Source organism: Haliotis asinina, chromosome 3 (assembly GCF_037392515.1).
Source record: "Haliotis asinina isolate JCU_RB_2024 chromosome 3, JCU_Hal_asi_v2, whole genome shotgun sequence".
Taxonomy (NCBI): Eukaryota; Metazoa; Mollusca; class Gastropoda; order Lepetellida; family Haliotidae; genus Haliotis; species Haliotis asinina.
This window is the reverse complement of record NC_090282.1, coordinates 80,813,209-80,948,529: the sequence shown is the minus strand read 5'-3', so window position 1 is coordinate 80,948,529 and position 135,321 is coordinate 80,813,209. Positions and strand designations below refer to the sequence as shown.

The window sequence follows — 135,321 nt, the reverse complement described above, 5'->3', positions numbered from 1 at the left end:
TTCCATAGCTTGTGGTGGGTCGTTTTGTTGAGGTTCCATAGTTTGTGGTGGGTCGTTTTCTTGAGATTCCATAGCTGGCGGCGGATCGTTTTGTAGAGGCTCCATAGCTGTTGGAGGAGTATCGTTTTGTAGAGGCTCCATAGCTGGTGGAGGAGGATCGTAGAGGTTCCATAGCTGGTGGTGGATCGTTTTGTAGAGGCTCCATAGCTGTTGGAGGAGGATCGTTTTGTGGAGGTTCCATAGCTAGTGGAGGAGGATCGTTTTGTAGAGGTTCCATAGATGGTGGGGGATCATTTTGTTGAGGTTCCATAGCTGGTGGAGGAGGATTGTTTTGTAGAGGCTCCATAGCTGTTGGAGGAGGATCGTTTTGTTGAGGCTCCATAACTGGTGGAGGAGGATCGTTTTGTAGAGGTTCCATAGCTGATGATGGGTCATTTTGTAGAGGTTCCATAGCTGGTGGTGGATCGTTTTGTAGAGGCTCCATTGCTTCAGGAGGATAGTGGTGTGAATAACTTTCATCTGTTGATAATGTGACGGGTGAAACCGAAGTAAATTGTCCATAGATACTGATAGCATTTATGACAACTCCTTGCGTATTCTTTAATCATGTGATTGAATTACACCAGAACCGTTGCTTGATCTTTACTTGATAGTATATACTGTGATTATGAAGACAGTTTTCCAATGCTTACCTGACATATCAACGCAAATGCTCCCTGACTGCAATCTGTTTTCCAGGCATTTACAGAAGTTTTCTCTGCAAGCGGTATATGCTGTGAATGAACAGTCTTTGTTGGTTGTGCAGGTGGATCCAAACGTTTGAGGGGCTGACAACAGAAAGACATAACAAGCTTGTCATTCACCAACATTACTCACAATCTCCTCTCAGATCAAGGCATCATGGCTGAACTACTGCTGTGCCTTTAAATTCTAACTCGCTCTCTCACTCACTCACTCTCAAATCAAGCAAAGGCGGAATAAAATGAAAACCCCAGACGTAACAAGTGAAAATATGCGTAGTCGCAAACCAAACGGGAAAGGATGAAGAATCACATACACTGTGATCCAACTGTGATCGATATTATTTGGTCATTCCACCAGGGGAAAGAGCTACGAATACACACAAACCCTGAAACATCTGATGTGGAATGGAATATTTCCTTTAACTGTCATTAACATTTATTTTGTGTTTGTTGATGTATTATTATTTCTCAAGAGCAGAATTCTGTATTTAAATCTTCTTTCCGAGAGTCAGTTGGTTTCTCCAAAACAGAATTGATACCATTAAGTGGCGATCGCCCCGTGCCTCCCTCCGGAATTACTTTATCCTCTGTACTCGACACCAGGTACGTTTGTGTCATCTTCCAACTCAGCAAGAAGAGCATATCTTGGATTACAAATGATAATGTCGATGCCCCTAGGGATTGGTGAAGATTTGAAAAAGGAATACCGTCTCTTAGTGAGAGCCTTATGCACTGCATGTGGAGACCCCATTTTTTCCATTACAATGTCTTGACACTGGTACATCTGTATCATTGGGAGACGGATATAGGTATCACCGGTATTACTGTATCGTAGGGGGTCTTATGTGGGTATAACTGCATCGCTGGGAGACTGATACGGGTATTGCGGTATCATTGGAAGACTGATGCGGGTATAATTCCATTATTGAGAGACTGATGTGGGTATAACCACTGGGAGACTGGGGTCTCACTGGGAGGCCGATATAGGTATTACTGCATCGTTGGGAGACTATACATATATCATTTTGAAAGCTGATACGAGTATACCTGTGTCAGTCGGAGACTGATGCTGGTATACCTGTATCATTGGGAGATTGATGCGAGTGTACCTGTATCATTGGGAGACTAAGGTGGGTATAACTGTATCACTTGGAGACAGGTGCGGGTATAACTGCATCAGTGGGAGAATGATATGCGTATAATTGCATCATAGGGAAACTGATGGCAGTACATGTATACCTGTGTCATTGGGAGACCTATACAAGTGTAACTCTATCATTGGGAGACTGCAGTGCAGTTGATTTATTATTGCGAATCACCTTGCCTAGGTCTAGTGAACTTATATGTGGAATTTCATAAATTGTAAAGTTTGTTTTCTCCTATTCGACTTCAGAGAAACGATTGGGATTTGTGCTCAGCGCAGTATTTGAAAACACGTCGGTTTTGGAGGTTTTTTTCAAAACTACTATATGCCAAGAATGGATTTCTCACTTAAAATACGACAATTATTTCCAGTTTGGAATTTGGTCATAACAATAGATCCCTCTACAGCATGTTTGTGTTTATGATCCATACACCGCTGTAATTACATGTTTGTAATTGCATCTGGAAAGACTGGACGTCACTGGCCCACTCTCTCTCAATAATCATGTTGCTGTTCAATATGTTCCCTTGATCAACTTCAAAACAATTTACTTGTCTTTGCGTATGTTTGTAGCAGGTACCCTGGTGTGGACAATATACACTTACCTGTAGCTGTCACCTGCTATGTTTTACAGGTATTCATAATAAACATATATATGTTTTTACACATTTAAGAAATACAGGTCGTTCTACCACCATGTATAGTAATAAGTTAATAGCTAATAGTTAATAGTAATAGTTGAAGCACGAGGACGCTTGTGTCCTCGTGCTTCAACGCTATAATTGTTCAGGGCGAAAGTGTGCTTTAATACACTATACATGGTGGTAGAACGAACTGTATTTCTTTTCTAAGATGTCGTATTTAATAATTTCTACGCGTAATTTCGATTTCGAATGCAAAAAAGTTCGATTACGAGGGGGCAGACTGGAATGGCGCAGCGACGTCAACACATTGTGACGTAATGCAAAAAGTGCACATTATCGTCTGATAAAGTATTGTCGGCGCCTTTGATCTTTCACCCAAGCGAAGAACACGAGGACGCTTGCGTCCTCGTGCCTTAACTATAATAGTTCAGGGCGAAAGTGTGCTTTAATACACTGTACATGGTGGTAGAACGAACAGTATTTCTTTTCTAAGATGCCGTATTGAATACTTTCTAAGCCTTATTTCGATTAATCTATGGCAGAAAACAAAAGACGGTGTCTGTGACCTAAATTAAGAATCCTTGCACAGGGCTAACTGACGCGCTGTTCTTTTGACAAAGATTACTAGAAAAAAACAAATGATGTACAGTTTGGTAAAGGTTTATGTTCGAGTTAAATATCTTCTCTAGAGCATTTTAATTACATCTGCGATTCTCTTAAACCATACAAGGCAAAATGACCGTCTCATTTCTACTACCAACGGAAGTTTAGATCAGTACATTCAGCTGAAGCTGACTAGTCATGCGACATTCCACGATTGCATTGTGGGAATGTAAACACTGTAAACATTACCGTGTCTCTGTCAAGTTTTGAGTCGAACTATGAAGCATTTTATCCGTCGGAAAACATAAACATAATGTTTCCACTGGTGTTGTTAGCTGTTTGTTGCAACTGCAAACCAAGAAACGGGATGCGACGAAGCAGTTTACTGTGGGAGGCTGTACGAGGCGATGGCAACTGACATCCATCGTGACGTCGGTTACATTGTGACGTAATGCAAAAAAGTTCGATCACGAGGGGACAGCCTGGAATGGCGCAGCGACGTCAACACATTGTGACGTAATGCAAAAAGTGCACATTAATCGTCTGATAAAGCATTGTCGGCGCCTTTGATCTTTCACCGAAGCATCTTAGGATTATTATAAGGGTCACGCTATTTTTCAGGGCGCTATCATTTGAAGAAGCCCGAGGTCTTTCATTAACTGCCCGACGAAGCAGGGCAGTTGAAAAGACCGAATAATAAAACAGCGGCATCGGTTTAGAAGCATTTACTGCCAACAAAACGACGGAGGTCACTGACACACATTTTACAAATATAGACACGTCATAGAACAACACAGATGACGTCACTATTGCGAGTGACGACATTTAACCTTGACCTTTGCTCATACTACCAGCCGCCATTGTTTTCAGTGATCAACAACGTTAGACTACAAGTCGATATTTTCATTGTTGTATGTTGTCATTTATGGTACAATTGTTATGGCTGGCACAGGCAGGAAATTGCATAATGGCACAGGCACATGTGACGAATGTGAGCCAGACATATGGTCAATAATGAACCCAAGTTCAAACGAACCGTTGGTGATTGAACTTCAACAGCTGAGCTACTTATGACGTCACCCAACAACGAGCTTGATAATGGCCCGTCGTCAAGCATTTTGCGGGCGTTATCAAGTTACAGTGGACCGCTCATTTCTGATAACGTGCGGTCGTTTTAATGATTATTCTATCCATTTTAGCTATAAAGGATATTAAACGAGCTTCCCCTTTCATATCAGCTAAATTATTTCACCCGGGACATAAACTTGATATGAAAAGGGAACGAGTTTTGTATCCCATTTATTACCCACGTACTAAAAAGTGAAAATATCGTAAAAAAAGCAATATTTTAGATCATATTGGTGATTGGAATGTCAACCGCTTCACTCCAGGAAAACGTACGCTGCGTAGAGGCAATGTACGGCGCCTAATCACAATAAAATAAGCAAATTTGAACAGAATCAAGTGGTAATCAAAATTTAATTCTTTTCCGTTGAGGATTTGTTTTCAAAAGCAATAATATAATTCATCAAAACACCTGCGAAGTGTAAGTATTTTGAACTTGACTTCGTGACCTAAATCCAGCCTGAACGTCAGTCGGCCATCACTGTTGGGCTAGTCGTCATGTTGAGAAGTGTTCCCTAAGAAGATTCTAGTGAGCATTTAATTAGGAGCGGCAAACTCAACAGCAAAGATGAATGTGAATAATAGGTAATAGAGGCCCACTAGACGTATTTGTTTACGGATTTTTATAGATTCTTTTATTTTCGTTATATTACAGAAACTTGAGTTATCATAGAATTGAAAATAATGCTAGTAACCACACTAAATGAAATAAATTTTATCTCTGATTCCATAGAAGTGTTTTCGCTTTGGGGCAGATCTCTCTCAGCGAATGAGAGTGCATAGTTTAAGGATGAAGATTTTATGGATATCAACTTCTTTATATGAGAACACAACGTTTCGGAGTTAATGCTTACTCCTTCATCAGGTGATTGAGAATGGGGTACAGAGCTATATTTATATGTACAGGTAAAACAATAACAAAGTAACAAGTGGAATGACTTAACGAAAGCTGGAAGCCAGTATAAACAAGCGCTGATTGGATCTCCGTTCCAGCCCCTCTGTTGGTACTGCAAAGTTGACACCTTCACCACCATCGCCAATGACAACGACCCCAGCGAGCTCCTCAACCACCTCAACGACCAACATCCAAGAATCAAGTTCACCATGGAGACTGAGACCAACCAACACCTGCCCTTCCTTGATGTGTCCCTCCACACCACAGACGATGGACTCAGAACCTCAGTATACCGCAAGCCGACGCACACCGACCAGTACATCCACTACAACTCCTGCCACCATCCTCAGATCAAGCAAGCTATCATCGCCACCCTTACCAGACGTGCCAAAGCCCTCTGCCATCCTGATGCCCTAAACAATGAACTGGACCACCTCAGAAAGACATTCACCACACTAAACGGTTACCCTTCCCAGCTCGTCACAGCCACCATCAACAAGACCCTCAAGGACCGAGAACCCCGCCTCAAGCATTCTCCATCACCCATCAGAGTAACCATACCCTACCTTGGCCCCATCAGTCATCAAATATCACGCCTCATCAAGACCAAAGCCAGCATCGATGTCACCTTCTCCAGTGGCAAGACCATCAAGACCTACCTAAAAGCCAACGGTAAAGGACCCAGCTGTGAACACCATAACCCGAGAGGATGCATCTACCAGATCCCTTGCAACTGTGGCGACCTATACATTGGAGAAACACTGAGACCAATCAACACCAGAATGAAGGAACACCAGACCTCTGTCAGCAAACTCGACCAGAAATCGGCCATCTCTGAACACATTCTCAAGAACCCTGGACATTCAATCCGATGGGAGGACACTAGGATACTGTGACAGTGCACAGTTTATCTTTGTATTCTTCATATTTGTGTATTTTTTTGTATGTATGTATTTTGTATATGTTTGCCACTTATATCTTTCTGTGAGTTCACATTCATTTTGAAGAGTTGCAATTTTGAAATGCCACATTAATTAGCCTTCGTGTCATGGTTCAAACTGATGTAACGCACCTGGCAAGAATAATTAACACAGGCCATATACCATTGAACATGTCACTCTTAAAACTCAAGCTACTGTTTATTGCACCAGTAAATGTCTTAATGACACGTGGTATAGACATCCAGACCACAACTGCAATAAATCCAGTCTAATTAACCCCAAGCTAATTAGCCCCAACTACTGTTGTCACGGCCAGGTGACATCAGCTGTAGGAAGTTGTAAAATAAACCGTAATTAAGTCGGTGTAATAATCCTGTCACGGTCACGTGACTACCCTTCCAAAAATTCATTTCGGCTTGTTCAATCAGTGACCAATAGTAAAAATATCTGATCTTGGTCAACCAATCAAAATGGTAATTAAAACATCGATTGCACCTTTTAGGCCAATCACAAAAGAATTCCAACATTGATCAGTAGTGTTTCGGCTATAAAAAGAGGTCAGTGATTTCTTGTCTACACACTTGACCTCACAATAAATGTTGAAACACCTCCCTGACTGATCATTGACTTACGGAATTCTACATTCTATTTAAGGTAAGCTTTCTTGTACAACTCTGATATTATATTATTTAATGCCATGACTAAAATGTCTTATTTATGAATAGAACGTGGCAATATCATGTATATAGTGTCTTTGCATGAACATCGTCATGCATAATGTCAAAGTCGTTACTGACTATGTAATATTGTCTTTGCATAAACATCGTCATGCATAATGTCAAAGTCGTTACTGACTATGTAATAGTGTCTTTGCATGAACATCGTCATGCATAATGTCAAAGTCGTTACTGACTGTGTAATAGTGTCTTTGCATGAACATCGTCATGCATAATGTCAAAGTCGTTACTGACTGTGTAATATTGTCTTTGCATGAACATCGTCATGCATAATGTCAAAGTCGTTACTGACTATGTAATATTGTCTTTGCATGAACATCGTCATGCATAATGTCAAAGTCGTTACTGACTGTGTAATAGTGTCTTTGCATGAACATCGTCATGCGTAATATCTCAGTATGTAATACTGTCTTTGCATGAACATCGTCATGCATAATATCTCAGTCGTTATTTGAACATGTTAGTGAAGTAGATGTGCTGTCATGGATTAGTTGTGCCTGTGTTGCACTCATGTATGGACACATTAGATGTACTTTGCATCATCATTATGCTAATAGTGAACTAAAGGAATTTTTGGTTCAATAGCTAATATCATTTATATATGTTTTACATAACGACAGCTGAGGCACAATTGAGATATGTGTTAAAAGGATTTGTATGAAGATGCTTTTCCATTCTGATTAGTATTTGATGTTATGTTGAAAAAGGAAATGTTATAACTGTTACAGATTTAAGCTCGACCATTTGAGACGCTAATTCCCCATCAAAATGTGTATATTCGATTATTGTTTAAATATCTTTTATGTATATGTATTTATGTATTACACACTTGACCTCACAATAAATGTTGAAACACCTCCCTGACTGATCATTGACTTACGGAATTCTACATTCTATTTAAGGATCTAAGCTGGTTACCCCACACGAACCAGTTGACAATACTATCTACCAACAACAACAACTGGCGCCAAAGGAAACTGCAAGAAGCCATCGAGATCCGGAGACAGAAACCAGCAATCAACCGTGACCAAGGAGTGTACCTACCAAGTGCCTGGGACGTATTGATAAATTAATCTCATCTATCTGTGTACATTCTATCTATGTAATTCATGTATAGCCAATCTACCCGTGTACATCCTTATCTACTTGTGTTTGTACATCATCAACCCCCATGTAAACATACCCATCAACCTTCATGTAGTCATGTACATCATCCTTAATCCCCAATCATGTGTTATGTAAACATCATCCACCATTGGCTTCCATCCTTATCCCCAATCATGTACATCGTCCTTAATCCCCTACCTGTGTTATGTAAACATATCCCATCATCTGTAATGTATTACCATTGGCTTCTATCATTGTTATCATAACTGTCGGGATCCAATCAGCGCTTGTTTATACTGGCTTCCAGCTTTCGTTAAGTCATTCCACTTGTTACTTTGTTATTGTTTTACCTGTACATATAAATATAGCTCTATAGCTCTCAATCACCCGATGAAGGAGTAAGCATTAACTCCGAAACGTTGTGTTCTCATATAAAGAAGTTGACATCCATAACATCTTCATCTTTATGCACTTCACTTCTAAATGCCCTTCAAAGAAGTGTGTAGTTTATTTGTATATAAGGCCATTCGACCTACAGTACAAAATAGTACACGGTACAGATGTACATGTGTTACCCGATATGTATACAATATGGGTCAAAGAGGCAAATTTCACTAACAGTATTTCGGAGTAAACACTTAGTACAGATATAGCACAAGGTTGTTAGACATGTTACATATCTGAGGACACTGGATGGAGATAAAGTGGTCGGTTGTAAGTTTATATAGGATGGTACATTATACAGCTGAGCTATCGGATGTGTACATACCACAAATAGACCATAATGTTAACACTATGTCACAGCAAAAAACGTATTTTAAATGTATTACAGAGTTGTTAATATGTTACATATCCGAGAGGTATACATAGGCTTCAGGCAAAGGCATATTTCCCACTTGGTTGGCTATGGAATTATACATCAGCAACATTTTTAATGACAGTGTCCAAACCTTTTCTGGTTTGACTGCGTGCCGAGTATTTTGCACCCTGGTCTAAATATTACATACACACCAATATGTGAAATATTATATAATAAGGTTGGATTTCCAAATGGGTATACAACAAGGGTAGAAAAAGACTGTGCTAACACTACTATGCTGAATAAACATATTTCAAATATTTCACAAGGTTGTTTATTATGTTGGTATCTGAAGATGTACAGAGACTTTGAATCGAAATATAATGCCCACTTGATGTCTTTGGAATTAGGCGTTGGCGAAGGCTATCATAGAACTTGCAGTTGTATATAACATGTACTTCGTCTTCAATAGCCTTACAGTGCTTACATAGTACAACGTTATCATTAACACTAGCCAAACCTTTTCTCATTAACTGAATACCAAGTATACTGCATCTAAACATTGTAAAGATTCGTTTATTTTCTTTAATAATGTTACACAAAAGATATTTTTCACAATTCAACAAAGATTTATGAGAGTAATAGAAACACAGGGATTTTCATGAAGGGATGAGTGCCACTCTTGGTAGAGACAATCATTAAGTCTTTCAACAAATTTACAAATAAATATTTTTGAATCACCAACAGATTGCGTGTTTTCGTTTTACATGCTCTCAGTTGTGAAAACTTGAATGAAAATCATGAATGGAATGAGTGATGAAAGTAGTACCAAAGTTCACGTATTAGCCAATCAAATCACTCGAAGGTGTTATGACACATAAGTGTCATAACACCTTGTTATGAAACACCTTTACGAAGTACCACGTGGGTAATAATATACATTATATAGTAAGATTCAATCAATTTACTCTGCGTTTAGCGGAGATTTCTTATGAATGACAGATAAATGGGGCTTGTCGTTTAATCGGGACAGCCATTGGAGAAAAGAAAAACCCCAATGGATACATAGTTTCTCTGTGAAGAAAGGTTTTCAGAACGCATTTAGATTAATGACGCAGTGAGTGTTATTACTGGAGATCAGTATTTATTCTCTGTGTCACTTGTTCCACCTTTTTAATGTTACAAACACACTTTATAGGAACATTCATTTCGGTAAGTACATGTAAGTGAAATACCTAGAACTGTGACTAAAAACACTATACAACCATTATCAAAATCAGTTTAGCTGGTTATTGCCTTCTCTCCAAACATACTTTCCTCAGAATCAGATTCAATATTTTACCCTCAAAACCTCAGCTTGATATGTGTTTTTAAACATGCTTTGTAAATTCAAAACTGTCAACAAAAAATATATATGTGTGTTTGCGACTTAAAACGTGTTAATTCAACTTATGAATGAAAAAATAAGAATGAAAGTGTATACGCTGTTAGAATGATAGTGAACAACTAAGTTACCTACATCGACATGTGTCGTACATTACGTAGCCGGCCTCGCTCACGCTGTCGGGGGTGTCCTCCGAGTTGACAACGTAACCTACACACAGGTTGACAATCCTTGAAAACTGGAAACTGACACATTTCTCATCTCTGAAACATTCTGATGCACATTCCAGTGTTGAGCGTGCATTGTGCACCCACTTCATCTCAGCTAACAACTTTTTGTTCTCGTAGATGTCAATAATCTTGGCGTGACAGTTACAGTCATTAAGGCAAACTGTCACTCTCATCAAAAGTGACAAAGTAAATGTTTGTGTCCAACGTGTGAAATATGGAACTGTCATTTTGATGTAGCCCCGCTGTATAGAAGACCTTACAATCAGTACAGAAGCCAGTGTAAAGTTGCATAGGTAAAGATGACCATGAATTATTAAATGTTTCGATCAACCAACTTACAACCACCATAGAGACGTCCTTCGGGAAATAGGTCTTCGGTACAGCTGCTCCTCAGTTTCTTCGTCTCCGCGAAGTAATATGTAACTTACATCATACAAGTGTTTGGAAGTCGCTGTTTCTCATAACCCGTGTCCTCTCTCGAGTTACATACTTATTATCCAAATACAGTGGCACAACGTTCTATATTTAGACACTTAGACACAACCTTTTCACGTCAAAGACAGTATCAATGAAACAATAAAAGCCAGGATTGAAGCACTGAGGTTACCGTGTGTGTGCGTGTGCGTGCGTGCGTGTGTGTGTGTGTGTGCGTGCGTGCGTGCGTGCGTGTTTTTAGAGGGCATTCCTCAGCCTGGTGTCAACAGTCAAGTGCCAACTTTTAATCGCGAACGAAACGAGACACAATTATAATTCACACAAAATAACGTCCTTTTAATAGCATGAGCGTTTCAAACATCATACTCTTTAGGGATCACCACCAGTCAGCCATGTTTACGTATATGAAAGATTATGGGTATATTATAAGTTGTTCACTGGTCGCGAGGGGGCCATGGGCTCATGTACTAGCAAGTCCACACCATTTTTAAATCAACGGTTCAGATTTTTAAAACTATTTTTCTAAGGTTTGTTGATACATCAGTATTGCAACAAACTTTACCTGATTAAATGTTGTCCACCCGTTCTTGATCAACAATGTGATCAAGTCAACTACTGTCAACTCTGCGAAATGTCCACATTTCCATTTTTGTTAAAAAAACGTCACACCTTTTTATTTCAAATACCAAACTATTTTAACTAAATGTTGTTGAACCACATATATATTCTAATAGTCTTTTCTATCAGCACAGTGCTTTACAGAGGAAAAATGTTTCATGTGGAATTATACGTCTTCTTTGAGCATCCTAGAACTTCGAATCAACGTATGTTTCAGGTCTGCAGACCTATAAGAAGAAAGAAACAGTTCATTAAACATCATGATTGATAATACAAGACACTATTATGGATGACAACTTCTTTAATTCTTTTAACACGACGTTTCAAGGCTAATTCTTGCCCCTTCGTCAGGTGGATAATGGGCATAGGTAACATTGCAGAATATATATAGGTATACACGAAGCCAGAGGGGGTAAGATGTACAGTGTTCCCAGAAATTATTGAGAAAATCTTTGTTTTTTTTCTAATGATGGAAAAAGATTGGAAAAAGGGCTTTCACTGTGCACTAAGCATACTAAATAAGGGAGACAACTCTTCAAGGCTTAGAAGGCAGCTCATTACGTCAAGAGTTATCTCCCTTGTCTGAGCAGACGGCTTCCTGTGTTGACATGGCAGAATTTACAGCAAGAGAGAAAAGAAAGCTCATTTTAGATGATTTTGAAAGGGGTGAGGCTGATGCTAAAGTGTTAGCTTGTAGACATGGTATTCCTCTGTCTACAGTATACAGAACTTTGAAGAATATTCAAACAGGAGTGAGTGAGTGAGTTTAGTTTTACGCCGCACTCAGCAATATTCCAGCTATATGGCGGCGGTCTGTAAATAATCGAGTCTGGACCAGACAATCCAGTGATCAGCAACATGAGCATCGATCTGCGCAACTGGGAACCGATGACATGTGTCAACCAAGTCAGGAAGCCTGACCACTCGACCCCGTTAGTCGCCTCTTACGACAAGCTGAGTCGCCCTTTATGACAAGCATGGGTTGCTGAAGGCCTATTCTACCCCGGGACCTTCACGGGTCATTCAAACAGGAACCGGGATAGAGCACAAAGCAGGGGCAGGTCTGCCTAGGAAATTCAGTGTTGTGGATCGCCGAAGACTTGGGCAGAGTGTGAGTAGGGGCAAATTGAAAAGTGTTGAGAACATCAGAAATTTTCCAGCATGATAATGACCCAAAACACACTGCGCGCTACACAAAACAATGGTTGTCGGGCGAAAATGTTCAAGTTTTAGACTGGCCCAGTTACAGCCCAGACCTAAACCCAATTGAGAATGTGTGGGGAGTCATGAAGGACAGAATAAACCAAAAGGGACTGAGAAATATTGAAGATATGAAGGCTGAGGTGGTCTAATATTGGGATACCCTGTCACACGATTACCTACAAACTTTGATGGGTAGTGTGCCTAGGCGTATTCAGGCATGCATTGCTGAGCGAGGAGGTCTAACAAAGTACTAAAACAAGACTGAGACTGTAAAAGCATGATGTTTTAACATGTTTATGTAAGTAAAACGCCAGAGGTTAATAAACGTAATGAGTTACATGACGCAACATGATTCTCAATAATTTCTGGGAATACTATATATACAAGCACATAAATGTAATTAGGTATGTACAATCACCGAGGAGAGATGAAAAGAAGGAATGTTTTAACAGCCCATGGTTGTTTACACAGCTGATACATTGAGAGTCTATGAGTCCTTGTTGACACACCAGGCAGAGGGTAGGTACACACCTTGATCTCTATTGATCTGAGGTTCTAATCTTCTGATGTTGATTGCTTCCCAAAGCTTCCTTCTCCGCCAATCACTGATGTTGGAAGCCAGGATCTCGGTGTTTTTCCAGTCGATGGAGTGGTTTACCCCCTCTGGCTTCATGTATACATATATATATTCTGCAATGTTACCGATGCCCATTATCCACCAGACGAAGGGGCAAGAATTAGCCTTGAAACGTCGTGTTAAAAGAATTAAAGAAGTTGTCATCCATAATAGTGTCTTGTATTACCTCACCAACTTCTAAATGCCTTTGAAGAATTTCATCATGACTGATGTACAATGTCAATGGCAAAATCAATATCTTAACACTAAATTATTGACACAGATTCAAACTAGAGAGTCACGATGATGAACTGCTCCTTTGTTTTGCATCAATTAAGATGAACTTAAGATGGTAACCAGTGGTAACATGTTTTCATATATTCTAATCTTGAACCTGTATCACCAGTGTTGAAGATTCAATTTCAACAGTGTTTTAAAAGACAGTGTTGAAGATACCATGTTTCAAACCTGAAGCAAATCTGATGCTGAATTATATCAGTGAAAATAATGAAATGGGAGTTTGTATACATAGTTCATAAAACAGAACAAGTCTTAACATAGGTTAATATGGGGAGCAATGTTCTTATTTAAAGGTTGAAAAAGAATACGAGACCTACACCTTTAACCATTTCATTGTTCACTTTAAACCTGAGGCAGTGAGTATGTGGTGATGCTGTAATGTGCCAAAAATACTTACTCTCTACTCAAATCTACATCATGTGTAATTGCAATGACATCAACAAATAAATAAGGCTGAATTCTGCTTAAATTAAAAGATCGTCAGTTTTCAAATATTAGCCACAATTTCGTGTTCTATAGCTGTCACTTCTGGATACAGACAGAAAAGACATGTAAAGTATGGTTTATCATTGCTTAACTACCACAAAATGTTTTTACTGAAAATAACATACGAATTTCACAAGGTATTTGAAACATAAATAATGCTTTCCTACCTGTTTAATTAGTAAAGTACACACATTTGAACACTTTAAAATATATTAAGCATGTTAAATAAAATTACTCAATGAATGAGTTAATGACACGATCATTGTTCGTTGGATTCACACATGGAGTTGTCTGTCCCTGGCAATACATCCCTCCCTCACGCAAATCTATCTGAAATGTGCATCCATGGTTACATTAAGTTAAAATTTGTTTTATAATGGAGAGGATTGATGTGTTCTTATGATAAAAATAATCTAAAGCGTGCCATCGATTGATAAAACAAATTTCAATTTTCAGCAATATTTTAAAGGGTTGAAAAACTATGAAAGAACAGAGCAAACCAACCTTTTTCGCCAATGGCGCCGCCAACGCGGGAATGTCTTCTGAAGAGGCCAGTTGTTGTTTTTCACTCAAATACATCGTGGAAAAAGCCAGAACGCGTAAAACAAGGATCCCTCCCGCGACCAAAAATGGACCAGTTTTTCATGAGTACTACAGAGTTACGAACCTTGGCAACTCACTTAGTGTGGACTTGCTACATGTACCCTCGAGGTTTGTTTATGTTTATGTTGGAACATAAACAAACCTCGAGGGTACATAAACCTATGGACCCCGAGGGACCAGTGAACAATGTATTTATCTTACCGAACACCTGAATTTTAATTTCGAACTGTTTGAAGCACTTCTGTTGAATGCGAGGCGAATCGCCATTTTGCAGACGACACAAGGTAAACAGAGTTGGAGTTATCTCCCTTCCATCAATTTCCAATCGGAAAACATCGGCAATTTCCGTGATTGATGCGTGATTCAATGTTATTCGAGCTAAATAAATACTACCACGAAGCACCAGGAGAGCTTGGAATTCAAAGGTGTGTAAAATAAATAACACATCGCCTGAAAGCGGGGTACATTGAAAATGATAGAATAGCGCTTAGCCAATCAGAAAGCGATATTCATGTGTGAGGTAAGATAAAAAAGATTATATGAATATATAAAAGATTATATGGGTATATAAATGGTTGTACGGGCATATAAAATACTATATGAGTTAATAAAAGACTATATGGGTCCATAACAAAAGTAAGTACACCCACAACGTACCGACAAGCTACCAAGAAGAAGCAACTATGCAAACATTTAAGAGTAGTGGAGTCTTTGCATTGCATTCATAAGAACACTAATATTTCTGGTATTCCTTCGGGTGAATAGATTTTGGAGCCACATAATCATGATCATGATCATTTAATATACATGGGCCCGTCCTTGTCCACGGTGACAGATATAAATGCATAAGATGTACATGTATTGTAAAGAGTCTTCGCTGGCATGTCAAAACATTATCTTACCTGTGTTCACTGTTAACTCCTCTAAATAAACAAAGCAGGTTAGTCGGTACATGAAGATGAAATATTGATGATATAAAACAAACAATCATAGAAAACAAATATGAGCCACCTCGCTGTCTTAATATTTAGCTATTATAACAAATATACGACATTACGACAAAAAAAAAACCGATTGTTCATCAAAGCAGGGCTGTTAACCTTTCGTAGTAGGGGGTGACCACTTACATTCTATGGAAGTGTCTAGGGAAGACCGGAATGTTTTTTTTAAAAAATGATTGTCTCAGATGCAATGCCCTGTTTTCTGAAGGTGAAAGGACTCCATTTACATTATCTCCAATTTTGGTATGCCTCTGTATGTATGCAGCATTTCCAGGTCAGCTAGACGTTCCTTTTTCTAATTAAGTCTTTAATTTGTTCGTTAATCATTGGATATTGCACAATAAACCTTCAGTTTTTAGGGTTTCGGGGAGTCTATGTCATTGCCTTGGATTCCTTATTTCATTTATTAAAGGTAATTGTAATTAAATGTAATTTCGTGTACCATTCTGGGATCGATGGGGTGCCCGATCGTTGCATCATTAATTGATTTCTGGGCTGAGGTGAGGGCATATGACATTCAATAAAGTGTGATACCAATACTTAATTGTGCAAAAAATAACCTGCAATAAAATTCCAGGGGGCAGCTATTTCAATGAATTATAACTAAAGTTCAAAACCTTGCAGAAGATGTTTTCACAAGTGTGTTCATTGATAAAATAGAAAAAAACTTACAACGTGACCTCGGTAGAGTTAGGATGTGACAACTGTCAGACTGTGTGACAAGACCATGCTTCCCCCGATGACGAAACATATCTTTGATGTCTCCTGTCTCAGCACTTGAGCAGAGACAACGTTCTTTAGACATGCAACTAACCGTGTTCCTTTGCAGAAAAAAAACATAAAAAAAACGGCGATGAGGTAGCCCTGTGCCTAAAGCGTTCACTCGTCACGCCGTAGGTACGGGTTCCACTGCCCACAAGTCTTACAATGTGTGAAACCCATTTCGAGAATCCCCTGCCCTTAAATTACTGGAATATTGCTAAAAGTGGCCTGAAACTTAACTCACTCACTCACTATTACATAGCTCGTACACAAACAGGACATCTGTAGAGCAAACAATTAGGAATCACATTTGCATTTAGAAAGTCGAACATCCAGTGCAAGTTTATGGAATATGTTGAAATGTTCATAGTGGTTCCTGAAGCTTGTGTCACCGTCTGTATAGCGACTGCTTGGTGGATAGGAGTAGTTGTCTCCACCCTGACGGATCCCATGGGAAAGCAGTGTCGGGAAAGCTTAAACCACTCAACTTCTCCACCAGCTCATTCATGCATCAAATTTAAATTTGACTCAAATTTACATTTCATTGACCGCAATGCTCCTGTCTTTAATGTTTACCGAGTTGAAAGAATCATTCAGTTGTTACACCATAACGACCAGTCACCAATAACACCTGGATGGAGTATAGAAAATACAACGTAATGCATGAAGTGTTCCCAGCAAGAGGTTGCACAGATACAATACATGAAATTAGATATCCCTGCAAACATCAATAACGTGTTGTATCCCGTAGCCTATCGCTCTCATTTCGTCCAATGAAGGATCTCTCAGATTCCTCACTGGTCCTTTACTTTTACTTTCTGCCAAAAGGTTTCAAAGACGAGCTATGGTTCATTGCCTCCTTGGTGTTTGTATAGGATGCAACGCAGGGTCTAGTACTGAAAAAAAGAACAAAACAAACTGTAGCGGTTGACTGACTTTATGCAGATGACAGATTTTACAAGCATATAAAACATCTTTCTCTGCCTTGGGAATTCGTACCCGGTGTAGTTTACTGCATGGTGAACTCAACTGTACGTAATGTGTATCCTTCACCTAAACAAATGAGGATACGACCAGTGCAACTTCTTAGAAAATTCTGTTCTTCTTGAAAACACATTTCGGAAAGCAGTTCTAACGGTCCGTCATTTCTTAATATTTTGGCATGCGAAAAAGAAAAGTGCAGATATGTCTTCAGTGCCGATCACAACACAGGAATAGATTCTTACTGTTATAAGTTACGAATAGATTCTTACATCTTATAAGTTGCAATATTCGTCAAGAAAAAAATTAATTCAAGATGAAAACATTCCGACATCGCCCATCTGATGCTCATTCGTATACGTCACTCTAAAGTCTCCCCTTTTCAAAAGACAAAGCCAAGAAAAGGGAACTTCATTTCGCAAGAGCAATGCCACGCCACATAGTGTTTTGGAAAATGGATTTCTCAACATCAGGCCCAATGCACACAGAATGGACGTCTCCGAGACCATACTGTGCACGTCTACTCATGCACTCTCTGCTTAGTCTGAAACGTCTATGGACTGTGTACGTGACATAGAGACTTGAAGTCCGCTGTGTATCCTGTCTCCGACAGTTCGCTCTTGCCTAGGGATAGAAATGTTATCACATGCACAATTCTCCTATACGGTGAGATATTGCATAAACTGTTTCAAATAGCAAAGGTACCAACTGTTGGTTCATGAAATACTATTACTTTGGTCTTTGTGGAGGAAACGATCAGCTTAACAGCATCGCCACACATGGCTTTCTCAGTAAATATTTTACTCGCACATCAACCGACCAAAGACCGGTGGAGCTCGTCATGTACCCGTGGGCATTAAATACGCATCGACTGAATCGTTTCAAATTTTCTTGTCACGGGCAGACAATCATTGCCTCCTGCCAAACAAGGATAAACTGAGCACAGTCCTCACAACTGCCCGGACTAGCATGTATGAGTGCCACCTACTGGCGTTTGTCCTTGTGAGCGCTTGTCATTTGCGATCAAGTGTTGTGTGTTACCTACTTGCTACACCGACGTCCTGAGAATCTTGTGAGCAAATCGTATGCAGTTACACGCGGCATCAATTTCATCGTTGTGTACTGCACGTTCACTAGGCTACTTCTACTCTACCTTTTGCAAACCAATTCCGTCGCTTCACGTGTTAACCCTCTCAGCTACCTTGACTTTACGTGTTAACCCTTCCGTCTACCCAGTCTTCAAGTGTTTATCCTCCATGCTACATTGTTTTGCGTGATAACCCTCCCAGCTATCTAGTCTTCATGTGTTAACTCTTCCTTCTACCTTCGTTTGTTAACCCTCCCAGCTACTTTGACTTTACGTATTAACCCTCTCAGCTACCTTGGCTTTACGTGTTACCCCTCCCAGCTATCCAGGCTTCACGTGTTAACTATTTCTTTCTACCTACCGTATGTATTGCTATTGTTCACTGGTTTCCCTATCTTACTGCCGTCCTAACCCCTATTGTGTACTGTACAAACATCACCTCACACTTGTATATATACACAAAACTTTTTTCATTAAAATCAAATTGTCCTATTTTAGACCACGCCGACATAAACCAATAACAGGGATTTAGATGTCCAAACAGGGTGAAATAAAATTCTGCTTTGAGACAAAGATAACATTTTAAGTCGTCATTTTTCAACTATTAAAACAAGAAGAAAAAACTGTTGTAGAGAGTGTACAATTGTAAAAGAATCAATCCACGATTTCTGTCATTTGAAACATTTTCTGCTGATTTGGTTCAGTGAAAACACGTAAAATGTGTTTTGATATTGTGAAAAAGCGTTTAGGAACATGTAAAATTATCTTTAACATGTTTGTTTACAAAGTAACATGTTCCCATTTTCGGTTTACACATAGCAATATCAATCGCCAAAACGTAGCAATATGCAGGTGGTATTTACATCCATTTGACGTACAGAAGCTTTCTATAGGGCTTAAAGAGAGTATAATGCATAATATGATACACAAACACGAGTAATATACCACAATTAACGGCTGAAGAGAGAGAGAAGACCATTGGCATGGTTGCAGATGGAGTTGACCTACAATGGTGTTGCCAACGCCCCAGGATACCGCAGTGTCACGAGTTCGGTGATAAGATTTATTCAGCCCTATAGCGAGACACTGGGGTCACCATAGAGAGACCAAAAAGTGAACCTCCCCACGCATCACAACGACAGTTACGATATCTACATCCGTCATTAAGGAAGAGAAGGGTTTTGTTTAGCTTTTTGTTTTTTCCTTTATTTTTAATTTTGGCGTTTATATTTCTGCATCCTCATCCTGTTAATCACTGGTCTGATAACTCTGTAAGAACCTACGCCGAAACGTCGGTCTCGTTATAGTACAGAAGCTGTTCATCCACATGTTGTTATCCTTCCTTCCTGCTTCAACTTCTAAATGCTTCTCTACCAAGTTAGAAACAATAGTTGTTTCTTCATGTACACGTTCGTGCAAAACAAATGCCCCCAAAATAAAAAAAATAAAAATTGTGGCCATATACGTGACTTATGGGTTGAGAGTACATCTCTAGAAACACATATGATCTCTAGAAACACATATGAACTTTATATGTGAAGGCAAAGCACCTACTATATGTCTTAAGCGGTAAAACCTCCCGCACGTACAGAAAAATGCCCATATGCAATCTGTGTATAAGACACGAGCTGAACTGTTCTGTCATCACTTTCACCCGTATGACCAACAAAACATGCCTCGATTAACATCAAAGCGAAGAGAACGAACAGTTGTTAAGTTGTGGGTGGGAGTCACATTCTCTCATGTAGCAAGAATCATGGGCTTCGCAAAACGAACAGTTGGCATATTGGTCACAAACAAACTGGCAGGACATCAGACAAGCCAAGGAACGGAAGACCAAGGATCACCACTCCAGGAAGACCACCATTTACGGGTGGTCTATCGGAGGAACAGCCTTGCAACTGTGACGTCATCAGCGGCGAAAAGTCTTAGGCATCGATTCAGCAGATGGAGAGTAAGCAGGCATCTTTGTGCATGTGGTATCCGTGCGTACCGAAAGGTCAAGGACATGACGTTTACAAGTGAACAACGACGTCGCAGATTGGAATGTTCGTTAGCACTGATAAACACATATAAGATGATCCACGACCTGACAAATGACCCCAATTTGCATACTTGGGAACGCCCCACAGTACGATCCACTTGAAACAAGTGGGAGACAGGTTGTCTGATAAATATCGAGAAGTTCATTTTCCCTGTGCGGTTCACGTATGAATTGTTATAGCACACTCGATTTGGGAACAGGTACAATCCCAACGAATTGAATCAACCCAATATACTGAGCAAATATGTTTAGGACCACCGATCCATTTAACGAAGCAAATGACATTTTCCTGGGTTTTTTAAACAAAATTGTTGAATATCTAAAATGCTTGTCAATGCCCAAATCATCTATTTGTCTTCGTCTTAACTAAAGGTTAGCGTGAAATATCAGTATCTTATGCCTGAAATTCGAAGGAATATGCGGTGTTGTTTTAATGGGTAAAGTTGAGTTTTCGTCTGCTAAATATTAAACAGATAATAACTACATATAGTTAATTGTGTTTCATTTAACTTTTCAATATGTTAAAAGTTATCTGTTACTGAATGGTGGTGGCTAAATCAGAGTAGCAAGGGGGAAATATTTCTATCCCATAATTTTGTTCCTATTTCTCTGTACGGGCTGATTTTCGTCCACAATTCCGCTGAGATCGACCGGGAATACATGTCTTGGAAATTTATATAACCGGTTCCAGAAAAGGTTGGTATTCAAACAATATTTCCAAATTTCTGTCATATTTTTATTATGGTCACCAAAATTGTGTACAGAAAATTGAAAATACCTTTTGACATTCATAAGTCAGTGAAAAATATCTTTGTACACAAATTTGTCGGTTTGGGGATTACTCAGTACCAGACTCAGTAGATTTATCAGTGACTAAGAGAATATAAAATACAGACAACTCACCAAAGATTACTCTTTTTTTATGACAAAGTATGGGAACAGTAAAAACCTGATATAGTATGTGTCAATTATTATACAAGACACAACAATGCTGGAAAAATAGGCGGACTTACTGATTTATGCTTTAATTATCACTCTCTGAATCAGTCTCGGTGTCTGAATCACTTGCAAGTCCTAAGTCAATCACTAGTGTGTCAATTTCCCTTTCTACTGCGATTTCGCGTTGCCAGTAACCATCTTCAATTGTTTTAAACATGTTTACAACATTCCGACCATTCTTTTGCAGCGATTGCAGACATCCTTTCATTTATGGCAACTCTTAAGGAACTTGTTGTGAACGCTTTTATGTCATCTTTTCTGTTGGCGGTTGGCGGACATTTGTCCACTTGCTTGCTATGATATGGTGCATTATCCATAACGATGACAGAGTGCAGTGGAAGGTTTGGGATCAACTTTTCCTGGAGCCATTTGGAAAAATTATCAAAGTTCATCTCGTCATGATAGTCGGCTAATTTGAGTTTGGAATCAAAAACAAGCAAAGCATTTGGAACAAAACCGTTTTCACCCCCTGCATGATCCACAATAAGCCGAGGTCCGGTGCCAGACGGAGGTTGAGCCCCGTTTATTACGACTTCACCCTCAAGTTGCCAACACTTTGGGACAATGTGGTGTACATGAAACCATGTTTCATCGATAAAGATGAGTGTTCGAATTTCTCCTCTGTATTTCTCTATTGCACGCAAGTATTGCAAACGCTTGGAAACAACGTCTTTACGTTCCATGAAAAGTTTACGGTTTGACTGCGTTTTTCGCCACCTAAAACCCATGTCTTTGAGATTTTTTCGAAAACTTTCCTTAGAACCCTTGTAGTTCAACTGGCACTTTGCCATATCATACATCGTATCCAGAGTGGGTAGTTGGGGTTTTTTTACCCCATATAAACTTTGTACAAATTGACGGACTGCACACCGGACGAAATCATCAAGTTTGTTACTGCAAGTTTTGGGTTTGCGCAACTTGGTGGGACTGATAAATGTAGCTCCACTCGCACTCCTACCACCTTCTGCCTTAATGCGCTTTAAAGTTGCCGTTGAGAGTCCAGTAGCAAGGCTACTTTGTAAAAGAGAATCTGCTTTGGTTGCACAATGTTTGTCCAAATACATGATAACATTGTATACTGTCTCCCTTACCTGAGAATGAACTATTTGCCCATGTTTTCCTAACTTGGACATTTTTTACTACAACTGAAATCTGTTTAACAGTATTGTGACAGGTGTAAAACAGTAGCGAGACTGGTGTTACACAGTAGCGAGACAGGTATTAATCAGTAGCGGTGTTGATTTCATGTCACGGTTAGCATGTATTGCACGTGCACAATCGCCAAGCTACCTGTAGCAGCCAAGTGTACTCGCCCAATTCGCTGTACCGCCTCTCTTGTCACAAATGCGTTTAGTGATGTGTGTCTAGCAGTAGAAGCTAAGAAATTAGGGTCAAAACGTTTTCACACGTGAAAGCAGTTTCTAAATTAACAGACCTGGAGGTCGAGTATGTGACTGAGCACGCGTGAGAACAACTCTAACGTTGCACCCGAAAGCGTTTACCGCCTCCGTTGACCAGGATTGCTTTGATTCAGGTCACTGGCTACAGCTACCACATCATGTGATCAGACGATTTGTCCACTCTTTGCGGCGTCCTGTCGAGGCATGCCTGAACGCCGGTCACACGCGTTATTAGAGAGTTTTCCTGTCTTTGGGGACTTTTTATCCTGCGATATGAATGTATGAAGGCCGAGCAATCAACAGTTGTTTGTAAATGTAGCCTATGTTGAATCAAGTGCATACCGCACACTCAGCGCAAGCACTGCTGCACTGTTAGCTGTAACGGCTGATTCCTCGAGAATTGTACAGTCCGATTTCAGATCAATTATTGTTCTCCAGCATGAAAGAACGCTCGTAACAACCAATAAACACAACAACGCGATAACGAAACTACCTCCATAAAACCTGGATCCTACCGGACCAACAGGTAATAATAAACATGGATTGCATACATATAAAACGATACGTGCACACAAGTGCATAATTCTAAACAAAACATATATCCTTCCGTGTAATGGGTTGACAATGACTACATACCCGGAAGTCACAATAACCAATGTAAGGTGTCTTCTTTGATAGGTGTATGTGAGAACGGAACGTCATCTTGGAAGTGGCATTGTTTTTACTTCTTTCCTTATTTAGCCTAATGGTCTAACAAATAATCCTTTTGTTGATTTTTGATGAAACAGCACAGAATTTACTTGGAGTTGGAAACCGAAAAATGCCATTGGCACTGACGCGAGCTGTCTGTTTTAATGTAGATTACTCTAGCTCTGTTTAAGTTATCAGAATTATAAACAAAAAGCTATGTGGTTTCAAAGATGCAGTAGATCTAAATCAAATACATAACATTTTTCACCATCCCTGTCTACTTCCAGTTGAAGCATGTGTTTTGAAAACTTGATTATTATTATCGTGTTTGCACTCTAAGATGGGACGATAAATACTCTTTACAATAATGTGAATGCATTTCAAAACACACAAAACCGAAAATGATCGGTATGCATTCGTGTCGGATTGTCCTGGCTCGATGCGTCATGAGCCGCTTAGTCTGGACTGGAATTAATAGTGAGTGAGTTTAGTTTTGCGCCGCAATGTTCCAGCTATATGGCGGCGATCTGTAAATATTCGAGTCTGGACCAGACAATCCAGGAATAACAACATGAGCATCGATCTGCGCAATTGGGAACCGACCACCCGATCCCGAGGGTCGCCTCTTATGGCAAGCATGAGGTGCTGAAGGCCTATTCTACCCCGCACCTTCACGGGTCACTGGAATTAATAATACTCATATATGCATCTTTAGAAGTGTCTACATCTTTGGCTGTTAATATCGACTCGTGCGTGACAAATACATAGTCAAATGTGTGTACATCTGTAGTATCAAATCTTTAAAAATACCAAAATCATCGTCTTAGAAGCAACCACATTGGTTCAAATGGAGCAGTTATCCTGCGGTCTCATAGTAGTCACTATGAATAGTGTTTTGAGTGTGTGGTGTGGTATGACTGTTGTAAAACACCCGAAAAATACCAGATCTTTTGTGTTCATATTGAAAGTGAGTGAGTGAGTTTAGTTTTACGCAGCTCTTAGCAATATTCCAGCAATATCACGGACACCAGAAAATGGGCTTCACACATTGTTCCCGTGTAGGGAATCGAACCCGGGTCTTCGGCGTGACGAGCAAACGCTTTAACCACTAGGCTACCCCACAGGTCCTCATATTGAAAGACAAATATTATATCGATATGAATGGCTCATTTAGACTTGACATTTCAATGTAATGTATACGACCTATCCTGTTAAAATGAAGCCAAGTTGCTATATTTTCATCGGTACCAAACGCTGAGCAACGCGTTTCAAGATACTTCGCTTTTAGAATCTATAATGTGATGTGAATCAGAATAGAGTAAAGTAGCCATATTATTCAATTCCTGTTTCGTTTCACGATTGATCTTTTACACGTAACCATCCTCGCCACATTTACGGACCGCTCGCCTTGCTAATATTTACGTGATTAGGGTTCAATAATGCTATTATGTCGCAAATTTGTGGTTTGCAATTGTTCGTTACAGTCATATGTATATATTACATTTATGAATTGCAGGTATGGTTGTCAATAATGAAGCAATCATTCAGTCACATGGCGGGTCCGGTCTTGGTCCGGTTTTAAGCCCCTCCAACTTCTGCGCTAAAATACGTACAAGATTTCCTTCCAAAATTGGCCCCCACCGGAAAGCCGAGCTCGGTAAGAATATATCATTTGGAGATAGTGTATTTGTATGTGTTTGCGAATATAACTGTTAAATGTAGCATAGCATCTGCGCTGTTTTAATCGCGAGTCACGCTATAAACCTGTATTGAAATGAGAGCTGAAGTTCTCCCAGACACCGTGACAGCACCACATAATACAATATGTATATGTCGTGCACTTACCAGGGCTGTAGTTAACTGCTTTAGTGTGTGTGCATGCGTGCGCGCGTACGTGTGTGTGTGTGTGTCTGTGTGTGTGTGTCTGTGTCTGTGTGTGTCTGTGTTTCTCTTTTCCTTTTCCTGCTACGTTTGACAACATCTTTTAAAACTACTATAAAGAATTGAACCCATGTCTTAAAATTCATCCCCTCGCCTAACACCTATTTGAAAGTAAGAAATTATCTATTAAATATGCAGCCTTGAATACTCAAACAAACTGCAGATATTTCAGGCAGAACCGGGCTATTATACCAAGTGTATATTGTTACAATCCACATCACTGCACCTGTTTTATAACAGCATGCCAGTAAGTGCACATGGGCCAGGTAAACTAGAGGTCGGTAAATGACATCGTGCATTTAAAAACAATAAAAACTTAGATGTCCATCCATACACATGTCCACCCATACACGTGTAAACGTATCGCAACACGTATGATCATATTAAATGATTCATATAGTCATGTCATAATCATGTGTGTGGTTATTTTGAACCTTCTGCGCACAATACATTGATTTTAGGTACACGTACAAAACGTGTACTCGTCATTAAGGAAATACGAAGTTTCAGTATAGTGTTCTTACTGCTCGCCATCGATGCCTTGAAATCGTTGGAACATTATGAGTCGCATTGTACGGCAAAGGGATCCTCTTGAATCTCTTGAATTACCCTACCAAGTCCCCACCCCCTCACTCCCTGATACAGTCAATGAAGATGAAATGTTTGTGTTTAGATTTGCCATTAGTTATTACTTGAATGGCCATCTATCCAAATAATAAGAAAGTGAGGATTGGATGAGTTTAATGATAACACACTGATACTATGAACAATAAGGAGTGCTGCAATACTTTTTTCCATGAGTATACATGCATGTATCACGCGCATATATTGTCGTAAAGTTTGTTTTGTGTCAACTGACTGAGGGACATTTTGGACATATTACAGTGTATTCAATATGGAGGGCGTTAACGTTGCAGTATCTATGATGAAAGTCTGTTGCCTTCATCAAGAGGGACAGAGGCACTACAACCAAGGCAATGTACAGGGAGCCATTGACTCTTTCCGAAGTGCATTGAAAAAAGCAAAATCTATAAACGAAAGACACATAGAAAACATTTGTACTCATAATTTGGCAAGCGTATACGCCGCGAAGGGAGACAAAGAATATTTGGAGGAGTTACTGCAGAGCTTGCCAGACCAATTTATTGACGACATCATGCAAGAAGAGGGAAACAACATAATATACCTACGGGCGGTTGCAAACAGATCCGTCTCGCACTATGAACAGGCTTTAAAAGTTGTCAGCGATTCCAGGACACAGACTTATCTGCTTGAACAGCTTGTAAAACAGCTCAGCGAAGAACAAGACTCACGTAAGAAGATTAAGTATCTGGAGCAACTGAAAGAAGGGTTTCGAGTCAAACGTAACGACATGAGACGTTTCCAGGTGATGTGTCAATTGGCTAGACTGTACATTCGGGACAGTAGCACAGAAGATGCACAAAAGGTCCTAAGGGAATTGAAGAAGGAAGTTGGTGAGACCAGGGTTGTTTTTTGGGGGTTTTTTTTGTTGTTGTTGTTGTTGTATTATTAGTGGATGTTGTTTCCCGACGCAATCTGCAAATCACAGCGATGTCCACATCCATTCTAAATAACAGACATTAGAGACGATGTATATGAACAGTTTTTGTAAGGGAAAAGCTGTGTATTTCCAACATTAGCTGCAGTTAATGTTTTAATGCCCGGTGATAACAGTGATCTTATAAGGAAACTGGCTAAGTAGTTTAGGACAAATCTGTTAATGTAAACAATATTAAAGGTCACATGCAACGTAAAACACAACTTTGCAGATTCTGATACCTTTATGTATACACTTACCGAAACAAATCATTGAAAATTCCAATTCAACCTATAAAGTTGAAAAAAAACGCAATGAAAAAAAGGCCCGAGAAATCGGAGTTCAAACGATTCACTAAATTTCCACCAGTGGTTTCAACAGCTGTGCTGCGCTGCGCGCATAATGCATGCGCAGTGAATAGGTTCGCGACATGACATGAAACAGTATACATGCACGGGGTATGAAGTCGTGAGCAGTAGTCAAATTTTGGGTGTATACCCGAACAAGTAAATAATCTACTCTTAACATAAAAAGATTGTGGTGAGCAGCCTCTGTCACAGAGAAAGCTCAATAGCTGGTTTATTGACACCTATATGTCTGCCTGCCTGTTTGCTAAAGACCTTATGCAATACACAACTTCGATCATTGACCACATGCAATTTGAACTGAACACCTATCAGGCTATAAACAAAATAAATTCATTTATGACTCGTGCGCCCGAGTCCTGTCTCTGCCACATTATGTAATTCGGCAGGTGTGATACTAATACACATGACATGTTTTTATGTCTGTGGGTTGCAAACAATCTACATCCATTTTTCTCGGACGACTCGATCTGACAGAAACCGGTGCCAACTGTTGCCAGTTTCAAGTCCTGCTTTGTACTTGGACGAATGACAGTTTCCAGCCACGCAGTAGTTCACCATCTCTGCTGAGATGTTTTTTTATTGGATCGAACACAAATTCAGAGAACATGTATTTACAGAACTCTCTATACATTCTTTATGGATAACAACTTCTAGTGTATATGATTTTGTTTGACAACGGTATATAAATCCGTACCGAAACGACGCATTAAATATAATGAAAGAAGTTGTTGTCCATAAAGAATCTTACTTTCTTGTGACTCGCCATCTTTTCTGAACATACTATGAGCCCCCTGCGTATCAAAAAATGAACCTGCCATTCGGAAGCCGTCGTTACACTTGAGTGCACAGCCATCCGTTATCACTGGGTTCGGTCTCCCGAGGGCTTCGTTTCGAGGAAAGTAAGCCCAAAAGTACAAAATATTGCACTTTTGTATCTCGGTTATACGCTTATAATTTTGTTTACTTGTTTTTTTCACAAGCAGCAATGTATATTATATGTCATGAATAAGTGATAATTGTGTTTTAATTTTGTTTGATTTTTCGGTTGCATGAGACCTTTATGTTTTGTGGCGGCTTTATAATCGCTGTATCGTGGGGAGATGAGCTACGTCATACAACGGACCAAACCACCAATAAACATATCCAGTATAATCCTCAACACAACAGTCGCCTACTCTGTCATTCCTCTTCATTCCGCAGCTGATTACACCAATTTGCGAAGAGGAAATACATCTTTGGGTACAAGGCTCCTAAGAAGGGACGTACAGGAGATGGGGTGCCTGGGTGAGTTGTCTGTTACACTTGTCTGTCACATCCACATGTAGGAAAGGGACTTGGACGGAGAGACAAGGAGTCAAGGTAGTTTGTAATTTGAGAGTGAGTGGCGATTAATGTGTTGGCTCTCGTATAAGTGTTACACAAGACAATGGCGCCGACCAGAGACGAGCAGAAAGCGGTGTTTTCCAGCGTATAGTTGAATTGCGCGTCTGTTGATGTGATAAACTCATGAAGTTATGTTTCCTTCACAGATATGACTTCGAAAAAGTTTCACGTATACAAAGAATGAAAAGAAAATAGATTACTGGCTGTTGTATACAAATGTAGTTTTGCAAATGTTGCTAATTCTTTGTGCCAACATCTCTCTGGCAGCAGTCTTATTCTGTACATGCACTCCTGTTGAACGTTGTCAAGCAGATTAATTCAAGTTAAGGACACGGGAAACTTAATTTGCACACTGCATCACATCGATAGTCTTTCTTTATTGTATCCGGCACGAGGTCTTTCCAGCGTTTCATACTTTCTGTTTCGTGTCAGTCAATGATTTGTTAGCTGCTGTTTCAGTGCCACTGTGGAATGAGGTAGGGCTGATGTTCACGTTCCTGACAAAGTACCAGAAAGCTTTGGAATGCTTCCAGAATGGACAGGAATTGATCACCAACAAGACCCAAGAATCTATACTGAGGAGGGCCGTGTTGAAACAGAACATTGGTGCGGTACGCAACATGAACGGACGGAGCAAGGAAGATTTTGAACTTGCCATTGAATGCCACTTAGACGCCATTAAAACATTTGGTATGTATCTTATAATTATGTTTCTTAAAGGTCACATGCAACGTAAAATACAACTTTGCAGATTCTGGTACCTTTAGGTATGCACTTACCGAAACAAATAATAAAAAATGCCAATTCAACCTATAAAGTTGAAAAAAACGCGATGAAAAAAAAGCCCGCGAAATCGGAGTTCAAACGTTTCACTAAATTCCCCCCAGCGCAGGGGGGAAAACTGGTTTCAACAGATGTGCTGCGCTGCGTCCATAACGCATGCGCAGTGAATAGGTTCACGGAGCTTGAAACAGTATGCATGCCCAGCATCTGAGGTCGTGAGCAGTAGTCTAATCTCGGTTGTGTACACAAACAAGTAAATAATCTACTCGTTACGTAAAAAAAACTTGTTGATTGTGGTAAGCAGTCTCTGTCACAGAGAAAGCTCATTGTCTAGTTTATTCACACCTATATGTCTGCCTGCCTGTCTGCTAATGACAACATGCAGTACACAGCTTCAATCATTGACCACGTGCAATTTGAGCTTAACACCTATCAGACTATACGACATAAAGAAAATGAGTTCATTTACGACTCGTGCACCCGAGCCCCGTCTCTGCCACATTATGTAACTAGGCACGTGTGATACACATGACATGATTTTATGTCTGTGAGTTGCAAACAAACTGCATTCACTTTTTTCGGATGACTGGATCTGACGGAAACTGGTGCAAACTCTTGTCAGTTTCAAGTCCTCCTTTGTACTTGGACGAATGACAGATTCCAGCCACGCAGTAGTTTACCATCTTTACTGACATGATTTTTTATTGGATCGAGCGGAAATTCAGAGAACATGTATTTTCAAAATCCAGCATCACTATATACATTCTTCATGGATAACAACTTCTTATAGTGTGTATGATTTTGTTTGACAACAGTATATGAATCCATACTGAAACGACGCATCAAGTACACGAAAAGAAGTTGTTATCCATAAAGAATCTTACTTTCATGTGACTCGCCATACTTCTAAAATGCCCATCAAACAGATCACCTTTCTGTACACACAATGAACCCTCAGCATATCAGCAAATGAAACAGCCAATCAGAGGCCGTCGTTACACTTGAGTGCACATCCACAAGCTATGACTGGGTTCGGTCTCCCGTGGGCTTCGTTTCGGGGGAAGTAAGCCCAAGTACAAAATATTGCACTTTTGAATCGCGATTGTACGCTTATAATTTTGTTTATTTGTTTTTTTAAAAGAAGCAGTGTATATTATACGTCATGAATAAGTGATAAATGTGTTTTAATTATGTTTGATTTTTTGGTTGCATGTGACCTTTAAGCTACTGTTCATGCCCGTCTATAATCGCTTCACCGCCGAAAGCTTCCAGATGGTATCCATATCAGTCTGAACATCCTCAAAGCATATTTTTCATTATCAAAAGTCAAAAGTCCATGCGGAAGCCGACCCAAGTACAGAGTGATGAGTTATTTAACATAGCAGAACAATTATCTTTCGTGAAATTATTTTAGGTAGTTGTCTGAATATATACAGTTGGCAAAGTAGGAAAGATTTGAGGAAGAAGAACTCCTCCACGCTCTCTTTCTGCTGCAGGTGAGTACGCCAGATCAAGACAAGAAAGTGACACGACGGAGACAAAGCAGCCGAGGAGCGGAAAATTGGTGAACACTTGTGCGGGTGAGTTACTTTAAGCCAGAAGCTGCGAAAAACATTTCCTTTTGTTATTTAATGTTAAACGACTTCTGTTTTAGTAGTATATACAATGGGGGTTTTAAAACACTTTCAAGAAAAGTCTCTACAAAGCCTTATTTACTAAATAAGGCTTTGGTGGGGCCCTTAGCTCTTGCTACTATTACCCCTACTACTTAACGTGTGTTGGAGGTAACACTGTGCCTATATCACGTTTATATCAATGAAACAGTTTAACGTGAACCGCCTACGATTCTGAGATCTTACTATCAGAGAGTGCGTGGAAATACGCTCACTCACTGTGTTCAGCTTTGCTTCGGCCAGAACCCTGATCTCGTCGTGTTTCAATGCCTTACGATGAAGTCTGCGTGATACTAACTTAAGCGCCAACCCTGCCAACCCTGCCACCCCTGCCGTTATTTCAATACCTAGCACTATAGGTGCAGCCACGATGGTAGCTAACAATCCAACACCTGCCGCCCCTAGTCCCATGCTGGTTGCCATAAGGGTAGTGTCAGCCCCGTCCACGATATTGAAAGCTCTATTGTACTTCTTACATAGTGCTTTCCGCGTGTCACGGTCTTGTTCTAGTTGACGTTTCACATCACATAACTGCCTCAAGCGGAACCCATCTACGGTTTCCAGCGTCTTCGCTACTTCCTCTACGACTGGGTACAGACCCATCCTATAATATATATTTTGAAAGATATTTTAATTGGGTTTCAGTTAAAAGTCTATCAATGAATTTGAAGTCTACAAGTTCTAGACTACTAGTCAGGGCAATAGGTGAGAGGCTAATAGACTTTCCTGTTGTAATAAAAACCCCACTGAGGCTTATTAAGTGGTTTATAGGACCCGTGGTATCCCGTTGTGTAACAATACGACAATATTGGTCTATGTGTATGCCATACCAGCGTATTGACACCCCGGGTAAAATTTGGTGTACTATTGGGGGGTTTCCATCGAATAAAGACGTAAAGAAGACTTCTATGATGAGGGTGAAAGGGGAGGATATTCTATCAAGATTACTGCTAAATGTTAATTTATTGTTTGGATAAGCACTTAACCCCTTTTTTTCGGGACCAATAGATTCTATGTGTACTAATGCCTTCTCCGGAATGAAATCCCCGGCCCAGATACCGTTGTTCTTAATCTTAGAGACAAACACATTATTTAATGTGATATAAGGTGAGGTGAATGTTAAGTTGATCAGCCATTTGGGCTCTTTTAAATCTGGTAACGGCACCCGTCTGTACACGTTGTCTTTGAAGTGCAGGATGTATAATTCACCTTCCTCACCAGGCTGATCGAATCCCTCCGTATCTCCTAGGTCGTTAAGCGTAGTGTTGGGATGACTGGTCATTATTATACTATTACGATATAATTTCCAACTGGTTTTCTGATAATAATTCAGGGGTGAACTTCATACCCATGAAGTGTATGTTGTCAGGCAGGAAGATCTTGGTTAGTGATATCTTGTTTTCCACGATCACGTTGACTCCCTCCAGACTGGTGTTGGAGCCGACACTCACCCGCACGTAAACGTTGCAAACTTGATACTGGTGTCGTTTCACCCACCCGAGTTTGATCCCCTTCACGATCTCGACATCATTCACCGATGGTTCCCCTAGGTAGACTTTGATGATCAGTGTTGAGTTTGCCGGTAGACTCTCTAGTATCTTGACCACGCCTTCGAATTCAGACACCAACTGCAATGCCACGTTTTGTATGGCCGGTTTACTCGATAGCATGTGGGCTGCCATAGTGTTGAGTGGGCTGACGACTACGCTACGTCTCTGAGTTGGGACGTAAGCCACGAGCATGGTTCCATTGTTCACGACTTTGTTTAGGTGGTTGTCTTTGTTATCAGTAAACACGTAAGGGGAGCCGAGTCTAATATTGAGAAACCAGTCGTTATCGGGTAACAACACCCACTTGTCATCTTCGGTGAAGACGAGCATATATGGCTTGTTTCGGGCGACGGTAGTGCTCTCAACATCGTCTAAGTCGAACAGTTTACCCCCGAACGATGGGTATATTATCCAGTTATCACCGGTGTTGACAAGGGCGTACTTAGTGTTGACTGTTGCTCTTGTGGTATCTACTATATCACTTAGGGTTCCACCGGAGACTTCAACGCGTTTGTAAATGTTGTTTTTCAGTTGCAAGGCGTACGATTTACCATCTACTCCGGGAGCGTCGAAACCACGCGTGTCTCCGAGGTCGGAGATCCCGATATTGACGCATTTTTTCACTCCGGGCCCTTGTGCGCTGGTCATTTTACATGAAGCGTTAAGCTGAGGTATCCTATATTTACAGGATTATGATTTATATCTAACACCGATATTATCAGCTCGGGTATGTTGCCCTGGGTTAATCTCTTATACTGCCGTGGTGAAAACGACTCGGTTCTACCGTCGTTGTATTTCTCAGTTTTCACCGACACTGCTCTCAGTATAGTGGAAGGGTGACCTCCTTGAATGTTGTACGTTGTGCTCACCTGACCGAGATGAATGTACAGCTCTCGGTACGGTACTAGGTCGGGTAACTTCGTGCCTGTGACGGTTGTTGTTGGTTTTATCTCGTCAGGAGACATACCGAGTATCCTCGCTAATGGTCGGCCGAGCCTCAAGGAGGTTCTTCCGTTGTTGATTAACACCACTGTACCGTTTGAGTCGTTCATCTTGAGTTCGGCTCCCAGGGGTTTGAAGACCTCGTCGTTTAGAGAGCACACGCTGTAGTAGCCGTCAGTTATTTGGCTGCGAGTTCCACTGACGAACAGCTTATTGTTGCTGGCGTTGATGTTAGTCCATTGCGGTAGGTAGGTGATATCGCAGAGTGCGACTTCGAGTTGACCTGACGTGTTATCGATCGCGTGCATCAGCTGAACGGCCTCACCGCTCGTTATTCCTGGAAGTGTTATGTACATGTTAGAGTATATATGCTCATTATATAAGAGTTTTAAAATGTTGTTTTACCCTAAACTGGACGTAGATTTCTCCCCCATGAAGATCGTGGTTGCTCCTGGGTTGTATTTCAATGCCCAGCTTTTAGATGTGTTCGATAAGTATAAGCTTTCGGTGACTAACGTCAAGGCAGTCCACGCTTGGTTCAACAACCCTATGCAGTTCTGGCAGAATCAATTAAACTTTGCCGTGTGGTGCGCTACAACGGGGTGTGGTGTGACATTGACCGACACTCGGCGTGGACCGCTGAGTCAGTCTGTGTTCAAGTTCCACGTGTACTACCAGGTCAGACGTATCCTTAAAGAGATCAGCGCCCCCCTCCCACAGGACAAAGCGTGGGACGCAACAAACAACCCGTACGATAGACGGGCCTACGAACATATTTGCAATGAATTCGAAATAAACCCGAAGACGGATTGGCGTTTGCCGGGGTTGAACCACGGGTTGGGTATTCCTTACAGTGATGGGCTCTCAGTAAAAGCATTTAAGAAAGATTTACTAACAAACTTTATGAAACGAAAAATGTTTAGTACTGAGAATTTTTTCCATGTATTAGATGATATTGTTCCTAAACCTACCAAATATGGACCAAAACCAGTGAAAGATGCAAGTGATGATTTAGTGAAACGAGGTATACTTAGGCAGGACTTTGCTTTGTCGAGTAATGAATGGAGGGATGATCGTATGAATTTTGAAGGTGGTGTTGCTTTCATAATCCAGAAAGTAGAGCAGTCAACCGCAGACGGGTGGAAAATGTTTATGCTGGATACGTCGAAAGGATTCACTCGTGCCGGGGTAGTCAGGTTGAACGACTCGATTCGAACGTACGTGTGGGCGCTGTTGGGTGCGCAGTCGATGACGCGTTCCAACATCCTCGGTAAGCGAACTGCTTACGACGCTCAGAAACAGTTCGTTGCCAACGTTGAGGATGCTATCAATTCTCCAGTTGATCTCCCGCGGGCCATCGACCGTTACCAAAACGTGTTAGAATACGCCAGATCGAAAGTCAATTACGTGTTTGGCGTGGGGCTGTACATGGCTCCGAGTGATATGCAACTGAGAGTAAAAAAAGTGGTGGGTTATAACAACAAAATAGTCATAGCCACGGCGGATCAAAAGTTGGGTATCAACCCCGATATTAACACCCCCTATATCCCACACATTCCACCACGTGAAACGGGTATAGTGGCGCCGCCCCCGGAGTCTAAAGTTCATGTGGAGGTACCCCCCACACACACCCATATTCAGGCCTCCAATCATATTGATAATAAAACGGCCCTGGTGGTTGGTGGAGTAGCTTTGGGACTTATTTGGTTAAAAATTTCTTAGCCGCTACGTACACCAGACCCGCCACAGCGACGATGGCTGCCCACAGGTTTTGACTGAGCCACGTGGCAGTTTTAGCCAGAGCGCCCAACAACCACGAGACGATGCTACCCAGGATACCGGGAAGGGCTTCGGCGGCTTTACCAGCCAGTTTAGCTAGGCGTTCCCCGAGTTTTTTTATCCAGTCTTTAACACCACCGCCGGGGGTTCCGCCGCCGGCAGGCCCCACAGGGGTACCCCCTGTCAGTGACACCACCAGGGTTGATATGATGAAACCCAATGCAGTCAGAATACTGGCGATGGTGATCCCTTGCTCCCGGAACAATATCCGAATCCTGTCTGCTAACGTGGTGTCTCGGTGGAGGACTTGATTGATGGTTTCCCGCACACGGTTGGTCTGGGATCTAAGCTTCTCTTTGTAGCCGGACGCTGTCTCCAACCAGGTCTGCCTTTCATCTTCCAAATTACGTATTCGTTCCTCGATGGTGGCTTTCATAGACTCGTCCTCAGTTTCACCGAGTTTTTCCTTTTCATGGGCAATGTGGTCGTCTATCTCACTCATTTTGGCCGTGCTTTTCCAGAGCTGACCACGAATGGTTTGCATCAACAGGTCCAACCCCTTCAGTTCCCGAAAGGTAATTTCGAGACCCGGGAAGGGCTTGTTCTTGTAGTCGGCCAACACCTTTTCAATATCATAAGTCATGTTTTGATCCGATGTGGCGTCCCTGATACCTTCCAGACTTTGAACTAACTTCGGAGGATACTGCTTAGGTCGCGCGCCACCGTAATCTTTGAAGCCTAGTTTATCGCTGACAAAGTCACTCCCATATCGACTGCTCAGTGTTGATAAGGCAAGCGGTTTTCTCGTGTGTTTATGCATGAGATCGATCTCCGGGTGAGCCTTCAAACGCAGCGTGCCATTGCTATCGAGGGTAAACCTGGAATAGTCCCTTTCCAACGACTTGAGTTTGGATTTATTTTCAACTGCGTTGTAATAATCGTCGACGGCGCCCTCCATGAGTGAGCCACCTTGCGAGAATGAGGTCTCCTGGTCATCATTGAATGCCTGGGCACTATAGTCCCACATATCATCCATAGGTATGTCTTCATCCATTAGTATTAAAAATATATTTCCTTTATATAACAATGTACGGCAGAAAATTAGATCCTTTCAGAAGATTGAGAGAGCCACTAGGCGCCAGAGCCGTGCGCCAGTCGGTGACCATCACCAACAATCCCAGCAAGATAGACCAGAATCAAACTCTGCTGGTTAGATTTCCAAACCTTGGTGAGAATGACCTCATTGTACCAGGCACTGTTCGACTGGCGTTCAATATCACGTTGACCTCCGACAACGACAAACGCGAACTAGTGCGGAACGTGGGTCGAGCTATCATCAAGAAAACGACCGTCAAGATCAGCGGTAACGAGGTGCTGAGTATCGACGACAGCGACGTGTTTCACTGCTACGGGGATCTCTGGAAAAGCGAGGGAGAACGAGTCAATGATGTGTACCAGGGTATCAGCAAATCAACCCGGTCGCGCATAGGGTATGCCTTCACGACAGACCAGCTAGACAAGCTATCGGACGGTGAAAAGGCCATCGCTCGAGCATACGGGAATCGATTCTGCGTGCCGCTCGACTTCGAGTTGCTCACGGGACACGCGCCGTTTTACCAGGCCGCGCTGGGTGATAGGCTCGAATACGAGCTCACGTTTAACGACTATAGCAAAGTAGTGCGTACGCCGAACGGTGATGAGGCCAGTTATGCCATAGACAACATCTCTCTGGAGTTCGACATAGTCACTAGCCCGGAGCTGGCCAGGCAGGTTCGAAGCCAGTACTCTGGGAAGATGGCTATCCTGTACGATCGCGTACTGAGGCATAGATCAGTCGTGCGAGATAAGAGCGACACTGTGTGGAATATCAACCTGAACGTGCCGGCGCGATCGATGAAAGGTATCCTGGTCGTCCCAGTGGAGGATTACGAGCCATTCCGGAGGGACAGCGAGAAGTTTTTCAACCCCGAGATTGAAAAGGTGGAAGTGACCATCGAGGGCGTGCCCAACCAGCTGTTCAGTCATGGTATGAGACCACACCAGCAGTGGGATGAGATAAAAAAGCTACCAGTGGGGGATTATATAACAAAGGACCTGGACCTCGGCTCCGTGCAGATCGGTGAATACCTGACCACCAAGTACGCCCTATGGTTGGACATGCGATCCACGGATGATGATAAACTGCACGGTAGTGGGCGCCGTATAGATAACGGCAGCGAAGGGATAACCATCCAGATTACTAAGAAGGCTCAACCCGCTGGTAAGTTGAAATTATATCTGTACGTTATTATGGACGCGCAACTTAATATAGACAATGGGAGATTCGTGCAAGCCATCTATTGACCTCCCCACTGACCCACACTGCGCCATAGTGTGCGGGCAGACTGGCTGTGGGAAGACCGTTTTCGTGTTGGATATGTTGGAGGGTTACTACAAGGATGTGTTCGATAACATCGTTATCATGTGCCCTACTCTGAGCATGAATAAAACGTACGCGCGACCTTGGGTGATGACGGACCCGGACGTACACAAAATCGACCCTGGAACACGCCTGCAGGACTGGTTGAAAGCTCTTCACGAGAAATTTAAAGGGGAACCGACGCTGTTCATACTGGACGACTGCAGCGCTAATCGCGAGATAACAAAAAAGAGAGACATGCTATCGTACCTGGCCTTCTCCGGCCGGCATGCAAATCACAGCGTCTGGGTGCTAACGCAGAAGTTCAACTCGGTGTTGAAAGACCTCAGGGAGCAGACGCGATGGGTGGCCTTATTTCACTGCAAGGACAGGGATTCGTTCGAGGAGTGTTTGAGAGAGAACGATGTGATGAGCAAATTAGAACGGGAACGGGTGAAGAAACAGCTCGCTGAAACTAAACACGCTAAGCTCGTGCTCAAGACCGACCAACCAGTAGCATATAGGGTGTGCTAAAGCTAAGCAAAGCTAAGCTAAAGCTAAGCAAAGCTAAGCTAAAGCTAAGCAAATGCTAAGTATAGCTATGATATTTGAAGTGTTTGTTGTGTGCAACTTAACCTTCATTTCTCTGTGTTTTGTCTGCATCGGGTATTATATAGTTAAAACTAAATCTTACTTGTTATATTATAAGATGGAGTGTGAGGAATTGCTCGAACAATTGTTGGTACCTGGGGTAGTGGATGATGACAAGCGAGAGAAACTGGTGGCGTTGGCTGTTGGCGGCAAAGCCAAACATTACTTTGGAGACTACACTCCGGATAAAATTCACAAAATGTCAGCCGAAGAAATCGATAAGCTGTACGCTAGATACGAGTCCCGGCTCGGAGCAGAAATGACAAAGACAATAGGATCGGCTATGACCCAGATATACACCGGTATTGTATCATACTTCCTTCCCATTCCACCAGAGCGCCGACTTTACCTGTGGGAGGACCTCGAGAAAGACCCTTTTATCGAACACGCCGTGAGTTCTATCAGCTGCGGGTTGTACCACAAATATGGTATGTTGTTGGCTCCAGTGACGGCGGCGATTATCACGGCAAAGCATTGTCAATTTGAGAGAAAAAACAATAATGGTATAGATGGATGCTGCTCCCGAGGTGATACCCCCCACAGTGAGGGAAACCCCAGTGGGGGTACCCCCCACACCCCCAACAGTGAGGGAAGTGACCCCTTCACAGGAGACCAGGGAACCAGTGGGGGAAGTGACCCCAACAGTAACCAGACAGAAGAATCCTAAGAGAGTAGCTGCCGGTAAAAAACGGTGGTGTAACCAACATAAAATTATTACAGTGACCAACCCCCGACTGTTGTTGGTTGTAGGCGTAACTGCTGCCTTGGCTATCTCGTGGTTATATACACGTGAGGGACGTGGGGGAAACGTGGGGGTACTCCCCAACAGTGAGGTGGTACCTCCCACTGTCGACCCGCATATCATGTTATAATTTAAAATATTTTTATATATACATAATGTCTGAGGGGAAAACGTTCGTCAACGACGCATACCACGCCACAGTGGTCGCCAGTCTAGCCGTAGGGTACGCTCGGTTGACTAAAATGGTGCTTAAACAACCAACTATCAAGCTAGATTTCAACCTGCAGGATATGGGTATGCTCATAATGAACCTTGGTATGGCGATGGCCACAAAAGACATCCTAGTAAAACAAGGGATAATACCTGAAAATATAATGAAATAAATATAGGATGGCCACGATAGCTATGATGGTCGGTGGGGCGTTAGTGAATGCCCTGGCATTTTCCGGGAGTAATTTCCTCTTCTCGAAACTACGAGACGCGGCTGAAATACAGGAAGAAAGGAAGCGGCACGATCTCGCTACTGAGAAATTACAAAAGGCACAGGCCGAGTACGCTAAAAAACGCCTCCAGAGGATCGATTTTATTAACGAACAACTCCAGCGTGAAAAGCATGCCGTTCAAACATTCAACGATGTCGATGAAGCAATGAAAGAATACTACCTACTAACTGGTAAACGATTGGAACCGCTCAATAAACACACACTCGCTCAGTACTACACACCATCCAAGGGACAAATGAATCGTGAACTGGGCTTCATAGTGTTGGGCATAGCAGCTACTGCGTTGGTTGCGAAGCAATTAAATTAAATACCTATATAAGTAAACATGAGACCCGCTCCATACCGATGCGAATACATACTTATGGGGAAGACCGAGGCCTGTGGTAGGAAATGCAGGAATCAGGGGTTCTGTTGTTTCCATATGGGAAGTCCTAACTACACGTGTTCTGTGTGTGGTATCGGGGTTAAAGGACACTACTGTCTATGTAAAGCTCACGGAGCGAACGTAGTCAGACATCAACTCATCTACGAGAATAAAAAGGGCTACATAAAAGAACGTAGGCGACTGCTCAAGATAGACTCCAATTAGAGATTATACACACCTACGTATAGCTATGTCTGTGGAAATTGAGATCGAATCTCTAGTTAAAAACATATTCAAAGATGAACTGGCCTTATGGGGAAGCTTCAGATTTAAGGTAATATTGGACGTGGTATGGATTAAAGAGGGTGTTAAGTATACTCGCCCCTTCGAATGGGAGCAGGATATCACAACTCAATACCAAATAAAATGTTTTACAAGTATAGGGGAATACATGCACAACTTCAAGGAATACTATGTCCAACAGTGCGAGTACTGGATTGAAACAGCCACACTATATATTTTACCAGGTACGTGGGACGATTTGACAGAATTACTAGAATTGGACCCGACTACCCGAGTTTGGTCTCTTTCATAAACGTCTGCTTCAATTGAAATATTTTTGTGACCCAATTAGACATTGGTTATGTTAGGTGTAAACACTATGACTACTGTACGCGAGCTTAAGCGGGTCGCAAAACAGAGAGGTGTGATCGGGTATTCTAGAATGCGGAAGTCAGCATTGTTGAGATTACTAGGTTTAGAAGCTCCTACGGTAACACAATTAAAAGCTCAAGCAAAACAGCTTGGATACACGGGTTATTCAAACCTGGGGAGAGCCGGGTTAGTCGCATTGTTATCACATACCCCAGTGGTGGTGCCTACAGTAAAACAACTGAAAGCCGAAGCACGCGATTTGGGTTTAGCTGGGTATTCCCGTATGAGAAAACCACAGCTTGTAGAATTATTACGACAGAATAGAGCTATTGACCTACAGTTCGTGCGCACTGAGCGAGCTGTAGGCAACTATTTGAGAGGTTGGCGCATGCACGTTGATAGAAACATAGACATTACAGATATCAAGCCTCTGATAGCTGATAAGGTCAACCAGGAACTAAATAATCTAGGAAGTATCAAGTTTCAGATCACAGTGAAAATGTCGCTCGATAAGCAGGTTGGGAGTACCACTGAATATGTTCAGCCTTACTTCCGAGGTAAACAAGAGGTCGTCACACATACAGAGACCATTGACGCATCAATCGATACCAGTTTTCAGCAGATACGAGAATACCTAGAACGCTACACACACTTGGGGTCCGGGTGGGCTGTAGATAAAATCGATAATGTCTATCTAGACACAGCTAACTACGTGCCGTTCAGAGGCGGATCATACCTAGGCTTGCCCCCCTACTATAGGAACAAACATGCCATAGTAAACGTTAAGAATAGAGGAAACGATTGCCTGAGGTTAGCTATCAGGTCAGCCTTATTTCCAGCTGACACTAATCCGAACAGGTCTTCTAATTATCCTCAGGAAGATGGGCTCAACTGGGATGGTATAGATGAACCCACCCCCATATCCCAGATCACTAAAGTAGAAAAACAGAATAATCTGGCTATAAATGTCTTTGGGCACGAAGGTAACACAACAATAGTACACAGGGTCAGCCCGGTGAATGATCGCCAAGTTATCAATATATTCATGATCCAGCGAGGTGACAAGTATCACTACACATGGATAAAACACTTTAGCAGGCTGTTGTATGACCAATCGGCACACAGAGAAAAGACCCACTTCTGTGAACGATGCCTACATGGCTTCACACGAGCTGATTTATTAGAATCCCACCGGGATGATTGTCAAGGTGTGGGGCAGACGGCCATACGAGTCGACATGCCTAAGGAAGGTGATAATATCCTAAAATTCGGTAACCACAAGAACCAAATGTCTGTGCCTTATATCATATACGCCGACCTCGAAGCCTTGGTGGTGGGGGATTCCCCCAGTGGTGCCGCCGGCGAGGCCCCCTTCACCCACAAAACACAAGAGCATAAAGCCTGTGGGTTTGGATACATTGTCGTCCGTTGTGACGGGGAAACGAAAGCTCCGGTAGTGTATAGGGGCCCTGACGCGGCTGAAAGGTTTCTAAAGTGTTTGCAGGAGGAAGAAAAAATTATTAGGAATGCATTGTATAGAATCGCTCCCATGCGTATGACCCGAGTCGACAGGCTAGCTCACGTTAGTAGCACTAACTGTCACGTGTGTGACTCACCACTTAACGGTGATTCGGTGAGAGATCACTGCCACATAACTGGTAAGTATAGAGGCGCCGCTCACAGCGCGTGCAACCTCAAGCTTAAAATCAACCCTAAGACAAATAACATCCCCGTTGTCTTTCACAACTTGAGAGGGTACGACTCACACTTGATCATGCAGGCCATCGCGAAAATCGATGGTAATATAACGTGCATCCCCAACAACATGGAGAGATACATCTCCTTCAGCTTAAACGGACTTAGGTTCATTGACTCGTTTCAGTTCCTCCTGTCGTCACTCGACAGTCTGGTCAAGGCCAACAATACCTTCCCTATCACCGATCGATACACAGACGCCGAGATTAGACCCCTGCTTATGAGGAAGGGTGTGTACCCCTATGAGTACATGGATAGTTGGGTCAAGTTCACCGAGACCAGACTACCCCCTATTGACTGCTTTTATAGCAAGCTGAATGAGGCGTCCGTCTCACAAGATGATTACTCGCACGCGACTAACGTATGGAATAAACTGGGTTGTAAGAACCTGGGTGATTATCACGACCTGTACTTGAGGACAGATGTACTGCTGTTAGCCGACGTGTTTGAGACGTTTAGGCGGACGTGTTTCAAGCAGTATAAACTCGACCCCGCATGGTATTACACCAGCCCAGGTCTGTCGTGGGACGCCTTGCTTAAAAAGACCGGAGTTAATTTGGAATTGCTCACAGATTACGACATGCACCTATTCATTGAGAAAGGCTTGCGAGGTGGGATTTCCATGGCATCCAAACGATACGCGAAAGCAAATAATCAATACGTGAAAGGTTACGATCCTAACAAACCAACCAATCACATTCTCTACCTCGACGCAAACAACCTGTACGGCTGGGCCATGAGCCAGTATCTACCTACAGGGGGATTCGAATGGGTACCCCACGTTGATGTTATGGGGGTTGCACCAGATTCGAACAAAGGGTATATCCTCGAGGTTGACTTAGAGTATCCCAAGGAATTACACACATCGCACAACAGCTACCCCCTGGCCCCCGAACGTATGAGGGTTAACCCAGACTGGATGTCTGAGTACCAACATAACTTGTTAGGTGGGCGTGTGACAGACGTTGAAAAACTCGTGCCTAACTTAATGAATAAGACCAAGTACATCGTTCACTATCGCAACCTACAGCTGTACCTGAGGCTGACCAAAATACACAGGGTGCTCATGTTCGACCAGAGCCCATGGATGGAGCCCTACATCAGAATGAACACAGACCTACGAAAAAAAGCCACCAGTGATTTTGAGAAAAATCTCTACAAGCTCATGAACAACTCGGTGTTTGGTAAGACTATGGAGAACCTGAGGAAACGCGTGACCGTGAAGCTGGTTCGGTCCAGTGAGGAAGACAAGCTCAGGAGATTGATAGCCAGTCCGGCATTCAACCGTAGTAAGATATTCACAGACAACCTGGTTGCCCTACACATGAAGAAAAGCCACATAAAATTCAACCGGCCTGTTTACGTGGGGATGAGCATCCTCGATTTATCCAAACACCTGATGTACGACTTTTACTACAACGAGCTCAAGAAACAGTACGGCGACAGGTGTGAAGTGCTGTACACTGACACGGATTCCCTGCTGTTAGAAATTCGAACCGAGGACGTGTACGAGGACATGAAAAAACACCTCGATTTATACGACACCAGCGACTACCCTAAGACCCATACCATACACAGTACGGTAAATAAAAAGGTCCTAGGTAAGATGAAGGACGAGTGTGCTGGCACGCCCATAGCCGAGTACATAGGTTTGAGACCTAAGATGTACTCCATACTGAAAGCCGACAATAGTGAGATCCGGAAGGCTAAGGGGGTTAAGAAGTATGTGGTGAAACAACACATCAAACACGCCAGATTCAAGGAAGCCCTGTTCAAGACCCGTACCTTTAGGCATAAAATGAACACACTTAGAAGTGATGGGCATAAGATATACGGACTGACTATAAACAAGACGTCCCTGTCGCCTATGGACACGAAACGTTGGATAGCTATTGATGGGATAAACACATACGCGTATGGACATGAAAAAATTTGAGGCTATTTACTACAGCCCGCGTGGGTACTGGAAAGGAGCTAGCGCAGTAGATAAGCTAGCTAAAATAGCGCGAATACCCCCGGAGGAAGCCAAAGCGTGGCTTGAAAAACAAGCCCTGTGGCAGATCTATTTGCCGGCACCACGCTACGTGCCTAGAAGGAGGTTCGGTATTAACATACCTAATAGCGTTCACCAGGCAGACCTACTGTTCCTACCCCACGACAAGAGGTACAAGTATGCCTTAACCGTAGTGGACGTAGCCAGTCGTTACAAGGAAGCCGAACCCTTGACCACGAAAGATTCGGCCCAGGTAGCCAGAGGATTCGAACGCATATACAAACGCAGTCCGCTGACGTGGCCAACAGAGCTGCAAGTTGACCCCGGACGGGAGTTCATGGGTGCCGTGTCACAACTGCTAGCCAAACACGATACAAAGGTCAGGCGTGGCACGGCCGGAGCCCATCGCAGCCAAGCCATAGTTGAGAGATTTAATAGGACTTTGGCTGAGCGCTTGTTCGGCCATCAGTATGCTAGGGAGATGGTCACCCCTGGAAAACGATCGACTGAATGGGTCACGAGGTTACCCAAGGTGGTGTCGGCAATCAACCATGAAGTCACCCGTCTCACCGGTAAGAAACCGGCAGACGCTATCAAACTAAAATCAATAGTTGCAGAGTCGGCCGCTCCATTGCGTGGGAAGGAGAAACAGATACCAGATAGGGCCCTAGTGAGGTATCTATACCAGCCGGGGGAACACGAGGGTGATAGCCGTAAGCGGGCCACCGATCCTATATGGTCAGTCAAAACTTACAACATAGATAAAGTGGATATAAAAGCCGACGAACCTAACTTGTACTACTTGAGGGATGGGCCGGGTAGGGGGTTTGTAAGAGAAGAATTATTTATCGTACCGTACGGCACAGTGTTACCTCCAACACACGTTAAGTAGTAGGGGTAATAGTAGCAAGAGCTAAGGGCCCAACCAAAGCCTTATTTAGTAAATAAGGCTTTGTAGAGACTTTTCTTGAAAGTGTTTTAAAACCCCCATTGTATATACTACTGTTTTAGTTTATACTTGTCTCTCACACTGTAGTAATGCCCCTTGGGATTTCCCGACCCGGGTGGTTTTACATTGTCTGCCACGCCGAGAAGTGTTTTCTCTAACATATATACCGTCAATGATGGATAATTACAATGCAGATGATCATTTAATGAAGCTACATAAGAATAACTGAAGTGCGTGTAAAATCAATTTAATGACAGTAACTACAACCAGATAAGTCAAGCCCCACATCCTTCGTCGGGTCAGTGTCCGTTTGGCAGAACGTCTGCCTTCATCCTCTGAGCGATGCAGTTCCAGTCTTGCTAGGGAAAAATTGAACTTACAGCTTATTCTTGAACGATATTTTTCAACTGATTTCGAACACTCATATATCATTTGAATGTTGGTGTTCATAGAGTTAAAAGATGATTGCAGAAAGTAAAACCTGGAAAGAGGTCTTACAACAAGTAAAACATGGGAAGAGGTCTTACTAACGACAAGTAAAACCAGGGAAGAGGTCTGACTAACGAAAAGTAAAACCTGTCCTTACAAAACAAAAACCTAAAATGCAGTTATTCTAGGAAAACAAGAGATGACCTAATATATAGTGAGAGGCACACTTCAGGTTTATATTGAGCAGTAGAATATTATTGATATCTTCATTAGCTCAAACTGAATAGTAGAAATGTATATGGGCATTGAGTAGAGCGACGTGAGTCTCGATATAGTGACTCTAGTCCATTCTAGATACATATACGGTGTCGTTTGAGTTGATGTTTGTGTTCATGATACTAACAGGAAATGGTGAAAGACTGCTGTACACGGTGCAGATTGAAAATAAGGGACGATGGGTGATCCACGGTAAGACCACAGCACCCGTGCTGAACACTACAGTGTCGACACACAAATTGATGTGATTCTAAGAGTGAAACGTGATTTTGCATATCCATAAAACATGATTGTAAAACTACTTAAATGTACACTATGTATGTCAGGTAGGACTCTTGAAAACGGCTGAGATATCACGACTTTAAGTCAATTAATCAAATCAGGAAATCAAGCCATTAATGCTGAATGATGTATGTTCCAAAAGTAATTTGTTTGTTGTTGTTGTTTTGTTTTGTTTTGTTTTTTGGGTTTTTTTGTTTGTTTTGGTTTTGGTTTTTTATTTCGGGGGGTGGGTTGTTGTTGTTGTTTTTTTTTTGTTTGTTTTTATTTAAAGGGAACGACTAAGAACATTTCAAAAGAATATTTGTGCCAAGATATACATTCAGGTTTGTGTGATTGCGTCCGGTAACAGTGCGGACTGATTCTGTTAGTTGCTATTGACAGAGGCACTGAAGGAGGATCAAGCAGCGTCTGCAGGCGCTGCCCGGAGCTTCCTCAATTTGGGACACGCCCACTTCAAGCTGGGGGACATAATGTGTGCCCAGCAGAGGTTCTCACAAGCGGACATATACGCAAAGGAAGGTAAATTGGAAACACCTTGTCAATAGGATTACGCATACTCTTGTGTTAGTTTACCTTTAGTTTCGTTAATTTTCATCAGCTCTTGTTTACCAAATTCCTTGTTACAACTTTACTGAATTAATCCTGTTCCAAGAGTGCATTTCTTTAAGTTGTATTATTATTGATGAAGTTATAATTATTAATAGGTCACAGTATTTGGAGTGTTGAGTGATACACGTAGTTATTATGAGTCACATTTCGGATGATCAGTAATAGTGTTTTAGCGACACGCCTTTAATGTAGCGCTTTAAAGTTTGTTGCCTTCGGTGTGTTTCAACTGTTGATAAACATGGCCGATCGAAGGTTCATACGTCGCTAGAATGTCCAAGAATCAGTTACTGTATACAAAGGCTGGTTGTTGTGTTGACAACACACACACGGACTTGCACAGGAGCCTATCTACTTGTGTCAGCCTCTTCGTCAAGCCTGAACTACATTCAAGATAGCTCGCTGTGAAAGATTTAGTAGAACTGTTTCTCACTAAAAACCAAGACTTTGGTGAGTTGATGTTATATTTGTGACCCATTAATTTAGATTTGACTCAGTTGCATTGTACTAGAAACCTCTGTTGCGAATCTTTGTATCTTGCTCTTTGGTCAGTACGTATTATTGAATATTTTAGACTTGTCTGGGTTACAATTTGCTGGTTCTTAGGGATTTCTTATACTTTTTGTCTCGTCAACTTATCAACCATAACAATCCTCTTAAACAGTAAAATTCCTTATAAGTTAACATTTTACGTCACATCGGCAATATTTCAGCCACATTGTGCCAAGGTATAAGACGTGTCGTCTTGAGGATGGGCTTCCGTTTGACCATATGTTCTCCAAACCTACGTGTGGCTAGCGTAATGCTGACACAGATCAGCTAATGAGGATCGATGGTAATAAGTCTGATTATAAGTGTTTTAATGCTTGTTGTTCATGTTATCAACCATCATGGGCCTGGTTTTCATTGGCCTGATTTAGGTCTTCATGAGTAATGTTCTTGTAGTGATGTGCACCGCTGAGTTGAACAACATTCCATCTTCCTTTTGTTCTGATCTGTATCAACAGCATGCTTCATACTTAATCGGGGGCAATGGGGTAGTCTAGTGGTTAAGCAGTTCCTTCATCACACGGAAAACCGGGTTCAAATCCCTACATGTGTTTAGTGAAATTGAAGGAGATTATTGGTGTGTTGGAATACTGCTAACAGCGTCGTAAAACTAAACTCATGCCTACTTTTTTTAGCACAGGACACACGCACCAGGATTCACGCCCATGAATCACTGGCAAGAATTGCCATGCAACTCTCTTACTCACGTGCAGCCAGGAAGTACCTGTTGACAGCGTTGACACTGGCCATCTCTAGTGAGGGCTGGGAAGATGATGATGGTCAGCACGACAGCTCCGACGTCCAGCGCATTACTGACAAGCTGTCCAAAATACATGTAACCATGAGTGCAGACAGGGTATGTCGGTAATGTGTTTGGTAAATGAAACATTACTTTCAAAAGTATTGCATGTTGGTAGCGACAGAACGGGAACGTTATATGATGACTGTGCTGCAGCCATGAACTGACCTGGCGAAGAAAGACACTTTTACTGAATGTAGAAATGCAATTAGAAACCGTTGAGTATTATTTTTAGCGCCACCTTGAAACTGACCCCTCGTATCATGGCCTGTCTCCTGAAAGCGGAGTGAAGATACGAGGGTTGGATGAAAAGTTCTAAGCCTCACTGTGAAAAAAGTTACAAAGTCCACGTTTGTAATTTATTTTTCTACATAGTCCCCTTCCAAGTTCACACACTTTTGCCAGCGATGCTGCAAGGCCCGAATCCCGGTCAGGAAGAAATCTTCTTCAGCTACCCTAAAAAAATCAGTCAGCGGAAATGACGTCATCATTACTTGCAAAATGGCGACCAGCGAGTTCCTTTTTCATTTTGGGGAACAGGTGGAAGTCAGAAGGAGCCAACTCAGGTGAATAAGGAGGATGGTCAATGAGTTCAAAGCCACAATCGCGGATTGTTGACATGGCCACCACCGATTTGTGAACAGGCGCATTGTCTTGGTGGAAGAGGACACCTTTAGCGATCATCCCTCGTCGTTTGGCTTTGATTGCTTCTCGTAACTGGTTCAGTAGATCAGCATAATATCTGCCGTTGATAGTTTGACCTTTTTTCAAGATAATCAATGAGCAGAATACCCCTGGAATCCCAAAAGACTGATGCCATCACCTTTCCAGCTGAAGGAACAGACTTGGCTTTCTTCGGAGCTGGTGAATCAGGATGCTTCCACTGTTTTGACTGTAGTTTTGTTTCTGGTTGATGTATCCAGGTCTCATCCATGGTTACAAATCGTGCCACAAAATCATCGGGATCTGCTTCAAAACGACGCAAATTGTCAAGGGACGTCTGCAACCTGACACGTTTCTGTTCTGCTGTCAAGAGCTTTGGCACCCATCTTGCAGAAACTTTAGTCATTCCTAATTCGTTGGTGATAATATGCTCAACCCTCTCATGAGAGATGCCCACTACACTAGCAATATGTCGAGTAGTCAATCGTCGATCGTCCATCAACATATCGAGAACTCGCGTGATGTTTTCTGGAGTGGTTGCTGTTGGAGGCCTTCCTGCGCGTGGGTCATCATCAAGGCTTTGTCTGCCACGCTTAAATTCTGCAGCCCACTTCTTTACTGTGGAAAATGAAGGAGCATCATCCCCTAGAGTGGAGACCATGTCAGCATGTATCTGTGTTGGGGACATCCCTTTCTTTTGCAAGTACTTGATGACTGCCCTGTATTCAGTTTTGTCCATTTCTGATGATTTCAGAGGGTAGGTTTACCAAAAGAGCTGTAGTTGAGATATAACTATTAGTACGTTTGTAGTTCTTGTGTCTATGATTCACTAAATGATTGTCCTCATTGGTGGCAAACACCTGTCTCTACCTGGTGGGGAAAAAACACTTAGGCTGAGAACTTTTCAGCCAACCCTCGTAAAAGTGTGAGACTGTTGCATTTCTCGAGCCTACAGGGCATGCCATTTTGTCCTTCGAGAAAGACTCGACAAGAAAAATCTGTTTTAGTGTGAAATGCCCTGTTGCATTAAGTTTATCCAGGTAAAGGTGGGGGGTTCCCTTGCCTTCTTTGTAAGAACATAATGATGAACCGAAAAGCAAAGGGCAAACGCGTCGCCCTGAAATATTCCTGTTTCTATCTGAACTGTGTTCGGAGTTCAGCATGGACACCCGTGAATACTTCTCAGGTTGAGATGACTAGCCATTTATTAAAGACTTGAGTAAAGCAAGTAATCCCTCAAGGAGGTCAATACCAATGACCTCAAAATCCATTTGTGAGGTACAGAATTGGCATTTCTGTGGTCTATACAGCACAACGAGAGCTTCCGGTGGTAATATCGTATCATAATATGAACACGTTATGTGTATCCTCTATTGTATGTAAGGGCATGACACATGTACGTCTTAGGGTGACGTCAGTTTGCCATGGCATTATCTTTACTCAATAGTCAACTAGCTTTACAATCAGAGTCTAACAACATAATCGGTTAGTGGGATGATTCGTATTCTTTGTTTAAATTGTACGAAACGTCATGAACATTTCGCCGTTGTTTTAATAACGTGTCTCTGTTAAAATTAAAATAAATTGGAAACAAACATTCCTAATGGTATTTGGCCTGTAGATCATCAGAATGTAAATTTGCAAATATATTTTATCAATGGTTTCAGGAACACTTCAACAGAACTGACAGCCATTGGCCAATACTCCGCTCAAGGTAAAACCAAAACTTTCAGTAACATTTACATGGAATGTCGGAGCAGCTATTCTAGCACCACTCATTGGTATTCAGAACTGCTTGAATACCGACCATGATCGATCTGAAACCTAAATCAACGGACATTAAATTACGTGGACACGTTTCATCCGTGTGAACACATACCACATGCACTCGCGGACATCACCTCCACTAGGTAATTGAAGACATGTGAAATAAAACTGGTTCGATGACAACGAAATTCATTCAACTGATGTGAATGAAATTCTCAAGCGTGGTTTTGTAAATTGTAAACACGCCATTGTGTCTGTTCAACCACGGATTCACAGGCGTTAAGGCTAGCGAAATTGTTAAAATTGCACGACCCATGTTTGCAGTTACGGACGTATATTGCAAAGTTTTCAGGGATGTTTTAGGTCAAAACAGTACTATTCATCCCTGATCAATGATCGTGAATCAGGAAAGGTCTTGTGTTCAGTTGGTCACTTCATATCAGACTTGTCACAACCACATTTTTTAACACCTTATTGTTGTTTGGAGAAGTTTCTCTCGTGAACTGGTTTACAAGTGTCCCTTGGTCTTTAGAGCTTCTAATCTTCCAACTCATAATATAACACGATTTCAAATTGAAGTATGTCAACAAATAGCATGGCATTTCATCCATGAGATACCGTAGTATCAGAATAAAATCTTTAGTGTCAGTTGTGATCCCATGACGATATTTTGTCGTTGCAGTCCAAGGAGGAAGTTGTGTGCCACAACACTGCAAGCATCATCAAAACATCATGCTCACAAAGGTTTGAGATATGTGCAGAAGTACAACCTTATAAGCAAAAATGTAATCCAGAATTTTGGATCTATAATTTTGGAAAAGAGGGGTGCGGAGGAGTAATAAAGTCCAAAGGGTACGGGGAAATGCCCCTCAGGGAATTTATGTTTTTCAGTATCCCCGGTCGCCTAATGACAGATGGTGTGCTTGTGGAAAAATCTGAGCATGTTGTCTCTGTGAGTCAGCACTGTCAAATTGTATGTGTGTCCCGCTACTGGCACGCACACCACTAATATGTTGAGAGAGAGAGAGAGAGAGATTTCCCGTTATGCACCGTGGGAAACGGATACCGCCTCTCACCATCAGAGCATATAATGGTTCTCATGTTATATAAACCTTTACTCGACAGATAAGTCGTAAATGCCAAGTCTTGTTTCAAACACTCATAAAAACATGAAACATCGGTCCACTTTATGTCATGTTCTTTCTGTTTTCTCTGTTATTTTCAGTTGAGGAGGATTCGGACAATTAACACGCTGAGGAACGGAAGGAGGAAGTAGAGGAGTAATCAAGTATAGGAAGAGAAGAAAGCGAGTTGATGTGACGAATAGGAAGAACAATGAGAAAAGTCCACCAACTCCTTTCTTCAGGTAGACATCACAGATGGATCAAGGGAAGGGTAGCGGGGGTTCCGAAGCCCCTTGAGAAGATTATCTAACAACATTTCGTTAGATGAAATTGTGTAGCAAGTAATTTAAGTTATACAGAAGGCATGTGATAGCATATTGTTTTGATTTTTCTTTGTAAATAATAACAGTGTAATAATTATGTTAACAAAATCTGTGCCTATCAGATTTGTTCGAAGAAAATGTTGAACCACTTTATTACTTGTTCGAAAACGAAATACCTAAACATGAAACTGTACATTTATTGTAAACTTTTATTGAATATGTTAACATGTCTTTCAGATTAAAATAAATTTTATACAATTTGATAAAATAATAGATGCAAATACTACTTTATGCATGTTTTATGTGTGAAATTGAAATATAAAATGTTATGTGAAATGAAATTCTATCATGACTTCAGTAAATACTGGATTGTGATTGGTTAATCAAAGTCATCCAGAGGTATATAATCACGTTATATACCTCTGATTTTCCAATACGTTAAGTATTTGTTTAAAATCTGAATAACACGTAATGGTAGAATGGAGATAAACGTATTGTGTTGAAAAATCAGCGGTATATAACAAAATTATAATAGCTCTAAATTTTGTATTTAAAACCTCACGCTACGCGTTCGGTTTTAAATCAAATTTAGAGCTATTATAATTTCATTATATACCTCTGATTTCCCAACACAGTACGTTTATCTCCTAATTGTAATATTTAGGGACATTCAGAGTGACGATTCCTTATAGTCAGCCGACATACATATCGACCAACATTCCACTAGCTAGGAAGTCTGTATTCCAGATTTTGTAGGTATTTTAGCAGACATTTCTAGAGACCATAAACAGGATTATGTAGCTTATATTTACTACATTAGCGGACCACACACAAGTGTCATAGTCTTAAAATCACCGTAATTAGACCATATTTATGGTGATCATATTTCAATAATAACTTGCGTATTTACATCAATATTTTATTCAACAATCAGAAAACATTCAGACTGGCGGACCACGTAACTGGCCGTCACACATAAGTAAGTTTGAATTATGCAACTCAGTCAACCGGCCGCTACGCTAGGATTATGCCCCAGGCCATAGCATGCTGTGCATGGCCGGGTGCAACGTCATTGTAAATAGCTTATGTCCGTTGCGTAGTGATATGAATGATTTTAAGTGGTCAGTGCACTGCATGAAATAGACATAGTTGCAATTAATACACAAGATGTTGGATTACAGTTACAGTATTAGGTAACTTCATACTTCCACAGAAGGCCTGAGTCCCTATATATACTGAGTCCAGTAGCAGACACTTCACTCTGCTACGAATAAAGACTCAAGGGACTCAACAGCCTTCTCTCTGTTTTTAAGGTAAGATTGTATTACTGCACTAGTTAAGGTCTTGTAGTTATATTGTGTGCACTCCACTTATGTGTTCTCCCTTTTGCATAGCCTTAACCGTAGTTGTATATAGTTCAGCATACAACAAGGCAACATAGATGCAAATAGTGTGTTTATATACACCTGGAAATTAATCAAGCAACACCCCAATTTTTTCTATTGGAGCAACTTTGAAGTGTTCTGACAATCAAAATATGCCGGGTTGATATAGTTTGACACTTTTTTATTCAACAGACGATCTCTGACAAACAACTTAAAGGGAAAAAGTATCAAGACTTTGCTTTATTGCAACGAAATCCAAATTCTTAAAACTGTCTTAAATTCATGAAAAAATGGACACAATTTACTATTCATCCACAGACGTTGTTGTCAGGTGTATTAACACAAATGTCACATGGAAAGAAAGAACAGTCATCTGAGAGTCTGCACACCGACTTTCATCAATATCTAGTGTGTCCTCCCTGCGCACGCCCCACCGATTCCAGACGCCTCCTCATTCCTTGGATGAGTCTCCGGATCTGATTCTGGGGGATCCTGTTCCACTCCTCATGCAGGGCAGCCGTCAATTCGTTGAGATTATGGACTGGTGGGTCTCTCTGCCTCACACGACGGCCAATAAAGTCCCACAAATGTTCAATGGGGTTGAGGTCAGGGCTCATGGCAGGCCATGGAATTCTGTCAATTGCATTTTGCCGCAAAAAATCATTTACAGCATGCGCCCTGTGAGGTCTAGCATTGTCGTCCATAAATATGGGTCTCGTTGCCAGAGGATGGTTCTCAAAATGAGGTACCACAGCCCTGTCAAGAACCTCCTGTTGGTAACGAACACCGTTAAGGTTGCCACGGATGGTAATGATATCCAACTTGCAGTTCATGGAAATGCACCCCCATACCATAACGGAACCTCCCCCAAAGGCCACAGTCTCCTGGATGTTCCGTGGAGCCATTGCTGTGTTCCTCTGCCTCCAGACCCGAGTACGACCGTCCACCATGTGCAGCAAGAACCGGCTCTCATCTGAGAAATGGACCTTCCTCCAAGAGGCAATCTTCCAGTGCAAACGGTCATTACACCAGGCCAGTCGGGCTGCCTTATGGGCTGGAGACAGTCTGGGTCGCTTGATTGGCCTCCTTGCCCGGTATCCTGCAGCTTTCAGACGATTCCGAACAGTCCTGTTCGAGATGGGTCTCCCTGGAAGCCACTCCTGTCTCAACCGAGAGCTCGAGTCGAAGGACCTGCGCCGTACAAGTCTCAGTAAAGCTCTGTCCTCCCGGACTGTGGTCTTCCTGGGTCTTCCTGGTCTAGGCAGGTCTTTAACTTCATTAGTGGCCCGGTATTTTTTCAAAAGTTTTGAAATTATGGAATGATGTCGTCCGATTTGAGTCCCGATTTGTCTTAGAGACATACCAGCATTCCTCATGCCGATTATTTGCCAACGAGTGGCCTCTGATAATTTCTTACGTGCCATGACATTGAAATGAATGAAAAACCGAATGCAATCGACAACCTGCGCTTGTAAACACCCCAGGGAAAAAGTGCATTTTTCGAAAGTTGAGGTTAAAGCAATGCACGTGCGCTGTGCAAGCTTCACGCGCGTCATATCAACCCATGAAAAGCTCATGCTGTATGTCAATACATCAAAATTGAATAATCAATCATCAAAATTACTTCGTTAAACTTTGTTAAGTTTTTATGTGTCTTTGAATTTGGTGTTGCTTAATTAATTTCCATATGTATATATGTAGATATTAGTCTGTTAGTTCAATTGTACATTGACTGTTGATATGCCAAGTGATAGACAGTCATTACACAGTATGAGTACGTGTACATTGTGGTAAATACCCGCAGGTAATCTCACGTAAATACCGGCTCATGCGAATATTGGCTATGATACGTCTATCATACGGTTAAGCATTTACGGTATTGGAATAATACAGTATGTAAAATACATGTATATGTAAATACATCAGTAACGCTAGAATGCCGTAAATGTAAGTATCAGCAGTCCCTGTATGATATACAGTAGCTAGAATAAGACATAATAAATCCCTGTCTAGTATAATACACAATTTACTTTGCAATTGCACAAGCGTATTTGTTTTAACAACCAGTAATGCGCCCTAACGCGCGATTCAGATATTTGAACTCTACCAACTCAGTCGTACAGCTTTCGACCAAGTAACAGTACCACTCTTATGTCGCTAATTTTATATTTGATTGTTAGACATCTACTGTATCTACCGTGTATATTATTATTGTTTGAAATTTCTCTCTATATGTAATTACTCACTCTGCTACGAATAAAGACTCAAGGGACTCAACAGCCTTCTCTCTGTTTTTAAGGTGATGGCCGAGTAGTCAGCTCTGCCAAGTTAATTCCCCCCAAATATCTTGTCATTGTGACGTAGCCCAGGTCTGCATATACCAGACAACCAAGAACTCCGAACTATCTTTTGACCTGAGTGATTCAGATCTCACGCAGATCCAAAAGCAACCACTTGAGTGATTCCTCTTGTCTCAAAGATCAGTTTTTGCACAAGAATGGTTAGAGCTCGGCAAAACACATCTACATCAGCTTAAGATTGAGACAGAGCATACCCGGCCTTTTAGACTCCCCTTCTATCGTCAGTCATCTTTGGTTAGAAAAGAATGCGCCAAACAAATTAAGGAAATGTTAGATGCAGGAATAATAGAGCCAAGTCATTCTGAATGGCATTCACCAGTAGTCATGGTCAAGAAAGCTGACAATAGTTATCGATTTGCCATCGATTATCGAAAGCTAAATGCAGCAACGAAACCAATTTTCTTCCCTCTTCCACGTTAGGAGGATGTCATAGATGCTATTGGTGGAAAACATGCACAACTGTTCTCTGTTCTTGATTGTGCAAGTGGATTTTGGCAGATACCACTTCACCCAGAAACAAAGCATAAGTCAGCATTCATCACTCAAGATGGTATTTTTGAATTTAACTGTCTTCCTTTTGGCCTCAAAAATGCACCTGCTGCTTTCCAACAAACGATTTCTACTGCTCTTCAGTCCATGAATTGGAAGTATATTTTGATTTATGTGGACGACATCATTATCTACAGCAGAACCTTTGAAGAACATTTGCGTCACCTCAAATGTGTTTTTGGAAAACTAAAAGAAGCTGGTCTTACTCTAAAACCAAGCAAATGTAGGTTCGCAGCTAAAAGAGTCTCATATTTAGGACACGTCTTCACCAAAGATTGTGTGGAAGTTGACAAATCAAAGGTAGAAGTTGTTAAAAATATCCCTTCTCCTAAAACTGTCCATGATGTTAGAGTGAGTGAGTGAGTGAGTTTAGTTTTACGCCGCACTCAGCAATATTCCAGCTATATGGCGGCGGTCTGTAAATAATCGAGTCTGGACCAGACAATCCAGTGATCAACAACATGAGCATCGATCTGCGCAATTGGGAACCGATGACATGCGTCAACCAAGTCAGCGAGCCTGACCACCCGATCCCGTTAGTCGCCTCTTACGACAAGCTGAGTCGCCTTTTATGGCAAGCATGGGTTGCTGAAGGCCTATTCTACCCCGGGACCTTCACGGGTCCCATGATGTTAGACATTTTCTAGGTCTTGCAAGTTATTATCGCAAGTTCGTTCCAAATTTCTCCCGCATAGCCTCTCCATTGTACAATTTGCTTCAAAAGGATGTCACATTCCACTGGACTGACGAATGTGAGCAGGCACTCAAAAGACTGAAAGAATGCTACAGCCCTGTCTTAACATACCCTGACCCTAACAGACCATTCATTCTAACAACTGATGCTTCCACCTCAGCTCTAGGGTACATCTTAGGTCAACGAGATGCTTCAGGTCAAGAGCATGTCATCTGTTATGGTGGCCAAGCCCTTCATGCTGCTGAGATGAAATGGGACATAACTCAGTTAGAATGCCTGGCTGTACTGGAAGGCATTAGAACTTTCAGGGTTTACCTCACATCTCAAAAGTTCAAAGTGTACACAGATCATCATGCCCTCAAATGGCTAAAAGACATCAGACAGGAAACAGGTCGTCTTGCCAGATGGTCTCTCATGCTCCAGGAATATGACTTCGACATCGAACATAGAGCAGGTAAAGCTAATACAAATGCTGATGCTCTTTCTCGAATTCCATATCCTGCACAGGTCTCAGAACCTGTCACTGATGATTTTCCCATTCCACCACGCCCTTCTATCAACTATGCTACTGACAATGCTGGGCACAAGCATGTACCGACCCAGAGTTCATATGCTGAAGTGGTTGCAACAGCACCACAGAGAAGCCAAATTCGTCACAGCCTTGCTAGTCAACCTACTACTTCAGATAATGTCTATGGGATATCTACTGAAAGTTCACCTTCAGAAAACCCTAATTCATCTGATCAGAAAGCTGTAGATTCTACCTCAACAGCATCACTCGATCTGTGTGTTGAATTCTGCTATCAAGAGGACAGTCCATCAGGGCCAACAGTTCAAACCATAGACACTGATATCCCTGAAAACAATTTCGCAGAGAGACAGCACAATTCTCCAGGTCTTAAGCCAATCATGGACTATCTAGAGAATGGTGAGATTCCCTCACATTACACTGATTCTCAAGTCAAAGGCCTCCAAGGTCGCTCACAAGAGTATGATCTTTGTGGTGGCATATTATATCATTTCTACAAACCAAAGCACAGAGGAAACAAGAATCATCGTTGCCCAATGGTCACACAAATGGCAGTTCCTCTTGCAGACAGGAAATCCCTGCTTTATGCTTATCATGATTCAAAAGCAGGTGGATGTCATTTTGGTCGTGATGCTACCCGTCAGTCCATATTGACCAAATACCATTGGCCAGGCTTGTATCAAGATGTGGAAACATACATCAAGTCATGTGAAGAATGTCAAAAAACCAAACGTTGGGTCCATTCCAAACCAGCTCCAATGGTACCTATGCCAATTGAAGACAACTTCTCCAGGCTACATGTCGATATTCTTGGGCCTCTTCCTCAAACAAAGGATGGGCATAAGTATGTTCTTGTAGCCGTGGATTCATACTCAAGGTGGATTGAAGCATTTCCATTGCACACGCAAGATGCCGTGGAAGTAGCAGCAAAACTCTTTAATGAAGTCTTCACAAGATATGGTGCCCCTCGAACTCTTATCACTGATAGAGGACGTCAGTTCACATCGAAACTCGTCAATGCCATCTGTGAAATCTTTGAGGTGAAACACCACTTCACATCATCATACCACCCTCAGACCCCAAGCCATGAAATCGTACTGTAAGCCGGACCAGTCCAACTGGGCCGATATTCTTCCATGTGTCCTTATGGCAATGCGAAACACACCATGCCAGTCAACTGGTTTCTCACCACATCAAATGCTCTTTGGCAGAGAAATGTGTCTTCCATTTGACACCACACTCACACCAAAACCAACACTTGGCAAAAACACAGAGACACATCTTAAACAGCTCATTGACAATGTGAAAGTTGTCAAAGGTATTGCTCGAGACAACATGTCTGTTAGTCAGCAGATAGACCAGGAGCATCAAGAACTGAAATCATCAGAACCTTCATTCAGATTAAGCCAACAGGTGCTTCTTCACAACCCTGTAGTCAAACAAGGACTTTCCTCGAAACTGTCCCACTCATGGACAGGTCCTTATTATATCACGAACAATGGTCCAAACCACACGTTCAAAATACACAGATGTTCAGACAACAAAGAACATAAATCTTTGGTTCATGCCAATCGTCTGAAACCGTATGTCCTCAGAAGTAATGTTGCACGGCATGATGACTCACCAGGTTCTTCTACACCTACAACTACGGATCCATTATCAGATCTTCCTGCACAGACTTTGCAAGGCAACTCTCCACTCGACTCAACAGTCTGTAGTGAAACTCCTACTGCAAAAGCAAATGAAACTGTGCCATCAGAGCACACTGACAAACAAACAAATGATCACCAACAGGATCACCAACAGGATCACCAACAGGATCACCAACATGATCGCCGACAAGATCACCAACATGATCGCCAACAAGATCAATTCTATGATGTTGAAAAACTCTTGAAGTACAAAAACATCAATGGCATACGTCATTTTCTTGTCAAATGGGATGGATATCCTACACCAACATGGGAACCACACCATAACATAGGACAAGGACTTATCAGAGACTTCCACGTGCACAAAACTCAGATTGGACGCAGTCGTAAGCACAAAAGATCTCGCAGATATCTTTTCTAATCTCTAATAACAGGGTTACCCTCGACTTTGATAGTCTAAAGCAGTTGGTTTCAGAGTAAATTGGTAGGCGTTGATAACAAACCTACAGGTCCGCTTGTGTTCAAAAGTGCTAGAGGGATGATAGTTGCAAATGTCATCTCTTCAAACCCGTTGTCAACACTATCAACCCACTGCAGCATATCTCTGATTTACCAATGTCAGTTACTTGCTATTAAAGATTACACTCATGTAATGTCCTATCTTCAAATCAAATGCCACTGATACAAAAATGTTGCCCAAATATGACACTATCTGCCCTCTCCACCAATTCAACTATGTAGAAGACTACCCAAAAAAAACTTGCACCAGATATTCTACATAGGTGTTTTAACTGAATTTTCCCATTACAGGTTAATATCCTTTCCTATTAATGAACTTGGTACAACTGCTAAGCTCCTGCTGAGACCAATACTCTACCATACATGTGTTATTATGTCAGCTGTATTTTGTTCACTGTAGTATATACCTTTTTATGTTCAAGGAGAACAATTTTTATCATGGCATATATTGTATTGTGTCTTACAATGTGTATCCTTATTTTGGGGCAATACTTCCACATGTTCTCTTTTTGCCAATCATTGATTGATCAAAGGTTTATATTAAACGCGTATTGTGTTTGGTTTCACGCGAACAATTGACTGTCTATGACTATCAGTAACACAAGTTCCATGTAGCATCCATGTCTTGCTTTTGAGGACAAAAGCTTCCCGCAGCGGAGGGATATTGTCATAGTCTTAAAATCACCGTAATTAGACCATAATTATGGTGATCATATTTCAATAATAACTTGCGTATTTACATCAATATTTTATTCAACATTCAGAAAACATTCAGACTGGCGGACCACGTAACTGGCCGTCACACATAAGTAAGTTTGAATTATGCAACTCAGTCAAGCGGTCGCTACGCTATGGTTATGCCTCAGGCCATAGCATGCTGTGCATGGCCGGGTGCAACGTCATTGTAAATGGCTTATGTTCGTTGCGTAGTGATATGAATGATTTTAAGTGGTCAGTGCACTGCATGAAATAGACATAGTTGCAATTAATACACAAGATGTTGGATTACAGTTACAGTATTAGGTAACTTCATACTTCCACAGAAGGCCTGAGTCCCTATATATACTGAGTCCAGTAGCAGACACTTCACTCTGCTACGAATAAAGACTCAAGGGACTCAACAGCCTTCTCTCTGTTTTTAAGGTAAGATTGTATTACTGCACTAGTTAAGGTCTTGAAGTTATATTGTGTGCACTCCACTTATGTGTTCTCCCTTTTGCATAGCCTTAACCGTACTTGTATATAGTTCAGCATACAACAAGGCAACATAGATGCAAATAGTGTGTTTATATATGTAGATATTAGTCTGTTAGTTCAATTGTACATTGACTGTTGATATGCCAAGTGATAGACAGTCATTACACAGTATGAGTACGTGTACTTTGTGGTAAATACCCGCAGGTAATCTCACGTAAATACCGGCTCATGCGAATATTGGCTATGATACGTCTATCATACGGTTAAGCATTTACGGTATTGGAATAATACAGTATGTAAAATACATGTATATGTAAATACATCAGTAACGCTAGAATGCCGTAAATGTAAGTGTCAGCAGTCCCTGTATGATATACAGTAGCTAGAATAAGACATAATAAATCCCTGTCTAGTATAATACACAATTTACTTTGCAATTGCACAAGCGTATTTGTTTTAATAACCAGTAATGCGCCCTAACGCGCGATTCAGATATTTGAACTCTACGAACTCAGTCGTACAGCTTTCGACCAAGTAACAGTACCACTCTTATGTCGCTAATTTTATATTTGATTGTAAGACATCTACTGTATCTACCGTGTATATTATTATTGTTTGGTGGAAGGATGGTCAAAATGGTAAATGCAGTGGTAAACATGTGACAGAACGCACATCGGGACTGAGTGGCTAATGATCCCGATGTGGAGACCCGCTCTGTCACTTACACACATTCAGAAGTCCGACGGCGATTCTTCATCGTCGACGTAGTCGTAGGTGGGGCGACGGCCTTGAAATGATTTAGTCTATGACAACACCCCTGAACGTCGTGGAGCTTTTGTCCTCAAAAGCGCTTTTTTTTAAAAATAGTGACAATACTGGATGTACATGTATACGGTGCATGGCATTAATTGTTGACGCGTTGACAATATTCTGGCACAGGCATCGATCATAAGTCACATAATCGTAATGGCATATACAAGAACGTCAAAGTAATAAATGAATCGAATTGTCAACATTGGTCAGGCGAAACATAACAATTACATCGTCGAATGTGTACACACAAAATACAGGTGAGCGAAGTATATTATTATTGTTTGAAATTTCTTTCTATATGTAATTACTCACTCTGCTACGAATAAAGACTCAAGGGACTCAACAGCCTTCTCTCTGTTTTAAGGTGATGGCCGAGTAGTCAGCTCTGCCAAGTTAATTCCCCCCAAATATCTTGTCGTCATTGTGACGTAGCCCAGGTCTGCATATACCAGACAGCCAAGCTACGTCACAAGTATGGAAACGCCTGCAGACAAAGTATCCCACACTGGATAAATCTCATGTTCAAACCCGACCAGCTGCAGATCCTGGTGTGACAGTGGTTCATTTTATACTTGGATGTGATAAAAACAAATGTAAACAAATGTCTAATAAATATAAAATATTAATAATAAATATGTGTTTCGTTCATATATGAAAGTGAGGGATGTAACTAGCAAGTAGTACTGAATGTCTGCCTGAATATTGCTGTAGAAACATACTGGTCCATCTCATGGATTATTTCAGCGACTCATTGTGTCTGTTTAAGGAACTGATGTTTAAATTCAGTCTACCGTCTTGGACATACAGTTTCATACACCAAGCAAAATTGCTATTATATATAGGTATAATCATATATTTGTTGAAGCACAATTCGGCTACGAACACAAATTGACACCTATTAGTGAGTCAATTGGGTTTTGAGCCGCTTTCCGCAATATTCCAGCAATATCACTTCAGTTTTTTTATCAGAAATGGGCTTCAAACACTGTACCCATGTGGGGAATCGAACCCGGACTCATCGTAACGAGCGAACGCTTCAACCACAAGACTACCCTACCGCCCCCAAATCAAACCAGTTAATTACACTTACACAATTACCTTCACTGGCCGTAAATAATGAAACTACGTATAGTTAGGATATGTACAGCCAGGGAACTGTATCGCTGTGAACAGTAAATTTGTCCCTTTGTTGTCAAGCAGAAATGATTAAAAGCGACCGAAACAAAGCAGCAGTGTGTATACAGGTTGAAGAAGATGTAAATATGGTTTCCTCTTTCAACGGTCGTGTAAGTAAATATTATGATAAGATATAACTTCATTATCCCGGAGGAAATTCTTTTTGTGTTAAAATCGGCCTCAAAACTTCCATACAAACTTCCAAAAAATATACACAATAATTACGTGCAAAGCGAAAGCAATTACCGGACACATGATTACTATTCAAAAACATTTGTTGTATTAATAACACAAATACTGGATGGTATGAAGGACTGTCTAGCTCTGTTTGTGTTAAGGGAAGGTAATTGAAAGCGGCGTCTAGATCTGACGCCCATGTTTAACCAGAGAGAAGGAATTTCTGTATACCAGAAAGATTCAGGCAAAGGCATAAAACCAACTAGAACTCAGTTCCAGACTACTTCATATGTGACGTCACCTACTACACGAAATATGGACAGACAAACACTGTTTTAAGGCGTGCATTAACTTGTCATGGCGATTAATAAACCTGGCATCGATCGTTGTGGTGGCATGTGAACTCAAAGTTTTCTGGTGTTGATTTGGATTTATCTCTAATCAGGGAGACTATATACAGATTGTTGTGGATTATCCCTGCTTTAATGATACGTTTTGTTATATGACGCTTGAGAAGATGAAGAGTGCGTGTGTAGCCGAACATGAAGGATACTAGGATGTCAAAACTACTTAATATATAGTTCCGTGTTCTTTATTAAAATGTTGTGTCAGCATTCTTGTTGAAAGCTCTGTCAACACGTCCGGGATAAACTTCGATGCAGTTCTGCTTACCCATTCAAACTTCTTTTAATCAGGGAAACCCTAACAGGTTGTAGATTGTCCCTGTTTTAATTCGCCGAAGATACAAGTAGTTTGATTTTAACAATGTTGATACCAAAAAAAACCCCGCTTCTTAAATGATGTAGGTGGAAGAATATATTATATCTTACAAGAAGGAAATTGCTCTTTCAATGGAGCTGTCAGATTTTTTTATTAAGTAGTGTCTCTTCCACTGTAAATTAAACAAACAGTATACACTGTTGATCGATAGACACAACGCGTTTGTCAACATGCCCATGTTAGTCAGCGTTCGTGGCGCGCATAGGATAGCAAAGCGAAAACGCAATTGACCTCTGACCTTGAAAACTGCCAGAGGTGGTATTTTTAGAATCCTACTCGCTTCAGACGAACACTGTATGTGTCCGTATTTAGTTACAATAGCTGTTGTCGCTGATGTGACTGAATATGGGCATTATGTACCTATTACACAGATAGGTGGATGTTGGTGAGAATCTTTCAGTCGACATGAAAGAACACGTTCACTGTGCAATGGGAAACAAGAGGCTCTTCAACACAAACTTACTGATATAACCCCAAGGATAGACGCGACGACCGACCGACCGACCGACATGGATGAATTCCTGTGTTACAGTCAGTTTGAACGGGATTATTACAACTTTCTACAGAGATTAAAGAGGTAAAATCATATTTTTTACTTGGTGAACAATTTTCAGACAGATCAATTTAAGCTATCTGAAAGGAGCGATATATGTATTTCCACTGCTCAGAAACCCGGAAGTAGGTTTTTAAAAGGTGTTCATTTGGCTCCCTGCAGCGATATTTCCTTACAATTGGATGTTGTTCATGAACGAAAACGAAGCGAATGCATCACGCGGTGTCCGGAGCTTGAATTGACACTTCTTGTGTTTATTTTGACGCCCCATATGTCGAAAGATCCCAGTAATTGTGGAAACTGTATAATTTAATTTTTTAAACATGTACCAGGGGGGAGAACGTAATCCGCAGTTTTGTACATGACATAGAGTAGCGGGGGACAGTTAGTTTGTACATAAATTTTAGGTTGGGACATTCACGTTGTACATAAGCTTCTCTCTGAAAACCATCACAACCCCGTGACATGAATTATGAACGGTCCCAAATGAACAGAAGGATCTAGAAATGAGAAATTACCAAACATTTCAGGAAGTGTTGTTATTGTTTGTTTGTAAGCATGGCATTGCACAGTGTGGCATGTTTTTATGTGAACAGGATAATAGCTGTTAGTATGTAAACCAATCAGAGCATGAGAGTTGTGTGTACGAGCCATCTGTATACTGACTGGTTTTAATGTGGAGGGTTTTTGCACACAAGACTCTGCATGCAGTGGTAAACTGGCATGTGACAAAACGACTGAAGGTTTTATATAACATTTGTAAGCCTACATTTGTAACATCAGTGAAAATGGAGTTCTTATATATGTACAGGACAAATTTAGTAAACTGACACCTTGTGAAAGCAAAGATTTTTATATTTTAACTTAAGTCAACTTCCAGTAAACAAACATGCAATGAATTTAATGAAGTGGGGGCTCTATATACATCTTATGTACACCAACAACCAGTTCAGGGAATACTATAGGTTAAACATGATATCTCCTGCAGCAAGGGTCCCATGACTCCATGGTGATTTCTGACATTAGGTGTATGCTAAAGTAAATGCTTCTAGTATACAGGCCAACTTCTGTAAACTAACATAAGATGAATGAGAAGTTAATGTGCGCAAGCCAACCTCTCTAAACCAAAATGCATATAAGGAGAGGTGTATGTGTACAGGCCAACCTCTCTAAACCAATATACATATAAGGAGAGATTCATGCATACAGGCCAACATATCTAAACCAATATACATATAAGTATAGGTTTCACATACACAGGCCTACACCTATTATTTACTGACATCCTTTTTCAGGCTGGGAGTCTAAGTAAATAATTCAACCTCTATTAACCAACACATGAAGAGGCAGGGGTTTATGTGTACATATTAATACATACAAACTATCATCCTCCGATTGCTAAAGGGGTTGTTGGCAGGTTAGCTTTTCAAAATCAATATCAGTAGTCAGCTTTCAATATGGAATCCTGATTGAAAATAAAGAAAGGACCTATTCTGTGAAATGAGTTGTAACTCCTTCAGGTTGGGACAGCAGATACTATTTGTTTATCCAAAAGTCCCATGTACTGAATGTTTGTGAATATGTTTCACTGCAATTTAAAAGTGTTGAGAGTTTGTCAAGTGAGTTCGCATTCCTAGCTGTAGCATACTAAGGTGTTGGTATTTTATAGACTACACCTCCAACGTACCTGAAACTGTCACTATAAGAAATACTATCAACATAAGCAACCCTGTGCAGGTCGTCAGAGATTTGATTGACCACAAGTTGATTGGACCACTGACTTTGTTCATGCATATCATTGTATTCCAGTCACTTGATTATCTGGTCCAGTCTCTATTTATTGTGTGACATCTTACTGCTCAACTGTTCACATGATAAGTGAGTGCTAGCTGTGTTTACAACAAGAAAACAAATCCATGTTCTACGAGTGATGTTTATCATGTATATTTCAGGGAGCAGGAGGATGAGCTTGAGGAGCTGGCCAGTGCTGGGAGAATAGAGTTGATGAGGGAGAAGCTTGAAAGTCTGATAGAAGAAGCTGGTGCTGCTGCTGATGCATCCTTCAAATACCGTCCAGATTCTACGGACACGGAAATATCTCTTCTGGAAAAACTTCGAACTGTTTCAAAATTACGAAATGACCCCATGTTCCAGGTTAAAACACCAGAGCCTTTGGTTGAGCCTAAACTAAACTGGCACCCTCCCCCACCTGACAGAGCAGTAGGTGTTGCTCCTACTATTGGTGTTAATTACTCTCCATTTAGTGATGACGATGACTCTGAATCTGGTACTACTTCTCAGGAGGTAAACACGTGTGTGGGAGGTGGTGGTCATGTTGTTGCAAGGAAGCAATATAAAGATTTGTCGACACTGGATAACTCACTGGTCCTTGATGATTTCAGCGATAGCTCAGACTCCGAATCAGAATCAGAATATAGGTTAAGTGAAGGTAATTTGAACTGTGTGTTGTTGATGATTCCATGCTGTGTTACATCACAGTGTGTGACATAATCAAGGTGAGCTCACTCCCAACCAGGATGCAGGGCCCTGACAACTCACTCTAGGATGTAGGCCCTTGACAACACATGCCAGGATGCAGGGCCCTGACAACACACGCTAGGATGTAGGCCCCTTGACAACTCTCAACAGGATGTAGGCCCCTGACAACACACACTACAATGTACACCCCTGACAACACACACCAGGATTTAGGCCCCTGACAACACATGCCAGGATGTAGGTCCCTGACAACACATGCTAGGACGTAGGTCCCTCATAACACATGCTATTTTGTAGGCCCCTGACATCACACGCTATTATGTAGGTCCCTGACAGCACATGCCAGGATGTAGGCCCCTGACAACACTTGCTAGGATCTAGGCCCCTGACAACACATTCTAGGATGTAGGCCCCTGACAACACGTGCTATTATGTAGGCCTCTGACAACACATTCTAGGATGTAGGTCTCTGACAACACAGGCCAGGATGTAGGCCCCTGACAACACATGCCAGGATGCAGGTCCCTGACAACACATGCCAGGATGCAGGTCCCTGACAACGCATTCTAGGATGCAGGTCCCTGACAACACATGCTATTATGTAGGTCCCTGACAACAACATGCTATTATGTAGGTCCCTGACAACACAAGTTAAGATGTAGGTCCCTGACAACACATGCTATTATGTAGGTCCCTGACAACACACGCTAGGATGTAGGCCCCTGACAACACATGCCAGGATGTAGGTCCCTGACAACACATGCTAGGATGTTGGCGCCTGACAACAGATGCTATTATGTAGGTCCCTGACAGCACATGCCAGGATGTAGGCCTCTGACAACACATTCTAGGATGTAGGCCCCTGACAACACATTCTAGGATGTAGGTCTCTGACAACACAGGCCAGGATGTAGGCCCCTGAAAACACATGCCAGGATGTCGGTCCCTGACAACACACGCTAGGATGTAGGCCCCTGACAACACACGCTAGGATGTAGGCCCCTTGACAACTCTCAACAGGATGTAGTCCCCTGACAACACACACTACAATGTACACCCCTGACAACACACACCAGGATTTAGGCCCCTGACAACACATGCCAGGATGTAGGTCCCTGACAACACATGCTAGGACGTAGGTCCCTCATAACACATGCTATTTTGTAGGCCCCTGACATCACACGCTATTATGTAGGTCCCTGACAGCACATGCCAGGATGTAGGCCCCTGACAACACTTGCTAGGATCTAGGCCCCTGACAACACATTCTAGGATGTAGGCCCCTGACAACACGTGCTATTATGTAGGCCTCTGACAACACATTCTAGGATGTAGGTCTCTGACAACACATGCCAGGATGTAGGCCCCTGACAACACATGCCAGGATGCAGGTCCCTGACAACACATGCCAGGATGCAGGTCCCTGACAACGCATTCTAGGATGCAGGTCCCTGACAACAGATGCTATTATGTAGGTCCCTGACAGCACATGCCAGGATGTAGGCCTCTGACAACACATTCTAGGATGTAGGCCCCTGACAACACATTCTAGGATGTAGGTCTCTGACAACACAGGCCAGGATGTAGGCCCCTGACAACACAGGCCAGGATGCAGGTCCCTGACAACACACGCTATTATGTAGGCCTCTGACAACACAAGCTAGGATGTAGGCCCCTGACAACACATGCTAGGATGTAGGCCCCTGACAACACACGCTAGGATGTAGGTCCCTGACAACACACGCTAGGATGTAGGCCCCTTGACAACTCTCAACAGGATGTAGGCCCCTGACAACACACACTACAATGTACACCCCTGACAACACACACCAGGATTTAGGCCCCTGACAACACATGCCAGGATGTAGGTCCCTGACAACACATGCTATTATGTAGGTCCCTGACAACAACATGCTATTATGTAGGTCCCTGACAACACAAGTTAAGATGTAGGTCCCTGACAACACATGCTATTATGTAGGTCCCTGACAACACACGCTAGGATGTAGGCCCCTGACAACACATGCCAGGATGCAGGTCCCTGACAACACATGCTAGGATGTTGGCGCCTGACAACAGATGCTATTATGTAGGTCCCTGACAGCACATGCCAGGATGTAGGCCTCTGACAACACATTCTAGGATGTAGGTCTCTGACAACACAGGCCAGGATGTAGGCCCCTGACAACACAGGCTAGGATGTAGGCCCCTGACAACACACGCTTTTATGTAGGCCTCTGACAACACAAGCTAGGATGTAGGCCCCTGAGAACACATGCTAGGATGTAGGCCCCTGACAACACATGCTAGGATGTAGGTCCCTGACAACACACGCTAGGATGTAGGTCCCTTGACAACTCTCAACAGGATGTAGGTCCCTGACAACACATGCTAGGATGTAGGTCCCTGACAACACATGCTATTATGTAGGCCCCTGACATCACACGCTATTATGTAGGTCCCTGACAGCACATGCCAGGATGTAGGCCCCTGACAACACATTCTAGGATGTAGGCCCCTGACAACACGTGCTATTATGTAGGCCTCTGACAACACATTCTAGGATGTAGGTCTCTGACAACACATGCCAGGATGTAGGCCCCTGACAACACATGCTAGGATGTAGGTCCCTGACAACACACGCTAGGATGTAGGCCTCTGACAACACAAGCTAGGATGTAGGCCCCTGACAACACATGCTAGGATGTAGGCCCCTGACAACACATGCTAGGATGTAGGTCCCTGACAACACACGCTAGGATGTAGGCCCCTGACAACACATGCCAGGATGTAGGTCCCTGACAACACATGCTAGGATATAGGTCCCTGACAACACATGCTATTATGTAGGCCCCTGACAACACACGCTAGGATGCAGGTCCCTGACATCACACGCTATTATTTAGGCCTCTGACAACACATGCTAGGATCTAGGCCCCTGACAACACATTCCAGGATGTAGGTCTCTGACAACACAGGCCAGGATGCAGGCCCCTGACAGCACATGCTATTATGTAGGTCCTTGACAACACAAGCTAGGATGTAGGTCCCTGACAACTCACAAGAGGATGTAGGCCCCTGTCAACACATGCTAGGATGTAGTCCCCTGACAACACATGCCAGGATGTAGGCCCCTGACAACACATGCTATTATGTAGGTCCCTGACAACACATGCTATTATGTATTTCCCTGACAACACATGCTAGGATGTAGGTCCCTGACAACACATGCTATTATGTAGTTCCCTGACAACACACACTAGGATGTAGTCCCCTGACAACACATGCCAGGATGTAGGCCCCTGACAACACATGCCAGCATTAAGGTCCCTGACAACACATGCTATTATGTAGGTCCCTGACAACACATGCTATTATGTAGGTCCCTGACAACACATGCTATTATGTATTTCCCTGACAACACAGGCTAGGATGTAGGTCCCTGACAACACACGCTATTATGTAGTTCCCTGACAACATACACTAGGATGTAGGCCCCTGACAACACATGCCAGGATGTAGGTCCCTGACAACACATTCTAGGATGTTGGCCCCTGACAACACACGCTATTATGTAGGTCCCTGACAACACACGCTATTATGTAGGTCCCTGACAACACAAGCTAGGATGTAGGTCCCTGACAACACATGCTAGGATGCAGGTCCCTGACATCACACACTATTATTTAGGCCCCTGACAACACATGCTAGGATGCAGGCCCCTGACAACACATGCTAGGATGCAGGCCCCTGACAACACGCTGTTCATAAAGGCATCAGTCAGATGGTCATGTCCCATCACTTCCTTGATTCAATTCACCACATATCATGACTTGATACACCACATCATATATCTTGACTTGATACACCATGATGTGACTCAGTACACCACATATCTAGACTTAATACACCATGATGTGACTCAATACACCGCATGTGATAACACGATACTTGACCTATAACTCCATACACCACATGATGTGACTCAATACACCACATGATGTGACTCAATACACCACACGATGTGACTCAATACACCACATGATGTGACTCAATACACCACATGTGATAACACGATACTTGACATATAACTCCATACACCACATGATGTGACTCAATACACCACATGATGTGACTCAATACACCACACGATGTGACTCAATACACCGCATGTGATAACACGATACTTCACATATGACTTAATACACCACATTGCATGACTCGTTGCACCACATGACATGAGCCAGTACACCCCATATAAATTGATACACCACATAGCATGTCATGATGCATCACATATGACTTGATACATCATATGGCATGACTCAATGCGCCATTCATAACATGATACACCAGATAGTATGGCATGACTCAATGCGCCATTCATAACATGATACACCACATAGTATGCCATGATACACCACAAAACATGACGATAAAAATCACATGATTCCATATACCACATATATCATTAGACTAGTGTAGAAATGACATGAAATCATGACTCCATATGACATGATCCGTCACATTACATAACTTGATCATCTTACGGATTCTTGTCTCTGAATCTACTCCAAGTTAAATGATCATACTTTGATAGTTTTCTTAGGCACTGGATTTACTCTAAATTGTATTAAATCCTGTGCCTAAAAGTTGATGGTATTTTGTGTACAAAATTTTCAACGGAGCTTTCTGTTTTTTGCATCAGATATAGTCGCCTTGCAGAGACAACAGTGGAATGAAATCAGTGATGAACTGTTTAAAACGGTTGAAGACAGGAGGAAAGTGAGCAACATTGACCCCTTGTTCAAGAACAAGTTGATCATATCTCTAGGAGGTCGTCCGGACCAGAAGATGAGAGAAGGCAAGAGTAAGACAAACCTTTTCCCATCAGTCTTAAACTTGATAATTAATTAGTTATTTTCCTTCATCTCAGAATTTGCTTGCAAAAGTGAACATTAATTGAGAAATAAATACTCTGAAGATTTAAGGAAGGAAGCTTTAAGATTAAACAAGTTGTTATACACACCCAGTCGTATAAATCCAGTAGGTGAACATATAACATAGAAGAGACTGTTGATGGAAAATAATGCGTGAATGTTCCCAACATCCAGCACTCGTTATCAGATCCTGCTTTGATGGAGATTGGATGGTTCCTATGTGTGAGTTTGGATTCACCAGATTGCCAATCATCAGTTGTCAGGTCTAGACTTGGATTGACTGTATTGCCAGTCATAAAAGGACAGGTCTAGATTTAGACTGACTCTATTGCCAGTGATAGGTTGTCAGGTCGAAAAATCGGATTGACCATATTACCAATCATAGGTTGTCATGCCGAGTGTCAGTTTGACTGTATTGCTAATGAGAAGTTGTCAGCTGGGGACTGGAATTGAATGTATTGCCAGTGATAGGTTGTCAGGTCTAGACTCGAATTGACTGTATTGCCAGGTCTAGTCAGGTCAAGACTCGGATTGACTGTACTGCCAATCATCAGTTGTCAGGTCTAGACTCGGATTGACTGTATTCACCGTCATTGGCTGTCAGGCCTTGACTCAGATTGTCTGTGTTGCCAGTCATAAGTTGACAGTTCTAGACTCAGATTGACTGTATTGCCAATGATAGGCTGTCAGGTCTGGAGTCGAAAAATCTGTATTTCCAATCATAGGTTGTCAGGTCAAGTCTCAGTATTGTCAATGAGAAGTTGTCAGGTGGGGACCGGAATTAACAGTACAGCCAATGATAGGTTGTCAGGTTGAGACTGAGATTGACTGTATTGGCAGTCAAAATTTGCAGGTCTTGACTTGAGTTGACTGTATTGCCAGTCATCAGTTGTCAGGTCTGGACTCGTATTGACTGTATTGCCAGTCATATATTGTCAGGTCTAGACTCCAAGCGATTGTCATTGGAGGGAATATTTCTGACAACAGTCTTCATCAGCAAGTTTGATCCTTAGTTCAGACAGTAGTTTGATAATTTCAGAGTGAATACCATATTTAGACAGTGTGCACAGTGATGTTTCTGTTGATGCTTCAATGAAAGTCAAAATATCTTGATGTTGAATCTGGTAAGTTAGTATTATAGCTTGTTTAGTGCAATACTGCACCACAATCAAACATGCCTGTATTATGACTTCTGGGAACAGCAGGTATGGTTTCTGCCTTTGTAGTTGCTTTATTATGGCTAAGCCAGTTTTACTTTTTCTTTTATGGATTTTGGTCCCTAGAAAGCTTAAAGGCAGTAGGGAAAGAAATAAGAAAAGAATCACAAGTCAAAGTAATATTCCTTTTTTTAATTTTTTTATAACTTTTTGTAATTTATGGAATGTATATGTTGCCAAAAGTGGTCTCAAAGTAGGCTTGTTGTAAGGTTACATTTTTGGCCAATGAAAATATTAGGATTTTATTTTTTGATTGAGAAAAGTGAATTGTAATACCGATACTTTTCTGCTTATTCTTGAAAAATATGATTGGAGGATACACCAAACAAGAAATAAAGTTGGTCTGGCTATACTAATATATGTAAATAAATTATGCGTGTTGTATAATTGGTGACAGATGACAATGAGGCTGAGCTTCGGATGTCTGTGAAGGAGCTAGGGCAGTGCTATATACACATAGGTCTGGCTGAGGTTCACAGAGGCAATGCTGACAAGGCCGGCACGGCCTATCAGGAGGCCTTGACCATCGCCGAGGAGGAAGGTAAGATTTTGTCACTGTCCATTCTAGGTGGAAACATATGTGTCTGTCAGGACTTTACTGGCAAACAAGAATTAGTTGGGCACTAACCTGACGATTGAACTGTATTAGTATAATGTATGAGTACCACCCACTGGCGCTTGCCATTCTGAGTGAAGGGGCCCCAGCTTGTCTGCGATCATGTGCTGTACAATGGGTAAAGTGCCCACCAACTACATGAGAGTCTTTTGAGCAAGGCATGTGCAACTACACATGGAATCAATTCCATCACCATGTATTGCACAAAAAGTAGCCTACATCTGCTCTCCCTTTCACAAACAAAATGTGTCTGTTCATTGCCATGTACTGCCTGCTTCTTTGTAACATCAATGTGGTGAGTCTTGTATCATCTAGTAAAATCTCTGTGGTTTAAAGGATTCATACAATTGCACACATGTGTGAATTATTCATAAATGATTAAAGATGTGACAAAAGCCTTTCCATATTCATAAGAACACCCTACTAAAAGCAAGGTCTGTTGTATTATTGCAATAGCGTGTGTCATAAAACACCACCAGAAAGTAACACCACCAGGAGTTTATGAGTAGTAAGAGTAAACTGTCCTACCAGTGGCACCCATCAGAAGCACAGGCTAACACAAGTCATTTGGTCAGCTGAAATATGTGCTTCAAAGTTAAAATAGGGAACTGCATCAGATATAAGTTTTTGACTGTTCAATATGGACTTTTCTTCTCAGGTTTATCCCATTAAAGTAGCTTTTATGTATTTCACTAAAACCTAGACACATGCATTCATGTATGTGAATCAGTGGTGGGGTAGCCTAGTGGTTGGAGTGTTTGCTTGTCACACCTAAGACCCTGGTTCGATTCCCCACATGGGTAAAAGCCAATTTCTGTTATCGCTGGAATGTAGCTAAAGGCAGTGTAAAACTCACTCACTCACTCACTCACTCAGGGAACAGTAGTCAGCAGTAGTAACTTTAACCCCTGTCTGCTGACTTGGTTCAAACATTTTCCTATGTTCACTCTTACACGAAACATGCTGAGAAAAATGTCTTACATGTAATTCTTCACAGTCTTCATGACTTCCTCCTGGCAGGCTACATGTAGTCATGTTGTTTGTCATGTTTGCAGACAGTGAGGAGCTGCGGTGGTCAGCTCTGGAGGGGCTTGGTGTTGTGGAGGGTATGAAGGGCCACAAGGAGGAGGCGGTCAAGTACTTCAAAACTGCCCTGGAAATATTGGACAACGAGTGGTCAACAACAGGAGTAACCTCTGTCCAAGATCGCATAACCGCCCGTATGGCTACTTTGGGATTTGCGCATGTAGGTGACAACTGCACACTGTTTGGAGAGTAAAGCTCTGTGCATTCGGTTTTCATTACCTTTGTGGGTGTCTTGCTGTTCACAGATAGTCAGTATGTAGTTGTATTATACGAGGGTTGGCTGAAAAGTTCTAAGTCTCACTGTGAAAAAAAGTTACAAAGTCCACGTTTGTAATTTAGTTTTCTACATAGTCCCCTTCCAAGTTCACACACTTTTGCCAGCAATGCTGCAAGGCCCGAATCCCAGTCAGGAAGAAATCTTCTTCAGCTACCCTAAAAAAATCAGTCACAGCGGAAATGACGTCATCATTACTTGCAAAATGGCGACCGGCGAGTTCCTTTTTCATTTTGGTGAACAGGTGGAAGTCAGAAGGAGCCAAATCAGGTGAATAAGGAGGATGGTCAATGAGTTCAAAGCCACAATCGCGGATTGTTGACATGGCCACCACCGATTTGTGAACAGGCGCATTGTCTTGGTGGAAGAGGACACCTTTAGCGATCATCCCTCGTCGTTTGGCTTTGATTGCTTCTCGCAACTGGTTCAGTAGATCAGCATAGTATCTGCCGTTGATAGTTTGACCTTTTTGACTGTAGTTTTGTTTCTGGTTGAAAGTGATGTATCCAGGTCTCATCCATGTTTACAAATCGTGCCACAAAATCATCGGGATCTGCTTCAAAACGACGCAAATTGTCAAGGGACGTCTGGAACCTGACACGTTTCTGTTCTGCTGTCAAGAGCTTTGGCACCCATCTTGCAGAAACTTTAGTCATTCCTAATTCGTTGGTGATAATATGCTCAACCCTCTCATAAGAGATGCCCACTACACTAGCAATATGTCGAGTAGTCAATCGTCGATCATTCATCAACATATCGAGCACTCGCGTGATGTTTTCTGGAGTGGTTGCTGTTGAAGGCCTTCCTGAGCGTGGGTCATCATCAAGGCTTTGTCTGCCATGCTTAAATTCTGCAGCCCACTTCTTTACTGTGGAAAATGAAGGAGCATCTTCCCCTAGAGTGGAGACCATGTCAGCATGTATCTGTGTTGGGGACATCCCTTTCTTTTGCAAGTACTTGATGACTGCCCTGTATTCAGTTTTGTCCATTTCTGATGATTTCAGAGGGTAGGTTTACCAAAAGAGCTGTAGTTGAGATAAAACTATTAGTACGTTTGTAGTTCTTGTGTCTATGATTCACTAAATGATAGTCCTCATTGGTGGCAAACAACTGTCTCTACCTGGTGGGGAAAAACCACTCAGACTGAGAACTTTTCAGCTGTGTATGGTTTCATAGCATAACTCGCTCCTACAGACAAGGTCGATGCTTACTCACAAAGAATCTTGACTAGATATTTGATGATATGCAGCACACAGGGCACAGGTCTTGGCATGATAGAAATGTGCATTTACCTAGATTTCATGTTGTTATCAACAAAAATATGTGAATAGTCTTCAAAGTTAATTTTTGTGAACAATTGAGATAAAATCATTTTCTCAAATTTCCAGTAACCTTCCTTGGGTGCTCTATGGAGAAAGGCTGTAAGCAAGTGGCGTCCCAAGTCTACCCAATCACAGGACAAAGAAGATCAATCTGCCCAATCAGTACTTTGTTTATATAATTACAATCATCAGTGACTCATTACATGTGAATGCATCAGTTCGTGGCTTCTCAATATCTCAGGTAGGAGTCGAATTACTCTTGATTCATCAATGTACGTTAATCCTCTGAATTTAAATCTGTGGCATTTGCTAAACTGCAGTTTATCGGTCTTCTTTTGCACCCAACTGACTATAGTTGTGGCACAAGACAGTTGAAGAAAGAAACCATGTATACCATTTGAGATTGTTTCAGTATTTATTTATTTAAAGACATATACCTAAATATTTTTTTACTTAGAGACCTGTTTGCATTCATGTGTACAATACTGGCACATAATGTTTTCTTTCAACAAAGGCTCATTGTCAGAACGTGTAAGAATGCTCATTGTGGAGTCTATGATATGTTTTGCACAGGAATTTATCAACTTGAGTATTGTACATGCTGAATTTGTGTCTTAATCTTCTCTGTGGATACATACATTCATACAAGTAGTGACAAAAAGATGTGACCTTGTTTTTCTTCATACCTCTGTATTAAACCATTAAATGACTTGTAAGGTGTTTGTTGTTGAATGTATATATTGCCCATTGGTCTAGGCTAACTGACCCTGCACAATTGCACCCTGGCTATCTGTCCCCTGACCATTGGGCCACCTGCCCCCCAGACAAGTCCCCCTTAGTGTGCATCAAGATATGACTTCAAATGTTAAAGGTTCAAGAGTATTATATGATAACTCAATAGAGAACAACAATACCCTAAGGTACCAGAGTGTTGGAAAACTGTCCTTCAACAAGATATAATTTGGAGGGATGTATTTAAATCCTACAGGAAATGTACACGTGATTGTAAGCTGTTAGACCTCCAATACAGATTTATTTACAGAATAATTTATACAAAGAAAGAACTACTGAAGATAGAATTAGTGGACAATGATACATGTAATCTCGGTAAAAATATGTCAGAAGACATATCCCATGTATTCTTCAATTGTGATTTAGTTAAAAACTTTTGGCAAAATGTAGAACAATTTCTACATACCCACCTCCAGTGTAATGTCTCTTTTACAAAAATCAGTATCATGTTTGGAATAAATTCAAACAATAAAATACTAAATCATATTTTACTTTTAGCTGGAAGATTCATTTATGTTTCAGATAATGAACAACATAGGCCCTCTTTTGAGAGATTTCTTAGACTAGTAAAAGACATGAGTACAACCGAAAAGTACATAGCCAGGAAAAACTATTAATTAGATCCCTTTATAGGGAAGTAGAAACATTTATCTGCTGTTCTATGTGAGCAATGAAGCGCTCTTATAATTTATTAGCAATTGATATTTCCATTCTCTTCCCAGTGTATTCGCTTTAAGCAACCTTATTTCTTTAATCATATATAACCTCTACAGAACCTGTCAGGATGTTCTATGAATCTATATACATGTACACGTATATTTATATACTTCAGATATGTGATATATGTTGCCTTGCCATGTGTAATGTATCTGAGAATTGGAATGGAATTTTAGAAAAGGTATTACACCTGTGGGTAACAAGGGCTAGTAATATTCAAACAAAAGAAGTCTGTGTTGGTTATTGTAATTCATAAGAAGGTTCTATTGGAGAGATGTTGAAGGGCTATTACACTGAACAAAGGCAATGTCGAATGGGGACGTGTTGAGTGAGTGAGCACTTGGCAATATTCCAGCTATATGGCGTTGGTCTGTAAATAATCCAGTCTGGACCAGACAATCCAGTGACCAACGACATGAACATCGATCTGCGCAATTGGAAACCGATGACATGTGTCAACCAAGTCAGGAAGCCTGACCACTCGATCCCGTTAGTCACCTCTTACGACAAGCATATTCGCTTTCTATGACAAGCATGGGTTGCTGAAGACCTAGTCTACCCCCGGACCTTCACGGATGGGGACCATGTTGTCGGTAAAGGAAAGATTTATGATATGAACGAACAATATAAGATTGGTAATCTTTGTTTTGATAAAGTCCATTTACGAGATTTATTCGTCAAAGCTCTCCTTAGTACATTAAAGTTTGGAAACAAATACAAAAACAATCTCTGTACTGTGACACGTGAACGTCGTTCAACGTTTTAGGGTACAACGACATGCATCAACAACTTCAGCTCGTTAACGGCAGCTACCGACAGACAGTCGGGTTGCTGAAGACAATTGTCGCAACACCCGTGAAGATCTGGAGTAGAACAGATCTTCAACCACCCATGCTTGCCACACAATGCCACAACGCTTGTTGTAAGAGGCAGCTAGAGGGATCGGAGGGTCAGGCTGGCTGACTTGGTTGACACATGTCATTGGTTCACAGTTATGCAGACCGATGCTCATGCTGTTGACCATTGGACTGTCTGGTTCAAACTCGATTATTTACAAACCGCCGCCATATAGCTGGAATATTGCTGAGTGCGACGTAAAACTAAACTCACTCAATTGTCAGCAGACTCTTCTGAGGAGTATAATGAGGCATTGTGTACTTATCCCAAGAGGCGAGAAAGCGTCATGGGTAAGCCAATGTATATAATTCGGTTAATTGTGTGGTGGCTTTGGACGTGATTAATAATATCAGTCACTGGTTTAGTCCAGTAGCCGAAACACCGCTCTGACTGCGTTAGACAAAAAACGAACTCACAAAAAACTCACAAAACAATCATAAATCAGCATGCTAGAAAATTTATTTAATTTTAATATATAGCTTTGTTTGGGGGTTTTGGATGTGTTAGTTGTTAGGGTTTTTTTAATATATTTCATGCTGTATCAAACAGAACTGATAGTGACTAGTCCCTTTGGTCCTCCCATTTAACGAGGTTTTACGGTTTTCATCGATTGCATTCCTTGATTACCGAAGGGTTTCGTTCATTGAGAGTTTGCACTAAACGGTGTCAGAAAGTACGCGTAGGCCTCGTAGGTGGCAAACCCGGTCATCTGCACGCCGAACGTGCACTTCGGCGACCTACTCCTGATTTCCGTGAGATTGTTGGCTGGAATTGTTGTCACGGAGAAGTCACGTAATCCAGCTTTGAAAGAAGTCCAATTGGCCTTGACCCCTATGTCCTGGATGCATTCAGATTCTGTGATGATGGTGGTGTTGAGGTTGAAATGTCTTCCTGTCGCCTGGATGTCGGGTATGACGTACTGTGACGTATATTCTGTGACCGGAGGGACCAGGGAGCCGAATACGTCGTAACCCTGATCGTTGCCTGCGATCTGGGACACCAGGATTGACTTGGAGGCCGAGATGAAGACATTGTCGCCGATGGAATGGTCGTCTTGGTGAACCTGTCTTTCAGCAAGTACAAATGACGTGGTTGTTTTCCCATATATGGTAACGTTCGTGTCATTATGGGCTGCTACAATACGAATATTGTACTTGTCCATGTTAATCACCTGTGGTACGATATATTCACGCCCCCACTGCGATAGTGGTCGTACCTGATTCAGAACGTGATCACCATGGTCACCCGGATAAAGAAGTATCACTCCGCCAGAATATAAAGCTACCGGTTTACTACTTTTGATATATGTACCTCCGAGGGTGCAATACACTCCCCTCCCTGACTGAAGAGACGCCACTTGGTATACATCTCTGGCATTCAGTACTTTGGACCCTCCGTTTCCGAAATACGGACAGTTAGATTTAATGTCAACAGTGACCGAAGTGTCATTCTCTATAGCGACGACCCCAAACATGGCGTTATTAGGGACAGATGGGATTATGTATTCCGACTGCATGTCAAGTGATGTCGTTGGAAGGATGTAAAAGGCAGATGCTGCTCCAACATCCTGGTCTCTGGTGCTCATGCCGTACAGCTGGACATCCTCTGTACACTGAACAAATATGCCCCTCTTCTGCACGTACGTTCCGAGGTCGTAGAATTTACCACCGGGCAGATCGAATCGTGTGAAAACATCCTTCGTTTGGTTGAGTGTAACTTGATGGATCTTCCCGTCGTCGTCTGTAACCGAGCAGGTGCCTCCTGATTGACTTCGAAAATACAGGTGTCCAGTTACAGATCTGCCATAGAAGCTCACGTAGTCTGGGAAAAACGCTACCGTAAATGTTTTGCCTTCATAATCGAGTCTTCCTGAAAGGATGAAAAGCAAAACAGACTTTATGTAGTACATCACAATATATACCAAAGTATACATCAGCTGTTTATCACATAGCTGGTTTAGAATCTTTCACTTTGCTGGTATCCATATAATATGTTTAAGTACCAAGTTATTTAAATGAATTTTATTTTGATAATGGTGTGTACGCTCACTGGGTGAGTTGACTCCCTAGGGACGCATGCCCCGGACCTTTGACTCTTTGCTGAAACCCACAAGTAAGGTTATGGTGTTGCCAAACCAAGAATGATAATCATGTAGATTCAAGATTCTAATCTCCACTGGCATCCTGACACTGGAAAGGGATGCAACTTTCCAGATCTTAGAGTGTCGGTTCCGACATAAGGCTGGCACCGCCCTTACGGGTAACTCAAATTCAAGAAAGTGTCAATTAAACCCACGACTTGTCACTTCTATAATAATTTTTTTTCCAGATCTTTTATCAGTGTAAATGTTCATATGTAAGCAGAGCCAGCGTTTCCTACCTTCAACCTGTAGTAGAAGGACGGCGAGGATGATATAACAAGTGGACATATTGAAGGTTGCTACAGCACTCTCCTTGGAGAAAGTAATACTACTGTAAAGCCGATTATATGAGAAGTTGCATATGTTCGACCTATATGCTGCACTTTGCTCTATAGCACATAGAAACGGACCGTGGACTTCGGCTTCATTCTTATCACAATACATTTGGCCATGGCCTCGCATTAAGCGATCTCTTTACAAATAATAATAGTTGTGATGAAGCTGCTATATCTAACACTATTTTTTTAGATTGTATGTATATTGGTGTTGGACAGTTTTGTTTCCCTCTTATGTTATATATTTTTTGTGTGTTGTCAGTTTGTGTTATCTGACATTAGTTTTGTTGATGCCAGGATGTCACCTTGGTTTGTTTCCTCAGAGACGCAACCGGTCCACATTTTCTACCCGAGTACCCAACCCCCAATTACCCTACAATACCCGGATACCTGATATGTTAATTCCTAACATGGAATTTGTAAGAAATGGCATTATATTATTCAGCTCGAAAGCTAAAATGTCCAGTTTTTAAATATCTTAATCCCGTGTTGTATTCAAAACAGGTAACTGTAAATACTGTCTAAATCTTCCAAGAAAATGCAACATTTTAATCATTAAAGAATAACATATTAATTACATTGTTTAATATAATAGTCACATGCTTATTGCGGATCAAGGTATTAAGATGGGTACCAGGGTACAACTCAATATCCACCCGTCCCGGGTATCCGTATTACCCGTGCCAGCCTTAATGCGTCACTTACAAGACGGCTGTCTGTAAATAACCGGACAGTGACTTAGGTAACGAACATCACTCAACGGACACGACGCACCACAGTCAGACCGCAACACCCTCTGTTCCCGTTTATCGTGCGTTACGACAACCACTTACTCACCAAATCTAAACCAGACATTCAGGCTATCATGTTATGGTCGACATCAAATTGAATCATTCTACGTACATCGTTTGTTGAACACAAATATCGATCTTGAAATACCTTGTCAGTGGTATATAATCAGTGCTAACGGCCTCACCTTAAACACGCCGCTGACGTACATCGAGAGCCCCTGAGCATATACGCGCTACAACGAGGAACGGAGGTAAACCTGATTTATTACAGTTCAGAAGCTCATAATACAAGGAATCTATGATCTCGCTTAACGCAACGGTGCCCACAACAGACTGTATTGTAGCCGGTACTAGTCTAGATACTACAATGCTTTGTCTGCCCTACCTGCAGTGTTTGGACTGCTGTCAGAAATATGCTTGGGTGTTGACAGTGAGGTGTCTGTGTCTGTGAATCACCAATATTGGAATTTGATCATCATGTCACATATCATGACAACAAGGCATACTGGATATATGGACAGTTTGTGAGATTTAATCCTCAGCGTTGTACTGAATAGAAATATGAAACGGTAATTATACAACAATGTCATTTCGTGAACGTCTTTAGGACTGTACACGTTATCAACGTCGCCTCATTGCGTACTTCACCTGCAACGTCGTCAGCTTCATCAACGCCGACGTCATGCCGCTGCTGATTAACGAACGTGCTGAGAAAGTTAGACGACTCTGCAAGGAAGGAAGTAAAAAGGACGGCCCAGAACAAATCAAACTGTTTAAAGAGGCACTAGCTGAAGCTCAACAACTTGGCACAAACAGAGAGCGGAACGTTCGCATATGTCGTCTGAATCTCGCCACAGCGTACGTCCTCAGTGCTGACAGTATCAAGAAGGGTATAGACATATTGACGGACATGGCAACAGAAGCGGAGAAGCATCACCCCACCATCCTTGGAGACATATATTATTACAAAGCGGTAGGGATGATGCGTGTGAAGGGGGATGGAGACTTTACACACAAAGAGACAGATGCTATCCTAGATGTTCTGTATCATGCTAAACACTATGATGATAATTGTCAGTCAGATACACCTCTGAAGGAGCATATCGTAAAATCTCTTTTACGCTTCGAACGCCGAGAAAGTGAGCGTTGTGAACTTCTGAAACAAAAGATTCAGATGGAGTCAGAGGATCTGGACACCGAGCTTCAGATGGTGTATGAACTGATGAGCCTCTTGCTGAAACGTGACCCAGCGGAAGCTAAAAAGGAAGGACCGCACTATCTGGCCGTTATTCCTGAAGACGATTTAAGTTGTAAGTATGTAGCTGACTTATATTGAAACTGAACCTTGTCTGGCAACCGTTTGGATGGACAGCTAGACATGTGTCCACGTCGGCATGAGTGACCTCGAAAACGGGTAACCTGTAGGCGTTGCTATGATCCTTACCGTCTCAATGACCGAAATGTCTCAGTGCAAGCAGGTTTAATGGGTCAAAATGAAGAGTTGTGATAAGGAGACGTTTCGGATAGGGGTTCAAACAAGCAACAAACAAACAAGTTAATAAAGAGGTCATTACAATTACAGATATACAGCCTTAAAATAATAATGAACTAGGACGAGTGAATTCCACATTGAAACAGTAGAATGCAATGCATAATCAGCAAACAACAGTAGTATTTTATATATGATGCCGGATGTTTCGGCTGTTCTAGAAGAATCCAAATTACCTTTAACTCCAAAAGTATTTAAATGTAGTGACCTACACATTAGTGAGTTTTCCCGGACCGTAGCAGAAGCGATGACTTACACTATAACACTTGTTTACAGTGACTTACATGCCATTTCACAACTGTTTGTCAATCAACCCTGTATGACGCTGTAACAATGTCGAACTATAAGTGTCAGTGTTTAATCTCTGAAGAGCATATGCGACAAGACTGATATAGTTCATTTCCCATGATTAAAGGTGACAAAATTTCAACGACAACGTGGTGTGACCTTGGACTCATTTGCACCCAAATAGAAGAATACAAAAAGGCTGTGAGGTACTTCGAAAGATCTCATCATAAACTTCAGAAGTCTGAGTTATGTAAGGACCTACCACAGCAATGTCTGCAGATGCGCCACAACATAGCGGCCGTGTATCTTCTACAGAAAGACTTCACGACAGCTATCAGTACATACGCAGGTACATATAGATTCCATAACCATCAGTCGAACATGTTCAGAATGCAAAAGGTACCGTGAAAGAAATGTCTTCATGAAAAATGAGTAGTACTTGGGAATTACTGCTTCTTTTATTTCCTATGTCACAGGTGAAGATGGTGAGAAAAGTCTCGATGATCTCCGGAAGGTGGTCCAGGACAAGCATCTACTGTCCCATGCTTACTTAAACCTGGCATTTGGGTATCTGCGACAGCGGTTCCCGCAGAAGGACCCTCATGGACAGGAGAAAGCCCTGCAGCTTGCCTACACAAACTTCAAGAATGCTCTGGACATACAGACTAAAACTGGTCAGTACCATCGTGTTAGACTCGCTCTTCATATACACAACTACACTGCACTGCACTGCACTGCACCGCACCGCACCGCACCGCACCGCACCGCACCGCACCGCACCGCACCGCACCGCACCGCACCGCACCGCACCGCACCGCACCGCACCGCACCACACTACACTACACTACACTGCCCCGCACTGCACTGCCCCGCACTGCACTGCACTGCACTGTACTGCACTGCACTGCACTGCACTGCACTGCACAGTTTATTGTGTATACACTTTAGAATGTGCACAGTCCATGTGAGACATACATCCTGGATCATTACGGTACCAGACCTGCCATTCCCCATCTCCGTTATCACTATTGGCCTGTTAACCCCAAGTACGCATACCAGGCCTTGAGTTCAATGAACAATGGTTTCTATGACCTGATGCAACCTGTGATGTCTTCCTGCTCTCCTGAATTTCCTATTAAACTTCGTTCTCTCGGTCGATACAATAATTATAAGCAGGATCAGTTTACAACTGTACCCCCGAATATCCGGGTTAGAATTAGTATTTAGCAACTCATGCTTGTCTTAAAGGGCGATATCGGGTGGTTAGTGTCACTCATTTGGATCGTATCCTTATTGCATAGATCGATGATCGTGATGTTGATAACTAGATTGTCTTTTCCAGATTCGATAATGTACGGACCTCTCCCATTTGACTTGAATATTGCTCAGTGTGGCGTTAAACAACACACATTTTACAGCTGTTCTATTTCCGTGTTGCAGGAGACATGGACGGGGTGCGAAGGTCCCTAGAGGGTTTGGCCGCCACTGTACTGACGCTGGAGAAGTCGGTGAAGACGTTAGAGTGGCTGAAGCTGGAACTGGGCTTGATGGACTACCAGGCTCAACACCTGAAAGTCGGGGAGATAATGGGCAAACTGGAAGCCATGAAAACTTCCCATGACGAACTTGTGAAAGAGAGGGAGATGTCATTTAGGGCAGATAATGGTCGAAAAAAATCTGTTCAGGGGAAACATAAGACCGAGAGAAATTCAAGTTATTCTAAAACCTTTAACAAGAAACATGACCCGAACGTGTCTGCCAAAAATGCAGAATCAAGCACAGTTGTGAAGGAGGATGAATCTAAATCAGCTGGTATGAATGATGTCGAGTCTACATCAGCTGGCAAGGAGCTCGAATCCCATTTAACTGGTAAAAATAGCGATTCACCAAACAAAACCATTGATAAGAAATCTAGCAAGAATGTGAAAGACAGAAAACAGGCCCGTGAGGAGTTGCCAGCATGACAAACGGACATCAGTTTGGTGGTGGCTGCGCTATAATGCTGTGGTAGGGACTGGTCCTGGAACATTGCTTAAAGGGGCACTAATGCGGAGCAATTTCCGGGGACTGGTTGTTCCTTTTGTTATAATTGTTTTTCTCCCCTGTGTACCCGGATGATATCCCAGAATTCGTGACTGGTTCGTGACCTCTGCTGCGCAGCCAGTATGCGAAATTGAGAGTTTGCGAAATTGAGAGTTTGCGAAATTGAGAGACAGATCGGCATTGCCTAATGAAACCTTTCATCTAGAGTTATTTTGTTACAACTCTGTCATGCATAGCTCTTTATAGGGAAATACTTTGGTTGACAAACAAGTAACACATTCACTGTTACCAACAATGCTGCTGTAGTAGCCGGTTCAAATGTTTGTCAGTGACAGCATGCTGAATTCTTTATTATTTAAAAGACACTTTATACTAAGTACAGAGATATATGATATACTATAAATATACTGAGTATTTACGATATATTATTGTACACGTACAGCTCGTGTGTGTAGTTGTTACTATGCCTGTTTTCGTTTGAAACATTCCAGAATAATAAACTGATGAATGTGTGACAGCCAAATAGAACGGCTTGATATCCTAGCGAATGTCGTCGTCAGATACGAAACGGGGGTACAGTTATGTGAAACATTGTTCACAGCTGACGCGGTGAAATGTGGGGCAATGGGTCACTTTAATCATCTACATGACGATGCAGTTGTCAGAAGAACAAGCTTGGGGGATGCGTATTCCTGATAAAGTCGGTTGTATCGAACCTCGGACGTCTCGAAGTATTTACTTACATTATTCCAGCAGGTTTGTGCGTCCCGACGAATGAGTTAGTGAGTGGACTATGCTACATGACTTTGACTTTATTAAAGTCTGTCAAAATGGGTCTGTTTGATGTCGTAGAGAAGTTCAAAGTAGTAGTGAGGATCTCGGCTCTGTGCCAATGTGGTATTAAACACCAATGTCACAGTGCGCTTTGCATCCAAATTTAAGTGAAACTCCATGACAAAAATAATGCAAATTTCGTATCCTCGCACACACTCACCGAACACTCCATTCGCAAATGGATGTTCGCTCATCAGTACTTATGACAAATGACTATCAACACTCAACACACCCCACAGCCTTTGAAAATTCCTGGTTCCGCCTATGCATGTTCACTACCATTACAATCCGGCCCATAGTCACTTAAGAAATAAGGCTGGTACTTTATTTTACAGTCTCCATGACCCAGGCTATTTCTATACAGCCTTTATGCTGGATACACAAGTGGAAACCATAACATGCATGCAAGACATTGATATAACCTGCATTCACTCAAAGAAAACTGATAACCTCACTTCTCCGGCAGCGATAAATAATGTACACGCTATGGAATATTCACAAGAAGCATATTCAACAACTAAGCGTCTTTAGTACACTCATGACAGTGACCACACATATATAAGGGTTTTCTTTTGTTGTTTGTGAACAGACTGTGCATGAACATTGAATGCATGTAAACCAACAGGTACTGCCTGAAGATATGCAATGGGCGGACGTGCAGTCATGGATGCTCACTACATGATGTGTACCAGAATATTTCCCGTATTTCGTCTAGAATACATGCGTTATCAGTACTGCATGCAGCGACCTACCCGTTCAGAATGCTAGACACATCACAAGCATGTTGCCCCCTAATTCTTGTATTCACTGGTACATTGCAAGTCCAATGTATGTTTTCTTTGAACCGTACGTGTTCCGTTGTGTTGAATAATGAACACTAGTGTTACTTTGGCCAGCCGCAGGCAGATGAAGGATAGTGACATTGGACCCATGCTTTGGGGGAGCCTCGGACTTGTTTAATATGCATGTACTCTGAAGGATTGAAACCAACTCGTGTTGTATATTTAAGGGGATGTTTAGGAATTATTTGGCTCAACTGTTCATTCATAGCCAATGTAAACCATTTTTTGGAATTAATAAAATGTGGATGATTAAAGTGGCCATTGTCCCACATTTCAGCGCGGCTATTCTGAACACTCTGTCAGTTATTGGAATGTAGACTTCAGACCACTGACGTGGAAATCAGTGGAATTTGAGTGTTTTAGCATCTTTTTGATATCAATGTACATAAAGTGTTCCCAAGATTTGTTAATCATGCATACCATCTATAAAGGTAAAATCACATCGGATCTTGCAGCTAAAACATGGCACTGAGCAGAGTGTAAATAACAGTTCAGACACCAAGGCCTGTCAATCAAGTTGTGTTTGCAGCTGGGTACGGGTTCTGTCAGTGCTGCGACGGGGCCATTGTGAGGACCACTAGTCACCTTTTCACACCATGTCCAGTCACACCTACAGCGCCTTCACGGGTCTTTATGTCCTGCATGTCTCGTCGTCGTTACGATCCCCAGCGTCAACAAATGAGACTGCATGTAACACACAATACGGCGCTACTGTCAGGATAACCATAGGTTATATATGTATAAGTTTGAATGGGCATATATATGAATGTAGTACTTCGTCCTTTATTAACTGATACCAAACAAACCTATCAGTAATAATTCTCGACGCTTAGTCGTGAACACCTGTACTGGTACAGAGATAAGAGGGTCCGAGCTAGGTTTGGGTGACAGTTGGGCCCGTACTGAGTTATGACGGGTGCTGTTGAGTGTTCAAGAGGGATGTAAAAACAGTTTAGTGTGCGCTTATGCAGCAACAATCTTCAAGTTGTGGAGGATTTACGAGAATAAATGGTCGATTTAAGAAGATTATGATCCGTGTCGACGCACTTACTGACAAGAATTTCCTCATCTTCAACCTACCATCTTGAACATGACTCCCGGGAGCTGTGGGGGTGGTTCACATGAGGATGCCTGAGTATTAGGTTAGTAAACCCTCATTTATGAAATAAACACAGCATATGGCGTCGCACGTTAAGCGTTCAGTGGTCATGTTATGGTTTGATTCCCAACCATTTCCATGTGCTACCGTGGTGCTGCAAGCAGGTTTTAAAGGTGGCATTAAGGCATAAATATCAATTCATTTAATCAAACAGTTTTAACACATGTTATGTTTGTATTTGTAAATATTACAAATGCCAAAACTATATGTTGTAATGTAATACATATATGTTGTAATATACATTTGCATATATTTGCATATATTTGCATATGTATTTGTCGGTAGACCAACATTTAGTCTCTATATGAATGTATTTCCCCGATGTTATCTGATCTAAATGACATTCTATCGATAGGAGCCCGCAGACTTTCTTCATCGTACTGGCTGTATTTGATATATTTGGTTTAGGGTATGCATGACAAACCAATTTGTTGGCTGTAATCTCAAGTCAGTTTCATTATTTGGAAATCTTTTGTTGTTCAGTACAGAGATTCTGGTAGTTAGAAGTACAGAAACCCGTGTGGGAAATAGATGACACATTTTGTTCTATAACACAATCCTCTATAACACAATCCTCTATAAACACATCCTCGATATTATGCACGTTAAGGTGGTTGAAGATAACTCTAAACGATTATAGGGCTGAGTTATATATCAATATGGATATGTTTAATTACTTCTACATGAATTTTCCACAGGTTACACTCTGCACTCCTCAACTCAACACCACAAAGATCAGAGAGACTGATTCACATTTTCCAGTATGGCCTCCACGCAGAAATACCCCCAAACGGCTTCACAGGGAGGTGGTGCCAAGAATATTCCCGCTTCTAATTCTAAACGACGGAGGAATCTCACGAGACAAATCATACATGAACCCTCTTCAACAAATGGTAAAGCAAAGCCAACTTCTGCTGTCACTAAGGTGCCCAAGGCCACTGACGATGTTCAAGCAAGAGAAAGGGCAAGAAGAGACAGAAGCAGCCTGCAGGGAACTGGGATCCATCCAGCAGCTCCTGATGATGCTTCGACTTCATCAGACGCTGAAGCAACCATTATGAAGTGTGTTGCTACTGCTATGGTAATGGGAGCCAAAACTGGAGCAGTGAAGGAATCTGGAATTATAACAATGAAAGGACTTTTAGCCACCGACAAGAAGAGCTCAGAATGCGCCTTACCTCCGAAAACAAAACCCAGAAATATGAAGATGGTGGTAACGGCAAAAGTTGGAGGATCTCGTGAAGCAGTTATGAAAGTCGACGAAATCAATGTTAATAAAGCAACAAAAGCCGTTACAGTTACGTGTGATGATAACATTGTCAATGACACAGACGTAGCTGACTCTTCAAATGTTGACAATTCGGACCTGAAAGATGAGAAGGAAGATGAAGTCATGTTTTTTCAATGTTGGTCTTGGTATAGCACTAGGCCTGCAGCAAAGTGCAGCATTGAGGACGTGAACACTGCACTCCTGACTCCCGAACAGCATGATGGATCTGCACAAAATGAACAGTATGTGTCCTCTCTACTGGAAACACTTGAAGGAAATCAGGATGGTCAAGCATTGTCAATACATTCTGCTGAAGAAACTGCGAATGACTGGCTCCAACGAGATCGGGATGATGGGGACAGCCATGATCCATCAGACATGGCCACAGTATACCAAAGGAAAGAAGAAAACATCAAGAAATGGAGCACAATCATGGTAGCGGATGAATATTCTGACGAAACAGGTGGATCAAAACGAATTGATCAAAGGCCAAATGCAGATCCACTAACTGCAGTACAGAACCGACGGACTGACCAAGAGAATGAATCTGAAAACCACAGTGAAGTAACAGGTGTGATAAGAACAAGCAATATCCCAGTGAAGACTGTTTCAACAACGAATAAACCTGCAGTGATCACTAAAGACCAGAGGTTGAAAACTGATGTGATTAAAGTGAATTATGAGGACGCCAATAACGTCGCAAAGAGCAAGACTGATGTACCGAAGAAAACAACTGAAATCCCTACTGGAGCAATCACAGAGCTAAAAGGCAAAGCCTCGAAAAATACTACTGAGGATGACCATGCTATGAAAAGAACGAATATCCCGATAAAGACCGGGGAGCTAAACAGAACACATACTTCAGATGATATCACTGATACTAGCATGTCCACAAAGGAAGTAACAAGAATGAACCATAATATTTTAACAGTCATGGATACAACGCAAATTGACATTCTGACAGGAACAAGGCATGAGAGTGGGAATGAGCATCCAATTAGCAATGTATCAAAGACTGTCATCTATTGTGAAAATGAAAAATCATGTGCAACTGGCAAGACCATCAATATGAATCAGGCTGAAATAAGACCAAGACAAGAGCATGTGTCTAAGACAAGAGAGATGACTGAAACATGTGAAATGAACATACAAGAGACTATTCTCATCAACACTAATGTTTCCAAAGAGCAGGGTGATAGACTTAATTCTGGAGTGAAAAATGTTACATCCGAAATGAAGATCCCGGAGACGACACCACTTCCCACTAATGTTTCCAAAAGGCAAGATGGCAGGTCTAAACCTAGAGAAGTGAAGGATGCAGATAAAATGAAGTCCCAAGAAGCACTCGAGAGTAACACTAAGGTTTCAAAAGAGATAGGCAATACCAAGGTTACCAAAGTACAAGATGGTAGGGCATATTCTGAAGAGAAACATAGTATATCGAAAAAGAAGATCACAGAGACGGGCCGAGCTGACAGTAGTCTTTCCAAAGAGCAAGATGCAGGATCAAGAGGTAGAGTGAAGAATGATTCATCCCCAGTGGTCAGACCAGTTTCGACAGGTGTCTCTAAAAGCCAAGGTAGTAGCCCTAAAACTGAAGAAAGGAAGGATGGTCCCATAGAAAAGATCCAGGAAACAGAGTCGGGTAACTCTAAGGCCACCAAGAAAATGGCTGATACTGTGATTTCCACAGTAAAGGGTGAAGATGCTACAGCTGGTGAGATGAGGGTTACACCAAAAGTGGTGAAGCCACATGAAGGTGCCTGTGACCCTGATGTTTCAAGAGCTAAAGCTGGAGAGATGAAGCATACCACGCTAACAAACATTAGAAAGGCAAGTTTAGTCACCTCTTATACTTCCACTGAGAAAGGTGCAATGCCTGAACCAGCAGCAAAGAATGGTGCACCCAAAGAAGTGAAAACTCCAGAGTCACATCCCAGTAACACCAGTGTTACTACAGCAAGAGGTCACAATACGATTTCCAAAGTAGAAGCTAAACCCGGAGAAAGGAAAGGTGCATCTAAAAAGAACATCACAGATGCGAGTCTAGTTCCTGCTAATGTTTCCAAAAGGTACAGCAAAATACCTGAGCTTGCTGAGGACAATGATACACACAAAGTGAAAACACAAGGGACGCCACTAGTTACAAGTAATGTTTCAAACGAGCAGGGTGATGGTAATAAAGCTGGAGAGAACAAGATCCCGACTGTAGTTACCGGTGATGTTCCCAAGAAGCAAACTGGTAGATCTAAACCTGTAGAAAAGAAAGATGCACACACAAGGAAGATACAAGAAGCAGCCAAGGGTAACCCAATGGTTTCGAAAGATGGTGGTGAGACAAAGGTCTCCCAAGTGCATGGTGACAGGCCTAATCCTGCAGAGAAAATGAAGATAACAGGGACGAGCCGACATGGCACAACTGGCTCTAAAGAGAAAGTTGTAAGATCAAGTGCCAGAGAGAAGCATGAACCCCCTCAAGTGAAGATCCCAGAGATAAGACCAGTTTCCACAAGTGTTCCAAAAAGGCAAGATGGTATTCCTAAATCTGAAGTAAGGAAAAATGCTCCCATAGCAAAGATCAAAGAAGCAGGTCCGGGTAAGGCCAATGTCTCCAATGAAAAGGGTGACATAAAGGTTTCCAAAGTCAAAGGTGAAGGGGCTAAAACAGAAGATATAAAGGCCACATCCATGGTGAAGGTTCCAGAGGCAGGTGCCAGTGACAATGGTGTTTCAAGAGTGATAGATGGTGGGGTTACTGGAGAGACAAAACGTGTCAGGAAAACAAACATCGTGAAAACGAGTCTAGTCACCTCTAATGTTTCCACTGAGAAGGATGGAATTCGTGAGCCTGCCGAGAAGGATGATACCCCCAAAGTGAAGACTTCTGTGACTCATATCGGTAACAGTAGTGTTGCTCTCTTGAGAGCAAGAGGTGGCACAAATATGCCCAAAGTTAGAGGTGATGGGGTTAAGCCTGGGGAGACAGAGAACAACACAGAGGCGAGTCTAGTTAGCACTAATATTTCCAAGGAGCATGGCAAAATACCTGAGCTTGGAAGGGGCAATACTCCACTCAAAGATAAATCCAAAGAGGCGCCTCTGGTTACAACAATTGTTTCAAAAGAACGAAGTGATAATACGAAAGCTGGAGAGAAGAATATTAGATCTAAAATAAGAATCACAGAGACCAGTCAAGTTGGCACTGGTGTTTCCCAAGAGCACGTTGTAAGATCAAATGTTAGGGAGAAGAATGAATCATCCCCACTGAAGACCCAAGAGAAGACACCACTTCCCTCTAGTGTTTTCAAAGAGCAAGATCGTATGTCTAAATGTGGAGAAAAGAAGGATGACCCCAAAGCAAAGATCAAAGAAGCAGACTCGGGTAACATTAAAGTGTCATATATTCATGGTGAGCAAGGTGAAAATCCTGAGCCTGTTCAGAAGAATACTCCACTAAAAAAGAAATCTGAAGGAGCACACATCACTGGGTTTTCAAAAGTTAATTGGGCTAACCCATCGGAAATGAAGTCAGTTTCCATGATGAAGAATCAGCAGGCAGATTCTGGTAACATTAATGTTACCAAAGAGCAAGGTGAAACGAAGTATTCTAGAGTTGAATGTGATGTGTCAGAACTTGCAGTGTCGAAACATGCCACGAAAAAGAACATTCCAGAATCAGGTCCTGGTAACACTAATGTTACCAAAGGGCAAGCCAACACCACCTATTCCAGGGTGGGAGGTGTTGCGACTAAAACTGGAGATTTAAAGGATGCATCCAAAACTAATACCCCAGAATTCAGTCTAGTTACCTCTAATACTTCCACTCCAGAAGGAGGTATACCTGAGCTTGGTCACGCAAGAAAGAACATCACAGTTCCGAGTCTATATACCACTCATATTTCGAGTGAAAAAGGTGGAATTACCGAGCCTGTAGAGAAGAATGTTACACCCGAACTGAAGATTCCTGAGACACGTCCAGGGGAAACTGGTGTTAATCTTTTAAGAGATGACAATATGATTTCCCAAATGGAAGGTGATGGGGCTAAATCCGCAGAGAGTAAGGGTGCACATATACCCTCGTTTGATGTAATTACTAGTGATCCCGAGCAGGCTGGTAGATCTAAATCTGGTGAAAAGAAGGATGCACACAAATTGGAGATGCAAGAAGCATTCCAGAATAACACTACAGGTTCCAAAGAGCAATGTGATAGATCTAATTATGCAAAAGAAAATGGTACATCCAACATGAAGATTCAAGAGAGGACGCCGGTTCCCACTAGTGTTTCCAAAGAGCAAGGTGTAAGATCAAAGGCTGGTGAGAAGGATGTGTCACCCACAGCACAGATATCAAAGATGAGACTAGTTTCGTCTGGTGTTTCTAAAATCCAAGATGGAAGGTCTAAAGAAAAGAATGATTCTTGGATAGTGCAGACCAAAGAAGCAAGCTCGGATAATTCTAAGAACGCCAAGGAAATGGGTGATACTAAGGTCTCCAAAGTAACAGTTGAGGGGGATAGAACTGGTGGGATGAAGGTCACATCAAAAGTGAAGATTCCACAGGAAGGTGCCAGTGACACTAGGGTTTCAAGAGTGATAGGTGATGGAGCTAAACTTGGGGTGACAAAGCATACCATGAAAACGAACATCCCAGATGCGAGTCAAGTCAAGTCTAATATTTCCAGTGAGAAGGGTAGAATACCTGGGTCAGCAGAGGAGAATAATACACCCAAAGTGAAGAATCCCGGTAACACCAGTATTACTGCAGCAAGAGGAGACCACATGATTTCCAAAGTGGAAGGTGGTCGAGCTGAACCTGGAGAGAAGAGGGATGCATCCAAAAGGAATATTCCAGGGACGAGTCTAGATACCTCTGCCATTTCCAATCAGCAAGATGGTATACCTGAGAGTGTCAAAATGAAAACAATACTAGCAGGGAAAACAACTACAGAAGCGGACCACTGCAGCACTGAGGTCCCAAATGAAAAAGGCACCACGACTGTTTCCAAAGTAAAAAGTGATGGGCCTGAACATGGAGAAACGAAGACCACATCAAAAGAGGAGAATAACACCAGAGCCACAATATCAAACTCAGCTGAGGGTAACTCTCAATATTTCCAAGCGCAGGAATGTAGGTCAGAGATGGATGAAAGAGGAATTCTTAATGCGGAAGACAGGAACGATTCATTGAAAGTGCAGATGCAAGTTGAGGGTACAGATAACACAAAATTTTCGCATTTCCATGATGAAATTCTTACGTCTGGAACGAGGGATGGTGCAGCAAACCTGAAGACCCCAGAGACAGACCTGAATAAGGCACAAGAAGCTCCAAACCAGGGTGACAGGCCTGACCACAGTGGGTTGAAGGATACAACAATCCGGAAAACCAGAGCACCTGAAACTAACTATCGCCAAGAGCAGGGAGGCGGGTATGAGCATAGAGAGGGGACGGATTCAACCAAATTTGACGTTGCAAGGATAGTACGTAGTACCACACCAAGTGGACCAAGGGATGCACGGAAATTTTCACCCACAGTAAAGATTCAAATAACGAGGTCCGGCAACACTAAAGAGTCCAAAGTGAAAGTTGCGAAGTCTAAGCTTGAGGGCCGGAAAAATGCTCTAAGACTGAAAAGTCGGGGTCTTGGTTTCACAAATGCATTCCAAGGACATGACAAGTCAACAACACTGAAAAGCAAGAGGCCACCAAAAGTGATGATCCCACATGCAGATGCGCATAAGATTAAAGATTCCCAAAATCAAAGTCGTAGACAGGGAGAGAGGAAGATAAAAGTGTGCGCTGGAATAAAGAAATGTGCCACGTCTCGTGCCTTGAAAGGAACCAGAATCAGAACAGTGGGCGAGAGAAAACCTGCTAAGGTGATTAACAGTGAAAACCTTAGTGGAAGCGATCCAGGGTTTCGGGCCGAGTGGACGAACACAAGTGCTATTCTGACATCTTCACGTGGTCCAGTGTTCTTTAATGTGAAGTGGGAGGGGGATTCTACCATGAAAGACATTTTCTCATGGAGACCGGTCAGTCGAACGGTCTCAAAACAGAGCATTGGGGAAAATGAATCCTCGTCTGGTGGAACCAAACATGAAAAGGTGTCGCATGGAGACCACTATAACTGTTACTGTCATCCTAACTGTTCTTGTAAATTTAACGAGAAGTGTTTTTGTGGAAAGCATGCAGGCCACTGATAGTGTTTGAAGTGTACTGATGATATACTTTAGAAAATTTAGACAAGCTGTCGTATTTTAAGGTAGTTACAACTGTTTGTTTCCTCGAAACATTTTCTCAGTTAAATCTTTTCAGTTATGGACATGTCCTCTGTGCCTTTTGTTACCATACAAGACATAAACGTCATCAGATTGTGCCCGAGGCATATCTGTTATGAACATTTCGTAGCTTCCCAAAAGTAAACGTCCATTTATGTATTTCTTTATAACGGTAGTGTGCTTACTTGTATTAATTACTTTATAATTTAGATCCTGACCATTACCGTAGCCTAAGTACAGTTGCCTATTCAACTATCAATAGAGTCAGTTCACTCATAGACAGGATGCACTGATAAAACCTGTAACCTTCAGTCTTATGAAAACCAGAGTACTCTTTTCCCGACCTACGGATACACTTTGATTACACAATGCCATTTAGAAAGTGGTCACATGTAATATATGCTATATTTGGAACACTTTCATTGTAAAATAGATTACATTTGTTGGGTTGAGATTATGCGGGATACGAACTCACACCCTCACAGTCAGACACCAACTTGCAAACAAGGATAAGCTCTGCACTGGCCGGATCCTGACCCTAATGACTACTGACCACTGCTCTTGCCATTGTGAGCGAAGAGGTCTCGGGTTGTCCGATTATTACCGACTTGCCACGCCGACCACGTAAGAGACTTATGGCGGAACATATTTAATCGTTATGTACTGCACGTGCACATCTACACCGTGCATCGACTACTTCCCGTAAACGCGTTCTCTGTGCCGGTCCAACTTATCCTTGTTTGCCAGTAATCGCCAGGAGACAACGTCGTCCCCTTTACATGTATTGCCTCCGCGACGTCCACCGGAAGTCTTACTACTGGCGGTCAGGACTGCAGACTTTATGGCCACCTCTTTGTGTACCCCTCTGATACAAATGATACATGAAAATTGGCACGGCTTTCACGGCCGAACTCTTGTTGAAGTCGCGGTGGCTACCCACATCACTATATCCTAGTTGTGTAGATCGTTGCTCATGGTGTCCGTCACTGGAATGTCTGATGCAGTATCAGTTATTTACTGTGTGTAGTCAAACAGCTGGAATATTGCTGAAAACAAAAGACCATCAAAATATACGTGAAAATGCTTTGATATCACGAACTTGCATAACGAATGTGCGTAATACAATGTTCAGTGTCAGTTGTATGTATATCTGTTTATTTCTATTGTTTACAGACTTTGCTTCTCTAGAAACTGGTAATATTGTTTTATTACTAATTGATGTTCAAATATATTATTTTTATTATTTACTGTAGTCTACAATATTAACTTAATTTTCAGACATTTAGTTAGAATATAGACAGTGTACATCTTCCAACTCTTCTGTCAAATAAAAATACGTATTATATATTGAGTATAGTATTTGTTTGTTTTTTTACGACTGGGGGCTGATTTCATTCCGGTGTCAAACGATATATTTGCTATTAGTGAAATCATTCGGATGTGACGTATGATGCTGATTCTTACACCACAAAAACAGGGTGAGCAAAAATGAACAAACCAACTTTGAAATATTAGACTATTTGAGATAAAAGGGGTTATCGTGATCAAGTAATATGCGCTTTGCAATAATGTCAACCTTTGAATGTCCACATTCGCGAAAACATGAATATACCCATGTCTGGGGCTTCCAGCACTGATTATACATAACATAGCGATGTTCAGCACAACACATGTAAGTGTTTATGCACTGCTCAAAAAGTTTATTGCTAACTGTAAAACACTATATCGTCTTACAAACAGACATAAAAGGAAAGCTCAAAATCCGCGTCAAAATAGCCTTCTTTGTAAAGACCCTTGGGGTACCGGTACCCGTGCTGTTATACAATACATGGATTGTACGGTTTGTTCAATGCCTCAAACATGCAATGTTAATTCTGCCGGAGATAAGTTACGAGTATAGATAATATGACCCGCTGAGCGTACAAACATGGAACAATTATATTGCATGTATGTTATGACAAGCCATGTTACCAAGGGTAACAGTCATAGACAACAATGCTTCCTTTTATGACGTTGTATATTTCTTGTTGACAGTGTCACTGTGACATAGAAAGTGGAAGGTGAACACTTTCAGGGTCATGTACGGAGTGACTAGGTGGTGCTTCAAAGTTCAATGGACAAATTGTTTTATCTCAGTACATTAGCTTGATCTGCAAAATGTCTGTCGGCTGTGTCCACGTTAGTAGCAGCGGGTACTATACTGACAGATCCTTGCATCCAGGCGAGGTGAAGGCTGGGTTTTGAATGAGTGAGTAGGTGAGTGAGTTCAGTTTTAAGCCGCTGTAAGCAATATCCCAGCAGGAGACCCCAGAAATGTCACCGCCCGGGATTTTATTCAGCGAACATCGTCTCATCATCGTTGGACACGAAATAGTATTTGCTCGTAAACGGTTGTAGCGTGCCGACGGCTTGAGATGACAGAAAAGCGTCATAATGAGACAGTAAATACTTTAAGCATATCAGCTCGTCTTTAATCGGATGGCCTAGTGGTTAAGAGTTCACTAGTCAAGCCGACGACTCGGGTTCGATTCTATTCATGGGGGACAATGTATGAAGCCTGCTTCTGGTGTTCCCTGCCGGAATATTGCAGAAATCCGAGTAATATCAAAACTCATTCACTCACGCCTATAATCATTGTCAGTTTAAGATACAAGAAATCTTTATATAAAACATGAAGTCATCTTTCATATTTTCTTGGAAATAATACTGTACATTTCTCACATCATGTAGAGACACAGTACCTGTCTGAAACAACCGGTTGTCTACGTAACAAACCCCGAAACTGTTAAGGACTATTTAACCTTTCATATCAGGAATTGGTTTATGAATCTGAATTTTCAATATGCGAATGAATGATGTTTTGAGGAAGATGACTGATATACGGATGTTTCCCCTTGCGGGTAGTTTGGCTGGCGAAAAAAATAGGGATCAATTTATTTATCATACATGTCGAAAAATGAAACAGCGTGACCGTGCACGAGGCATGGTTCATCGAGTTATGTCCGAGATAAACGCCGATGGTTTGGACTGTGAACTATGTTGTATAGTCCGTTGTAAATACCCACACCTGTCAGTGTTCTATATCCATTTCCCAGAATACTGAATTCACTCTGGCGCTATACAGTGTCCGTGAGTTATTAAGTGTGGTGATTTCTTACAACATCCAAGTTGTACACGTCAATATGATCACGTAGATCACAAAGGTCGCTTACGCATATCAAAACGCTAGATTTAACGCAACACCTGTCTTCTCTTTGACTTTGACACAACCAGGAAGTGATATGCCCCGTTATACCGCAATAGGATAAAGACAGACTACAGTCGTGCTTGACCTGTCACAATATCTGGTGACCTTGGCTTTCACAGCGACAGTCTAAAATGGCCGCATATCCCTTGCACTGTGAATAACACAAACCTCTACGGTGGCCTGTAGCAGAAGACTGTACGCTTCACTACGCTCACGGGATTCAACTCAAATATTCTGACAAGGTAAGTGTTTCGAGGAATTACCTTCCTACACATAGTGTCATGATCAGACATTGCAAGTGAACAGTAAGTAAATTTGTCTGTTCAGTTTATACAATGGGAAAGAAGTAGTCGTCAAGTAAAGAGCATGAAGGCAACAGACCAGAGAAGATCCAGGTTAGAATTGGTCTTGAGATATCAATGCATGACGTAAGAAGCGATTAACGGGATCAGCTGGGAAGGTTCGCACACTTGAATGTCATGGTATCCCAGTGGCGTAGACCGATACCCATGATGTCAGTCTCATGATCACCTGGTCTAGATCCGATTTATTGCTGTCAAATAGCTGGAAATTTGCAAACTAAACAAAGAATCAAATGTTTCTCTGTTCTTGAGTATTTCATTGAGTGGTTCGGTGCTCACGTTATCAACCATTAATTTTCATATTCTTTGTTTGATTGACCTGATGAAACAATGCTAGTTTAGTAGATGACTCTATACTGGTATCATAACACGACATCATTTTATGTGCTGAGTCTACGAGATGTTTTGAAGGAGGGAAAGACACTGAGTGTGAATATCGCTAGGAAACTAGTATGTACCACCTAATGTTGGTAATCTAGTGGTTAAAGCATTCGTTAGCCACGCCTAAGACAAAGGGATTCGATTCCGCATATGGTACAATGTGTGAAGCGGCGTTAAACCAACCACTCACTCACTCATACGTATCTAACCATGTATTCAGTTCCAGCACACGGGCATGGATATAACTGATAAGAAGCATATAACTAAATGTAACCACTTTTGATCACGAAATCATCGTTTATTCTTCATAAAGTTCAATCGTCAACGCTAAAGAAAAACAAGCTTCGATTATCCCCGGAAACAGAATCCTTTAGGCCTAAAAGGTAAAATAACGGTGAAAATTACACTCAAGAAACTGAAAAACATATATTGCATAATTTACAGGAGATGGACGAGAGTATCAACGCCATAGCCGTGGCCGTGAAACACAAGTCTATTCTAGCAAAACAAATGTATGACAATGGAGACCTGAAAGGGGCTTTGGAACAGTTTAAACTTGCCTTAAGGGACTCACGCCGTCTTATTAGAAGAAAGAGAGAAAGTGTTGCCCTGTGCAGACTGAACCTGGCTTCAGCACAAATAGGTAGAGGGGATGAAGCCGGAAGGACATCTGGAAGAAAAGCACTGGAACAGTTACTGCAAGAGAGCGCAGAAGACAACAGTTTGTCAGCTTGTATTAACTTCAACCTGGCACTTGCATCGCTGGACAAGGACAACAAGGATACTTATCTGGACACATGCCTGGAGAACCTGGAACATATCAAAGATGCTGAGACTGAGAGTCTGATCCTGTATCAGAAGGCGCTAGAGGAAAGGCTGCGGTTAATAGATGCCAGGGAGAAAGAAGAACAGTGTCAAGGAAATGAGCCAGGTGACGAACAAGAAAGAAAACACAATGAGAAGAAGCTGGAGTGCCGGAAACAGTTAGCAGACGTGTATAAACGTATATCGGAGACCGACACGGAGACGGAGGAGTCTGAAACTGCCATCTGCAGCAAACGTGTGGCCAATCTGCTTGCACTGGCCAATATGACAGTAGCCCAAAACATACAAACAGCTCGAAAATACGCTCATGATTGCCTGAGTATATTAGCCAAAGACTGGTCCCGCGTCCAAGGTAAGACGATTCTTAGACATGCAATACCATTTTGTTGACATAGAAGACAGATTTCTACCCAAAACAGACGGTGACAAATTGGTATTGATGTAAATGCAGCCGCGACTACGGTCATTGCGGCGTAAAACTAAACTCACTTACTCCCACATCTACGTGTACTGCCAGGAAGTAGAGAAAATACATGATGAATAGATGATACATCCACAGTTGCAGGACACGGTTGCGTTACATTGTCACATATGATTTTGACTGTTTACAAAAGTTTTATCAGATGCAAGCTCAGTAACAATATGACATATATACAATAAACAATAGATAGTCTACATTACTTGTCAAAGAGTTTCTTGCTTCAGATTATTAATGAATCATGACCCATGCTGATTTGTTTATGTCGTTACAGTAAACACGTGCTCTGATCTGGCCGTTCTCTTCGCCGAGGTTGGAGTTTATGAGAAAGCAAAGCTATGTTTCCTAAAGACACAGCTGTGTGAACACATCAACGAACTCGAAGAACAAGAGGTCAAATGTCACATGTTTCAAAACCTAGGGGCTGTGTGTGTTTTGCAGCAAAGATATCAAGAGGCCACGCAATACTTCAAAGATGCTCTGCGTTTGATCGGTAAGCATGCTGAACCCGGACATGTTTAGTGAGATGTGCATGCATCGTTTCAATGTTATTAGCCACCCAGGGATACAGCAGATATGAAACTTTGGGGTTTTCTTATCACATGTCAGTAGCGATGGGTTCTTCCCAATGTGGCAAACATCTGCAAATACAGTCAGTTTGGGTTTCCAAGATGCAGACAAGAAGGTGTTGGGCTTGACAGTTGTACATTTGATCTCGTTTTCGTGTCGCGATGGCAACTAGATACTTAAACATTTGTATTTGCCCTAATGTAGTTTGCTTCAGATTTCACCGAGAATAACCACTCTTTAGCAGTTTAATCCTGACTTGTCGTGATTTGTTCACTCACCCTACTAATCCCAAGACTGAAGTTAGTGTCGAGAGAGAGTTTTGACTTCAGACAATACTATGATGTTGATACTAATGTGTGAGACGCTTGTCAGTTTACCCCACGATACTGGAGCCCAGGTGCCTCTGTACATAACACTGTGTGTAAAGGAATATATAACTGTGCTGAATTTGGATTGCTTCAGATGGAAGAGCGAGCGAGAGGCGAGCCCATCTGTACCTGAATCTGGGATTTGCCTGGAGTCAGATGGGGAGAGCAAACATCTGGAAAGCCTACGAGGCCTATCTCAATGCTGCCAAATACTCTGCCTCCCGAGAGTTGGGTAAGGAACTCCTCATTGTTACTGGTTGTCGTTACCACTACATGACCCTATGTTGGAACCCTGATGGGAACAATGTCTTGAGGTTTTCTTGTACGTTGGTTGGTCACTAATCGCGTGTGATGTAGCTAGGTGTGTCAATATTGATAACACGCTTAACTTGGGTAGTTCCAAGTATGAATATTGTCTTGAATATGTCTGAAATCGAATTCATTGAACAGGCGCCGAACCAAGTGTTTTATCTTCCATTCCCAATGGGAATTCGTGATAAGAATAGATCCCAAGAAACCTATGCTTGTCTTGTGAAACAAATCCCAGTGATCACGTGGTCAGACTAGGAAGCATACTTCACCCAGTGACGTCACGCCGGGATGTAGCTCGTGGCTCGTACTTTAATGATCGCAATTGATTCAATATTCACTGAACGTTTTAGCCCATAGTCGATTTGCTTAATGGCGCTATACCACATGCAAACCATCTCCATGACTGTAAAAAAAACCCTGAATTTCCGTATATGTTATCTCCCATGTTCGAGTTAAAATTGATCTTCAGTAGCCCATGCTTGTCTAAGAGGCGACAAACGAGATCGAGTGGTCAGGCCCGTTGTCTTGGTTGACACATGTCATCGGTTCGTATTTGCGCATATTGATGCTCATGCTGTTGATCACTGGATTCTCTGGTCAAGACTTGGTTATTTCCAGACAGCCGTCATATAGCTGGAATATTGAATAGTGTGACGTAAGAGTAAACTCAGTCTCTCAGTGTGTGCATATCTCTTGTTCCACAGACACAGAGACCAATCTGAGACTAGAGACACTGCAGGGGCTGGTTCTGTCTGGAATAGCTGTCCTTGACTATCGACACGGACTGGGAGACTTCTGTGTCAAAATCGTCCTGAAACATAGAGACACTGATACTGACGAGACTCTAAGCTGGCAAAGCATAGATGTTTCTGAGTTCAAGGACAAAATGAAAGAAGAAATTAAGGACAAGTATATGACGTGTATTGACAACGTAGTCGATGCTGTGTTAAATTGGCAGTCTCTAGCTGAAGACAGGCGCTGTGTGGCTATTGCACAGGAGATGTAAACAAAGGAGCTTATGTTAAATTCTGTTCATCTTAAAATGGCAAAACGTATTGACAGACAGTGAACAGGTTGTTTGGAACTAAGGGGCTTCGAATTTTGAATTATGTTGATTCATTATTTCTCGTCCATTGTTTCACACCTGCTTGAATTCCGAATTCTTACTATAACTTTATATTGTACGGGTCACTAATCTATTGTATTTAAAATGTGTGTGGATTCAAACTTGATCTCGTCAATATATGGCTGACACAAAACTGTGACACAAAATCCAACTCAGCTCAACTCACTAATCTATTGCGATGATTGTATTAACATGGGAAAATTGAGCAAAGTTTTACCAATATTTTATAACGGTATGTGTTATTGAAAACTGGAAATTTACAGACCAACTGACCACGTTCCTCAAAGTTATACCTGTCAAGGGTCACAGTGATAACGAGCATCGGACGTAATCTGAGACCAGTATCTCTAAAGCTAACGGAACCAAGGTGCAATGCATGTAGCTGTCTTTACGGCTGTTTGTAGTTCTCAGTGGTCAAATCACGTGTGTGCCACGTATCCCTTCGCGGCATACTCACTACTGGCCACCGATGCCTTGGTCCATCTATATGACATAATCGGAACTTCACAATAACAGCATTATCGTAAGTTTTATCTGAAACGAGATTATCTGTGATAATTGGAATAGGTATATTAATACAGATGGCAGTCACAAATCAGGGGTGGCTGTCTTGTGCATTTTATCTATTGCATTACGTTGTGAATACTTGCTTTTTGTAAGTGTGTACAATGTAGATAGTGTAAACACCATCTGGCTTGATGTGTAGTGAATTTAATAATTACATGGTTTACTTTTGAATGTGTGCCGTGATTAATGTGATATGTAAAACGAATCTATGTATGATGTTTATGTTCTTTGAAAGCTGATTGATAACTATAATTGTAACATATTACTATAGAATTATCATGTAAAAACATCCTGTGACTGCTGTGTATTAAACACCTTGTTTGTTTTACTCAGGTGTTGTGTTGTGTGTGGATAGGTATAGTCATACCTCTTACCAAGCGAGCTAATTCTCCGAACTCGCGATTTTATCATTGTTTGGTGGTGCACGTTTGCTCTGGACACCTATTGGTACATCATGTTTATCGTTTAAAAGGCAAAACGTATTGCTAGCTTGGAATGTTCTTTTGGGCATTGGGGACTTGGCAAATTCGCATGTAGAAAGCATTTTGTCACTTTCGTATTCTGAATTGTCTTTAACCGATATTTTTTTATTTTGATTTTATTCTACAAGATATACTAGTTATCTCCCCTGACCTACCAACAATAAGTTGGTTTGATGCTGATCTTCCCGTTAGGTCTATTGTCGGACTGTTTGAGAGGATGAGAACCCTGATCACTACGAATTCCCTATGCAGCTAGTTTTGAAGCATAAAATATTTTTTTCAGCAAACCTTCTCGTTGCTTCGAGTCTTTGGGTGAATTTAAGAATAGACTTCATGTACCACTTCTGTTATAATTTGTACAGTGGAAGCTGTGGCATCTGTCCGGCAAGGTGTCAACACCGGCATAAAATCTCAGTCCCGCCTGTGTCTTGAACATTTATCATCAGCTCTACAATCCGGCACGTTGTCTAAACTGGATTGTTTCTTCAGTCTCGACGAGTGCCGGTTTCAGTAGATTCCACTGTATAATATTCAATAGCTACATTCGGTTTACATCAGTGTATTTGATGGTATATCCTTGACTTCCGATTCCTGGTGGGATACTGGGTGTCAAGGAACACCTGTTTCAGTGTTTGTCTCTACAGCTGTATGTACCACAGCTGTAACAGAAGATCGGACATACTCGATGTAAAATCTTTGTGTCCGTCTACTGCATGTTTCCCTGTTTGTCTGTCTACAACGGCGCATGGCACACAGCGACGCTTGTCATGGTATCACACAAATCTGGTTATATTAGACCCCGTTCGTCTGATTTCTACATTCGTAGAAAGCAGGATATACACCAGATCGCTTTCGATCAAGTCTACATTATGAGGGGCTAGTTTTTACTGAGTTAGAATTTAATAATGGAACATGCTTTGGAATTTTTACTGAAGATAAAATTAATTTGTACTGTAACTCTGAAATATTCCAACAATAGCAGAAGGATATGTAGTACATTAGTTATCATGAAGAATAATGTGTGTGGTTATCGACTCCTCCAATGATCATAACGAATAAACCTGCAACGGCAATATCGAAACTATGACACAGATAATAGTCTTATAATCCAACCGTACTACAGTAAATTGTCAAGTCAAAGCCAGACTTAAGGTATATGGAAGTTCGGTTATTTAGACCCGCACACATGCGTACTATCTTATCTAACCATTAACGTTTCTCAAGATACAATATACTATTTTTCAAGCTGCTTTGGGATCCGGTCATACTGACATAACATAGATTATCTATCTGCAGGGGACATTTTCTCCAGTGCAGACCTAACTGTCAGAAGCAATGCTCGGTCTTGGAACTCTGGTCTTAGCTCTGTTTCTTGGAGCAGAAACCCAAGTCTTAAATCCTGGCGAGTATACCTATAGTTCAGTCTATATGACAAATATAGTGTTCACTCATACGAATACAGTGTTCACTAATACGAATACAGTGTTCACTAATAAGAATACAATGTTCACTCATACGAATACATTGTTCACTAATACGAAGATAGCTAACGAGTCTTACTTTTTATTGGTTCTTGTTTTTGTTATCGGTTTTATGTGCTAAAACGTTTAATCATAAAATAGACCTTTTCAGGAAAGCATTTGCCTGATAGGTTGCCCTAAATATCAACAACACACTCCTACCCAGAAACCTTGGTTAAACTCTTCTATCATTGCCTGTACATGACGAATGCTTTCTTATTCTGTTGTATATTTATTGCATTTCGTTACACTGACAATGAATGATACTTTTGTAACATGTCACATTTACGAATAAACTACCCTGACATTTTTTCTGATATGTGCCTGATAACAACCGACTCGGGTTATTCTGACATGGATTGTCTCCCTTTTCGCTACTCATAATTGTCTCGATGCAGGAAATCGTCACAAGAACTGTTCGTACAAACATGTGTTGTTAAATCTCAAATATTATGTAAATATTGCATGTTACTTTAATAGATTTATAAAAAATTAAATCTTCCTGGTAGTGTATAAATGTGTTAAATCAATTTTGGTAAGTGTTGACTCAAGTATATCAAGTTTTCATTATCAAATAGGATTATGATTCAATCATACGTTTCAAGGCTTAGAATTCATAGTATAGCTCATTAAGTACTGTGTTTTGAGACTGTCAAACATATCAACTTCATTGAAAAGACACTCTTTTGTACATATTTACTCATGGAAATGCTTTTGTTTGTTATACTGGACACGGTTCCTGATTTGATAAGAAAGGTTTTGTACCAGTTGTTTCTGAAAAAAATATTTAAAAAATCCTCTCCTTACATGTCGCTTACTAAGCCTTTTGAAGATTCCAAGGGACACTTGCTATGAAAATTTACGTTAATATATTTATTCGCTTTTCGGGATGTATAAGGTCAAGAATACGGTGAGCACAAAAGCAGCAACTGCTACCCAACAATAAGATGCACGATCCCTGATATATGATACCGACACGTTCATCATCACTATTAAATAAGTGATGAAAACGCACATTCATCACTCATTTGAACAGGTAGCACAAATAGACCAACACGGGCTTTCAAGGTAACCCCAAAAATAGCTCCAGTAGCCAGTGGCTACCACTGACCCTGAAATGGTTGGAGGAATCGTCTTTACCTAAATAACGTCCATTGGCGTCCGGGTAGGGTGATTCAATATTTCAAAATTGTTGAATTCCGAAATGGCCGGCGGTGCAAATATTAACACAACACTGACACATTGTTCTGAAATGGTTAAACCTCAGGTATGGTAAGGAGCAGCCATTTGCCAGCACATATTTCGGTGTACTAATTGACAACATAATTCCCAGTATTGAATGTCATGAATATTCCCAAATGGACCACGACGCATTAACCTTTGATTGATTTACTCCATCCGCTGAGTCAACTATGTTATCATTGCCGCGTCCTATTACACTCACTGAACGTTTGCATAAGCGTTAACATGAGAACATATCGAATCTCACTAAAACAGATTCTACTCCACGGAAAAGTCTAAGCGTTGAACATTTTCAGTATGGATTACTGAATATACGTTATGGCCCCAGGTTTTCATAAAAATCCGATAAATTATTCACTTGAGAGATGACACTATACGGTTCATGTTTTCATAAGTGGTTTCTCTACACCTGACCTTCATTTGTTTTACGTCATTCAACAAATACAAGTTTTAGAAGATTTCATTCTTAAACGATTAACATCCTTATTCGTGATGAACGTGTATTTACTGTTCAGTTCATTTGTTTTTCAATGACATAAGTGAGGGTCCCGATGAAGAATGTCAGCGGTCAGTAAAACTGGGGACCTTTAGGGTCCGACTGAGTAAAATACTTTGTGTATCATATTGTTCCCCCTACAGGTGTGTTTGATCCCAACTGCAAGGACCACCTGGACAACTGCCACGAGTTCCAATGGGATACATGTTTGAACAAGCTGTTCAAACAATGGGTGTTGGACAACTGCCGCCAGTACTGTAAACTCTGCATTGGACCAAGTACGTATGTCGTATGTGAATAGCTGTATGTGATGTGAAAACAGTCGGTGTTGAGGACCCTCTCAGGTGTGAAGACGTCACAAGTGTGTGCTGGTTTTGGCGACCAGCAAAAGTAAAACACACAGTGTAACAACTGAATATATATGAGGTCCCTTTTCAAAAGAGTTAAAAAAAAACGTCTTGACATTTACAAGATATTTTTCAACCTTGGGAATATCACGGATACAATCAATAAATAATTATACACCCACGGCACTGGACATTTCATACTCTATATTGGAAAGGTAACTCAGCCAAAAGTAGTTCAATTATTTCATGTCGGCTTTAATGCATGATGAAGCGGTCATAAAATCAGATGTGTTTTAGACCAAATTGATCGGTCTGGTTCATTGCCATCGGTCAATCGGAATCATTAATGGGGGGAAGTTATGAGAGAATCTATGTTCCGAGGTTAATAATAACCCCTAGATTTCGATCCTACGAGATTATCAATTCATCGACTCAACAAGGGCGGACTTTCGTCAATGTCCTGTGTTGAACATACCCAGACACCCGACATAGATCTTACTGCCCCGAGGGCGGATGGGAGGAATAGTGGTTAATGAACCTGTCATTCCGAATCTGAACTCAGACCACCAGTATTTCAACAGTCAAATTTTCATTTTCACGCAGTTTTCGGAAATATTCGAGCACGGCGGGAGATCCCAGAAATCTACGCCACCTCCCCAGTGGTATTTCAACAAGAGAGTGTCAGTACACGATACATCAAGATAAACCAATCGCATTTCAGTTCCATGGCATCATGCCCCATCAAGCTATTTTCATGGTTTGTTAATCAAAACTGAAACTTACACATCGTCCACGATCACATGAGTGTACAAGACCTTTGGAAATGAAGGCACCGCACATCTATGTGCACATTTTGTTACTAACCAACGTGTTCCTCCGTAGCAACTACGACAACGACTACACCAATTCCACCGTGTATTGACGTGGAATCCAACTGTAACGAGTACCAGGACGATATGTGCACGAATGATCTGTACACTACATGGGCAAAGACGCACTGCCGAGTGACTTGTGGATTCTGTGGGGTAGTTCAAGGTGGGCTACATTGCTTATATTAGAACACTAACAAGTCCAGCACCCTACAGAATATAGCTAGGAGAAGACCGCAGTGCATGTGCTAGGACTTATATGGAAACGCTTCACGGGGTTTGCTCCCCGAGTTCGTTCTGTGATTACACACACGCCCTTTCAACATATGTTATATAGAAGCACAACTTGCTCCTTGCCTTGAAGTAGCTTAGGTCAGATAAATTAAAACCACAATGCGAAGGTGAGATGTACATGTACGCAGTGTGTTCTATATACAATATTATAGAGCGACAAGTAGGTGTTAAGACAGCTCCACTTGGAAACCTTCAATACGTTTTAAAACAGCCCCAAACAGCACGCGTTGTTTTGGCCAGACTCACACGACTTTGACGTATTTTTCAGGTGTGCCCACTCCTGATCTTGGCTAGGACATACCGACACTGTAACCACTGTCATTATGAAGCTAATAAACAAAACACCTGCCTATGACTTAGTACTTTTTTCACCTGTAATTGGTACCAGAATGGTCACCAGGTATAAATAATACAAAATGTTATGAATGTCAACATCTTGGTTGTTTACTATGGCTATCCTATCAGGGAGACGACGAAGGGGAAGGAATGGTCCAGAAACGTTGTGTAAACAACAAAGAAGTTGACATTCATAACGTTTTGTCTTATTACTGAATACCAACTTCTACATGCATCTCAAGAACCTGGTGACCAGGCATGCCTCCATCTAATAACATGGTGTTTATTATAGGCAGATTGCTTCGAAACTAGATGTGACTCGGAACATATTCCATATGTAATCATGTCACTCGTGCCTTGACGAGTAAATCTTTAAAAATGTCATATTTCAGCAAAATGTTACATTTATATGTACAATATAACATCTTCTGGGTATCACAGTATAGTATAGATGTATCATATCATGGAATATTGTGGACAACATTGATCCCATGAATAATACTTGTCTTATAATTGTATCTACACGCTTTGTGACGTATTTAACCATTATATTAGATGAGTTGTTCGGGAAGTATTAGCATGTTTACAGGAAATGATAACGAGCATGCGCATGCTCATGTTGGTGCAGCAGCGTGCGTGACGATGAGGCATGAATCACTCAATCACTGATATACACGCTGCGAATCTACACGACTGCGTCTGATGTGGCGCAGTAACCATCAGACGCCTTAATGACATCATATTTTGAATGCGACATCTGTTTAATATGTACACGGTCCACATACATCATGTATCGAGTACCAGATGAGGACATGTGCTCTTGCAGCCATTGGTGTCTGGGTGAGTGATTTTAGTTTTATGCCGCACTCATATACCAGCGATAAATCGTCTGTAAATAATCGAGTCTGGAGCAGATAATCCAGTGAGCAACATCATGAGCATCGTTCTACGCATGACATGTGTTAACCAAGACATCGAGCCGGACCTCCCGATCCAGCACTGGTGTTGGAACTGCACAGATTGATTAGCCTTTAAGAACGTGATTGAACAATTCAAAGTTAAAGGTCTTACGTGGCCTTCAAACTAAAGTTGGACAACACCTTGTTGAAATTATAAAAGAAACAACTTTCGCTTTCACTCTTCTAACACATGTCATATCTTCGTGTCATTTGAGCGATATGTCGCTATCGTTGACAATTTCATTGACTGCGATTGGTCCTTTCTGAACAACGCGTTTGAAAATACTTCAACGACGTCAAACTCCAGTTTGACAACACCGAAACTTTGATGGCAAATTGGGGAGAATAGATACCGATCCTATTTCTCGACATTAGGTGACATTTGGTGCGAAACTGTGGTTGATGTGTTCAGCTTCCTGTCCTCGGAACATTAGCAGGATAAGTTAGTCGGAATTTGTGTTTTATATTGTAGGTTAAAGGCCAAACTGTACCCATGTGTACATAGAAGGCTGTTAACGTTACTATAAACATTTGGTGTTGTGTGACCACTCGGAATGTCACGATTCACCGATACACCGGTGCATCTTCAGCAAGCTTTGCACTATACGGTACATGATACATGGGATTATATGTCTACTGTGGTTAGTTTTAGCATATATCGATTAATATTTTGAGTCTAAACACCTTATTTTTATCTCTTGTAATTATTACACAAACCAGAATGCATGGCTTGTTGGGAGTGAGTAATGGGTACTTGGCTCATGGCTAGTTTTCCTTCATCTATTAATCTCTACCAATAACAGAAATGACTTGGATTAGTTGTTTACGGGTTTTCAGTGAAATATGTTTTCAACATCACACAACTTACCATCAAGGTAATGGCTGCTTGTTATGCACAAAGTGTCTACAATACTGTATCGCGGTACGTATCGTATCGTGACCTTAGTATCTGGAAACGTATAGTATGGTGAGGCACCTGTATCGTCATGCTCCACAAAGGACAGCTAGCTCAAGCTGTGATCATACATTCTCTAATAATACGTTTATGGTGTGACGCCAGTGAGTTACACGTATTAGATAAAACTTTATTCAATGATGCACTTGCATATGTCTTTACGTTTATAGCTTATGTAAATCTGTACTCACATTCTGTAAAAGTTAACTCGCAAAAGTGACTGTGTGACAATAGCGTTAATTTTCAGTTCATCATTGAGCCCCTATATACCCCATCAGTTGGTGATGTCACTGTAGGAATGTCAAAGCCAGGCTTAAGGTATACCAAAGTTCGGCTATTTAGACCCGCACACATGCGTACTATCTTATCTTACCATTAACGTTTCTCAAGACACTATATACTATTTTTAAGCTGTTTTGGGATCCGGTCATACTGACATAACATAGATTATCTATCTGCAGAGGACATTTTCTCCAGTGCAGACCTAACTGTCAGAAGCAATGCTCGGTCTTGGAACTCTGGTCTTAGCTCTGTTTCTTGGAGCAGAAACCCAAGTCTTAAATCCAGGTGAGTATACCTATAGTTCAGTCTATGTGACGAATACAGTGTTCACTAATACGAATACAGTGTTCACTAATAAGAATACAATGTTCACTCATACGAATACATTGTTCACTAATACGAAGATAGCTGACGAGTCTTACTTTTTATTGGTTCTTGTTTTTGTTATCGGTTTTATGTGCTAAAACGTTTAATCATAAAATAGACCTTTTTCAGGAAAGCATTTGCCTGATAGGTTGCCCTAAATATCAACAACACACTCCTACCCAGAAACCTTGGTTAAACTCTTCTATCATTGCCTGTACATGACGAATGCTTTCTTATTCAATTGTATATTTGTTGCATTTCGTTACACTGACAATGAATGATACTTTTGTAACATGTCACATTTACGAATAAACTGCCCTGACATTTTTTCTGATATGTGCCTGATAACAACCGACTCGGGTTATTCTGACATGGATTGTCTCCCTTTTCGCTACTCACAATTGTCTCGATGCAGGAAATCGTCACAAAAACTGTTCGTACAAACATGTGTGGTTAAATCTCAAATATTATGTAAATATTGCATGTTACTTTAATAGATTTATAAAAAATTAAACCTTCCTGGTAGTGTATAAATGTGTTAAATCAATTTTGGTAAGTGTTGATTCAAGTATATCAAGTTTTCCTTATCAAATAGGATTATGATTTAATCATACGTTTCAAGGTTTAGAATTCTTGGTATAGTACTGTACTCATTAGTACTGTGTTTTGAGACTGTCAAACATATCAACTTCATTGAAAAGACACTCTTTTGTACATATTTATTGCTATAAATGCTTTTGTCTGTTATACTGGACACGGTTCCTGATTTGATAAGAAAGGTTTTGTACCAGTTGTTTCTGAAAAAAATATAAAAAAATTCCTCTTTCCTTACATGTCCCTTACTAAGCCTTTTGAAGATTCCAAGGGACACTTGCTATGAAAATTTACGTTAATATATTTATTCGCTTTTCGGGATGTATAAGGTCAAGAATACGGTGAGCACAAAAGCAGCAACTGCTACCCAACAATAAGATGCACGATCCCTGATATATGATACCGACACGTTCACTATCACCATTAAATAAGTGATGAAAACGCACATTCATCACTCATTTGAACAGGTAGCACAAATAGACCAACACGGGCTTTCAAGGTAACCCCAAAAATAGCTCCAGTAGCCAGTGGCTACCACTGACCCTGAAATGATTGAAGGAATCGTCTTTACCTAAATAACGTCCATTGGCGTCCGGGTAGGGTGATTCAATATTTCAAAATTGTTGAATTCCGAAATGGCCGGCGACGCAAACATTAACACAACACTGACACATTGTTCTGAAATGGTTAAACCTCAGGTATGGTAAGGAGCAGCCATTTGCCAGCACACATATCCTCATATTTCGGTGTACTAATTGACAACATAATTCCCAGTATTGAATGTCATGAATATTCCCAAATGGACCACGACGCATTAACCTTTGATTGATTTACTCCATCCGTTGAGTCAACTATGTTATCATTGCCGCGTCCTATTACACTCACTGAACGTTTGCATAAGCGTTAACGTGAGAGCACATCGAATCTCACTAGAACAGATTCTACTCCACGGAAAAGTCTAAGTGTTGAACATTTTCTGTATGGATTACTGAATATACGTTATGGCCCCAGGTTTTCATAAAAATCCGATAAATTATTCACTTGAGAGATGACACACTATAATACGTGGAATTCAATGCTTATCTGAAAGCTTTTACACGCAACCCGAGTGTGTCTGAAACTTCTGAACTCGCATAGAAGAAACACTGAGGAAACACAACTCATCACAAATTGACAGATCGCCTTACTGGACAAAACACTATACGGTTCGTGTTTTCGTAAGTGATTTCTCTACACCTGACCTTCATTTTTTTAACGTCATTCAACAAATACAAATTTTAGAAGATTTCATTCTTAAACGATTAAAATCCTTATTCGTGATGGCATAAACGAATGAATATGCATATACTGTTTAGTTCATTTGTTTTTCAATGACATAAGTGAGGGTCCCGATGAAGAATGTCAGCGGTCAGTAAAACTGGGGGCCTTTAGGGTCCGACTGAGTAAAATACTTTGTGTATCATATTGTTTCCCCTACAGGTGTGTTTGATCCCAACTGCAAGGACCACCTGGACAACTGCCACGAGTTCCAATGGGATACATGTTTGAACAAGCTGTTCAAACAATGGGTGTTGGACAACTGCCGCCAGTACTGTAAACTCTGCATTGGACCAAGTACGTATGTCGTATGTGAATAGCTGTATGTGATGTGAAAACAGTCGGTGTTGAGGACCCTCTCAGGTGTGAAGACGTCACAAGTGTGTGCTGGTTTTGGCGACCAGCAAAAGTAAAACACACAGTGTAACAATTGAATATATATGAGGTCCCATTTTCTAAAGAGTTAAAAAAAAACGTCTTGACATTTACAAGATATTTTTCAACCTTGGGAATATCACGGATACAATCAATAAATAATTATACTCCCACGGCACTGGACATTTCATACTCTATATTGGAAAGGTAACTCAGCCAAAAGTAGTTCAATTATTTCATGTCGGCTTTAATGCATGATGAAGCGGTCATAAAATCAGATGTGTTCTAGACCAAATTGATCGGTCTGGTTCATTGCCATCGGTCAATCGGAATCATTAATGGGGGGAAGTTATGAGAGAATCTATGTTCCGAGGTTAATAATAACCCCTAGATTTCGATCCTACGAGATTATCAATTCATCGACTCAACAAGGGCGGACTTTCGTCAATGTCCTGTGTTGAACATACCCAGACACCCGACATAGATCTTACTGCCCCGAGGGCGGATGGGAGAAATAGTGGTTAATGAACCTGTCATTTCGAATCTGAACTCAGAACTCCAGTATTTCAACGGTCAAATTTTCATTTTCAAGCAGTTTTCGGAAATATTCGAGCACGGCGGGAGATCCCAGAAATGGATTCCACAAACTATACTGTGGTGGGGAATCGAACCCGAGTCTTCGGCGTGACTAGCAAACGCTTTGACCACGAATCTACCCCACCTCCCCGGTGGTATTTCAACAAGAGAGTATCAGTACACGATACATCAAGATAAACCAGTTGCATTTCAGTTCCATGGCATCATGCCCCATCAAGCTATTTTCATGGTTTGTTAATCAAAACTGAAACTTACACATCGTCCACGATTACATGAGTGTACAAGACCTTTGGAAATGAAGGCACCGCACATCTATGTGCACATTTTGTTACTAACCGACGTGTTCCTCCGTAGCAACTACGACAACGACTACACCAATTCCACCGTGTATTGACGTGGAATCCAACTGTCACAACTACCCGGACGAGGTGTGCACGAATGATCTGTACACTACATGGGCAAAGACGCACTGCCGAGTGACTTGTGGATTCTGTGGGGTAGTTCAAGGTGGGCTGCATCGCTTATATTAGAACGCTATCATGTCCAGCACCTTACAGAATGTAGCTAGAAGACCGCAGTGCATGTGCTAGGAGGTACATGGAAACGTTTCACGGGGTTTGCTCCCCGAGTTCGTTCTGTGATTACACACACGCCCTTGCAACATATGTTATATAGGAACACAACATGCTCCTTGCCTTGAAGTAGCTTAGGTCAGACAAATTAAAACCACAATGCGAAGGTGAGATGTACATGTACGCAGTGTGTTCTATATACAATATTATAGAGCGACAAGTACGTGTTAAGACAGCTCCACTTGGAAACCTTCAATACGTTTTAAAACAGCCCCAAACAGCACGCGTTGTTTTGGCCAGACTCACACGACTTTGACGTATTTTTCAGGTGTGCCCACTCCTGATCTTGGCTAGGACATACCGACACTGTAACCACTGTCATTATGAAGCTAATAAACAAAACACCTGCCTATGACTTAGTACTTTTTTCACCTGTAATTGGTACCAGAATGGTCACCAGGTATGAATAATACAAAATGTCATGAATGTCAACTTCTTTGTTGTTTACAGAATGTTTCTGGGCTACCCCGTCAGGGAGACGACGAAGGGGGAAGGAATGGTCCAGAAACGTTGTGTAAACAACAAAGAAGTTGACATTCATAACATTTTGTCTTATTACTGAATACCAACTTCTACATGCATCTCAAGAACCTGGTGACCAGGCATGCCTCCATCTAATAACATGGTGTTTATTATAGGCAGATTGCTTCGAAACTAGATGTGACTCGGAACATATTCCATATGTAATCATGTCACTCGTGCATTGACGAGTAAATCTTTAAAAATGTCATATTTCAGCAAAAGGTTACATTTATATGTACAATATAACATCTTCTGGGTATCACAGTATAGTATAGATGTATCATATTATAGAATATTGAAGACAACATTGATCCCATGAATAATACTTGTCTTATAATTGTATCTACACGCTTTGTGCCGTATTTAACCATTATATTAGATGAGTTGTTCGGGAAGTATTAGCATGTTTACAGGAAATGATAACGAGCATGCGCATGCTCATGTTGGTGCAGCAGCGTGCGTGACGATGAGGCATGAATCACTCAATCACTGATATACACGCTGCGAATCTACACGACTGCGTCTGATGTGGCGCAGTAACCATCAGACGCCTTAATGACATCATATTTTGAATGCGACATCTGTTTAATATGTACACGGTCCACATACATCATGCATCGAGTACCAGAAGAGAACATATGCTCTTGCAGCCAAGACGTGACAGATCAAGGTTATCTGACATACGGAAATTAGACAGCATATCTCATCCTAGGAAGCTGGCATTAATACCATAATTCTGTAACCTTGGGACACGCGATATCTGGCCACTACAAAACTCATGGTTTGAAAGGACTTACAGGTCAATAAAATTTGGGGTCGCACATCATATCACAAGTTAAATATCGTTTCATTCTATTCACTTACTCTGATTTGAACACTTCCGCCAAATGCAATGGGGAAAAGGGACCCAGGGCTACATGACGGTCATTGGTGTTTGAGTGAGTGATTTTAGTTTTAAGCCGCACTCACATATCCCAGCGATATGCCGGCGGTATGTAAATAATCGAGTCTGGACCAGATAATCCAGTGAGCAACATCATGAGCATAGCTCTACGCATGACATGTGTTAACCAAGTCATCGAGTCTGACCACCCGATCCCGCACTGGTGTTGGAACTGCGCAGATTGATTAGCCTTTATAAACGTGATTGAACAATTCAAAGTTAAAGGTCTTACGTGGCCTTCACACGGCAAACTAAAGTTGACAACACGTTGTTGAAATTATGAACACATGTCAAATCAGATATGTTCCAGTAGGTGACATTGTGTGCGAAACTGTGGTTGATGTGTTCAGCTTCCTGTCCTCGGAACATTAGCAGGATAAGTTAGTCGGAATTTGTGTTTTATATTGTAGGTTAAAGGCCAAACTGTACCCATGTGTACATAGAAGGCTGTTAACGTTACTATAAACATTTGGTGTTGTGTGACCACTCGGAATGTCACGATTCACCGATACACCGGTGCATCTTCAGCAAGCTTTGCACTATACGGTACATGATACATGGGATTATATGTCTACTGTGGTTAGTTTTAGCATATATCGATTAATATTTTGAGTCTAAACACCTTATTTGTTCTTGTTTTGTTTTGTTTTTTTTGGGTTTTATGTTGTTGTTTTTGTGTGTGTTTTTTGGTTGTTGTTTTTTTTGGGTTTTTTTGTTTGTTTGTTTTGTTTTTTGTTGTTTTTTTGTGGTTTTTTTTTGGGGGGGGGTTGGTTTTTTTTTTGCTTGTAGTTATTACACATATCAGAAAACATGACATGTTGGAGTGAGTAATGGGTACTTGGCTCATGGCAAGTTGTCCTTCATCTATTAATCTCTACCTACAACAGAAATGACTTGGATAAGTCGTTAACGGGTTTTCAGTGAAGTACGTTTTCAACATCACGCAACTTACCATAAGGCTGCTTGTTATGCACAAAATGTCGAAAAACTGTATCGCGGTACGTATCGTATCGTGACCTTAGTATCTAGAAACGTATAGTTTGGTGAAGCACCAGTATCGTCATGCTCTATAAAGGACAGCCCGCTTAAGCTGTGATCATACATTCTCTCATAATACTGTTATTGCGTGACGCCAGTGAGTTACAAGTATTAGATAAAACTGTATTTAATGATGAACTTGCATATGGCTTTATTTTTATAGCTTATGTAAATCTGTACTCACATTCTGTAAAAGTTAACTCGCAAAAGTGACTGTGTGACAATAGCGTTAATTTTCAGTTCATTATTGAGCCCCTAGATACCCCATGTAACATCGGAATATCGTATGCTGTCAGTCGGTGATGTCACCGTTGACAGGTTTCCAATGGGCAGCATTTTATACATGTAATGCATTTACCAGCTCCTCCGACATGGTATAACTGAAGTAGACTCAATACTTATAGACGAACTATTGCATGAGAATGTGAACAATATTTCAACTAAACTTATTGGTTTCTTTTCCTGGTCCACAAATATTCAGCGACATGATCTTGAACTGATACAAGCATTTTCCGATTGTTCCTAGTTAACAATCTTAATCTATCTGTAAGAGGAAAAGCTTATCTAAGAACAGAAATGGTTCATAGATAATGGTATGGCAAGGATCGTGTCGTTTTTAAGCAAACGTTATCTGAATTCAATACAGTTTCTGATAGGTGACAGTGCCGTCCCTACTCGTGTATGGACGTGTACACCATAATGACGTTGAGCTTGTTGCTCCTACTACTAGTTCTGACTGTGGCGGATACCCAGAGTCCGCCGCCCTTACGTGAGTATAATCAATACTCTCTACATGCACACATTCAGTCATCACATAGCTCCCTTTCTTCCCAAAGGACAGCACCTATCACTAAGATACAGTTTCATTTCGGATACATTGGTCGGAGCGTATTAAATAGCTTACCAATATTAGTTTTCTTAATGGTTGTCAAATGGTTTCTCATGTCGTTCCGAGACAATTCTAAATCATGATTAATTGTCTGAGAGATGTATTTTCTGAAACTTAATAAACATATTATATGTATAGCCATGAGGTACGACTTCACTTGTGGTAGTGAACATGGTGAAGAATTGGAAGTACACTCAACATTACCAACCACCACAGAGATAATACTGATATCGTGTAAGTCTTGTCGGGTTGGTGCGCCATAAACAAACGCTGTGAATTTTGTGACACATGCATAAAATGTTAAATATTCACATGGGAACAGATCACAGGTGAATGTCACAGTATTGACATGGTACGCATATTTACATGATTGGCACGTCTGCTTACATCACCGATAGTTGCAACGTATGTCATATTTGGGATTTTACTTTCTCAGTCAAGTACAAATTCTAGTACTTGATTCGAACCCGCACCCTCAGAGTCAGGCACTGTATCACCAGCACACTAAGTCAGCCGCCTAGCCCGCTCAGCCACAGCGACTTCCACTAGCTGACTTAGTGTGCTGGCGATTAGGTGAATGACTCTGAGGGGGCGGGTTCGAATCCTGGATGGGACTCAATCAAAACCAAAAGTACTAGAATTTGTACTTTACTGAGTAGGTGCAATCCCAAATATGACATACGTTGCACTTTCTTTCTGTAGTCATCACCGGTAGTTGTCTCTCGCAAAATCCCTGAACCAAATTATCTTCCTTACAATATAACCCTCTCTGCAATGCTAGGACCCTAATCGAAGCAAGTCGAGATTTCCTCAGGATCTGAATCTCTGGTCTCCCTGGAGATCCTTTTCGCTTTTAATGGGTTTCTTACTCAAAATTATGTATTCAGATACTAAGCGTCAATCTAGTCTCGTACGTTTGTTACCTTGACTGATATGTATGTTTACAAGACTGGTACATGTGTTTACGTAATGGTGCGTGTGTTTACAGGGATGGTACGTGTGTTTACAGGGATGGTACGTGTGTTTAAATGACTGGTACGTGTGTTTACGTAGATGGTACGTGCGTCTCCATTGATTCTACGAGTGTTTACATGAATGATACGTGTGTTTACACAACCAGTATGTGTGTCTACATAACGGGTAGGTGTGTTTAAATGGATGGTACGTGTGTATATGTCACAGTCCATTGTGAAATCAGTCATTTCGTGAAACTTTTAGTCATTTCACGAAATGACTGATTTCACAATCTGACTGTAACACATACATGGATGGGACGTGTGTCTACTGATGGCATGTGTGTTTACATGATGGTACGTGTGTCTACTGATGGCATGTGTGTCTACTGGGATGCGACGTGTGTCTACATGGATGGAACGTGCGTCTACGTGGATGTGACGTGTGTCTACATGGATGGTACGTGTGTTTACATGGATGGTACGTGTGTCTACATGGATGGGACGTGTGTTTACATGGATGGTACGTGTGTTTACGTGGATGGTACGTGTGTTTACGTGGATGGTACGTGTGTCTACATGATGGTACGTGTGTTTACGTGGATGGTACGTGTGTCTACATGATGGTACGTGTGTTTACATGGATGGTACGTGTGTTTACGTGGATGGGACGTGTGTCTACATGATGGTACGTGTGTTTACGTGGATGGTACGTGTGTCTACATGATGGTACGTGTGTTTACGTGGATGGTACGTGTGTCTACATGATGGTACGTGTGTTTACATGGATGGTACGTGTGTTTACGTGGATGGTACGTGTGTCTACATGATGGCACGTGTGTTTACGTGGATGGTACGTGTGTCTACATGATGGTACGTGTGTTTACATGGATGGTACGTGTGTTTACGTGGATGGTACGTGTGTCTACATGATGGCACGTGTGTTTACATCGCTGACACGTGTGTTTACATGGATGGTACGTGTGTTTATATGGATGGTACGTGTGTCTACTGATGGTACGTGTGTCTACATGATGGTACGTGTGTCTACATGATGGTACGTGTGTTTACGTGGATGGTACGTGTTTTTACGTGGATGGGACGTGTCTACATGATGGCACGTGTGAATACATGATGATACGTGTGTTTACATGGATGGTACGTGTGTTTACGTGGATGGTACGTGTGTCTACATGATGGTACGTGTGTTTACATCGCTGACACGTGTGTCTACATGATGGCACGTGTGTCTACATGATGGTACGTGTGTTTACGTGGATGGTACGTGTGTCTACATGGATGGGACGTGTGTTTACGTGGATGGGACGTGTGTCTACATGATGGTACGTGTGTTTACATCGCTGACACGTGTGTTTACGTGGATGGTACGTGTGTCAACATGGATGGTACGTGTGTCTACATGGATGGTACGTGTGTTTACGTGGATGGTACGTGTGTCTACATGATGGCACGTGTGTCTACGTGGATGTTACGTGTGTCTACGTGGATGGTACGTGTGTCTTCATGATGGTACGTGTGTCTACGTGCATGGTACGTGTGTTTACATGGATGGTACGTGTGTCTACGTGGATGGTACGTGTGTCTACATGGATGGTACGTGTGTCTACATGATGGTACGTGTGTCCACATGGATGGTACGTGTGTCTACGAGGATGGTACGTGTGTTTACGTGGATGATACGTGTGTCTACATGGATGGTACGTGTGTCTACATGATGGCACGTGTGTCTACGTGCATGGTACGTGTGTTTACATGGATGGTACGTGTTTCTACGTGGATGGGACATGTGTTTACGTGGTTGGTACGTGTGCCTACATGGATGGTACGTGTGTCTACGTGGATGGTACGTGTGTCTACGTGGATGGTACGTGTGTCTACATGATGGTACGTGTGTTTACATGGATGGTACGTGTGTCTACATGGATGGTACGTGTGTCTACATGGATGGTACGTGTGTCTACGTGGATGGTACCTGTGTTTAAGTGGTTGGTACGTGTGTCTACGTGGATGGTACGTGTGTCTACGTGGATGGTACGTGTGTCTACGTGGATGGTACGTGTGTCTACATGATGGTACGTGTGTCTACATGGATGGTACGTGTGTCTACGTGGATGGTACGTGTGTCTACATGATGGTACGTGTGTTTACGTGGATGGTACGTGTGTCTACATGATGGTACGTGTGTCTACATGATGATACGTGTGTTTACGTGGATGGTACGTGTGTCTACATGATGGCACGTGTGTCTACATGGATCGTACGTGTGTCTATGTGGATGGTACGTGTGTTTACATGGATGGTACGTGTGTCTACATGGATGGGACGTGTGTTTACGTGGATGGTACGTGTGTCTACATGATGGTACGTGTGTCTACATGATGGTACGTGTGTTTACATGGATGACACGTGTGTTTACGTGGATGATACGTGTGTCTACATGGATGGTACGTGTGTCTACTGATGGCACGTGTGTCTGCATGGATGGTACGTGTTTTTACATGGATGGTACGTGTGTCTACGTGGATGGTACGTGTGATTACATGGATGGTACGTGTGTCTATGTGGATGGTACGTGTGTTGACATGGATGGTACGTGTGTCTACATGGATGGGACGTGTGTTTACGTGGATGGGACGTGTGTTTACGTGGATGGTACGTGTGTCTACATGGATGGTACGTGTGTCTACATGGATGGTACGTGTGTCTACATGATGGCACGTGTGTCTACATGGATGGTACGTGTGTCTACATGGATGGTTCGTGTGTCTACGTGGATGGTACGTGTGATTACATGGATGGTACGTGTGTCTATGTGGATGGTACGTGTGTCTACATGATGGTACGTGTGTCCACATGATGGCACGTGTGTCTACGTGGATGGTACGTGTGTCTACATGGATGGGACGTGTGTTTACATGGATGGTACGTGTGTCTACATGATGGTACGTGTGTTTACGTGGATGGTACGTGTGTTTACGTGGATGGTACGTGTGATTACATGGATGGTACGTTTGTCTATGTGGATGGTACGTGTGTTTACATGGATGGTACGTGTGTTTACGTGGATGGTGCGTGTGTCTACGTGATGGCACGTGTGTCTACATGATGGTACGTGTGTTTACATGAATGGTGCGTGTGTTTACGTGGATGGTACGTGTGTCTACATGGATGGTACGTGTGTCTACATGGATGGTTCGTGTGTCTACATGATGGCACGTGTGTCCACATGGATGGTACGTGTGTCTACATGGATGGTACCTGTGTCTACTTGATGGCACGTGTGTCTATGTGGATGGTATGTGTGTTTACATTAATGGTACGTGTGTCTACGTGGATGGGACGTGTGTTTACGTGGATTTTACGTGTGTTTACGTGGATATGACGTGTGATTACATGGATGGTACGTGTGTCTATGTGGATGGTACGTGTGTTTACATTAATGGTACGTGTGTCTACGTGGATGGGACGTGTGTTTACGTGGATTTTACGTGTGTTTACGTGGATATGACGTGTGATTACATGGATGGTACGTGTGTCTATGTGGATGGTATGTGTGTTTACATGGATGGTACTTGTGTCTACGTGGATGGGACGTGTGTTTACGTGGATTTTACGTGTGTTTACGTGGATATGACGTGTGATTACATGGATGGCACGTGTGTCTATGTGGATGGTATGTGTGTTTACATTAATGGTACGTGTGTCTACGTGGATGGGACGTGTGTTTACGTGGATTTTACGTGTGTCTACGTGGATGGTACGTGTGTTTACGTGGATTTTACGTGTGTTTACGTGGATATGACGTGTGATTACATGGATGGTACGTGTGTCTATGTGGATGGTACGTGTGTTTACATGGATGGTACTTGTGTCTACATGGATGGGACGTGTGTTTACGTGGATGGTACGTCTGTCTACATGGATGGTACGTGTGTTTACATGGATGGTACGTGTTTCTACATGGATGGTACGTGTGTCTACATGATGGCACGTGTGTCTACATGATGGTACGTGTGTCTACATGGATGGTACGTGTGTTTACGTGGATGGTACGTGTGTCGACATGGATGGTGCGTGTGTCTACATGGATGGTACGTGTGTCTACATGATGGCACGTGTGTCTACATGGATGGTACGTGTGTCTACATGGATGGTACGTGTGTCTACGTGGATGGTACGTGTGATTACATGGATGGTACGTGTGTCTATGTGGATGGTACGTGTGTCTACATGATGGTACGTGTGTCCACATGATGGCACGTGTGTCTACATGGATGGTACGTGTGTCCACATGATGGCACGTGTGTCTACGTGGATGGTACGTGTGTTTACATGGATGGTACGTGTGTCTACATGGATGGTACGTGTGTCTACATGATGGTACGTGTGTTTACGTGGATGGTACGTGTGTTTACGTGGATGGTACGTGTGTTTACGTGGTTGGTACGTGTGTCTACATGGATGGTACGTGTGTCTACATGATGGCACGTGTGTCTACGTGGATGGTACGTGTGTTTACATGGATGGTACGTGTGTTTACATGGAATGGTACGTGTGTCTACATGATGGTACGTGTGTTTACGTGGATGGTACGTGTGTCTACTGATGGTACGTGTGTTTACTGATGGCATGATGTGTGTGTCTGCATATTGTTACGTGTTACAGCCTGCACGGATTACCTGCCTAACTGCGACGCCTACAAGGACTCAGCCTGCATCGGGGACTATGAGTCGTGGGCGAGAGTCAACTGCGCGCACAGATGTGGCTTCTGCGGTCAGTATCAGTATAATGAATCAACATTTTTTTATACTGCTTAACTTACTTAGCTGACACAGCGAAATTACATTAGGGATTTATATTGTGAGTTAACATGGATGTGTGAACATGGATGTAAAATCTGTGCTCAACTGTGTCAATGAAGCCAAGTCTGCATCATTTCATAGTTATCATATAGCTGATTCGGTCTATATTATAGTACTATCACCATGTGTCAGCTTGATACCGGGTCAAACAAACCCCTTCCGAAAGGAAAATGACGTTGTTTAATGGTTAGAAGTGTTAGCGACACACGCCGAGGTCCAGTTCCCCGTAACCTGACCTCAGAATGAGTTTAGTTTTCTAACATTAATGCATTCACTGGGATACAATTCCTGCCCTGAGTATTCATGCCACGATGGAACTTTGGCGTACAATTAACTAATTATCATCATAGTCATTACCATACTTACATCTGTGAAAACAACATCCATGGCCGCACTTACTCTGGAGCTGGAGCAAGTGGAACGTGTAGTACAAAAAGAAACAGATCAATTATGAGGTCGATCTCTACTAACATAATCTGTGTGCCACCTAACATTTCCAAAGTTACATCATGGCAATGTCCTGACACAAGGAAACGTTCATCAGCCATTCCTTCATTTGTGTCATTGTTAATGTGTTCAGTATATATAACTGCTGCTGTCAATCACTGGTCGTTTGGAAAGTCGAGCCCATTGAATGTCTTGAAGGTTATATATTGGGTTCTCACCATCTCATTAAATATATTCATATGCATATGTTAAGTGATACCTCGAACCTACTGAAACCTGCAGAGGGCAGTACATTACCACAGCCATGACAAAATTCCTTCAAAGCCTCTTCTCCCTCCATTCGAAACGTCTGTTGAACTTTACTTCTGGAAAGATGGACAGTAATTTGTAGCATCCTGTTGTCAAATTGAGATTTAAACTGATCAGTGAATTCATCACAATAACAACATAGATAATAGATTTCATCAGATAATGATGGATTGGAACTAAAGACAGATTGTTATCCCCCTGTCAGGTTCCCCACCGCCAGCTAGCCCCCCTCCATTATGCAAAGACCACCTCCCCAACTGTAACGAGTACCAGGCCGACACCTGCACCAACAGCTTCTACCGGAAGTGGGCCGAGGACCACTGCCGGAAGACGTGTGGATTGTGTGTCAGCACCACACAAAGTAATCAGATTACTGGTCTAACTGTTGGATAAATCTGATTGATAACTTTCAGTGTGTTTGATACACGTAACATGCTATATTTGGTATTACACTTTCTCAGTAAATGTAGGTCTCTATTTCTCTCTTAACGGTAATGTGCATTCACAGTGTGTTGAAAGGAAAGTTGAAATAACTTTAACATCTAAACAATTTAAGTTTCAGATATGTTATACTCTAATATGAGGCAATAGTTATCCGATACGCACAAAAATCCAAATATCCCCTAAATATAACAGTTTATGCAGTTGCCAATGTGTTGACATTGCAGGTGCGCCCGCCCTGGACAGCAGTAATGTTTTAGGATGAATGGAGACATCTTGATTCTAGATTGAAGATTCTCCCTGAAATAAATATCCAGCCAACATAAAAGATTTATGGTAATTTTCAAATGATCTCCTGTTTGGATTGAGTATGTTAGTGAGTATGGTTTTATGCCGCTTTTAAAGATATTCCAGCAATATCACGGCGGATGACGATAGACATGAACTTCACACGTTGTACCTATGTTGGGAATCGAACCCAGACCTTCGGCATGAAGAAAGGACTAACCCACCTGCCTTATGTGTTAGGAAACCCAGAAACGATGCTCTTCTTTACATGATTACCATTTCTGAGAGAATTTCAGGGGTTACAACGTCTGCGGGTTCGTTCAGTCTCAAAGGACTCAACAGTTAACGGTTTATGACAGTGCCTTTGTCAACTGACCTCCTGTTTCAACTGAAAACGGATGTGTTTACTTTATTTCTTTTTTTTATGATTGCAAACCTACAGAAATCTGTTCATGACATTTTTTTGCTGTTGTGACATTGGTGCCTAGATGGTGAATGTGAGCAAGATTAACAAATTGTGTGCAACATTTCATTAAGAAGTATGTCAATTCCATCGCGACACATCCGCCAAGGGATAGCCTGCTACGGGCGTTAACCACTTTGGTACCACAGAGTGTGGTTCTGGCAGACCAATTATCACCACGACTGACATGCCAGTCAAGCGATTAGGTAGATGCAATGTTCATTTTATAACACAGCTGCGTTTGGTCAAGGGCTGATAATATGAGCAACGGCGTAAAGGAGAATATAAGTAGTTGCAGCGTGCAACCAGTCGATCGCAATATTAGTAGTGTCAGGCAAGAATCTGTTAATAGTTCAAAATATGAAGGCAGTCTCACTGGTATATTACAGTTCTACTTCAGGTTTTTCAGTAGAAGTGAGTGAGTTTGGTTTTACGCCGCTTTTAGCAATATTCCAGAAGCATCACGACGGGGGACACCAGGAATGGACTTCACACATTGTACTCATGTGGGGAATCGAACCCGAGTCTTCAGCTTCACGAGCGAACACTTTAACCACTAGGCTACGCCATCGCCTTTCGGTTAAGTTGGAAGAGAAACGGTTATTTAAAAGTTCTTGTTATTAACTGGTAATTTAAAATGTCAGATCATCTATATGCTCAAGCTTAAGCTAAATTTCTTGCCCCGTGTTTAAACTTTGCCAATCCGAGCAGTTGACATGCATTAAAGAGCCACAGAGCAAAAACACAAACAATGACGATGCCCTTCAGGGTCAAATCCCTGTTTTTCTGCTGATCCTATCAAGACAAGAACAAATTGCCAATAAATAACACCATAAACCCATAAACAGTTTCACTTTGTTTATAAATTTATCATCAAAACATTTACTGATAACAACCCGAAGTATGAGGAATAACTTTACCCTTTGTCACCCTAAATAACCCATACACCCTCTCTCTCTCTCCCTCTCTCTCTCTCTCTCTCTCTCCCCTCTCTCTCTCTCTCTCTCTCTCTCTCTCTCTCTCTCTCTCTCTCTCTCTCTCTCACTCTCCAGAGGTTTGGAGTCAGCAAGCAAGAGAGGTGTTTGAATCTGTACTGACATTAGTAGTCTCCCTTACACCGAGAACTGTACAATTAACTACTCCCTCTGTACTGATCGATCGATGTGTGAGTGCACTGAACGCAACTACGATGAACCCGATTTCATCTCACTGTTTTATTCCGGCAATACTGGCCAGAGATAAAGCTTTGCTTTTTTGGAAATAGTTCACAACTTGTTTTTCCCAAAACTTTAATTATGACTCAAAACTATATACGAGAGTCATTATAACGCCAAACTGTAAAACCTGTAATGTACCCTACATTAGACAGTTCTTCTTTCGTGTATGATGGAGATACGAAGTGCATTCTAAATTACTACGTTAAACATTGTTGACTAAACATAAACACGGCCAACATTTCCACCTCAGTAAGGATTCACTGCTAAATTCACAGTTGATCGTACAGTTCTTTCTATCTCTTTTACAAAGATGAGTGCATCCTGTCCCTCCCGACCGTCATAAACGGGGGCAACAACATCGGAGATATTTGCAGATATTATCTTGAATATATCAATACATGATGCACATTACGATCTAAAACCAGAAATACTAAGACAAAAACAGAATAAGATCGTAACGTGTTATTTGTTATTTGTTGGTGTCTTGTTGTCAGATTTACCCCTTAAATCACAAATGCTATGAACAATGCACCACAATACTGAATCATGAATAATCTACACGTTAACCATGTCAGATCCGAAATAGTTATCTACTGAAAGTAGAATACATTTAACAAGGTGTCTGCACAGACAGTACTAGGAAGCAGCTAGCTGACAGATACACGTATTTAGGAATACAATTCCATGAAAATGTAAGTTCCAATTTTTCATGCTTGCACTCATGAGGAGCGTCACATATGTGCACCTCAGATTTAAAACATTGGTCTTTCATGAGGAGCTTAAACCCTCAGAGAACCAAAGGCGTTACAAAGCTGTGAATCTTGGGGTGTAGATAATGATAAACAACACTTATTAAACCATTACTAGAAACAGGCAAGAAAACACAACTGTGCCTGTTGCGCAGAACTACTAAGTATATGCCCATTACTGTAACAAATGATCAACATATTCCATGTAACATATGTCATATTTGGGATTTCACTTTCTTAGTGAAGTACAAATTCTAGTACTTTTTTCGGTTGAGTCCCATCCGGGATTCGAACCCGCACCCTCAGAGTCAGGCACCTAATCGCCAGCACACAAAGTCAGCCGCCTAGCCCAAAGTCAGCCGCCTAGCCCGCTCAGTGGAAGTCGCGGTGGCTGAGCGGGCTAGGCGGCTGACTTTGTGTGCAGGTTCGAATCCCGGATGGGACTCAACCGAAAAAAGTACTAGAATTTGTACTTCACTAAGAAAGTGAAATCCCAAATATGACATATGTTGCATTTGACCACTTTCTACATGGCATCGTGTAATCATATTCCATGTAGATATAAAAAAACAAATGTCTTCTGTAAACTTACCTTGAATGCAAATATCAGTCTGATCAAAATATAGGATAAAATATAACAATTGGTTTTGAAATAGTGAACACAAATATATACAATTCATGCACAATAAGTCCAGTCCAGTCACTCATTAGTCAAACAACAAGTTAACAACACACACTGGTCAATTTATCTGTCAAACTCGAGAATTATAACTATTTCAATGTGAAAAAAGCTCAGACATGATAGTTTTCAAACTGCATACCTTCTGTGTTTATATTTGTAGTGCAGAGAAAATTATGCAGCAAATATTGTACCTATTAAAATATAGTTTAATCTCGGATTCACTGTCTTCACCTGGCCGTCAACACTGACTGCAGAAAAAGGAAACCTATAAACAGATTGTGGAAAGATCCCATTGCACATGAAGAGGAACATTATTTCCTCACAGACAGCTACTTTATTACGCTAAGGAGTAGGTGCTAAAACATTTATAAAGCAAGTGATAAGTGTCAGCATCTTCACCGGAACGTATATTGCACCAAAGACGCTTATAAACCATAAAATATGATGTCTTCATCATACCACTAAAAGGTGGCCCACTGCGCATGCACAGCTTGATGAGTAATGACACCTTAGCAACAGACTCATAACGGACATCAAAAGACTAACAGTCCGGTTTCAGAAAACATTTAGTAGCTATGAATTCGCTAAAACATTCCTTTAAAACAATCAAGGCGTTATCGGCGGCTTATCTCCACCCCTCCAAAACCGATTTCGTGTGGAACGTTCACTAGGCGTGCTGCTTAATGCAGCAAGGGTAATTAAATTGGGAAAAATTGGTGGCAGATTACTTTGGCACTGGGCCAACTTAAGGGTTTACATCAAGATCTGAAAGAGTTCTGCAAGGAAACTAACAACTGATTCTTTCAGCCAAACATTTCAAAATGTTCTCATGAAGCGACAATTGGCTATCTCAAAAACTATAGTCCACTGTTCAGATTACGCTGAACGCAGTGCGAGCATTTCTTCTCCCTGTTAACATAGATTGTCCCAGTCATGACCTACTGACTCGGGAGAAATAACAGTTGACAGATGTAGGAACAATTCACGACTCGGACTGTGTATCTTACATTTGGGGGTGTCTGACTTGTTTGAAATGTGAGGTGATAGTGGATGATCCATGGCTGACTATCGAATCCAATCTAAGAAAACTACCCATTCTGATCAGGCTAAGAGTTATAAAGCTCCAACAGAAGAAATGTAGCATGCGGTAAAAGATACTCTAGAGCGCGCTGAAGGGAACGTAACATCAGATACATTTTAATCCATATTGATCCGCCTGTTTGAAGCAAGGTACTGATCAGAATCAAGTATTCAAGGGAGCATAAGGTATTTACTGACACTGAATGGTTTAAATTCGGCTGAATTGCGTAACCACCCAAGCAAACGGTGAACCTTATATGCGTGACAGTTGATGAACATTGATACACAAACGTGATGTTCATAACATCCTGGTAACATGCCTCCTGAAGAATGACTGTATGTCAACACTGGTGTCTTAAACACGCGAGTAAACAAAATGAACATCCCAACTTCGGCGTAATGATGTCATGCCTTATCAAGTTGTTTTTTTAGAATAAATACCACTTGGATTAACAGCATGTACCAGATCTGCTGCATTCAACATACCGCACGTCCCTATGCAGTCTTATGCTTCTTATCGCATTTAATCAACGCGCGCGGTTCTTCGTCCCAACCAGTACACCAACTCCCCAGCGTATTCATATTACAAGAGCCGAGGTAAGGCAAACTACAGGGACATGTGTTCTGTGGTGGTATTCAGGTTATACTCCCTCGTATCTGCGAGGCCACTATTGTGTAGATCGGTTGACTGATCTGTGCTGAGACTTACATGGAAAGAACGGACTTAAAGACAATAACATGATTTATCTTTTAACATGATATCTGCCACAGTGATATATTTTTGCCAAAGGTGTTGATTTCCTTCTATCTGAAACAGTCCACACAGTTGCCTTGACGTCAACATTTGGGGTAAACTGGGTTCATGCTCGAGTATGCCTCATATGTTCATGCCTTGCTTCCTGCAAGGGAACAGATGGAAGTCGGACAGAGTAATGTCACAAGAATCAGATAGGTCTTGAAGGAGTTCTCGATTGTAACCATGACTGATGACTGATTTCTGCACATTGTCCTGCTGAAAGAGCAGACATCTCACCAGTTTCTCGCGTCGGTTAGTTGTAATGTCATCCCATACTTGCGTCAGTTAGTTGCAATGTCATCCCATACTTGCGTCAGTTGTGCAACATAACATGTTCTGTAGGTTGTCTTTTGAAAGATAGTACCATTATGTCACCTTTGACAACACGATGGCGAATTATCCCCTTTGTGGTGGTGATGTCAATGTTTTGATTGTTGACTAGAAGAGAACCCCTGTTTCATTTACCATCACAAGTCGTAGTAGCATTGGTCCTTTATGTATCACACTCCAAGCTGTGTTGGACCATCACAAGTCGTAGTAGCATTGGTCCTTTCTGTGTCACACTCCAAGCTGAGTTGGACCATCACAAGTCGTAGTAGCATTGATCCTTTCTGTATAAACTCCAAGCTGAGCTGGACCATCACGAAATATGTCATCACTGGGGAACTTTTTACCAGTTCTCAGAAAATTCTAAACCGAAAGAGCTGGTGCTTTCATCTGTACCCAAGTTCTGTTTTAGTGTACTCTGTTGGGATATGCGGGACGAACTCTAGCAACATGTTACTCAGTCGACAAAACATCGAAGATTGTCTGAATCAGATCTGGCGTTGCTTGCATGACAGGCCTACCTGGACGGGATCATTTTCAAGATGCTTCCCCCAACACATAACTCATTTAATTGCAGTATGAAAAGGGCCATCCTCCCCAGGTGTTACACACATTGATGATTCATGGATGTCTTCTGGATTATGCTGTGCACACCTTGCTCAGACCAAATATTGTAGATACCACTATGGTACGCACACAATATTTAAAGAATTGTCAACACGTGGTATATGGTGCGTCGACTGGGGAATTAGCTCGGAATGTAGATGAATTACATGTTGATGAAGACGAACGAACACATCGAGTTGAAGACGACGGCATAGTTGATTTCAGACGTCTTTAGTTGCTTTCACAAGACAAGAAAAGCAAGTACACGTGAATTAGGTGAGCAGAGTTCCTGCTCAACCCCAGGGCGTTTCCTTCGAGCGGCATTATCCTGCTACACAGACAGTCGGAATACCGGACTCCACACTACCAATGCAGATGTGCACAAAAACTCCGCTATGAGCAGATAGAGAAAGAATAGCCCTTCCTTATGCAGTAGATGTGATGACAGACACAGCTAACGGGATGGCCAATAAAGGTCATAAATGTCATATATTGTAATGAATGGCATTGACAGAGAGGAACGGGGTGGCTTACAAGACAGTGTGAACTGCAGCAGTGACAAAGATTAAGAATGTAGATTGAATAATAACATAATATTAGCATATGGCTTGGTTACATAGCTTTTTGTCTTTAGAAATGTTTTGACATGGCTGTCCTGAATTAGAAAATATAACAGAATCTACCTTTCCCTTTGGGTGGGGCTCAACATCTGTCATACAAACACCACACAAAGTATGCATGGAAACAGATCACGGGATGTTGGGAACACTTCACAGGGTATATTCTATACTTTTATCAGAAACGATACACAGTGAACATTCTAACTGTTATACAAGGTCACAACAAAGGGCACGACCCCTACAATACAGCGTCACACAGGTCATTACTGAATACATGGTATGTTCTCTCTGAGAACGCCACACAAGGTTTGTTTTGCATGTAATTAGTCATTTCAAAGGTGATTATTTGAGAGGGTTTTTCAACCAAAACATCTATGGAGAAGGTAGTTTTCTGTGCCCCATGAAATAACAGCATCAGGCGTATGCTGTGTTTGGTAATAGATAACATTTTTTGTGTTGTTGGTAATTTTGTTCCAGTGTGATGCTACGAGCTTGTGATTATAGAAGGGAGGGATGCAACTACTAAGGTGAAGGCAAACTCCATCTGTAGCCTATTGATTCCTTCTGTCCGTGTTAGTACAAGTCCACCCTAGAATCAATCCAGAGCTGCTGGAAGCGTTCTTTCGGGACTGTTCGTTGGCTGTCTTCTCAATTTCTTAAACTTTAAAGACGAGTGTGGGCTTGCGGTAAACTATTTCGACGAAGCAAAACTTTCAAAACGATTCCAAACTGAATTACGTACTGGATTCGCCATTGGAAGATGGACAATGGAACATTCGAGTGAGGTAGTTGTGAAAGTCGTTTCAGTGTCTGTCGATAAAAGTGATGTTAGGCTTTGCACCATCAAAATCACTGTCTGGTCAGCGTGACTAGAACGAGTCAAACCAAGATCAAGACATGACTAACTCTCTTTCTTTCAGAAAACATAGCTGGCATGTTAAAGACTTAGTCTGTGACCATCACAGTCAGTGAATGTAGTTTTACGTTGCAGTCTCCATTATTCCTGTTGTACGAGTACAGTCTAGAAATATACGACCCTACTCAAGAGATTCAAATGGCGGATATGGGGTCTATAGTCGAATATCGTCTGGGTGATATTGTATTATCAAATGGGCCTGAACACCATTTCCATTTTTGCCACACCTTTCACCAAGCAATGGCTAGTTGTTTTGTCTCAATGTGCCTCACGGGTACCTCCCAACGGGGTACCGCTTGGACAGACATTTGAATCTGAACGGTAGCCATGCGTCACCATGACAATGTTGCTGTTGGTAACCAGAGATGGTGATATGTGGCCTTTTGAATACAATTATATACCCAGAGCCAGAGAGAAGCAGTTTAACGTTCTCTGAGTAATATCAGCTGTACTAATCTTGTGTGTTTGGTGAAGATTTCCTGTGATTAGTATCAATACTTACACCTGCTTGGTCGCGAAGCGAACCTGTCGTCTGCCGCCCCTGTTTATGCTGGTTGGCGATTAGGTGGAGCAGACGATACAAGACCAAGACGTCGCT

At 41.7% G+C, this 135,321-nt stretch overlaps 10 protein-coding genes across 10 annotated transcripts; 9 read left to right on the top strand and 1 right to left on the bottom strand.

Moving 5' to 3' along the window:
- Positions 1–25,153: 25,153 nt before the first annotated feature.
- Positions 25,154–29,011, top strand: LOC137279079 (uncharacterized). Its single transcript, XM_067811556.1, has 3 exons — positions 25,154–25,234; positions 26,404–26,993; positions 28,974–29,011. Exons 2-3 carry the CDS (start codon positions 26,414–26,416, stop codon positions 29,009–29,011), a joined length of 618 nt encoding a protein of 205 aa, XP_067667657.1. The 5' UTR covers positions 25,154–25,234; positions 26,404–26,413.
- Positions 29,012–29,292: 281 nt separating this feature from the next.
- Positions 29,293–52,652, top strand: LOC137277140 (uncharacterized). The gene is made up of 8 exons (XM_067808809.1): positions 29,293–29,517; positions 31,107–31,190; positions 46,398–46,460; positions 46,932–47,069; positions 48,341–48,561; positions 50,835–50,881; positions 51,617–51,678; positions 52,160–52,652. Exons 1-8 carry the CDS (start codon positions 29,313–29,315, stop codon positions 52,180–52,182), a joined length of 843 nt encoding a protein of 280 aa, XP_067664910.1. The 5' UTR covers positions 29,293–29,312; the 3' UTR covers positions 52,183–52,652.
- An 11,784-nt stretch (positions 52,653–64,436) lies between these two features.
- On the top strand, positions 64,437–77,431 carry LOC137278559 (uncharacterized). Its single transcript, XM_067811000.1, has 6 exons — positions 64,437–64,789; positions 66,718–67,214; positions 71,973–72,134; positions 73,819–73,962; positions 75,093–75,283; positions 76,786–77,431. The coding sequence occupies exons 1-6, from the start codon at positions 64,722–64,724 to the stop codon at positions 76,786–76,788; spliced, it is 1,065 nt and encodes a 354-aa protein (XP_067667101.1). The 5' UTR covers positions 64,437–64,721; the 3' UTR covers positions 76,789–77,431.
- A 2,135-nt stretch (positions 77,432–79,566) lies between these two features.
- Positions 79,567–81,616, bottom strand: LOC137277139 (IgGFc-binding protein-like). Its single transcript, XM_067808808.1, has 2 exons — positions 81,505–81,616; positions 79,567–80,994 (listed from the first exon to the last, which is right to left on the bottom strand). Exons 1-2 carry the CDS (start codon positions 81,551–81,553, stop codon positions 79,766–79,768), a joined length of 1,278 nt encoding a protein of 425 aa, XP_067664909.1. The 5' UTR covers positions 81,554–81,616; the 3' UTR covers positions 79,567–79,765.
- Positions 81,617–82,718: 1,102 nt separating this feature from the next.
- On the top strand, positions 82,719–87,105 carry LOC137277138 (uncharacterized). Its single transcript, XM_067808807.1, has 4 exons — positions 82,719–83,701; positions 84,356–84,577; positions 84,705–84,902; positions 85,669–87,105. Exons 1-4 carry the CDS (start codon positions 83,074–83,076, stop codon positions 86,190–86,192), a joined length of 1,572 nt encoding a protein of 523 aa, XP_067664908.1. The 5' UTR covers positions 82,719–83,073; the 3' UTR covers positions 86,193–87,105.
- A 2,764-nt stretch (positions 87,106–89,869) lies between these two features.
- On the top strand, positions 89,870–96,577 carry LOC137279078 (uncharacterized). The gene has a single exon (XM_067811555.1). It carries the CDS (start codon positions 89,870–89,872, stop codon positions 96,575–96,577), a length of 6,708 nt encoding a protein of 2,235 aa, XP_067667656.1.
- Positions 96,578–100,005: 3,428 nt separating this feature from the next.
- LOC137277136 (uncharacterized) lies at positions 100,006–105,219 on the top strand. Its single transcript, XM_067808806.1, has 5 exons — positions 100,006–100,144; positions 101,090–101,822; positions 102,223–102,441; positions 102,981–103,118; positions 103,903–105,219. Exons 2-5 carry the CDS (start codon positions 101,093–101,095, stop codon positions 104,202–104,204), a joined length of 1,389 nt encoding a protein of 462 aa, XP_067664907.1. The 5' UTR covers positions 100,006–100,144; positions 101,090–101,092; the 3' UTR covers positions 104,205–105,219.
- Positions 105,220–106,661: 1,442 nt separating this feature from the next.
- Positions 106,662–110,496, top strand: LOC137277135 (uncharacterized). Its single transcript, XM_067808805.1, has 4 exons — positions 106,662–106,775; positions 108,775–108,909; positions 109,861–110,013; positions 110,410–110,496. Exons 1-4 carry the CDS (start codon positions 106,709–106,711, stop codon positions 110,433–110,435), a joined length of 381 nt encoding a protein of 126 aa, XP_067664906.1. The 5' UTR covers positions 106,662–106,708; the 3' UTR covers positions 110,436–110,496.
- Positions 110,497–111,093: 597 nt separating this feature from the next.
- On the top strand, positions 111,094–116,909 carry LOC137277134 (uncharacterized). Its single transcript, XM_067808804.1, has 5 exons — positions 111,094–111,317; positions 112,853–112,958; positions 115,113–115,247; positions 116,277–116,429; positions 116,823–116,909. The coding sequence occupies exons 2-5, from the start codon at positions 112,892–112,894 to the stop codon at positions 116,846–116,848; spliced, it is 381 nt and encodes a 126-aa protein (XP_067664905.1). The 5' UTR covers positions 111,094–111,317; positions 112,853–112,891; the 3' UTR covers positions 116,849–116,909.
- Positions 116,910–119,756: 2,847 nt separating this feature from the next.
- Positions 119,757–127,244, top strand: LOC137279077 (uncharacterized). The gene is made up of 4 exons (XM_067811554.1): positions 119,757–119,826; positions 125,586–125,693; positions 126,744–126,899; positions 127,207–127,244. Exons 1-4 carry the CDS (start codon positions 119,757–119,759, stop codon positions 127,242–127,244), a joined length of 372 nt encoding a protein of 123 aa, XP_067667655.1.
- The last annotated feature ends 8,077 nt before the right edge of the window (positions 127,245–135,321 follow it).

Excerpts from the sequence above, each read along its gene's own strand:
- LOC137279079 (XM_067811556.1), top strand. The coding sequence starts at position 26,414 with ATGGAGGGCGTTAACGTTGCAGTATCTATGATGAAAGTCTGTTGCCTT. Across the intron at positions 26,994-28,973 it reads GGAATTGAAGAAGGAAGTTG|ATATGACTTCGAAAAAGTTT; the intron begins GTGAGACCAGGG and ends TTTCCTTCACAG.
- LOC137277140 (XM_067808809.1), top strand. The coding sequence starts at position 29,313 with ATGTTCACGTTCCTGACAAAGTACCAGAAAGCTTTGGAATGCTTCCAG. Across the intron at positions 29,518-31,106 it reads AGACGCCATTAAAACATTTG|GTGAGTACGCCAGATCAAGA; the intron begins GTATGTATCTTA and ends TTTCTGCTGCAG. Across the intron at positions 48,562-50,834 it reads TAACCATGAGTGCAGACAGG|GAACACTTCAACAGAACTGA; the intron begins GTATGTCGGTAA and ends CAATGGTTTCAG.
- LOC137278559 (XM_067811000.1), top strand. The coding sequence starts at position 64,722 with ATGGATGAATTCCTGTGTTACAGTCAGTTTGAACGGGATTATTACAAC. Across the intron at positions 67,215-71,972 it reads AGAATATAGGTTAAGTGAAG|ATATAGTCGCCTTGCAGAGA; the intron begins GTAATTTGAACT and ends TTTTTGCATCAG. Across the intron at positions 72,135-73,818 it reads GAAGATGAGAGAAGGCAAGA|ATGACAATGAGGCTGAGCTT; the intron begins GTAAGACAAACC and ends AATTGGTGACAG.
- LOC137277139 (XM_067808808.1), bottom strand. The coding sequence starts at position 81,553 with ATGTCCACTTGTTATATCATCCTCGCCGTCCTTCTACTACAGGTTGAA. Across the intron at positions 80,995-81,504 it reads CCTTCTACTACAGGTTGAAG|GAAGACTCGATTATGAAGGC; the intron begins GTAGGAAACGCT and ends TCATCCTTTCAG.
- LOC137277138 (XM_067808807.1), top strand. The coding sequence starts at position 83,074 with ATGCCGCTGCTGATTAACGAACGTGCTGAGAAAGTTAGACGACTCTGC. Across the intron at positions 83,702-84,355 it reads TCCTGAAGACGATTTAAGTT|GTGACAAAATTTCAACGACA; the intron begins GTAAGTATGTAG and ends CCATGATTAAAG. Across the intron at positions 84,578-84,704 it reads AGCTATCAGTACATACGCAG|GTGAAGATGGTGAGAAAAGT; the intron begins GTACATATAGAT and ends CCTATGTCACAG.
- LOC137279078 (XM_067811555.1), top strand. The coding sequence starts at position 89,870 with ATGGCCTCCACGCAGAAATACCCCCAAACGGCTTCACAGGGAGGTGGT.
- LOC137277136 (XM_067808806.1), top strand. The coding sequence starts at position 101,093 with ATGGACGAGAGTATCAACGCCATAGCCGTGGCCGTGAAACACAAGTCT. Across the intron at positions 101,823-102,222 it reads AGACTGGTCCCGCGTCCAAG|TAAACACGTGCTCTGATCTG; the intron begins GTAAGACGATTC and ends ATGTCGTTACAG. Across the intron at positions 102,442-102,980 it reads AGATGCTCTGCGTTTGATCG|ATGGAAGAGCGAGCGAGAGG; the intron begins GTAAGCATGCTG and ends GGATTGCTTCAG.
- LOC137277135 (XM_067808805.1), top strand. The coding sequence starts at position 106,709 with ATGCTCGGTCTTGGAACTCTGGTCTTAGCTCTGTTTCTTGGAGCAGAA. Across the intron at positions 106,776-108,774 it reads AACCCAAGTCTTAAATCCTG|GTGTGTTTGATCCCAACTGC; the intron begins GCGAGTATACCT and ends TTCCCCCTACAG. Across the intron at positions 110,014-110,409 it reads ATTCTGTGGGGTAGTTCAAG|GTGTGCCCACTCCTGATCTT; the intron begins GTGGGCTACATT and ends CGTATTTTTCAG.
- LOC137277134 (XM_067808804.1), top strand. The coding sequence starts at position 112,892 with ATGCTCGGTCTTGGAACTCTGGTCTTAGCTCTGTTTCTTGGAGCAGAA. Across the intron at positions 115,248-116,276 it reads TAAACTCTGCATTGGACCAA|CAACTACGACAACGACTACA; the intron begins GTACGTATGTCG and ends GTTCCTCCGTAG. Across the intron at positions 116,430-116,822 it reads ATTCTGTGGGGTAGTTCAAG|GTGTGCCCACTCCTGATCTT; the intron begins GTGGGCTGCATC and ends CGTATTTTTCAG.
- LOC137279077 (XM_067811554.1), top strand. The coding sequence starts at position 119,757 with ATGACGTTGAGCTTGTTGCTCCTACTACTAGTTCTGACTGTGGCGGAT. Across the intron at positions 119,827-125,585 it reads CCAGAGTCCGCCGCCCTTAC|CCTGCACGGATTACCTGCCT; the intron begins GTGAGTATAATC and ends TACGTGTTACAG. Across the intron at positions 125,694-126,743 it reads GCACAGATGTGGCTTCTGCG|GTTCCCCACCGCCAGCTAGC; the intron begins GTCAGTATCAGT and ends TCCCCCTGTCAG.